The sequence below is a fragment of the Onychomys torridus genome, chromosome 20 (assembly GCF_903995425.1).
Source record: "Onychomys torridus chromosome 20, mOncTor1.1, whole genome shotgun sequence".
Classification (NCBI taxonomy): domain Eukaryota; kingdom Metazoa; phylum Chordata; class Mammalia; order Rodentia; family Cricetidae; genus Onychomys; species Onychomys torridus.
In genome coordinates, this window is record NC_050462.1 from 36,666,628 (window position 1) to 36,810,806 (window position 144,179).

The 144,179-nt window shown below is 44.9% G+C and overlaps 2 protein-coding genes, 1 long non-coding RNA gene and 2 other non-coding genes across 7 annotated transcripts; 1 reads left to right on the forward strand and 4 right to left on the reverse strand.

The window, feature by feature from the left end:
• The first annotated feature begins 18,032 nt into the window (after positions 1-18,032).
• Cpm (carboxypeptidase M) lies at positions 18,033-80,112 on the forward strand. Of its 3 annotated transcripts, none has more exons than XM_036170088.1 (9): positions 18,033-18,065; positions 18,290-18,452; positions 53,637-53,734; positions 63,358-63,530; positions 65,408-65,592; positions 67,413-67,583; positions 71,513-71,665; positions 75,517-75,665; positions 78,120-80,112. In XM_036170088.1, the coding sequence occupies exons 1-9, from the start codon at positions 18,063-18,065 to the stop codon at positions 78,360-78,362; spliced, it is 1,338 nt and encodes a 445-aa protein (XP_036025981.1). In that variant the 5' UTR covers positions 18,033-18,062; the 3' UTR covers positions 78,363-80,112. The 3 variants fall into 3 exon arrangements, with proteins under 3 accessions (XP_036025981.1, XP_036025980.1, XP_036025982.1); XM_036170087.1 differs by having other exon boundaries at positions 18,051-18,107; XM_036170089.1 differs by lacking the exon at positions 18,033-18,065 and adding an exon at positions 18,121-18,180.
• On the reverse strand, positions 39,920-72,666 carry LOC118571165. Its single transcript, XR_004943296.1, has 3 exons — positions 72,198-72,666; positions 41,440-41,539; positions 39,920-40,612 (listed from the first exon to the last, which is right to left on the reverse strand). It is a non-coding gene; the product is annotated as an uncharacterized LOC118571165 (long non-coding RNA).
• A 6,141-nt stretch (positions 80,113-86,253) lies between the features above and the next one.
• On the reverse strand, positions 86,254-86,316 carry LOC118571304. The gene has a single exon (XR_004943339.1). It is a non-coding gene; the product is annotated as a U7 small nuclear RNA (small nuclear RNA).
• Positions 86,317-88,919: 2,603 nt separating this feature from the next.
• Positions 88,920-114,501, reverse strand: Mdm2 (MDM2 proto-oncogene). The gene is made up of 12 exons (XM_036169989.1): positions 114,211-114,501; positions 113,588-113,666; positions 113,345-113,429; positions 108,662-108,736; positions 105,266-105,399; positions 104,837-104,886; positions 100,717-100,784; positions 100,267-100,363; positions 99,674-99,822; positions 93,112-93,267; positions 92,166-92,243; positions 88,920-90,764 (listed from the first exon to the last, which is right to left on the reverse strand). Exons 3-12 carry the CDS (start codon positions 113,423-113,425, stop codon positions 90,219-90,221), a joined length of 1,434 nt encoding a protein of 477 aa, XP_036025882.1. The 5' UTR covers positions 113,426-113,429; positions 113,588-113,666; positions 114,211-114,501; the 3' UTR covers positions 88,920-90,218.
• LOC118571299 lies at positions 111,409-111,511 on the reverse strand. The gene has a single exon (XR_004943335.1). It is a non-coding gene; the product is annotated as a U6 spliceosomal RNA (small nuclear RNA).
• Positions 114,502-144,179: the final 29,678 nt, after the last annotated feature.

Below are 144,179 nucleotides of genomic sequence, written 5' to 3' on the forward strand. Positions count from 1 at the left end.
TGGACACAAGATCCACCAGTGTCTGGAATGTGGCCAGCACTTGGCCGATGGGATCCGAACAATGATGAGAACTGCCGGGTTCCGACCTCCTGGGTTTGCACACACATGGTCCTTTCTTGCAGAGATCTGGAAGCACCCTGCTTGCCTGGTCTTGGATCTCAATGTGGCTGACATCGCCTCTGGGACTCTGTATTGTTAGTACTTACTGTTGTGCCACTGACAGAAATAACCCAGTTTGGAGAAGGTTTGTCTCGGCTCACTGTTTCGGAAGGATATGGTGCAGCCTCTCAGTCTATGGCAGCAGGAGCATGGTGATGTAAGAACCAGGAAGCAGAGAGCAGCAGGAGTTGGGGACAAAGTATCAGAGTCCCCCAGCATCCCTGCCTCTAAAAAGTTCCCCAAGCTCTCCAAAACTGCACCACCACCTGAGCAGCAGGTGCTTACAATTTGGGAAGACCATTTCAGATTCAAACTAAGAAATTGCCTCCTCCGTGTGCAATTCTCTCCCCCCCCAACCCCCCACCCCCCCAGCACCAAGACAAAGTCACTCTATCTTTGTCCATATGACCCAGAGCGCGTTGACTGTGCTCCTGATAACCTGCTGGTATCCCCCACTAATGCCTGTGGAGGATCAGCATGGGACCCTTCTTGCCTTGTTCTCCCCTCACTTCCCCAAACCTGGCAAGCCATAATGGAGAGGCAATTCTACTCCTAGAGACCAGCCATTGTTGAGTGATTTCCCTTTGCTGTACGACAATATTCCTAGAAGAAACATGTTCTAGCGCTCAGAGAAGCTGCCTAAGGTCCTGCAGTGAGAAAGGATGCATCCAGATGATCAGCTTTCCATTTCTGTGTGTTTAACACCCTGCTCCATCCCAGCTTCCATCTGAGAGGAGATGATTCCAAGTGATTTGTTTTTAAGGACTGGACTTTGTGCCGTAGCAGAAACTCTTTAAATGCTCCACACAAGTCTGTTGCTTCTTTGTCTGCTCCCAGAGCCTTACAGTCAGCCTGGAAAAGAGAGCTGGGCATGAAGGAAATGTAAAGAGAAACTCAAGTCACAGGGATGAGCTAGGACTGACTCTCCATCATGGGCCGGAAACCATGCTGGCCTCTCTCCATTTCCAACCTCTGTCTGAATGTAGCTTCCAGGAGCTACAAGGCCACTTTGTCAAGAGCAAACACACCTTGGCCCAGGGTCCCAGATGCTGAAGGAAGTCTGGTAAGATCTGCAGGGGCTGCCACGCCACACCAACCAGGTAAGGCAGTGGCCCAGCCGCCACAGCCCCAGCACCCTGCACTGACCCTGGTAATAAAAAGATCGACACGGCACTCCCACTTCCCAAACCAGTGTCTTTTGTGAAGCCAACAACACACAACTCTATAGGGAAGGGAGTTCTGGAAACCCTAGTTCCTGTTAACTAAAGAGATGCAATACAAACCTATTTCATTCTCTTTTCTAGTTTTTTTGTTTTGTTTGGTTTTGGGATGTGTGTGTATGTGTGTGTGTGTGTGTCTCATATTTGAGACATGGTCTCACTTTGTGGCCTTAGATAGTCAGGAATATGCAAGCTAGACCAGGCTGGCCTTGAACTCACAAAGATCTACCTGCCTCTGCTTCCAGTGCTGGGATTAAAGGCGTGCGCCTTCATCCCCACTTTCCCCTTCCTGGTTTCTTTACTATTACAAACTAAAACAAGATTTCCTCTCCCTGATACCCAGTTTTAGAGCAATAACTAAATCCATGACCAGCTGTTTCCCATAGTTCTGAAGAGGGCAGGTTTGGACCTTTGTCAGTGTTTCTGATGTTTGCTTTTTCTGGGACCACCCAGGAGAGTGTCATTGCAGTTTGGTTCAGCTGAATAGCCTGAAACAAAGAAGTCCCTGGAAGAATCCTCTGGAGCTGGGATTTCCACAAAGAGCACTGAACTGACAATCCGACATTTGGAGGGATGTAAGAGAATGTGACAAACACAGTTTGGTTGTTTTCCTGCACACAAGGTGATTCATTCACCTTCTGGAAACACATGCCTCAGTTTCTTTTGGCGGCACCAGATCTTCCTCCAATTGTGGTCCTTTCGGTTTAAAAGTAGCCATCTCCCTTTCTGGTCCAGAAGTTAGCAAGTCCCAAGCCAGGGAGTCCACGATGCCCACGGCCACAGCAATGGGTTCTCCACAGCCCCACCTGATCCAGCAAGTGTTAGCTGTTTAGCAGCGCTCTCACCTCACGAGGAACACATCCCGAACACGACAAATCCACAGAAGAGCTGTTTATTAATAGAGGATAGAGGTGACAGGCCTGTGTGAAGCACACAAGTGAGTGAGGAGAGGAGAGAAGAGAAGAGAGAGAGAAGAGAGGAGAGGAGAGGAGAGGAGAGGAGAGGAGAGGAGAGGAGAGAAGAGAAGAGAAGAGAAGAGAAGAGAAGAGAAGAGAAGAGAAGAGAGACCTGTGCAAAATGGTGCTGGCTTTTTAAAGAGTGGGCCGCGCATGCGTACAGGACCACATGTGACTACTCCATGCATGCGCATAGATTACATGGCCATGCGCGTACACTTTACGCAACCATGTAAAGCCACAGGGTCCTAGCCACACGAGATGTTCTGACCTGGAAATAGCTATTTTGAACCGGAAATAATTAGGCGGTCTGCCGGGAAAGCCCAACCATGTGGACATATTGTGATTTCCTATCAGCGAGTCCATGGTACCCCATGGTGGTGGGGTGGACACGGGTACAGAGTCCTTGGCAGTCCCATCCAAGCCAGTGAGGCTTCTTCTGGAACTTTGATTTGAGGAACAAGAGCACTCCTGGGGCTTGAGCCTAGGTCAGCCTGGCTGAGAACGGAGCCAGTTCAAGCTGAGCACCACACCATCCCCACCCCTCCCAGAAGGCTCATCCTGAAGTCAGCTTCCCATTAGACTTCACAGTTGCTGTGCTTACCCATGTTCTCTTACCCGAGCACCCACAGCATGTGAATAATCCCACAATTTAACACACTTCTTAAAACACCTGCTGCCCGACCCCCACTAATAACATTTCCTGATGGCCAAGCATATTGTTAAATGCTTTACATGACAAATGCATTTAACCATGCCCCCCCAGCATCCATATGATATAGATGCTGTCAATCACCTGAAAACAAAATATTATAAGCTTAGATATATGCTAAGTGGTGAATACATAATTACAGCTCTGCACACCAAACCCATGGTCATGTCCAGCTCTCGTGTTTTGAATCCTTATCTATTTAACTCTACAACCTGTTCTCAAAACCAGAGTGGCTTCCATTATGTGCAAAATAATGTGTTGGCCAGATGGAGGATATGGTGATTAATAAGCCTGTTTCCTGCCTTTGGTACCTGACCAGTTGCTAGAGGGATGTGTATGCCCACAAACAACTACTTCCTTAGCCTATCATCACTGAGACCAATCTCTGACAGAAAAACTTAAGGGAGAAAGAATTTCCTCTGCTCACAACTTCAGAACCTTCCTTCTACCATGGTGGGGAGCAGGAGGTAGAACAACCCCCATCATGATGGACAGGAGGTAGAACTAAGTAATATAGGAAGGAGCCAAGGTACTGTCAAGCCCCTAGGTACCTACATCCTCCAACTCAGTCCCATCCACTTTTCACCATCTCAACAATACCGCTGTATTTGTGATGGTTAGTATTGTCAATTTGACAGAATGGCCGAGCATTTAGAGTAAGGAATTCTTGAAGACAAAAACATCTTGATATCTCTCTTGGCAGCTACAGGGGATGGGGGTGGGGGGGGGGGGAGGGTTGTGCAAGCAAGCAGTTAAATAGAAGCTAAGATAAGCAATTAGTTGGAGGAGGGTGTGTTCTGCACAAGCAGGCATTTTAACAAAAGCTAAGATAAGTTATCTGGGACATCTTGACCTTGGGATCCTAGAATAGAGTTAGGCAATTTTTCACAGGACTTACAATAAAGGAGATCAAATTGTAATTAAATCTAATGGCCTCAGACAGAAGACAAGATGGAGGAACCTTTGCACTATCTTGCCCAGGCATAATGTTAATTGAGATGGGAAGGCCCATCTTATTTGTAAATGAGGCTGTTTCCTGGTCAGGGTATCCCGGACTGTATGAAATAGAGTAAGTGAGCTGAGCAATAACAAGCATTTAGGGTTCTCTGCTTCATCATTAACTGTGGATACAATGTAGCCAGCTTCTTCAAGCCCCTGTCCTCTAACTGTGGATACAATGTGGCCAGCTTCTTCAAGCCCCTGTCCTCTAACTGTGGATACAATGTGGCCAGCTTCTTCAAGCCCCTGTCCTCTAACTGTGGATACAATGTGGCCAGCTTCTTCAAGCCCCTGTCCTCTAACTGTGGATACAATGTGGCCAGCTTCTTCAAGCCCCTGTCCTCTAACTTCCTCGCCATGACGGACTATAACCTGCAACTGTAGGCCAAAATAAACCTTTTGTCTTTGTAGTTGTCTTTGGCAGGGTGTTTTATCACAGTAACAGGAAAAGAAACTAGGATGGTATTATAAATCCATGCCATGATTAATCCATAGACTAAGTCAGAGCCAGGACCTTTAAAGGGGGTGTGTTTCGATATGGAACTCCACACAACTCACAGCAGCAGTGGATATGTGCCACACCTGGCAGTGGTGGGTGATGATGTAACCTACTACTGCTGCTGCTGCTGCTGCTGCTGCCACCACTAAGTCACTGAAGGGCAGAATGGCGGGGTGCCAAACTTACAACAATAACAGTTTTGGAGCTGGGTGATGGTTTCGATATGTCAGACTGAACCTCCTAAACTCTTTACATTAACTTATTTAATACCTGCAATACTATATGATTTCTAAGTCCTATAAAATCAATATCACAATTCACTCCATCCTATAGATAAATACCTGAAAGAACATAGAAATTAAATGACTTATTCAAAGCCAGGCAGTTAGAAACAGAGCTGAGGTCTAGCCTATGGCAGCATGTTTCCATTGGTTTTGCTTCTAACAATGACCTAAAGACTGTCTTAGTTAGGGTTTCTATTCATGTGAAGAGACACCATGACCACGGCAGCTCTGTTAAACTCAATTAAAGGAAAACATTTAATTGGGCTGGCTTACAGTTCAGAGTTTCAGTCCATTAGCATCAGAGACATGGCAGCATGCAGGCAGACACAGTGCTGGAGAAGGAGCTGGGCATCCTACATCTTGCAGGCAACAGGAAGTGGTCTGTCTGTCAAACTGAGAGAAGCTTAGCAAAAGCCCTCCCCCACAGTGACACACTTCCTCCAACGAGGCCACACCTACTTCAAGAAGGCCACACCTCCTAATATTGCCACTCCATTTGGCATTATGGGGGCCAGTTACCTTCAAACTACCACAGTTACTATGTATAATATGGTAACTATGCAAAGTTTTAACAATGCACCATTTGGTTACTAAGTATAATTCTGTGTCCTTTCTCAAGTAGCAGTTATAGGTCCCCATGTCTATACTGACCTCTGACAGAGAGGCTATGGAAGAAACAAAGCCACTCAGCTGCCCAGGCTTTACTCAGGCCCCCTCCAGAACTAAATTAGATTTTTTTTTTTTCACCTGATGAGCAGATAAAACATCATCTAAACTTGAACTTTGCTCCACTGCCAATAGATACAGTGTTGCATCCAAGTCACCCCATGCAGCATTAAATGCAGTGCAAAGCAAGAGGGTAGATGTAGAGGCAGAAACGTAATGTTAGGTCAACACACTCACCCAAGAAGGACCACAGATTTCCTAAAGCCTGGGAGGTTGTGTAAGGGAGACCTTGGCTCTTGTAGGCTGTGAGCTGCTCAGAGGCAGGGATTCGGCCTGTTGTGCTTCCTAGGAGCTAGTAAAACACAGGGCACAGAGTAAGTAATAAATAATTAGTGGGTGCATGAGTATAAAAGAGCCAGCGGAGCAGAAATAGGTGTACTCCACAGTGACGTAATGCTGAAGGGAAATGATAGACAGAATGATGACAGTGGATGCTTTCCCAACCACTGCTGTCCATCATCATTATTATTACTACCACTGTTATTATTTTCCTTCACAACTAAGAGTGACTTTTTTATGACTTAGACAGTATATTTAATCCATTTACTTCTTCCTATGGACCATCAAAAAAAAAAAAAAATCCAGAAGTCCATGAGAACACAAGGGCTGTCAGAATGCCCCAGAATGCTACTGTACCAACAGTTGCTGATCCAAAAAGGAAGAACAGCTCTGTTTGAATTTTGACAGATAAGTTGCACAGCAAACAGAAAACACAGTCACAGTTCTTACAGACATCCTTCCGAAAGACACACAGCAAATAAATAAATAAACAATAAAATAAAGGAACAACTTTTTATAGTCCTATAACAGAAATGATAGAGCCCTCATCTTGAATAGAGAGGGCTTGAGTTAAATTGTGTTCTCCAGACATCTGCTTCACAGTATCTCCAGACAATGCTGTGGAAGTCAGGGCAACGACCTAATTCTCACTAACAACTTTCTCTCTGACCAAAAATAGCCAGCTTTCCGTCCTAGAGCATCCTAAAGACACATTCTTCTTTCCTTTCTATTGAAAACTAATAGATTCGGTCTCGATGGAAGCATAGATCTGATTTGGGGTCCTCACTTGAAAAAAAAAAGCAGTACTAAAAGTGACGAGGAGAAGTGGGCTTAAGATCAGAGTCCAGAAGCCCTAAAAGACCTTGGAAGTAGTAAGCATTAGAATCATGGAGGGGCTGAAGGTTCGGCTGAGGGGCTCAGTCTGGCTTGCTCTTCTAGAGGACCAGGGTTCAATTCCCAGCACCCACATAATACAGCTCACAACCACATGTGACTCCAACTCCAGAGGATCCCAATATCCTCTCCTTACTTCGGGGAGCACCAGCACCCATGTGGCACACACACACACACACACACACACACACACACACACACATACACACACACACACACATACACACACATACACATACACACACGTACACACACATACACACACGTACACACACACATACACACACGTACACACACACGTACACACACACACATACACACACATACATACACACATACATACACACACACACACATACACACACACATACACATACACACACATACACACACACACATGTAACTGAAGATGAAAAGGCTCTGTACTTGTATGTATAGAACTTCAACAAAATTGGTCTTAATACATATAAACATATAACTGTGTTGTATTGTAATACATAACAGGTATTTTATAAGTTTGTTATATTTAACTCTAAGTTATATATTAAATACATATAAATTAAATTTTCCTTGTCATGTTGGGTGAGTTATTCATGAAAAATGGATTTTAGGTTTTTGTCAATGTCAATTCAGTCATGACTGTGCCATTTGCTGGCTGAGTGACCACGGGCACATTAGTTAATGGCTCAGAGCTTCGTGCTCTCATTTGTAAAACTGGAAATAATGGCCTCTACCTTCTAAGCTCTTTAAAAGGGTCTTGTGAGATAATGTATGTAACTTATATATGCATATAATTTGTGTACTTACATATGTAAGTGATGGCCTGGCAGTGGTGGCGTGCAAAGCAGGTGGATCTCTGTGAGTTAGGTAAATAATGTCACTAATCATCTGAAACATTCATCCAACAAGGACTGGGTAAGGGCTCGCCCTGCATCTGCTTTGTCCCCCACAACCCCGCCACACACACAACCATGTGACTCACAGGACCGAACCCTGCAGAAACACCGGCACATGACCACACTACTTCCTTGTCTGACTCTTGAGACTTTGTTGAAGTTAGTAAGTTAGCCAGCTACTATTGCTTCTCCAGAGTCACAGAAGGTGTGAGATTCCTGAATGAAAGACAGAGAATGCTGTCATTCCTTTCCTGAGCTATTTGCTTAGCCAGAGTCCTGCAGGGGGGCAGACCCAGGTGCAGGGGGTGGTGTTACATGAATCTTAAAAGGTCTTATTAATAAAAACAAACCCAGAGCCAGGTATTGGGGTGAATGCTGGAAGATCAGAGAAGCAGAACAAGCCACAGCTTCTTCACCTCACCAGTTCCTCAGCTGCTCCTGTTTCCTCAGACTGGAAGCTTCTGAGTCCTCATCCAAATGGATCTCAGCTGAACTGCTGCTCAAAAGCCTAAAAGCTTAACCAGGCTAGTTCCTGGTCCTTATATACCTTAAATACCTTTCTGCTTCCTGCCATCACTTCCTGAGATTAAAGGCATGAGTTACCATGCCTGGCTGTTTCCAGTGTGGCTTTGAACTCACAGAGACCCAGATGGATCTCTGCCCCTGGAATGCTAGGATTAAAGGCGTGTGCTACCACTGCCTTAACCTCTATGTTTAATATGACTGTTCTGTTCTCTGACCCCCAAATAAGTTTATTACAGTGCACAGTATTTTGGGGAACACAATATCACCACAGGGTGGACCCAGGAGCAGGGGGTGACCCCGGTGCAAGTGCAGGTGCAGATGCAGATGCAGGGGATTTGTATAGCACCCCAGAGTGCTGAGCTTAGAAACTCGTGCTTGTTAGCCTTGCAGACACCAGGGAATACCTGTGGTGGCCAGAGAACAACCTGTCGCTCTTCTCCTTCCACCATGTGGATTCCGGGGATTGAACTCAGGTCTTCAGGCTTGGCTGCAAGCACCTTTACCTGCTGAGCCATCTCACCAGCCCCCTCCTTACTTTTCTCTGCTTTATAAGAAGCAGAGACCACATAGTTCGTGGTCCTAGAAGAAGAAGAAGAAGAAGAAGAAGAAGAAGAAGAAGAAGAAGAAGAAGAAGAAGAAGAAGAAGAAGGCATTACTTCATCTCAAGGCTGCAGCTGACAAACACAACTCCAAGGAATGGATTTTAGGGTTAGGTTCTTGGCATACTCAGCCAGGACATGCAGGAAAACTCCGGGTTTATAGGGGACCTTCCTGTAGTAACAGTTTTCATCCACAAAGCAGGGTGATTAAGTGCACATGACTCATATGGCTGTGGGGATCAAATGGGGCAATACATACTAAAACGAGAACCCTGGAAATAAGAACACTTCAAATAAGTTAGCAACGCCACGCACAAATGTGAGTAAGAAAAGGTGTGTCTGCTAGTGGGAACAGCGGATGATTGGGAGCACGTGCTGTTTAATGTTAGTGAGTTGTCATGGGGGTGCAACACCAGCATACCCCTACTGGGTGACAATTACCGAGATGTCACTCCACAGGTCACTGCTTACATGTCCTTGCATGCACTTTTTCATGTAGTAGCCATGTGCCGAGTCGGCCATGCAGCTCAGCGAAAGCCCTGGGTTCAACCCTCCAGCACGAAAGAAAAACCAAAACCACAGCTACAATTTTCCTTGTTACACAGAATTAAAAAACAAAAAACAAAAAAACTAAGACACTCAAGGGAGTTGTATCCCCCGGGGCTAAACAGTAAGGAAATCAGGATTTGACATTTGTCTATTAACCAAGACTTTAGGCTGTAAGTATTTGTTGCTGTGACTGGATGTAAGAGGCTGAGCTTTGAGCTTTAGCAAGAAGGTTATACCTTTGGATGCAGGAACTCTTTCTCCTTACTTTCCTTTAGTGTGCACTGAGGATCTAGTTTGGCCACCTGACAGCCTTAGGTGACTTTTTTTTTCCTTCTATAGTCTAGACTAGTATGCCCCTGACATCGGAGCATAAATAGTCATGCAGAATTCCGCCTCACTGATTCAGGCCAGCAAATGGGAAACAAACATAGGGTTTGCTACCATGTTACTAAATATGAGATATGTTGGCTAGTTTTATGTCAATTTGACCCAAGCTAGAGTCGTTTGGGAAGAGGGATTCTTATTTGAGAAAATACTTCCATAAGATTGGCTTCTAGGCAAGTCTGTGGGGGCATCTTCTTGATTAATGATTGATGTGGGAGGGTCCAGACAACTGTGGGCCATACTGCCATGGGCACGTGGTCCTGGGCTGTATAAGAAAGCAGGCTGAGCAAGCAATGGGAAGCAAGCCAGTGAGTAGTGTTCCTCCACAGCCTCTGCTTCAGTTCCTGCCTTGAGTTCCTGCCCTGACCTCCCTTTAAGATTGACTATAAGTTGTCAACAGAAATAAGCCATTTCCTCCCCAAGTTGTGGTGGGCCATGGTGTTTATCATAGCAATAGAAGACAAGCTTGCAAAGATCAACCACCAACTACCATAGTAGTCATTTAAAGTCGCTTTCATATTACAATAGCCAAAGCTACATACACAGTGCAATCTCTATTAAAGTCCTAATAAATAAAGAGAAAAGAAATCATTCTAAAATCTAAATTCTCAAAAAAATGAACTTGGCAAAGGAAAACAAAGCTGTAGGCTTGCTGGCTTCAAAACATATTACAAAGCTACGGTCATCAAAGCAGCATGGTAGAGCCATAAACACAAGACACAAAGTTCAGCAGAACGCAACAGAGAGTTCACAAAGAAAACACTCATCAACAGTCGAATTATCTGTCACAAGGGGATAAAAGTCACAAGGGGATAAAAGTGACATAGTGTCCACATCCAAAAGGGATGAATTTAGATCTATACTGCACACCGTGTGCAAAAATTTACTCAAAGCAGTTGACAACCAAACTTAGGACCTAAAACCGTAAACGTAGAAGAAAGCAGGGAACGATCAGGTTTGGAAAGGATTTCTTGAAAGGATACTGAAAACACAGATAACACAAACAAAAAACGGGCACCGGGGACAGCATCGCACTGACGAACACATATGTAGAAGCGGGGGTGAGATGGCTCAGTGCATAGAATGCATGCATACACACACACATATGTGCATACACACACGTGCATACACACACAACACACATACACACACACACACACCCCTCCACATGTACACTGCGACACATGCACACCCCTGCACACGTATGCACACCAACACAAAATCAATGACTAGATGGAAAACAATGAAAAAGATCCTGTGTGCAGCAAAGGAAACAGTGCCCAGAGTGAGAAAGGCAGCCTATGTGAACAGAGAGGGCGCTGGCAATCGTCTGCTGCTGAGGACACACGACACCTGACTGAAGCATAAGCAAAAGGCATGACTAGACAGTTCTCTAGAGAACACACCCAAATGTCCCACAAGTACATGAAGAGAAACATCGTTACTAGGTACTGGGAAATCTACTCCAAACCTCGAGGAGAGCCAGGCTCGATGGCCCGCACCTGAGAAGCCAAAGCAGGATGCTGTAAATGTGAGGCTAGCCTGGGCTACATAGCAAGACACCTCCCCCAACACACACGCACGCACGCACGCATGCACTCCATCTCAACAAAACAAAAGTATAAAGAGCTGTGTGGCAGTGCACAGCTAGAAAGTCAGCACTCAGGAAGCTGAGGCAGGAGGATCTAAAGTTTGAGGCCAGTCTAGGCTACATATCAACACACACACACACCCACGCCCACAATGCCAATAACAGGAAAACTGGCAGGGGTGGGCTGGGGTGGAAGAAAGGGGTGCATGGGAATTCTGGGTGCGTGGGAATTCTATGTACTTTCCACTCAATTTTTCTGCAAACCTGAAATTGATCTAAAAAATTCAGTTAACTTGTTTAAATGAGACCAATGCAAAGAGAGTAAAAAAATAAAAAACTAGAGGAAGATACAAATTAGTAACTAAGAAAATGGAGAATTGGTAAGAAAACTTTCTCAAGAAGAAAAATACAGTCTGAAAGGTGGCTTTGTGGGAAAAGGCTCTTGCCACAAAGCCTGACCACCCCAAGTTCAATCCCCAGGACTCTACATGGTGAAGGAAAAAAATCAGCTCTCACAAGTTTTCTTCTCACCTCCACACTTGTCACACACACACACACACACACACACACACAGAGAGAGAGAGAGAGAAAGAAAGCAATTCAATTTTTTAATTAATTAATTTATTTTTTTGCCAGAGCTGAGCAGTGGGAACACTCACATATCATGGTGCACATATAGAGATCCGAGGACACCTTCATCAGGTGTCTGTCCCTCCCTGCCACCCTGTTTTAGGCAGGGTCTCTCTTGTCTCTGCTGCCACACTGTGTACTCCGGGCCAGCTGGCCACATGAGCTTCCCAGTAGTTCTCTTTGCCTCTTGTCTGTCCATAGGAGCTGACATCACAGATGAACACTGCATCTGGCTGTTTGTTTGGGATGCAGAGCCCGTGGGTCACCAGGCTTTTGGTTAGTGCTTTTAGTTAGTGCTTTTGGTCAGCCATTTCTTGGCCCCTTTATACTCCCTTCTACCCTAAGTCTTATATCCACTCCTCTATATCCTTGTGGTTTCTTCACTAACCAATCAAAATAAAAGCTTGGCCCAGGCTCACTCTGTGCTCATATGAGAACTATTAATAGTTTTATTTTGAAAGATTTATCATATTCGGGGTTGGGGATTTAGCTCAGTAGTAGAGCGCTTGCCTAGCAAGCACAAGGCCCTGGGTTCGGTCCTCAGCTCTGGAAAAAAAAAAAAGATTTATCATATTCATGTGTGTTCGTTTTATGTCTGTGTCGGTTCAGGTGTTTGCAGAGGCCAGGCAGGGCATCAGATCCCCTGGAGCTGGATCCACGGGCATTTGTAAGCTACCCAATGTGGGTGCTAAGATCCAAACTCTGACTATGCTGGGGCATTTCATAGTTTGAAAATGAATTGATACTTTATAGGAATGAAATTAGGCCCAAATATTTTTTTAAGATTTATTTATTTATTATGTATACAGTGTTCTGTCTGCATGTATCCCTGCAGGCCAGAAGAGGGCACCAGATCTCATTACAGATGGTTGAGAGCCACCATGTGGTTGCTGGGAATTGAACTCAGGACCTCTGGAAGAACAGTCAGTGTTCTTAACCTCTGAGCCATTTCTCCAGCCCCTGGTCCAAATATTTTACATCTTTAAAATGCATGTACTCCTGTAGCTAGAAAATCCACATTTAAGAAATCATCCTAAGGAAATAAAGATGTGCTCAAAGAGTTTGCCCCAAAACTATCAATTGCTATGCTGTGTGAGAAGGAAATCCCAGCAGGACATGCCCATGTTGATTGTTGAGTAGCATCTACATGTGCTCTAGAATGGTTGTCTCAAAGCAGGTGAAGGCTTTTCTAAGCATCCCTATTTACTTTGAGTCATGTTTTCTTGAGACCTTTCAAAAAGCTGGAAAAGGTCACCAGTGAGGTGTCTCGGCAGCCAAAAGTGCATGTCGCCAAATCTAATGGCCTGGGTTTGATCTCCAGGCCCCAAGTGAGGAAAGGAGAGAGCTAACTCCTGCAAGTTGTCCTCTGGGCTCTGCGCGTGCACCTACACACACAAAACATGTAATTCATCGAGCGTAAACTGCAGGGAGGGGGAGGGAGGGAGAGAGAGGAGGGGGAGGTCCCAAAGTCCAGCGACACTGTTCTTTCGATTCCGGTCAGCATCTGCTGGGGTGTTGACTGGCTGGCTGTAGTTTTTCCCTCTGTTCCAATTCCTGCTACTATTTCAGAGGACTCGGTGTCCTTCGCATGAACTCCCCAACACCTTAGCTTTCCAGTTCCTCACTATCCCACTTTTCCAGTGACCTTTTACTTCCTCTCAGGTCCTGTGACTCATCCCAGTGACATTTAGATGGCCTCTTCCTTAGGAACCATTCGTCGCTAATGCTTCTGTTCTTTCTTTCTTTCTTTCTTTCTTTCTTTCTTTCTTTCTTTTTTTTTTTTTTTTTTTTTTTGGTTTTTCGAGACAGGGTTTCTCTGTAGCTTTTGGAGCCTGTCCTGGACTAGCTCTGTAGACCAGGCTAGCCTCAAACTCACAGAGATCCACCTGCCTCTGCCTCCCGAGTGCTGGGATTACAGGCATGCGCCACTACTGCCCGGCTGCTTCTGTGCTTTCTACTCAGCTTTGATTTTATATAAAATGCCCACTTTCAATGAAAAGAAGTAAGAAAAAAAGTTCTTCAGAAAATATATCATTTGGGGCTGGAGAGAAGGCTCAGAGGTTAAGAGCACCGACTACTCTTCCAGAGGTCCTGAGTTCAATTCCTAGTACCCACATGGTGGCTCACAACCATCTGTAATGAGACCTGGCACCCTCTTCTGTATACATAATAAATAAATCTTTTTTTTTTTTTTAAAGCATCATTAAAAAAAAAAAAAAGCATCATTTAAAAAAAAAAAAGCCAATGAGGGGCCTCAGTGGAAAAAGGAGCTTGCTGCCAAGGCCAGTGTTGACCACAGTTCATTCCTAGGCTCCATATGGTGGGAAGATGGCGAAGATTCCCTGCCAGCTGTCTGTCCTTCGGTCTCCACTAGTGTGATGACGTGTGCATGCACACATACCCACACACAAAGAAATAAGTGGTTTTGTTGTCTTTTTAAAGAAAGGAAAGTTAGCCAGGCAGTGGTGGCGCACACCTTTAATCCCAGCACTCGGGAGGCAGAGGCAGGGGGATCTCTGTGAGTTTGAGGCCAGCCTGGTCTACAGAGTGAGCCCAGGATAGGCTCCAAAACTACAGAGAAACCCTGTCTTGAAAAAATAATAAAATAAATAAATAAAAATAAATAAATAAATAAATAAATAAATAAATAAATAAATAAATAAATAAAATAAAGGAAAGTTAAAACACTGCTGACCGAGGATTACCAGTCAGCCTGTTTGAAAACTGATCAGCATTTTGCCAGGAGTGGATTTTCATCCGTTGTACCTCCACAGTTCCTACTTTTTACTTTTATCTGCCCTTTTTTCACTAAATGATCTGTCTTCCCAAGGTGATAAGCCGTAACCGTATCCTCGTTGTTATGACTGAAAAATAGCTTGCAGAGTGTTCGTGCTATTCTTCGGCTGACTTAAGACACCTCACCCCCAGTATGATGGACATCTGCCTGGATGGTTCCTTGCTGAGACAGGCAGTGTGATTCACTATAGAGCAACAGTTCTCAACCTGTGGTGGGTCGTGACTCCCTTTGGGATTGAGTGACCCTTACACAGGGGTTGCCTAAGACCATCAGAAAAACACAGATATTTACATTATGTTTAATAACAGTAGCAAAACTACAGCTATAAAGTAGCAACAAAAATAATTTTGCAGTTGGAGGTCACCACAACATGAAAAATTGTAGTAAAGGGTCCCAGCGGTAGGAAGGTTGAAAACCACTGCTATGGAGTCTTGATAGCAACCCCCTCCCCACCCATTGCCTCAGGACTAGATGCCAAGAACACTTTCCCCTAAGTCATAACCATCAAAAACAGCTCCAGGTATTGCCAAGGGACTCTTTAGGAAACATTGCCCCAGAGAGAATCACTATTGGAAGTGGCCTGCTTATGTTAGACTTTTAGGTTTTATTTACGTCGTCAGGATTTGAAAACAACACTGATTTTGAAGCTCTAACCTTCACAGTCAATACAACACATTTTAGAATGACCTTTAAAGAAGAAATCGCACCTGTGAAAAGTTGCTGTCTTTTCCCAGCAAGAGTAACACAATTGAAAGAACATAAATACCATTTCCTGGCATTGTCAGTCTTTTAAAAATCATGCCTAGTGATTAGAGAAACAAAATATTATCTTTCCCTTTAGATATGTGATTCTTTGATTGCTAGCCAGGTTGGTAACATTCCCTGTGTTTTTTGGCTATTTATATTGCTGCTTAAGGACCTGCCCATTGTCCGCTGCCTTACAAAATTCTTGATTTTGTAAGAGCTAATAATTCGGCCTTCTGGTATGTCAATCAGTCTTTGTTGCTATGGCAAAACACCCGAGGAAAACAACTTACAGGAAGAAAGATTGATTTGGGTTCAAAGGTTCAGAGGGTTCAGTACATGGACTCTTTGCTGTTATGAGGCAGGTCACAGTAGGAACATAGGATAGAGCAAAGCCACTCAGCTCTTTAGAGGAAGGAGCGGAGAGTGAACAGAAAAGGCTAGAAACAAGGCATGTCCTCGAAAGGCATGCGCCCAGTGACCGACTTCCTCTAACCAGGCCCTATCTCTTAGAGTTCATCATCTTGAAATAATGCCATCAATTATGCACACACCAGTGGATCGATCCACTGATGAAGTCAGTCCTTATGATCTAATCATAACTCAGCCTTCAACACAGGAGCCTGTGGCGGACATTTTCCTATGCAAACCATGACATCCGGTTTTGTCCTTTTTTTTTTTTTTTTTTTTTTTTTACCTATACAGAAACCATATGCTTTTGTATCACCAAATTACCAGCCGTTACACTATGGTTTTGCTTTAAATCATTTCATGATAAGGAAGATCACCTCTGAAACCATAAACCTGAGCCTCCCACCCCATTAGCTTACATTTTTATTTTTCCACAGTTTTTATAGTCTGACACGGAACCTTTTCTTTTTCTCTTTTCCTCTCTGTCTTCCTCTGGAGCAGTGTTTCTCAAACCGGAATGCAGGATGGATCTCCGAACTCTGTTAACACTTGCAATGGCATGAGAGATCCAGAATTTTCGGCGTGCTGCAGGTGACATCAGTGTCCTTAAGACCACAGGCAGGGTCACTAAATGTAAAATCTTCAGGATCTCAGGCCTCTGGTTCCCCTCCCCCATCCTCTGCCTGGCCCTTCTTATCTGGTGTGAACCTCCAGGGCAGTAATTGCAACTTTTTCTCAGCCCTTCATTTTCCTGGAATTGGGAGGGGCAACCCATATCAGTACTGATGAAGCCACCACCTCCCAGTCTGCAGCCACAGAGCCACTACATCAGTGGTTCTCAACCTCCCTAACGCTGCCACCCTCTAATCCAGTTCCTCACAGTGTGCTGACCCCGAACCATAAAATTATTTTCGTTGCTACCTCCTGACTGTGATTTTGTTATGAATGGTAATGTAAATATCTGATAAGCAGGCCGAGTGATGTGCGACCTCAAGGGGTCATGACCCACATGTTGAGAACCGCTGCTTTAAACCATTAATTCTTTTGTTATTATGCAAGGATCACGTTGCACCTGTGGAGGTCAGGGACAACTTGGCGGAGTCTGGTCTCTTCTTCTACCTTCACATGGGTTCTGAGACTCAAACTCCCGTTGCCAGTTCTGCAACCCGAGAAGTCCTTTACCCTCTGAATCATCTCTCCCACCCTCAAGGGCCCTTTTAAGAATAACCCCCTCCTTTGGGGCTCCGGGAAGGAAATTTCACCCCATCAGATTGGGATGGCTCCTGTCGTCACTACTTTAAAAATCCGTTCACGAGTGTTATAACTAATCAGTAGCTTTTGAAGTTTGTTTCCATCAGACCCTTTGCAGGGGTCGGTGTTTCTCTGACAGGGTTCTGCAAATTCACCGGACAGTGGGACAGTGTATGTGGTGTCCTGTAGAGCATGATACTCTGTGTCACAAACTCCTGCTCATTAGTTATGGTCTGTGTTCAGCCGGATGGCCGGTGTCACGACGCACTTCTCGTCATCAGTCATGAACTATGTTCTGTTTAGTGCAAACACAGCCCACCCCACCCTCCCAGAAAGCAGCATTTTAGGAAGAAGCGCCGGAACTGGAGGAGCGACAGCGGCTCTGCTTCTGTCTTGCGAGTTGGTCGCAAACTTAACTCTGATTTAGTCAAATCTCGCCTGCTATAGACTTTTGTTGGACATGCTCCCGTACTGCACAACTTGGCACTTACAGCTCACACAACACGTTCTTTCTTAAAAGCCCCCACCCCCCCCCACCCCCCCCCACCCCACCCCAGCCCAACCCAGCCCCAGCTTCGCCCACGGCAGCGCAGGGCTGGAAGCCAGGGGACCCCGCACCGCCCACCTCCCCACCGCGGGCACCGTGTCCACCACCACGGCCGGCACAGCGGAGGCCGTAGGCGGCTTCTGTGCAGTGTCTCCGGGCGGCGGTGGCCAAGGGCAGGCGGCACGTCCAACAGGAGCCGGGATGGGTCGCGCTCCACCGCCCACCAGCAGCTCAAAAACCCCGCGGGGCTCGAAGTCCCTGGAGCGAGAGTGACCACGCCCCAAGGGGCGGGCAGGGCGCCGAGTGGGCGTGTCTATGGGCGGGGGCGTCCCGGGCCCCGCCCCTCTGGCCGGGCTATAACTCCCCGGAGCGCCCGGCGGCCGCCGGCGGGCGGAGACGCGCGCCTGACCATGGTGAGACGGGGCGCGCGGGAGGGTGCTGCTGCCGGGACTCGGGTGAGCTCCGGGACTCCGGATTGCAAGGGACCACCCTCCTCTTACACCTCGGAAGAGGGAGCGTGGAGCTCAGGTGCCCGCCGGGCTGTCCTCGGGGCCGGGAGGAGTCCCGGCTGGAGGTGCCCGAGCTTCCCCCGCCGCGGCGGTCCTCTGCAGCTCTTTTCCTTCTCCTGCATCTCTAGGTCATGGCCCTCGCGCGCCTGTGGCTGGGGCTTCTGCTGCCCGTGGTGACCGCCCTGGATTTCCGATACCACCACCAGGAAGGGATGGAGGCGTTCCTAAAGAGCGTTGCGCAGGACTACAGTTCGATCACGCACTTGCACAGCATCGGCAAGTCTGTGAGAGGTAGGTAGGTCGCCTCCCGCGCACGTCCCCAACCCTCAGCTCCCGTTCAAAAAAGTTCAATGAATGGCAGCGTCTGGTCTCCCGGTGGGTGAAGCTCCGTGGTCGCGCTCCACAGGTAAAGCATACTTGGCCCGGTCGGTGGTTTTGTTCAATTGTGTTAGATCAGGGGAGTAGTAACAGGAGGACACTGTGTCTCTGGGAGGTGTGTTTTCGTTCCCTTTCAGGGTAAATATCTTCCTAAGAAGTTTGTTTAATCTAACTCGGTTTCCCTTTTTGTTGGCTTTCTTGCATACTTATTTGGGACTGTTCACTACTGTTTCCTCGAGTTGCTTTTAAACCTGACAGTGTCGTAGTTTTGCTGAGTTCTATGCATGGGTATTTAACCCTGTGGCTTCAAGTTATGAGAAGAAAGCGTTTCTCTGGCTAAAGGCTGCTTTCATATACATCCACTTAAAGGACGCGCCTGCTAGGTGATAAGTAGCGATGGATGACAGTTTTAGCAGCCCCGTGCTTATCACTTACTTTGCTCTAATTTAGAATCTATATATTCTCAGGGTAGAAGCAGATGTGAAATTAAGTATTTTGGTCAAGTCACCTAGGTGGCGATTTCATTCATTATTTCTATTTGCTTATTTGTTTGTTTGTTTATTTCACTCTTGGAGATCAAACCCATGACCTCATGCGTGTTGAGGCAGGCACTCTATCACTGACCTAACACCACCACACACACCCTCTCCAGCCACAGATGGTGAATTTTTAGCCAGGACTGGCACCCGATTATTTCGGGTGGGACAAATTTAGTAGGTATCATTATTCCTTTATTTGCTGTTACTACTTTGATTCACCCCAAAACGTGGTTACCAGAAAACTTAATGCTTGACGTCAAAGAGTCATAAAATTCATGCGGTTTGGATCTCAGCTTTGGAAGCTGTGTTCAGATTTTGCCTGAAGTTTTAGCTCCGGAATTTTGACTCACTTGAGAGTCTCATAACCATATTATTAAGCAGTCACTTTTCCTAATGGTTAATATCATGATTTTTATATTATAGCAAAACATTGAAGTACAATAAAAAAAAAATCTTGGGCTGTGTGATAGAAGCTTTACTTTCAAATGACATTGCCAAGGAGTTGGTGCCAGAAATAGTCTGAAAGTAATTTGGGCTCCACAAGCCCACACTACAGAGGTTAGTTACGTGAAAAATTATCTCTTGAATCAGCATCTATATCGAGCCCCTTGAAATAATTTATCCCAAGGGCTGGAGTAGAGCAATTTTAATAAAAGACTAAAGAATGCTAACTATATTAATAAAAGAAATGTACAATCCAACTAACTTGATGCTACTGTTCACTCATTTTGAAACTACAAGATAATGGGATGCTGTAAATACAAGAACTAAATGACTCGTGTGTTTTTATGTTTCCAAACACAACAAGGTGCTTGTGAAAGATGGCTGGGACTCTCTGAATGTGACATGAACCAGCCACGCTGATCAGTCCCATCTGAAATTGAACCACAATGGCAGCCAGTAGGTCTTGACTTTGATTGTAGCCTTGTGTGTACTTTTGTGGGTAAATAAACTCTGGCACCAGCATCAGATGTTTGTGTTGAGTGTGCATCTCTAAGCAGTTACTTAGATTAGAAAAACAGATCAAATCTGCCATTGGGTTCCAGGTAGTAGGCTAACGTGTACACCTGCGATCAGGAGCTGGTTGCCAAGGTATCTCTGCCTTTCAGTGTGATATTCGTGGTGCTCTCCAGCTAAGAAATTTTCCCTGGACATTTTGTGCTTTGCTGTGGGATGTGTGTGCCCAGCAAGCAGGATTTACTCTAGATTTTCTTTCTTCTGTGGTCAATATGGGCAACCTCACCCAGAAGAGAGCATAATGCAAAATTGGCCAAATGCGTCTTGGGTTTTGTAAATATCCATCCCATTTCCATTGCTGCAATTACAAATTCAACTTTTTTCCAATTTCATGCTGTTTTATTATTTATTTTTAGTAAATATAATTTGGACTACTGATTTGAATTTTCTTGATTTTAATACTCTGGTTATGTGTATTTTCTTAGTCATTTTTTGCCTCCTTGGGACATTGGAATACTTCCTGGTTATTTCTGTTATAAATGGTGATATAAATCTATTGATACATATCTTACATACTTCTAGTATAACTGAGTTTTTAAAGATTATTTAATTTTATTCCATGTGTTATGTGTGTTTTGTTTGCATGTTTCACTGACATGCCTGCAGTGCCCACATCAACCACAGAGAGCATCGTGTCCCCTGGAACTGGAGTTCTCGCTGTAGTGAGCCTCCATGTGGGTGCTGGGAATCAAACTCCAGTCCTCTGGAGAAGCAGCCAGTGCTCTTAACCAGTGAACTGTCTTTCCAGCCATGAACTTTTATTTTTTAAAAAATTGAAACCCACGCAATAGTTGAACACGAATTTACTTTTTTTATTGTTTTGGGGTTTTTTTTGTTTTTGTGTTTCAAGACAGGGTTTCTCTGTATAGCTTTGCGCCTTTCCTGGATCTCGCTCTGTAGCCCAGGCTGGCCTCAAACTCACAGAGATCCGCCTGGCTCTGCCTCCCGAGTGCTGGGATCAAAGGCATGTGCCACCACCGCCTGTCTGAATTTACATTTTAACTTAGATTCAGGTATAGTCAATGAACCACATTCGACTCGAGGCTTTGAAGGGATTCTTACGACCTATTGACACAGTGTAGAAAAAAATCTCAGGTTCAAACAAGAGAAGCAGCTCAAACCTGATGGTCAAGTTGGGATAGTTTTAAAGGGCACAATATCTACTATCTCTGTGTGTGTGTGTGTGTGTGTGTGTGTGTGTGTGTGTGTGTGTGTGAACTGTATATTTGTTGAGCAAAAAAAGATGTGTCCCATGTGCTACTTGCCATCAGATATCCTCTTTCAGATATAAATATTTATTATTAATTTCTCAGGCTTAGCTATCTACACCTCACCAAATCAGTTTAGGACTATTGCTTGCTCTGTTTTTTCTTTGTTTGTTTGTTTGTTTGTTTGGTTTGGTTTGGTTTGTTTTTCTGAAAAAGGTTTGAGGGTTTTTGTTTGTTTAATTGTTTGTTTGTTTGTTGAGACAGGGTCTCACTATATAGCTCTGGCCGTCCAGGAACAGAACTGACTCTGTAGATCAGGCTGCCTCCTGATGGAATTAAAGGCCTGTGCCACCCACCATGCCGTCTTGAAGCTGAGTTTTAAATGTAGCGTGGGTTAGCCTTAACTCACTATAGAGTACAGGCTTGCCTAATCACGTGGTCTGAGGGGTCCCTGCAAATCGCTCAAAGAGATAAGAATGAAAAGCAGTGTGGACAGACTTGTCCACCTGGATCCGACTTCAGGGAAGTCTAATAATAGGGGGTTGATTCCTGATGTATTTAAGCCCAGCATATTTGGAGAGAGTGTTTCCTGGTGTTATACAATCCCTGTTGCCCAGAAAGCGTAATTACATTGAAAGTCAACTCAGGATACATGTCATTTCTTCTAAGAAGATGGGTTCTGGAGATATGCTACCTGTACTAGCTTAAGGGCCTTAGGGCCTGGTCCGATCTCTGTCACTGTAGAGGTCATTTGAGCTGTTATCCACTTCTGGTCCTGGTTGTCCAGGTTGTGGGAGCCCCTGGCTCTAAGGGTCATTTAGATAACTAGCCATCTCTGGTCCTGGTTGTGGGAGCTTGGGGAGCCTCTGGCTATAAGGGTCATTTAGATTACCAGCCACCTCCAGTCCTGATTGTAAGAGCTTGATATGGCCTGGCTCAACAGATAACGCAGATCACCAGGCTATTAGCCACTTCCAAATTTGCAGCTTTCTAGATGGAAGAACAGGTTTTTCATCTTTCCCATTGGAGAGACAATCCTGTGTGCTTAACATTCCTGGTTACTCTGGAGACCTGTGGACTCAGGAACCTCTGTGCCCCCAGCAATGGCCCTCCCACTTCAGCTGTTATAGTATTGGAATTGTAAGCACAAGCCTCCATGCCCAGCAGAGGCTGACTTCCAATAGAGTACAGCGAAAGAGCCATTTCTTACATATAAAATCCCCAAGTAGCATTTGAAATGAGTTACTCAGGATCTGAGTTGAGAATCGTCCCTTGCCTATGACCAAATCTAAGCTGTATTTTATCTGAACAAGCAGTGTTGCAAGGCAAAGGGGTAGACAAGAATTTCTGTTACCAACTACCGACCGTTTGCTGAGTGTCTGAATATAATAGTTCACTGTCTCTGACTCAATTGGCATTATCCTGCAGAATAGGTTGAGTGGGTCATGAAGAACTTACGTGGGTAACATCATTAGAAGATTCAAACTCGGGGCTAGGGAGATGGATTATTCCATGAAGTCCTTGTTGCTATATGAGCATGAGGACCTGAGTTCAGATACCCAGCACACATGTATATAAAAGGCTATATGTGGTCCTTTGCACATGTAACCCCGTCTGGGCACAGGAGGATGCCTAGGGGCTCATGGCCAACTAGTCTTGCCAAATTAGGTGAGCTCCAACTTCAGTGAAAAACTCCACCTCAACCATAAGGTGGGAAAGCAATAAAGAAAGACACTCACTGTCCCCTCTGGCCTCTCCACACATGCATGGACACACTCGTAAGCCACGATTCAAACTCATCTGCTCATCTTCCAAGCACATCTCCTTTCTCGTTAGACCTGTGCCTTGGCACAGATGGAAATGGTTACAAGGTCTTTAGTTGATCTCTAAACTTCTCCTGTTGTGTGCAGTGCTGTGGTGAACATCTCCACAGCTGAGACAGCATGGTTTGAGCACACACAGGCTTCGGAACCCTGGTACCCAAGTTCAACTTTTAGATCCTTTCTGTTGCAGCTGTGAATCCTGGGCCTGACCCAAAGTAAATGCTGTGTATGTAAGAGCTGATACCGGTGAATAATAATGTCATTGTGGTTCTAAAAAGAAATTACTGAGTCTAAAGCAGTTTTAAGAACCTGATATATATCAGTCTGGTGAGATAACTGAGTGCTTGTCTCCAAGCCAGACCAGACTTTGATCCCTGGACCCACAGGGTGGAAGGAGATAACTGAGCCCAGCTAGGTGTCCTCCTGCCTCCACACCTCACTGGAGCATGCATGCACCCACATTCACACATCCTACACAAAAATACTAGGAACTTGATACATATTTCATATGCATGACCAAATAATTTTGTACAAATAACAAGCAAATGCCTTTTTTAAATAATTTATTGGGCCAGTGAGACGGCTCAGCTGGTAAAGGGACTTGCTGCCAAGCCTGACCTGGAAGAACCACCTTCCACAAGGTGTCTTTTGGCTTCCACACATATGCTGAGGCATACATGCAACACACACACACACACACACACACACACACACACACACACACACTCAAACTTTAAAAGTCATAAAAAAAAAAAAAAAAAAAAAAAAGTCGGGTGGTGGCGGCGCACGCCTGTAATCCCAGCACTCGGGAGGCAGAGCCAGCCTGGGCTACAAAGCGAGATCCAGGACAGGCACTAAAACACCACAGAGAAACCCTGTCTCGAAAAAAAATTTTTTTAAACTATTATATTGATTTATAGTCTCTCAAGAAATGTATATTAGGGGGGAAATCTTCCAAAACTTACACTGTTTATAAAATCTCCTATGATTAGTTGGAAAATCACCGCAGTGGCTTTTCCTCATGGTTGAAGCATAAAGAGGGATTTCTTTTTCTCACTTCTTTCTCAGGGAACCTCACTTCCACAGGTTGGTTAGTGCCTGTCCGCCATCTCAGCTGTTCAGAAGTCTCCCCAGAATTGGCCTAGATTCTTGCCCCACAGTGCGGAGACTGAGCTTACATGTGTCCTCTCTCATACTCTCCTGCTCTAACTAGACAGGTTACAGGTAGTGGTTTATCCTGGAAGGAGAATGAGTCCCATATACAAAATGTGAGCACAGGGTTGGGGATTTAGCTCAGTGGTAGAGCACTTGCCTAGCAAGCTCAAGGCCCTGGGTTCAATCCTCAGCTCCAAAAAAAAAAAAAAAAAAAAAAAAACCAACAAAAAACAAAATGTGAGAGCACAACCACTTTCTGCTCACTTTCCAAACACACTCCCCAAAACCAATTTGCTGAAGCTCCTGTATAAAGCGATTAACATAATTGACCTATCCACGCTAAACCCCACGACAAACACTAAAAACCTTAGAATTTCGGCTCTCACTGTCTCTGTGTGTGATTTAGTCAGATGCACTTAGCAAGCATTTCCTTTGTAACAAATCTAACAAATAAAGCCTTATTTTGTAAGTATTCAGGCATCTTAAGGATATACTACATTTTTCAAATGTAAGGAAATGTGTTATATATCCTCTGCATTTTTAGTATGATATTTTAAGTGGAAGTTGAGACAGAGAATATCCAAAGAGTAAGCTAGCATTTTACTCTGCCTCATTTATGGCTGTGCATTACAAATCTCAAATACATCTAAACAGAAATACTTTAGGGCCTTTAAAAAGTAGTGATGATAGCCTGCATCAAGTAACTTATGTTTTCCTGGCAGTGTGTGTTTGTGTGTGTGTGTGTGTGTGTGTGTGTGTGTGTGTGTGAGAGAGAGAGAGAGAGAGAGAGAGAGAGAGAGAGAATCATTCTGACAGTGATGTACAACACTATTATCACCACCTTGATTTATGTGTAAAGAACTAGAGATGGAGAGATGGCTCAGTGTTTAGAGCTCAGTGTTTAGAGCTGCTCTTCCAGAGGACTGGAGTTCAGCACTCACATCCTGTGGCTCACAACTGCCTGTAACTCCAGCTCTAGAGGATTTGATGCTCTCTACGGGCTTCTAAGGGTACCTACACACACACACACACACACACACACACACACACACACACACACTAAAATAAATTACAAATAAGAATTGGGATTAAATAACTTACCCATTCTTGGCTTAACTAAAATAAAAACCTACCTTGGCCAGGAGCTGAATCTGCAGCCCTTTGGCTGTAAGGTTGCCCAGCTCTCCTTTTCTCTGTTCTTGTCCTGCTCTTCCATCTGTCCTCACTGGCCCCTGGACCCTACGATTCTAGGAGTTGCAGAGTGATCCACAGTGGGATTCTTTGAGCCCTTTTTGGTATTCATAGTTGCATCCAAGTACTTTGAATTCCATCTTTTGGAATAGTTAGCCCACTCTCTTAGCTCACGTGCCCACCATCTTGGATTAGGAAGCAAAAGGAGGATCTGAATTCAAGGCCAGCCAGGCCTACACAGTGAGACCCTGGCTCAAAAATGAAACATGCCTCTGATTTAAACCCTTTCCTTAATCTTCAAGTCCTCAGGAGATCTCCAGGCAGGGCTTCAGTGGGTGTTTAGGGAAATGGAACTCAGGAGAAGTTTGACCGTGAAAATGAACTTGGGAATCATCCTGCTCCTGATGATATTGACAGCAAGGAATGTAACCAAATAACCCGATAAGAGTTTGAGACAGATGGAAGGCTGGAGCAGAGCTGTAGGGCAGACCGACATTTACAGGCTGGGAGAGCCAGGAGCCGACAAAGGAAGGAGAAGAGAAATCAGTGCCAAGACAGACAAAAGCCAAGAGAAGAACCCCAGGAAGGATGAGGTACCTGGGGTCCCATGACTATCCACTAGGGATTTGCTGGAAGGACTCTTTTTGTTTGGTTGGTTGGAGTTGGTTTTTGTTGTTGTTTTTTTTCTTTGTTTTTGTTTTGGAATGACTTTTATAAGTCGAGGTAAATTCACACTCAAGGCTGAGATTGCAGCAAGAATACAGAAACAGTAGGCTGAGGCTATAATGGCAAGAGCTAGAGAGGGCCACAGAGGTTCTGTACGTCCCCCCACCCCGACCCTCCCCCAGCCAGGAGCAGTTCACACATTGCACATTTCTTCCCAGCTGTAAACTGTAGGGACACATGCAAAATCCCCCGCATCCAGGGAAGCCCACTCGAGCCTCGGAGTTCAGAGTTCTTCATAGCTGTGTTGACCAACCAGCAGGATTACAGACCTCTGGGTACCAGCTGTACATCACTCCAATTTGAACAATGCTTTTATCCTCACCCACTGCTGAGGGATTCCAAAATAGTGAGCATTTCAGGACTTCAGTGCTCGGTTTGGTTCAGGGTCACTGCCAGAACCGCAGGTGTTCCCAGAGATAAGCAAGAACTGAAAAAAGGAGATCCGTCTGTGTTAACCATTCCCTCTCAAGGTCACGGTTAATATTAAATGTGGCTGGAAGTCAAACCCAAGAGCCATAAACTTAAGTAATATGACCCAAACTATAGTTAATGAAATTCCATTTTTCCGTAGACAGGTTTATTTGTTTTAGCGGTGCCTAAAATAGTTGGTGGCCTAGGAATATGGAGATAAAGAAGTTAGACAAGAGCCCCAGCCTAAAAGAGTTGGAGTAAGCATAGACATGATGAGTTCTGGGGTGGGGCAGAGAGGGCAGTGTGGCCAGGCTGACGGATAGTCAGCCGTGTAAGATGGAAAAGGCAGGACAGACAGTGGGGGCCCGGGGTGAAGGGGCCCATCGACTTAGAGATACAGAAGAAGCCGTGTGGCCGAGGCGGGAAAGGAGGCAGGAAGGTGGGCTGAGGATCTTAGATGCCCAGTCAAAGCCTTTTTGCTTCATCCAAGGAGAGGCATAACCACCCTGGGGTTTGATGCCTGGTAGGAAGGTGACAGGTTCGTTTTCTTGATTGGAAAACTTCTAGCGATTTTATAATTGGATAGATTTTTTTTCCCTTTCATTTATATTTATCTCCCTACTCTGTGCATGTGCCACAGCGTTAGTGTGGCGATCGGAGGTCAGCTTTTGAGGGTTCATTCTTCCTTTCCACCAAACGGGTCCTAGGGACCAAACTCAGCTTGTTGGCCCTTTACAAGAATGTATATGTGTGTGTATATATATATATATGTGTGTGTGTGTGTGTGTGTGTGTGTGTGTGTGTGTGTGTGTATCCTATGAGTGTGAGCAAACAGACACAAGAAGAAACAAATGAATCAACGACTCCAGATTAGATCTTAGTTACTGACAGATTTGGCTCATTAACCCAAATCCGCCACCTTTTAGTCATTCATTTATGAATGCATTTAACACATATTTGTTCCTTGAACGCTTCCAGGAGGATATAAAGACCAGACCCTGGGCTTTCTTCCTTTCAGCACTAGAGCTGAGGGAGCTGAAACCCTGTGGCTGTGATGGAGAAAAGCATCATTGAAGGCCCACGATTCCCTGGGATGCTTGGTAAAGCCAAAAAAAGCTCATCAGGGAAGCTGATGCTTGACCAATGATTCCAATGCTCCTAGGCAGTCTTGCAAGGAAGAAGAATTCCAGGTGATACAGAGAGGTAACTTCACTTGCTTACATAGCTGGTCAGTGCTACATACTGGCCTGACGGACAGTACAAGAGGCAGCCCCCACCTTGTGTGCGTGGAAGAATTGCGACTTACCGTCTATGAACGGTCCAGGATGAGGACCACTCCATCCTGAATATCCTGTTCCAGTGTATCTTAGCATCCACACCATCTTAACCCACACTCACTGAAAAAGACAGTCTGGGATGTTTTTGTCATTGTGTGCTTTATTTTTGAAAACAGAATGTCCAAAGAACAGTGGTTGAGCCCGGAAAAGATCTTTGACTCCCAAAACTTCTCACTAAAACTGTCAGGCAGTATTTGTGGTCCCAGGGGAACTGTTTCCACTGGACATTCTGTTCTTTGCCCTTGGGAAACTATGTCCTTAGAAATAAACGGGGTATGTGATGGTTAGCGATGCAGCCGGTTTGCTTCACTGAACGCTCAGCACTAGCCCTTAAATCCTCACCCTTCGGGGAATGAGACACTACCATGCTCATTTCGCAGATGAGCAACCGAGGCCCAGGGAAGGTGACTTAGCCAGTACAGAATGGAGTTTCGTCAGGATTCAGAGCTCCAAACCCAGTTTTCAAATAGGTCTCTAGGACCTGGGGGCTTCCACAGAGTTTAGCTGGACTCCTTCCTAGGTGAGGACACAGGAACACTTAGGGCTCCTCACCCCAAGCCAGAGCAGCTCAGCCTGGACTTCTACATTGGGTTTCCATGTGAGAATTTCCTGGGATATAGGCTCTATTCCTAGTAGTGAGTATCATGAAAAAAAACCTGCATTGACTTGGTATCTTTCTAGAAGCAAACTGAGCATGCACCATCATCAAGTTAATGGGTAGAGACACCCTGGAGGGTACCCAAGTGGTATGAGCCCTTATGCTTTGGGATGCAGCATGCTAGTTGAGACATGCATGTGGAACACTTTACAAAGGTCTGGAGCCCTCTGAACTTGATCAAAACAAGGTGGTTAAGAAATATTGAATGGATCCCTATATTAAGCCAAATAAAGTACGTTTTACCCCTTTTCTCGAGTTGCCTGCACTCAGGAGCCTCTCTGCTCACAACCAAGCTTCCTATTTAGACAAATTATGTAGAGGGACAAGGTGGAATAAGAAAGAGAAAGATCCATCGGGGTCAAGTGGCATCCCAGATACCATAAGTACTAAGAATGCTGATCCATTGGGGCAAGACAGATCTGAAGTCAGCAGGCAGAGTCTACTCAACACCTTCCCAGTCTGGGAGAAGATGCCAATGCAGTCCTGGGCTGCGGGGAGCCACTCCTTAGCTGCCGAGGTCCTCTGCATCCTGGGAAGAGGGTTTCCATGTCCTCTCCACTGTAGGGGTGGTGTTAGCTGGAAGAAGAAAGCTTTTCCCCACGCAACTGAAGAGTTGACAGAACACAAACTAACCTGTGGCTGACAAAACACTGAGGCGTGCTCACTCAGCGTTTCCTCTGAGGAATTACAAGGTGCTGTAAAGGTGCATGTGATCTTGTGAGAAATGGTTCAATGTGGAGGTGGAAGCTGGGGAAACAGAGCGAGCTGGTGGGGCGGAAGAGGTCGCAGAACCAAAGGCAACTTGCCAAGCATTTGAGTCCAAAACTACATTGGGCTCATAGGTCACGGCATGATCTCGGTGATCATAAATGACCAGTGAGAAACTTTTATAATGGCTTTTCTTTTTGTTTGTTTGTTTGGTTTGGTTTGGTTTTTTGAGACAGGGTTTCTCTGGGTAGCTTTGCGCCTTTCCTGAAACTCACTCTGTAGCCCAGGTTGGCCTCGAACCCACAGAGATCCACCTGCCTCTGCCTCCTGAGTGCTGGGATCAAAGGCGTGTGCCACCACCACCCGGCTATAATGCTTTTCTTATACTTCTTATTCTGACATCACCCTAGTAACAAGTAATGGACTGGTAGTTATTGAAAAAAAAAAAATGAGGCCAGGTGGTGGTGGTGCACCCCTTTAGCCCCAGCCCTTGGGGGCCAGAGGCAGGCAGATCTGTGAATTCGAAGCCAGCCTGGTCTACAGATCAAGTTTCAGGATAGCCAGAGCTACACAGAGAAACCCTGGTTCAAAAAAAAACCAAAGAAAGAAAAGGAAGGAGGGAGGGAGGGAATAAGGAAGGAAGGAAGGAAGGAAGGAAGGAAGGAAGGAAGGAAGGAAGGAAGGAAGGGAGAAAATGGGTTTCTAGGAACTGGCCATGGTGGTGCTTGGAGTTCCAGGTTCTTAAGAAACTAAAACAGACTGACTCTGGACTGACAGCTTGGGAACCTGCATGGGCCCTAACTAGGCCCGCTGAATGTGGGTAACAGTTGTGTGGCTTGATCTATTTGTGGGGTCCCTGGCAGCAGGACCAGGACTTATCCCAGGTGCATGAACTGACTTTCTGGAGCCCATTCTCTACGGTGGGATACCTTGCTCAGCCTTGATACAATGGGGAGGGGCTAGGCTCTCCTTCAACTTGGCATGCCAGACTTTGTTGACTACCATGGGAGGCCTTACCGCTTTGAGGAGTGGATGGGGGTAGAGTGGGAGGGAGGTGAGGAGGCAGGAGAAGGGGAGGGAGGGGGAACTGGGATTAGTATGTAAAATGAAAAAAAAAATTTTATAAAATATATATAATATATATTATGTATAATATTATATATACAAATACACATACATACATACATACATACATACATACATACATACATATAAAAGAAACTAAAACAGGGATCCCTTGAGGTCAAAATTTGGGCCAGGCTGGGGTATGCAGACAGGGGCACAAGTCCCTGGGTCCTCGGAAAGATGGAAAGGTGCCTGAACTAGGTAGGAGTATGGAAATAAACTGGCAAATTCGTCTGGACACTATTTGCCTGCGTAGCTAACTGGGCGTCAGGCTTTGTGTATGCGAGGCAGGCACACCCTGTACCACTGAGCTTTGTCTACAGACTGCCATCTTGAGTTTTGAAAACTTAGAGGTCCTCATATCAGTTATAGGAACGGGGTACTATCAAAATAAGAGGGAAACACCTATTCACGTGTTTACCCCCAAACACAGACACATGTAGACAATAAGGTGGTTAGTGGTGGCTTACAATACAGACCTTACACATGGGCTGGGTTCAAACCCTGGCTCTGCAGCTGAGTGACTATGATCTTGCCCCGGTGTCTTGCCCGCTCTCTGTCTGTGGCCTCATTCACAAAGTGTGTATAATGGTCCCTGCCTTGTAAAAGGTTGAGAGGGCTGAACAAGTTAGTGTCAGGTGCACAGAGGACAATCCGCACATGAACACGGTGGACGTATGGACGTATGCACTAGGGTTGCTGTTCCGTGAACTGTGCTGTTTGGAAGTTCTGGAGTATGACCCTGACTTGGACCTCAGGGTTCACCAAGGACATGTTTTTGGTGTCAGGCACGAGGCCAGACAGTGGTCCCGCTTCATCTCCTTGAACCTTCTTCTCAGCACCCTTAGGGGCAAATACAGCTTTACAGACCGAGCTGTAGTGGTAGGGTGCCCTGAGCCACTAGGGAGTTCCTAACAGTTTGGCGCCTGGAGCGCCACATCTGCAGAACTTGGCTCTCTGTTGCAGACTGGTTTTAGGCTGACCTTGTTCCTACTGTCAAATGCCAGCACACACCAGGACCTGGGCCACACATGTTACAACATCCTGAACAGGCGCCTCTCCTGTTCAATAGGATCCTGAGGGCACAGGGTGAAGGCGGGTACAGCGAAGTTATGATGTGTGGATTAGGAAACTAGACCTCATACCAAAGCTGTGTCCTTAGGTAGGTTTAGGTAGGGCCCAGCTGCTTGTGGATGTGTGGGGAAGAAAAGGAAAAACAAAACAAAGACCTCAGGGAGGTGGGAGAGGTGACTCAGTGGTTAAGGGCCCTGTTGCTCTTGCAAAGACCCAAAACCTACATGGCAGCTCATAACTAAATCCAGTCCGAGGGGATCCAGATCTCTCTTCTGGCCTCCGTGAACACCAGGCATGCATGTAATGCACATGCATACATGCAGACAAGCACTCGTACCCATAAAATAAAAATAGGTCCAGATGCCATCTTCCTTATGTAGACTTCCAAGTAGCAAACCATCCTTTTCTGTCACTAACTGTATGACTATGCCCTTGACAGTGATCAGACACGGGGAAATCAGCTTTGGGGGGGGGTGCATTTTAATTTTCTCTGGACTTTTACGTTTGCTTTGGAAAAATCCCTATCTCATTCAAATGCTTAAAATCACATTCTGGAATAATGCAGCAATCTTAGGGAAGGAGAAACACATTTTTCTCTGCCGCCCTTTGTCTTTCCCACTGTCCCTCATCAGAGGCTTTCTATCCTCAGGAAACCTTTGCACAGACTACAAAAGGGATGGAGATTTGCTGTCTGGATTACAACAGTAAAAAGCAAAAATGCAGCCCTCTGGTTAAACCAACCCAGAACAGCTAACAAGTTTTGTTACGTGATTTGGCACAATTATCATTGTCTTGTTTTTTGAGTGTTTTTTTTTTTCTCAGCAATTGTTTTAAGAACCTACTTTATAAGGTTATAAAATAGCAATCTGAGAAGTCAGGTATCATGTTTGTTTTCAAATGTTCTTATAGGAACGTCTGTTTCAGTTTATTATAAATTCTAATTCAGTTACTTGTGCAAATTTCAGATTCAATCTTCTGTTACATGGGGCAGGTGAGGAAGATTGTGGACAGGGTCTAATCCTCACCATGGTCAGGCTGGGGTATGCTACAGCTGTCCTTTTTCATTTTCTTCTCTCTCTCTCTCTCTCTCTCTCTCTCTCTCTCTCTCTCTCTCTGAGATAGGGTTTCTCTGTGTAACAGTCCTGTCTGTCCTGGAACTCACTTTGTACTCCAGGCTGGCCTCACACTCAGAGATCTGCCTGTCTCTGCCTCCTTATATTTGAGACATGGTCTCAGTTCATAGCTCTGACTGGCCTGGAACTTGCTAGGTAGACTAGGCTGGCCTGGAACTCACAGAGCTCCACTTGACTCTGCCTCCCAATTGAAAACAATTCCTTGAGTCAATTATTCCAAATGGGTTAGTGAGACACATGTATTCAGTGACTAGTCATATTTAATTTCTCACACTGATTCTTAAAAATTAAGAATGTAATACACCACACACCACTGAATTGTTACATTTTAAGTTAGTAAATTGTGTGATGTGTGAATTGTGTCTTAATAAAGATTTTTATTTTAAGAAAACCACAGAAAATTGGTAAGCATATAGCAAATCCCATCAATGGAATAGTATACAACTTTTATAAAAAGGATAGAGTAGACTTGTTGTTTAGACCTGGCGTGATGCCCAGAACACGTTGTGAGGTAAAGGGGCTCAGGCACAAATGTGTTTCTGTTCATCTACAGTTCTCGTCTATGAGCATCACCCTTACAAGAACCACGGTGCCGCCTGCCCTTCTCACCTAGTGTTGGTCGGCAGGTACCGACCTCATCCTTTTTTGTTGTTGTTTTTTCGAGACAGGGTTTCTCTGTGTAGTTTTGGTGCTTGTCCTGGATCTCGCCCTATAGACCAGGCTGGCCTCGAACTCACAGAGATCTGTCTGGCTGGGATCAAAGGCATGAGCCATCACTGCCCGGCTCTGACCTCATCCTTTTAAACTGCTTTGTAATTACTCTGTGCTATGCTTTTTTTTTTTTTTAATCATGATCTATCTCATTATCCCACATCAGTGAGCATTCAGATTGTTTACACCTTTTAGATATTTCAGACAGATGCTGTGATAGCACCTCTGAACATGCACATGTGCTCAGTCATTCCCCAGGGTGGGCATCATTACATCAAAAACTCCACACATGCATTTGTGTCCTTCTTGGTAGATCCTGACCCTTACCCTTCTGTGCTCTGATCTCCACATGAAGCATGTACATTTGTCCCACACTCCTAACCAACGCCTGAACCTTTTCCTGTCTTAGGAATTAAAATCCCTCCACTCCACATGCCATTTTAATGACTGAGATTGAGATTGAGTTTCCTTATTATCTAGCAACAAGGAAAGTGCTGGGGGACACCAGTGAATGTACCCAGTTGCTGCTCTTGGGGACCTGTGTAGCATGAATCTTAGAAGGTCTTATTAATAAAATCAAACCTGGAGCCAGGTATTGGGGTGAATGCTGGAAGATCAGAGAAGCAGATCAAGCCACAGCTTCCTCACCTCACCAGTTCCTCAGCTGATCCTGTTTCCTCAGACTGGAAGCCACTGAGTCCTCATCCAAATGAATCTCAGCTGAACTGTGTTGCTCAAAGCCTAAAAGCTTAACCAGCCAAATGCCTAACCAGCCAAATGCTTCTAGTTTCTGGTCTTCACGCCTTATATATCTTTCTGCTTTCTGCCATCACTCCCTGGGATTAAAGGCTGGATTTCTGGAATTAAAGGTGTGAGTCACGTGCTTGGCTATATCCTTGAACAGAGATCCAGGTAAATCTCTGCCTCTGGAATGCTAGGATAAAAGGCGTGTGCTACCACTACATATCCTCTATGTATAATATTGTGGCTGTTCTGTCTCTGACCCCAAATAAGTTTATTAGGGTACACAATATTTTGGGGAACACAATACCACCACAGGCCTGACCTTCAGTCTGTTGCCTATGGACATTTTCTCATGCTTCTCTCCAATTTGTCTACTAACTTGTAGACTTTCTTTGACATTCTGTTATAAATATAATAGCAGACATTTTCATCTATTCTATGGCTCATCTACTGGATTTTGTTTTCAATTTTTTTTTTTTTGCCCTGTGTAAGTTTTTTAATTTGTACAAGCTCCTATTCATCAGGCTTTCTCTTTAAGCCATTACATCCCATGCATCATTTTTAAAAGTCACTTTTACCCAAAAGTCATAAACATAGTCTAGCATTTTTATAGTTTCATTTTAGGACCTAAGTTCATCTGGAATCTCTTAGAGTAGAGGGCTTTGTCACCAGATTTCACATCCCATAGTGTACATTTATGAATGTTCACAATCTTAAATATTGGTGACTTTCCATAAACAGAAATAACCATGAGAAGTTTGAGAAGACATTCAAGGAATGGTGTCTAGGAAAGGGGGAGGGGTGAGGAATAAGGCCAGCCTAAGGAGAAGACTGAGGTTGTAATGAGTCCACGTGGGAACAAGAGACCAGAGGAGCAACCCTGGATTACTTTGTGTCCCAGGAGCTAAGGCACCTCAAGAAACACAGGAAGCATAAAGAAATGTCACAGCTTTACAGGAGCCAGATGACAAGTCAGAAGGAGTCAGGGTTGTAATAGAACTTTCAGTCCATCATCTAAGACAAAACCAAGCTTGAGAAGATACCCTATTCCAAAGGAGATCCCAGCCTTGGATTAGCTGTCGATTTTTTCCATTCCTTCTGCCTCAGGAAGTTTTAAAGGTGTTAACACTTTCTTTAGATTCTAGAATGATAGTGCTCTGTAGCAGAAGTATGGATAACTAATGGACAGGATTGGGTGGATAACTCTTTAAAGATGGCGGAGTCAAACTCTAGGCTCACCTGCACATACTACCACAGTTCTTTTCCTTCTTTGGTGTTGGACCCTGTGACCCTTAGTGTCTGTGACCCTGAGTTTAGAGGCACCAGATGACTGACCCCACACATCTGCTCTAAGAGCTTTTGGCTCCTTCTCTTCTTTTTCTTAACTTGCAAGTTATATTTATTTTCTTAAACCAATGCTTGTGTAGATTAAATAGGCAAAAATGTCACTTTTTTCAGATCTTGACGTGTCACACTAATTCTTCCTCTCAAAGGTAAATTACAACCTTCATTTCTCCATAGTAATAGTTTTTGAACTTTCGGTTTTTAACTTTTAGTCTTAGAGAATTTCAAACATGTAATATGATCATTTTCCATCCCCCCTCCACACAACTCCCTCCTCCCCCAGACTACCTTCAACATACCCTCCCTTCCCACCACCAACTTAATAAAATAAAATAATCCATACAGGCCTGCTGCTGATTAACACTCTCACTGATCTGCTTGCCCCTGGCCATACACAAGGCTCTGTAAGCAAAGAATTATCCAAGAAAGACTAAACTCACCTTATAGGATGTCTGTTTCCCTTCACTCACGATTTGAAAGAAAATTGCACAATAATGCAGAAGTCCGACATGAAATGCCTGCAAGCAGGTTTCTTGGTCTCCTCCTCATGCCTACCACGAGGGATGTTTTAAAACCCTTCCCATCTTTTAAGTGCAAGAAGAATAAATGCCAGCCCTGACTGTATTCTATCATATCAGATTGTATCTCCATCGGCGGGGGGAGTCAACTGTGTACATCTATCATATGATATATGATTCTTCCTCCATTTCATCTCCCTCACATTCCACATAAATGCCAAAGCTGTGGTTAAAACTGTTTCCCCACCTTCCCTCTGGGTCTCTTCATGCCGCCCATGCCCACTTATAAGCATGTTTGATGAGATGGTGACTTGAATAGCTTACCCCTGGTTTTTAAGAGCTGGTCTCTTTCTGCGTGGTGGTTGAGCGTTGCCTATTAGTGATTCTCTTGCTAGCCATTGCTAACTTGGAGAGCAAGGAGAAAACCCTTAACAAATCCTCTGCTCCTCCCTAAGAATCTGCCTCCACTTGGCTGGGGGGTGGGGTAAATCAAAGACTATGACAGCCTCCTTGTGACTGGGGTCCGCAGATTTCTTCCACTTCACTGAGGCAAGATATGCTGTCAGAGGATCAAGGCCGGCCACCAAGGGCTGCCAGGGACGGGCCAAAGTTGTGACTGGGAGGCAGGCCTGGTGGCACACACCTGTGACCTCAGGAGGCGGAGTCAGGAGAGTCATGAATTCAAGACCATCCTGGTCTACATCTTGAATTTGTGGCCTGGCTAAGCCACATAGTGAGACCTTGTCTCAAAAATCACAAAAGCTCTGATTATGCCAGTGAATTTGACATAAACCAGGACTCCCTTAGCCCACTATGAAAAAGTCTAATGTGGTTAAGAGTGTCTCTGGAATGGTCCCTTATGATTTTGAGGACTTTCTACCAAGGTTTTCTGTATCATTTCAGAGACCTGGCTTGTACCAACCATGCACACATGTTCATTAAGTCAATAGCAGGCCTCTGGATATGGCTCATGGCCCACTCTTTCTTGAGAATAGCTTGCCAGTGAGCCATGTGCTGTATGACCAAGCTGCCTCCTATCCTTTGTGAAATTGTTGGGTGTGAATTGTTAATTAAATGAGTACAAGCTAAGATGAAGATAAGACACACTTGAGTGGGCGGGAAAGCTCAGTTGCTGACTGGCGACTGCCTGCATCACGTTCCTTCTGAGATGGCGTTTCTCAACGCTTTGGAAGGCAGAAGCCGATCTGAGATACAAGCTAATTATAGTTTGATGAAGCTACCCAAATTGGGCCTTAAAACCTCAGTGAAGGTGGTCCACGTTATCTTGGATCTTCCGGCCAATGAATGGTTCAAGGCCTTATCGTACAACATACCTGAACAAAAGTTGTAATGGCAGGTAGATGCTGGCGTCACTGACATTCCAGTCTCCAGCTTGGGGAAGACTTGAGATGAGGTGATTTCCAGTTGTGGGTCTTGCCTAGTATGCCTGGGCCGACCTTACGGCTGGCGTTGACTTTCAACTGTAAGCCAGTACCCACGCTCTTACAGACACGAGAGAAAATAAACTAATGGCTCCCCAGGAAGCAGTGGCTTAGTGATGAGTCTGACGTCATCACCAGGACATCAGGCTTTGCTTTTGTGGAAGGGGAAGAGGCATGGGAGAGGTAACGCTCTTACTTTGTTTCCAGAGTTGGATGCCTCAAGTTCTCTGTCCTAGGAAAAGAGAGCATCTCTTCCATCTAGGGTGGAAACAGGAGGCCCGTCATGCATGAGAGTGAAAGCACCAACCTCGGAGAAGATAACACTTACATTTTCCCCCTCACTGGAAGCCAAATTTGGAGGGAGAAGGGGGAGGTTGTGATAAAGTTGCCCGGCACCTATAATTTACTGATTCCATATATATACATATATATATATATATACATATATATACATATGTTTCTTTGGTGTTTTGTTTTTTGAAATCCGGATCTTGCCATGTTGCCCAGATGGATCTCAAACTCCTGGGGTCAGATGATCTCCTCTTTAGTCTCCCAAGTGCGTGGAATTTGCAGACATATACCACTACACAGGGCCCCTGGATTCTTATATTAATAATTTGGCCCTTGATAAATTAATGGCTGAATAGTCACCATACTAAATGATCATGTAAGTCACATAATTGTAAAATATTTTTGTTCTCTTTCCTGGTTATAATAAAAATTTTAAATTCCCGTCCTCTAGTTAACATTGTTATTGGTGTCTATGATTTTTCTTTCCAAAAATACATGGAGGGCCAGGCCGAGAGAGAGAGAGAGAGAGAGAGAGAGAGAGAGAGAGAGAGAGAGAGCTTGATAAATCCATGGGTTTAGTCAATGACATTTCTTTATCTGTTCTCTGGTATCATTAGTATAATTTTGTTTTTTAGCAAGAGAAGCAGCCAGTGAATTCCTCACCTCAGGATAGACATTCTGTCTCCCTATGGCTTTGAACATCTCAAGAAGCCAGTGGACTAGGGCATGGTTTCTTTTCTTTTTTTTTTTTTTTTAGTTGAAGATCGAACCCAGGGCCTTGGGCTTGCCAGGCAAGTGCTCTACCACTGAGCTAAATCCCTACCCCCGGGCATGGTTTCTTCTATTGCTCTTAAAACTTTTGTCTCCAACAGCTCTTTGGTCAAGACATGGTATTATTAGAGCAGTGTTAAGTTCCCAGCAAATCTGAGAGGAAGGTACGAGAATTCTCACAAAACCTCTGTCTCCTCCTTCTGCCCATGCATCAATGTCCCTTCCCAGAATTCATGTTCTTTACAGCTGGTGAGCATCCCTAGACACACTAACCAGCCAAGTCCAGGGCTCCCTCTACACATCATTCTCAGTGGCCTGAGTTCCATTATATTTACTGAGTTTTGAATAAATTCACAATGGCATGAATCCACTGCCTCCACACAGGGTGCTTTTACTTCCCTAAGATCCTATGTGCCACCTTTTCATCCCTCTTTCCTCCCTCACCCATGGCAACCACTGATCTTTTTCCTGTCTCCATAATTTCTCCTTTTCCAGAATAGTCCGTACTTGGAATCATAAAGCAGGTTATCTTTTCCATTTGGCATCTTTCACTAAGCTACATGTGTTTAATTTTCTTCCCTGTCTTTCTGTGGCTTGATAATTAATTCCTTTTTAATGCTAGTATTCTATTGTTTGGCTGTGCCACAAGTTACCTGTTCATCTGCCAATGAACATCTTGGTTGCTTCCAAGTTACCAATAAAACTACTCATTCATGTCTATGGGTTTTTGTTTATATGTGCATTTATTTATTTATTTGTGTGTGTGTGTGTGTGTGTGTGTGTGTGTGTGTGTGTGTGTGTTCAAAAGACAGCTTCCAGGAGTGAGTTCTCTCCTTCTACTATGAGGATTCTGAGGTTCAAAATCAGTTCATCAGGATTAGCAGCAGGTACATTTACCTAAGCCAATCAACCAGCCCCGTGTCTAGTTTTTATATGGTTGTAATTTTTATTTCATTTGGGTAAGGAACAAGGACTTTGATTGCTGAATCATATGGTAAGAAGAGATTTAGTTGTGTAAGAATTTTCTAAATTGTCTTCCAGAGTAGCCATGTTGTTTTGCATGCTCACTGGCCATGAGTGAGCGCCTGTTGTACCATACCCTCACCAACATTTGATGCTGTCAATGTCCCAGATTTTGGCAATTCTAAGAGATGCATAGTTGTGTTAGCCAGACTCTTCTTTAACATGAAAAACACTTGAAAGAACGTTTAAACCGGGCTGTGGTGGTGCACACCTTTAATCTCAGCACTGGGGAGGCAGAGCCAGGAGGATCTCTGTAAGTTCGAGGCCAGCCTGGTCTACAGAGCAAGATCCAGGACAGGTACCAAAGCTACACAGAGAAACCCTGTCTTAAAAACAAACAAACAAAATAAAACAGAGAGAGAGAGAGAGGGGGGGGGGGAGGGAAGGAGGGAGGGAGGGAGGAAGGAAGGAAGGAAGGAAGGAAGGAAGGAAGGAAGGAAGAAAAAGAACGTTTAAAAGGAGAAAGATTTGACTTGGCTCATGATTTCAAAGAGGTTGCAGTCCATGGTAGCCTTCTTCATTGCTCTGGGCCTATGGCAAGGCAAAATATTATGGCAAGATATAGCCCAACGGATACAGCCCTGGTGCCCTCCATCCTCCAGCCATGCCCCCCTCTACAGTTTTCTGAGTCTCCCCAGACAGCACCCCCAGCTGGATGGAGTCTCCAGAACATAGTGTGTGGAAACATTTCATACTGAGACCATAACAGTAGTAGGACATCATTTCTTCTGCATTTCTCCACTGACATACAATATGGAATGTCTCTTCCTACACTTAATTGCCAGTTTCATAACTTCTTTGGTGAGGTGTCTATAAAATTTTTGACCCACTTTTTAGCCAAGTGGTTTATTTTGAGACATGGTCTCACGAAGTCTAGGCTTTCAGAGTGGCCTTGGGCTCCTGATCCCCTTGCCTCTGATCCCAAGGTCTGAGATGTACAGGTATGTGCCACCATACCTGCAGAGTGATTGGCTTTCTTCATATCGAGTTGCGATAGTTCATTCTTTGTTTTTGATAAAAAGTTTTGGGTTAGATGTGGCTTCTGCCTGTATCTTCTCCCAGGCTGAGGCTTATCTTCCCACCATCTTGATTCCTTCAGCTTTTTGCTTTGAAATGTTTCAACCCTATAGAAAAAAAGGCAAAAAAACCCAGCTTCACCCAGATCCACCTGATGTTAACATTCTGTCACATTTACCTTGTCTCCTATGAGTCCTATTGATTTTTTTTTTTCTGAGACTGGATTTCTCTGTGTAGCTCTGGCTGTCCTGGAACTTACTCTGTACATCAAGGTGGCCTCAAATTAAGAGATCCACCTGTCTCTGCCTCCCAAGTGTTGGGATTAAAGGCGTGTGCCACCACTGCTGGGCCAAGTTCTATTGATTTTACTGAACCATTAGAAATAGTAAGTAGTGTGCCATATCCCCCTCAATACTTCAGCATGGGTCTCCTAAATATAACTTCCACCTAGTCACAGCATACCATCTTTAAACTAAGAAACGTAATAGTTCAATAATATCAAGTGACATACTTCATTATTAAAGTTCTCTATGGCTCCAGCAATGCCTTCTGTAACTTTTTTCTCTTAGAATTTTTTTTTTAATTTTATGTGTATGGGTATTCTGTATATATGTATGTCTGTGTGCTGTGTGTCTGCCTGGTGCCTATGGAGGTCGGAAAAGGGTGTTGGATACCCTGGGATTGGAATCGGAGTTACAGACAGTCATGAGTTGCCATGTGGGTCTTGAGAATGGAAGTCCTTTAAAAGAGCAGCCAGTGCTCTTACCCCCCTGGGCCATCTGTCCAGCCTTATAATGTGGGACAATCCCTTTGCCCTGTGTCCACATCGACCAGTCATACTGAGCAAACTTTCTGTAGTAGATTGATTCCTAATGAGCCAACTCCCATCTACAAGCCCTCGGCTTACCCCCCACCCCACCCCCCTTGATGGTACCTTGTAGTCTCTCCAGAGGAGCCAAACTAGAGATTCAGCCTCATTAGCACAGAGATAGTTAAAATCTGCATAGTCACCTCGATGCCTTCAGAAACAGGCCCTGTGAGAAAACATTGTGTAAGATGATTGTGCCTAATGATCCAACACAGCCAGCAAAGGTGACTGATCTTCCGGCCCTGCCCTCCCGGTGGCGTGTGCATGCCACTTCCAGGCTGGGCACTGCCCTCTGGCATCATGCCCTGGGAATTATGAATGAGTTTAAAATGTAAATTCAGTCGATGCCTGGTGGCGTGAGCCTTTGTGGCACACATTTTGCTAAGGCCTTCGGAAGAGCGTGTTTTCTGAAGCTGTACTCCATTTTGTACACATCAGGGAGTGTTGTTGGTCTATTCAAACTGTACGGCAGATTTCCTGGAGCACGCACCTCGGCTGACTGCTGGCCAAGCTCTCCATCACGTGTTTTGGGACACTCTTTATATTTTGAAATGTTGCTTTAATTGCTCTAATGAAGCGCTATCCGGAAAGGCTTGAGGTTTGTCCTTTAACAAACACGTCCTTTGTAGTTGTTTGTGTTTTGTGGTGCATGGGCTCAAACCCACGGCCTCAAGCATGCTGGGCAAGTGTTATACCACTGAGCTACCTCCTCAGCTCACTGGCAGTGTTTTAAGGATTGGGAGGATTAAGTGATAGGGCACAATCCCATGAAGTATCAGTACTCTTAATCCCATGACATAGATGAGAAAAGTGATCCACTGGAAGAGATGAAACATCTTGTCCCATGTCACGTGGCTAGTGAGTGACAGGACAGGTTCACTTTTAGAACCAGTGAGTACCATGCCCAGTATCTAAGAGATGAAAGACGCTGTTTGGGAGGCAGGTAGCATGCCACTCAAATACAGGTTTGCTGTCCTTACCAAACAAGTGATCCATTTGGAGATTTAAATGTCAGAATGGTGCTAGACATGATGGTGACTCAGTGTCAGCACTGAGGGGGATGGGTATGAAGATCCCAAGCTCCAGGCCAGTCTGGGCTGCATAATGAGACCATGTCTCAAAAACCAATAAGGATGGGGATGTAGCTCAGGGATAGAGTAACAAGCCTAACATGCCCAAGACCCTGGTTCCACCCACCCCCCTCAACCCCAGCACTGCAAATGAGATCCAGAAAAATAACAATAGTTAAAAACAGTCCATCTTTGTCCACCAAATCCATCAAATGTCCTAGGTTGGTCCTTGACAGAATTTCATGTTGGTGACTTTAGACTCTCTGCTGGTTCTGGGAGTGTGACATCCTTCATTCAAGGCTCTGGCTTGCTTGAATGAAAGACTCTCTGGCTCAAACTCAGGGTGGAAGAGCCTGCCTGAAGGTAGTCTCTCTTCTCCAGAATAGCTTCCGGGGAAACTAGCAAATTAATGACCTTTATTCCCTGTCACGGACATAACAATAAGGATAAGCAGACTGCAAATACACACTCTTTGGGGGAGGAGTCAGTGGCTCAAAATTAACCTAGTCATAAATTACGGAAGTATGCACCTGTAGACACAGTATGATATAAGAACACCATTTTGCAGCTGGCGAGATGGCCCAGCAGGTAAAAGGTCTTGCTGGCCGAGCCTGGCAGCCAGAGTGTAATCTGTGGACCCGTGTAACGGGAAAAGGACAGAACCAACTCCACAAGGCTGTCCTCTGAGCTCTACACATGTACTATGGTGCAAGTCTCTACCCCTCACTAGAAAAATGGGGGGGAGGGAAAGGGAGAGATGGAGGGGCGGAAGAAGAGGAAGGAGAAGAAGAAGAAGGAAGGAGGAGGAGGAAGAAGAAGAGGAAGAGGAGGAAGAGGAAGACAATGATGATGAGGACATTGACAACCAGTTAGGTTAGAAGGACCACAACCTCACTGTCATGGGGAGGGCCCCGGTTTCCTCTGGTCTCAACTTCAACAGCAGTCTCTCAGTTCTTGTGCACCCCGAAGAGAAGAATTCAACAACACACAAGCGGTGTTCAAATCAAGCAGTCGAGCATCTAATTAAAGCAAGCAAGGAAGCAATATATCATCAGAGAGACGTCCCTTTGCAACAGACGGAGACCATCACAGAAAACCACAGCCAACCAAAACACAGAGAACAGTGGCCGAGTGGTGCCCAGCCCCAACCAATCCATCCACAAAGCGACTCCTGCCCCTACATAGAGCTCAGGGATCCTTGCGGAGGAGCTGGTGGAAAGTTCGTAAGAGCCAGAGGACCAGGAAATCTGCTGTGAGATTGCCTCTCCTTAGAAATGTCAGGGAGGTAACACCCATGGGATCTCAACACTATGGCTGCCTAAGCAAGACCTGGACAAGGATGACTCCGGTAGACTCGCTAACTTGGAAGTGAGAAATCTCACCAAGCACCCTCCTAGCCAAGGAACTACAGGCAACCAAGTAATGCTGAGGATGGGAAAACTAGTCTTCCGTGGGGAGGAGCCCCCTGTTGGTTATCCAGTCCCCAGTGGTCAGTCTTGGAATGATAGACATGTAAGTGGCATTATAGGATTATAATAGCACTCAAAGAAAAGAAGCCACGCAGGAGAGAAGATGGGGTGGGGGAACGTAGGGGAGGGCTTAGAAGGTGGAAGGGGAAGGAGCAAAATGATATAATTTGTAACAGGAATTGCTAAACGGTCTTATTAATTTAAAAAAAAAAAAACCCAGAACCAGATATTGAGGTGAAAGCTGAAAGATCAGAGGAATAGAACAAGCCAGCCATGTTCTTACCACTAGGAAATCCTCAGCCCAAGAGAGCTACTTCCTGTATACTTACACCTTATATACCTTCCTGTGCCCTGCCATCTTACTTCCTCTCTCCGCCCAGCTCTACCACTTCCTGTCTGTCTGTACAGACCTCCAGACCTCTAAGGTTCACTAGTGCTGGGATTAAAGGCATGTGCCACCATGCCTGGTTCTGTTCCCAGTGTGGCCTTGAACTCACAGAGATCCGGATGAATCTCTGCCTCCCGAATGCTAAGATTAAAGGTGTGTGCTACCACTGCCTGGCCTCTCTTTTTAATATAGTGGCTGGCTTTGCCCTCTGATCCCCAGGCAAGCTTTATTTGATAGAGCACAAATACAATATCACCACAGTAATTTGATTTTAATTTTTAAAAAGTTGGTTTGTTTTTTAAAAAATACTCTTTAAAAGAAAATAAGAGGGGTTGGGGATTTAGCTCAGTGGTAGAGCATTTGCCTAGCAAGTGCAAAGCCCTGGGTTCGATCCTCAGCTCAAAAAGAAAAGAAAAGAAGAGGTCTGAGTCAACCAGTCACTGGGACTTAGATTTCTCTTTTCTCTCTCTCTCTCTCTCTCTCTCTCTCTCTCTCTCTCTCTCTCTCTCTCTCTTGTCCTTCCCTTGTACCTCTCCCAGGCTATCTTCTAGAAAAATCCCCCTTTACCTAGAATTTGGTCTGTTATAAGTAAATGTGTAGGATGCAAGAATATGGCAAAGAGCTTAAGTACACCTAACGTTGCAAAGTTCTCTAGAGGGAAGGGGAAGAGCACTTTGCCTTTGTTCCTCTGGTGGAGAGAGATCCTTAAAGTCACTTTGATCCAATCTAGATATTGTCCATTATCACCCCTCATCCTTAGACCCCCGTGTTTGGAGCCCTGAGCTGGCGCAGTGACCATGGTTACTATCGTTCTATGTTGACCACCATTATCCTATATGCTGTGTCGGTGTCTCAAGTTAACCCACCCATTGGCCTTTATGTCATATGTTTGCAGGCCAGTTGGTTAGTACGTCCTGGGTCTAACCTGCCCAATGTCACCCCGGGAACCAGAATGCTTCTGTCATATAAAACAGAAATCCCGAAGGACAATCCATTGTAGAGCTTGCAATGGTGACTGCATCTTTTAAAATTCAAGACACTGGAGGTGAAGAGCGTGATGGCAGAGCATATGCATAGCATGTGTGAGGTCCTGGGTTTAGCCCCAACAGCAAAAACATTAAAGGGCATCTAAGAAGTCTCTTTAAGGACTTGTTTGCACTTCAAGAGGATGCTCAACTTCTCATTATGATTACTGACCTGTCCTTCAAGAGAGGCAGATTGAGTTGCTATCTCTGCCCCAGGGGACCAATAAGGGAAGCTGGGGCTTTTTATAGTAGGAGACCTCTAGAGGGTTTTGGGTTTTTTGGTTTTTTTTTTTTTTTCAGCTTTGGGGATTTAAAACAAATTTCCGGTCTCTGTGTGAAGAAGAAAAAAAAAAAAAAGACTAGGGAAAAAAAACAGACATTATGATGATTGGGACATGATGATTTATGTCTATTTTTTTTAAACTTATTACGCATAAATAATTTTCAGTTTGTGGTGTGGGGAAGGAGAAGAAATAGAGAAGGGGGCCTAGAGAGTGGGGGGGGGTATGGGGGAAGAAGACAAGGATTCACCTTGTCTGTTCTGTTTGGTTGATGGCTGCTTGTTGATGACAGATATGCACTCCTGTGTTCTCTGGGAGCCTTAACCATGCTGAAATCAAACAGAAGAAGAGAATGCATTCTTTCCTTTTTTCAATTAAAAATGTACCATCAGGCTGGAGGTAAAGATCCATGGTAGAGGGCTTGCCACTAACCACTTGTGTTCTTGGTAGAGCACACACAAAGCCTGGGTTTGATGCCTGGCATTGTTTATGGTTTTGGTTTTTTCTTTTTTAATTAAAAAAAAGATAAATAAAAATGGAAAGGCCTTTCATTTAGGAATGAAAACTCTCCAAACCGCCCCATCACCTGAGAAATGAAATGAAGCCTAGCTGTGACGCTTCCATCCGTGGGGACAGATGTGTGAGCAGATGAAACCCCATCCTTCAGTGTGTACTGGCAGAGTCTAACCCAAAACCAGATGTTTGCTTTGAACCTCAGGACTCACTTATATGGGAGTGCTGCAAGATGGTCCATCTATTCTGGAACTAACTAGAAAACTGACTTCTTTCCAGAGCCCACCCCAGAAGGCACTTGGTTGGCAGGTCACAGATGTTTCCATCAATGCTGGAAAAAACAAAAACATCCATCTAATGAGCCAGGAGTGACCTCAGCTCCAACTGACCTCCTCTGATTTGCCTGTTCATTTAGCTGCTCGTCTGTTTATTCAGCAACCCTGTATTGACCCTCTATGGTATTATGTGCCAGGACCACACTAAATGCACAGAGAATCATGGCTCCTTGCCTGCATATAGCCTGTGGCCCCAGTAAGTGTGGAGAGTTGAACAAGGAATATCCAGCCCAGGCTGGTGGGAGGTGGAGTTATGTAGGAGAAGAATAAGAAAGATGTTGGAGGCCAAGTGTCCTACGCCTCTAATCTCAGCACTCAGAGTAAGGCAGAGACAGGATGACTATTGCAAATTCACCATCAACTCGGTCCACATAGCAAGTTCTAGGCCAGCCAGGGCTACACAGAGAGAGCCTGTTTCTAAAATGTACAAGGTGGGAGGGGAGGAGATGGAGAAAGGAAGGGAATAGTGGCAGGGGAGGAAGGGGAAAAGAGGAGGAGGGTGGATGGAAAAGGAATTTTTCTTGAGTGAGTGGAAGCCGGCCACTGCGGTCACACTATCCATGCATGTTGGCTCTTTAGGGGACAACACATAATGAAGACAGGCTAGAGCCTGTCCTGTGGCGCTGAGGGGGATATACTCAAGGCAGGAAGGAGCAGAACCTTGTCAGCCCCAGTGTGCTGCTGAAGGACACAGACTTTCTGTTGACGTCACAGGAACCATATAAAGCAAGTAGCATGTGGATCCAGTCTCGGTGACTAGTCCCCCAAGACATACTTTCCAAGAACAGAAACATCATGCTTGCTCTGGATCATTTTCTTCAATGATGGATGAAACAGTGATTTGCATTTGTTTCAACTGGCCAGATGCCGGGTTCCAGAGACATCTATAAACATTTGTTGAGTGAATAAAAGATGAAAGTAGAGGCTGGCTGGTGGTGGCACACACCTTCAGTTCCAGCATTCGGGAGGCAAAGGCAGATGCATCTCTGTGAGTTCGAGGCCAACTTGGTCTACAGAGTGAGATCCAGGACAGCCAGGGCTACACAAAGAAATGCTGCCTTGAGAAACAAGAAACACCTCAGAGCCCAGAGTTCCCATCAGATACTGGTGGGGCCCAGAGATGTGTGTTTCTAACCAGTTCGCAGGGCACATGGGTGCTGCCCTAGGTCTATACTTTGAGAATCCCAGCCTTCTGAGGCCTGGGTATGGAAGGCTACTACTAATGCCTACTGCTGGTGGCTATTAGTGTTAAATGAATGAAACTGAGATTTTTTTTTTTTAAGCTGGGAATGACACTAAGCAGTCCGGGATTTTGCCTTTCTTTTATCATCTGCTTGGGTTTGTGTATGTGTGTGTGTGTGTGTGTGTGTGTGTGTGTGTGTGTGTGTGTGTGTGTGTTAATAGAATCATACATAGGGGAATGCCCTTAAGGGTTGGTGTCAGATCCAAGATCTTCTTCAGGAAGAGTTAAAGGAACTCAAAACAGTCAATAACTTGTTCCTGGGCACCCCTGTAGTGGCTTTCCAGTGGGCCGGTTACTCCTTCTGATCTTTGAGGAAACTGAAACCTGGTACACAGGACGAGCGCTCCAGAAGACTTAGGTCAAAGGGTGCTTGTAAGGCCACAAAGAAACACATGGAAGTCTGAGAAACTGGAAACTGATTTAGTAGTCTGGGTACCAGATCCTACATTTGACAGACTCATGACAAACTGCATCTGCAGCTCTGCTCTAGAGACAGGGCCATTCAAGGTCCCTGCTCCTCTGGACATGTCCACTGGGACCCTCAGATTGTTACATCCACACCCACTCTGGAATGTTCCTAGAACACAGCCTCTGGTCAGTCACTGCCAGGCAGCCAGCAGAATCTGCTCCAGGGTAAACCACAGGACATGGCGCTGCTTGCCTGGGGGCTTTTCCTAGGATGCACTTGGAGAGTAGGGCAGTATGGTGTTGCCAAAAGAGTTTGGGAATCAGAAGGGACTGGATTTGAACTCAGTTTCCTCGGCTATAAATTGTGGCCATCGCCCACCTCACAGAGGTCATGGGGATCAAATAGCATAAAGTGTGAACTTGGAATAGACCCTGACACATAATAGCTGTGCTTAATAAATGCTCTCTTAGTATGCTGATTAATTAAAAATTGGAAATATGAAAATAAACTATTTGATTTTCTCACCTTACTATTATCTTTATGAGTCTTAGGCCATCCTGGTCTATAGAGTGAGTTCCAGGATAGCCAGGGCTACACAGGGAAACCCTGTCTCAAAACAAACAAACAAACAACAACAAAAAAAAACTATGGAGTTCATTTTGTGTTGGCCAACTACTCCTGGGCCTGGGATCTGTCCTGGAGTGCAGTTGATATACTGGGTGACATTCCATTATAGAAAACTAATTTTCTTTTCCCAGCAGGTATCAATGGCAAATAGCTTCCCGGTTAGGGGTGGGAATCTGGGTCCACTTCCTCTCAGTACTGGGATGCTGTCTGCAGGCCTGAGCCTGTGAGGGTCCTGCACATGCTGCCACAGTCTCTGAGTTCACGTGGGCATCAGTCCTGTCGTGTCTGGAAGACGCTGTGTCCTTGGTTGTCATCCATCCCCTCTCTTACGATCTTTCTGATTCCACTTCCACATAGATCCCTGAGACTTGAGAGGAAGAGTTTGAAGAAGACATCCCATTTAGGACAGCATTCAAAGTCTCTCACTATGCACATTGTCTAGCTGTGACTCTGTGTGAACTCCCATCTACCGGGAGATGAAGCTTCTCTGATGTGGGTTGAGTGAGGCACTGATCTATGGGTATAACCATATGGTTATACCCATAGACTAGGAGTCAATTTATGGCCACGTTCCTTTAGTAGAATAAGAGTAGTGAGTTTTCCTCTAGGCCTATGACCTATCCAGTCTCAGGTTCTTGGCCATTTTAGCAGTGGAAGGTATGGGTTTCAACACTGAGTGGGCCTTAAATCTAATTTTTTAAAGTTGTTGGTTGCATGAATAACGTTTACGACACTATTGCACATGCAGGCTGCTCTTTTAGCTGACGCCCTCTTCTGACCTCCAGGCATACACATAATGCATGTGCTTACATGCAGGCAAAACTCACATACATACAACATAACAATTATATAACTAAATCTAGAAAGTACCATTATTATTATGTGTACACATGTATATGTGATCTGTACATGTATATGCATGAACACACGTGTGCCCTGGAATCCATGTAGAAGTTAGAGGGTAACTTTTAGGACTTAGTTCTTCCTTCCATTGTGGGTTCTGGGGACTAAACTCAGGTCACCAGGTCGGTGGCAGGCACTTTTACCCACTGAGCCCATCTTCTATATATTTCAGTGAATACTTCTAAACTGGACATCTTTTCCTAATCCCCCATACAAACCCAGTTGAGCATGCATGTGACGAGCCCAGGATTTCTGTCAAACCCATGTCAGCAAAGCAGATACTGAAATACCTTGAATCTGAGTTTCATTTACTCGGTTGGATCAGGCTTACACAGCAAGCTGTTTTTATTTGCTGAGCTATTTTTCCCACCTACCTTAGATCTCTTGAGCACCGCTGTTATTTGCTAGAACTTTGGGAAATAAAGTATTTTCAACTTTACTAGACTAGGAGAAAAAAAAAAAAAAACTTGCTTAAATTTTACTTTGGCCACTAGATGGTTAAAAGCAAGTGGTTTGTCTTTTGTTTGCTTGCTTGAGTCCAAGCTAGAGGGCCCAGTGTTGGTAGAGAGGGTGGTTAAAGCCCTTGAAGAGGGTCCTCATGCCAAGAGGAGTATGCATTCTTCAGGTGACTGATTGTTCCTCCTTCTCAGACTTGGAGCCATTGAAGTCACTCAAGGTCAGTTTCTTATCTTGCAGTTCACTTAGAGGTCATCCACACCAAAAGTGGGATTGAGTTTCCCCCTGAAGGACTCCCCCCCCTCCCCCGCTTACGTTTGATTGATTTGATTTACTTTATACTAAATAATATTGGGTATCCATTTCAAGGAGAGTTTTATTGTCTGTCATTCACTGCCGTGTATGGGACAAGCCAGCGACTGCAGACTTTGAATTATGAACAGCAGCTGTTGTTGCGATGGTACCGAATTTTTCCCTCGATTACGAGGAACAAGACTATACTCGATACAAACCTGTGATGACCTATCCTTGGAAGCACTAATAATTAGCAAAAAAAAAAAAAAAAAGAGTGTTTCTCAGGCTGGGCAGTGGTGGTGCACGCCTGTAATCCCAGCACTCGGGAGGCTAAAGCAGGTGGATCTCTGTGAGTTCAAGGCCAGCCTGATCTACAGAGCTAGTCTAGGACAGGCTCCAAAGCTACAGAGAAACCCTGTCTTGGGAAAAAAAAAAAAAGTGTTTCTCAGAACAAACTCAAAGAACCATGATCAACAGCAGCTCCCTCATTAAAACACACACACACACACACACACACACACACACACACACACAAACACACACACCTATGTTTCCCATAAAAATGAAGTTCTAGATGGCCAGAGAGTTCACAGCAGTGGGGAATGGAGGAGTTCTAGTTAACTAACTTCAGGTGGGGAAATGATGGGGTGGAGTATGTCCCTCCCCCCATGGCAAAGCCAGAGTCATTTTCTGGAACCCTTGTTCAGAAGTTTTGAGCCCTGTACAGTGTGTTAGAGTTTCCTGCTGGGAGAAGGGTAACCATTTCTTCTTCAATTCTGCACACACGACAGCTCCCTACAGGGGCCTCTATTGTTATATATGCCACACTGGTGTGATTATGCTTGCATAATGCTTTGCTTCACTAAATCAGAAATTTAGGGGCTGCAAGCATAACAAAGTGGGAGAACACGGATTTAGCATGTTGGACTCAAGTCCCGGTACCCTCGAAAAAGATGTAGAGCATGACTTATTTGTACCTTCTGAATTAGGGTAGATGGATGACTGGATATAGTGGTCTTCAATAAGCTGATGAATGAATGAATGAATGAATGAATGAATGAATAAATAAATAAATAAATAAATAAATAAATAAATAAATGAGAACTCTGCATAGGGCAGGGACTATGAATCAACTAAACCACGGTCTGGGCATTTTCTTCTAAGAGTTCTTGCAGTTTTGCTGAGTTTAAAACATCGCTCTGTCATGGCAGAGTTCCCTAAAGTTTTATTCCAATGCATTATGAATACTTGCTGAGAAAGGTGAGTCCAGTGGGTGCTTGCTTCCCCTGGTCCCTCGGGACAGTGAGCCTTCCTCAGCCCCTAGTGTCCCTGACTGAAGGATCTAGATCTGAAAACCTGTAGACGCCCGCTCAGCATTAGCCCATTTGTTGCTGTTCGCTCCTTTCCTAGGCTCTTAAATTCCACATATAGCAGAGTTATCACAGATACATGAATTCTGTATGTGTATATATATATATATATGTATGTATTTGTGTATTTGTGTATATATGCATGATAGATCTATTTTATACTTATATATGTTTATATATTTATATAAATCTCTGAAACTGTACTGAAAGAGCTAGACAATTTTAAAATCAAAAGAGACTTCTTAATCTAGGCTTATTGGTAGGAGAGGGGGTTAAGGCAGTGTTTTGCTATATGGCCGTGGCTTGCCTGGTACTTGTTTACGTAGCCCAGGCTGGCCTTGAACTCATGGCAACCCTCCTACCTCAGCCTCCTGGGTGCTGGGATTGCAGGCATGCACCACCATGCCTGGCTTGACTTCTTAATCGTGTTACCAGCTTGGAAACTAAGCCTCTTGAAGGCGAGTCTTGTCGGTTGGTAGGAGGAGTATTAGAATTGAAGTCAAGGATTCAGTTCTTCACTCTGGGGATCAAGTCATAATCTCTTACTGTGCGATCATAGCAGCTTGCATAATAGCTTCCTAGGTGTGAAGTCTGACTGGCAGTCTGGCTCAGTGGTTCATGACAAGAAAGCATTTAAGATTACTTGAGGCAGAGCGCCAGCTGTAAGGCCTGCCACACGCACAGCCTCGGTGATCCTGTTTCTACCCTTGCTTGCCTGTATTGCAGTCTGTGGCCGAGAGGGGACTTGCAAGCTTTTCCTTGGCACTGTTAGCTCGGGCTGTGGTTTCTGGCTTACTTGACAGAACCCAATAGACTCAAAGGCACAGCCAAAGCCAGGCATGGCAACTCATGCCTGTCACCCTGGCACTTGGGAGACCTACGCAGAAGACTTATTACTGGTCTCAAAAACACCAAAGAGAGGGGCTGGAGAGATCCGCAGCAGTTAAGAACACTGGTTGCTCTTCCAGAAGACCAAGATCACCCACACGGCAGCTCACAGCCATCTATAACTCCAGTTCCTGGAGAGCCAACACCCTCCTCTGACTTCCTAGGCACCAGGCACACAGCGGCATACATACAAGAGGTATACATGCATGCATGCAATGTGTATACATGCAAGAGGTATCCACACATACATATATGTGTATACATACAAGAGGTATACATACATGCATGCAATGTGTATACATGCAAGAGGTATGCATACATACCTGCAGTGTGTATACTTACAAGCATACAAGGACACACTCATAGACATAAAATAAAAATAAATAAAGCTTTAAAAAAAAAAAAGGAGGGTGAGAAGGGATGTTCATCAGTGGGCAAAGCACATGCCTTGCTGGTGTGCTGAGCCTTGGATTGAATTCCCCACCATTGGAAAAAACAAAACACAACACAGTAGGTACAAAGGTACAGCCAAGGCCACATCAGCACTCAAATACAAGACCTTTCTTACTTAAAAAACAAATCCCTCCTGAATTATAAGTTTTACTTTCTTGCTTATAAGCTATGGCACTCTTCCAGTCAACCATCAACTGTGATTTCACTGTATAATTGTGTGTTTTAGCAAGATTGTTGCTACAAGGCTCCGGGATCCCAGAACACAGTATGTAAACATTTGGAAAAATAAGATCGATGTAACCTAATATACTGCTCTTTTAAATGGCATTCTAGAATAATAAAGGTTCTTATGAAGTCGACGGTAAATAATGAGCATTTGAAGCATGGAAACGTTCCTCCCATGAACATAAGTCACCATGACATTGTAAAGTCTCCAGGAGGGAGAAGTGTGCCTCCCTTCCCATTCTCTCAGAATTCAGTTGTCATCGTATGAGATAACTTATTTTTCTCTTCTTTTTCTCTCCTTCTTCCCTGTGAAGGTAGAAACCTGTGGGTTCTTGTCGTGGGACAGTCTCCAAAGGAACACAGAGTTGGAATTCCAGAATTCAAATACGTGGCTAATATGCACGGGGATGAGGTATGTGCCCTGGGTGAAATTTCCCTCAGGTTTCTCGTGCTCTTGTGTCAACCCTGGACGAGAAAGCCTGGATGAGTATCACACATCGTAGTCAAGCAGCCAGGGCCCCAGAGGTCTTCCCCGGGAGGCCTGGGAGGAAATTGAAGGGGCCAGCCCAAGCAACATCAGACAATGTGGCTGTATGTTTGGTCCCTTGAGAGAGTAACCAGAGCTGCTTTTGCGTTGGCTCTCTGAGCTGCCGCCAGCCTTGTCCAGTGGCTCCTTTCTGGCTTGGTTTCCTATCTCCTGTTGATGTTTCGGGAACTCAGCACAGGAGTTTTGTTGTACTTTAACTCAAAGCAATGAGGAGATCCCAAACATCCATCCGGACTCCCAGCATCTGGCATTTTTAGTTTTTAATTTTTCATTTTAGTCTTTATGTATTCATTTATGGTGCTGGGGATTGAAACCAGGTCTCATGCTTTCTAGGCAAGTACTTCATCGCCGAGCTGTTCCTCCAGCCCACAAATGTGTTGTTCAGAGCTGTCTGTCACAGCTCCGGTGCCTTCCGGGTGCAACCTTAGATGCACACGGTGTCCTTCCAGCCACCATCCCATCACCACACTTAGACTCTTTAGTACCGTTTTTTTTTTCCAAAGTAGAGGAGGTGAACACTGTTTTTATTTTGTTCCACAAAATACCTTTTTACCACTCTTGCAACAATGGCTGGCGCCCCCGTTTGCTCTCTTTTTCAGTGCTAGAGGGGAGGGGGGGTATTCCAGGACGTTGAGGGAAGTCAGGGCAGGAGCTCAGGATGGGAACTGAAGCAGAGATCCTGACGGAAAAGCTGCTTACAGCCTTTCTCTAGCTCACCGTCATAGGTCCCAAGACCACCTGCCTAGGAATTAGCACCGCCCACAGTGGGCTGGGCCCTCCCACATCAATCATTACTCAAGAAAACGCCGCAGACTTGCCTGCGGGCGAATCTAATGGAGGTATTTGCTCAACTCCGGTTCCTTCTTCCCACGTGACCCTAGCTTGTATCAAGTTGACAAAAAACCAATCAGGAGTTTGTTTTTTCCCCGCCTTGCCTCTGAATACTTTCAATGTTTTCTGTATACCAGACTCCACACAACTGAGGAAGGAATGGTAACACTCAGTTACCACAGTAAGGGAAATTGATGGGGATGTATGAGGTACCCCATATAAAGTGCATATTTAGCCTTTAGGAATTTCAGGGTCAGTGCATATGGCAGGAACCACAGCCTGCTGGTTAGCAAATCATTCTCCATTTGCAATAGCTGGAGTGGGATGCTCTCATCAGTGCTGAACTTTGTGGCCCGATTTAACCTCCTCAAGCTCTGGTTCCGTAGGACCTGGGCTCCACCCTTTATGACACACACGGCCAGCCCTTGCCAAGCATGTTACCCAACCCGTCCTGCTGAGAGGATGTTTCTTGCAGCCAGGAGTTAAAATGCAAATACATGCTTGCAAGAAAGGAACCTGATTTGGGGTGGGTAAAGAACAATGCAACTATTTTTTTGTTTATTTGTCTGTTTGCTTTTAACCCTAATGGACTGTTTCTTTAAAAGATTTTATGTTGCCCCGAATTGCTTTTAATGAACGGTTGTCTGTTCCACACAGCAGCCCAGACTTCCTTTTCCTATCTAGTCCATTGATCAAGGGTCCCTGGAATCCATTTTTAATCTGAGACAGGTGGCACCCATTGTCTTCAGGAAGTTATTTATTGACTTCCCGGGGATTCAGAGGTCACAGGCTGCTGCTCAGAAATTAATCCTCAGAACTGAAACTTCCAGAGAGGAGCGTGGGCTCTGCTTTCCCGGCCTAGCTATGATTGCTTGTCCTTTCTGTCTTCTTTCACAAACTCTTGGTCCCCTCTCTCCGGGGCGTCACTGTGTCCCATCAAACGCAGGCTCTGCACTTCACCCCGAGTCTTTAAGGAATGCTGAGAACGGATTTGGGGTGGAGGGATGGCGGAGAAAGTCTTTGTGTGCTCTGAGTGGGGATCTGAAGGATTGTGAACGCCTCCGATGTCCCAGCGCATGGCTGTGGCTGTGGGGTCCAGGGGCCTATTAAATGTGTTATTCTGCCCCCCCTCCCGCTACTGGTGCCTCCAAGAGCGGGAGACAGGGACGACCTACCTGGAAGCAGAGAAATTACTCCAGGCATAAAATCTGAGCCCCACCATGTTCCTCTTAGATCTTTTGGAACTGAAAGTATCTTCAATTCTTGGTTATTTCAGTCCTCCTAAAAAGCAATGTAGTTCGAGGCCAGCCAGCCTGGTCTACAGAACTAGTCCAGGATAGGCTCCAAAGCTACAGAGAAACCCTGTCTCGAAAAACCAAAAAAAAAAAAAAAAAAAAAAAAAAAAAAAAGCAATGTAGCTAATGTCTTGGGCTCTATCCCTTCTTTAGAGGTATTTCTTGCTTTCCTGATATAAAGTTGAACTTCTGACCCCAGGATCTTTAGCGCTTCCAGAAGTTTAGGACATCATGGTGAATTCCTGTAGGACGCATACGAACTAAGTGGCATGGCCGACCAAATGCACTACACGATTTTTTTTTTTTGAGGACATTTCCTCTCTCCCCTAGACACCACATGGGGTGGTGGTCCATAATTGCTTCTATTTGCTTGATGACATTAGTTGCAGCATCAGGGCTCATTTCTGTCCCCTTGTGAATTCCCACTTTGTCTCTTTAGTGCCTTCTTTGAAAACCATGTATCTTTACATTACAATAATAATGTTACAGACCAGTGAGATGGCTCATGGAGGTAAAGGCACCTGCTGCCAAGACTGATGATCTGAGCTTGATCCCTAGGACCCAAGTGGTGGAAGGAGAGATCCGACTTCCAAAAGACGTCCTCCGACCTCCACACACGCTGGGACATGTTTGTTTACCTACACAAACAGACAGACAGACAGACAGACACACACACACACACACACACACACACACACACACACACACACACAAATTAAATAAGTAATAATAATAATGTTAGCTTCTCTTCAATAGATGCAAGTACTGCCTGGCTGGGGTGTAGCTCAGTTGGTAGAATATTTACTTATCATTCCTGAAGCCCTAAGGTTCAATCTCCAGCACCCACACACATTAAATTAGACACTGTGGCCCAAGCCCATAATCCCAGTACTGGAGTGGAGAAGGCAGGAGGATCAGAATCTTGAGATTATCCTAAGCTACATAGCAAGTTCAAAGCCAGCCTATGATACATGTCTTTAAAAGGTATTGGAAAAATACTGCCTTCTAGCTTATTATTATTCCTTGAAAAACTTTAAAATATTAAAGACAAAACTTGGAACCTCACTTGGGAGGCAGAGGCAGGCAGATCTCTGTGAGTTCGAGGCCAGCTTGGTCTCCAAAGAGAGTTCCAGGAAAGGTGAAAAGCTAGACAGAGAAACCCTGTCTCGAAAAACCAAAAAAAAAAAAAAATACAACCTATTTTTAAAAAACTAAGAGAAAGCCAGTGGCTCCTTTAAAAAAAAAAATCCATTATTACAAATTCAACATACATGTGCCTTTTAAACTACAAAAGGAAACATTGAGCCGGGTGGTGGTAGCGCACGTCTTTAATCCCAGCACTTGGGAGGCAGAGCCAGACAGATCTCTGCGAGTTCGAAGCCAGCCTGATCTATAGCGTGAGATCCAGGACAGGCACCAAAACTACACAGAGAAACCCTGTCTCGAAAAAAAAAGGGGGGGGGAGGGGGGACGACACATTGTATATTGACATTCCAAAAACAAGAACTTTAATTCCTTGTCATTTTATCCTTCCAGATAGATGTGTGGAGTGTGCTTTTACCACACTCTTTCATCCTTTGCAACATTTAGTGCAGCAGGAATCTTAACAAGTCTTATTAATAAAAACAAACCTGGAGCCAGGCATTGAATGCAGAACAAGCTACAGCCACCTCACCTTGCCAATTCCTCAGCTGATCCTGTTTCCTCAGACTGGAAGCCTCTGAGTCCTTCCGTTTCTTTTATAAGCCCAGATGGGGAAGGACTTCCTGGTTTTTTTTTCCTGCCAACTGGCTTCTTCCAGATATTAATTTCGAGGTAGCTTTCTCCAGCGTCGACTCTCCTAGCTAGCACCTTGAGACTGTCAGAGGTGGACTACTTTTGCCACCGATACCACGCATGCATGCATGCACGCATGCATACACGTACATGGCATGAGGTGCATGCATGGCATGTCTGGGATGGGACTTTTACTGCCATTACCACGCACAGACGCACACATGCGCACATACGCATGCATGCACTTCCTTCTGCTTCTGGCTTTCTTTGGCGACAAATATAAATAATTAAAATCAAGCTTGACTGAAAGCCACAGCCACACCCTGGCACTGGGATGTTTAACATCCTCAGCCTCAGTGGGATGAAGCCAGAGAGAAGCATGGGAAGGGACCCCTGTTCTTCCGTAAGCTCTTCCCACTATTTTGGACCTATTTTCTAGCCCGTGCTTTTTAAAGTTTTGTAGAAAAAAAAATTGACACACGCAGTCTCTAGTTTCATAACCCATCTCTACCTGTTCTTAGGAGGAAGTACTTAGGCAGGTCACAAGTGTGCTGAGGAAGCCAGGGCCAAGCCTTCAGCTAACCCAGCAACAAAGAAGGGGTCAGAGCCGGGCGCTAGCTCAGGTTCCCTTGACCTCAGTGCCCAGTCCTGATTACCGTAGAAATAAATACTCAGTGAATAGTTGTTAAGTTTAACTGAATTGCAATTCTGGTTTGTTTGTTTGTTTGTTTGTTTGTTTTATAGTGGTGGGGCGCTAGAGTTTTTTGTTTGTTTGTTTATTTTCTAAAGGTTTGTATCATACCTTCCCATAATTTATAGCAATGATTTTTCCCCCCTCTGGTTGTTTATTTACTATAGACTTTGAAAACTCCATCACAAGTAGTAGCATTATGGATGTTATCAACGATCACTTTGGGAGGGTCCAGCCCACTGGGACGATGTCAGGTGGACCTGGGTTGTATAAGCAGGCCAGTAAGCAGCATTCCTTTGGTTCTTACCTCCAGGCTCCTGCCCTGGCTTCCTTCCTAGTGAACTACAAGCTGTAAGATGAGTTCAAACCTTTCTTCTTCCCCAAGTTGCTTCTGGTCATAGAGTCTATCACAACAATAGAAAATAAACTGAGACAGCCTGGAAGATGTGTAGTTCAATGGTGAGGGTTATATATATATTTTTTGTTTGTTTGTTTGTTTGTTTGTTTGCTTGTTTGTTTTTTGAGGCAGGGTTTCTCTGTGTAGTTTTGGTGCCTCTCCTGGATCTCACTCTGTAGACCAGGCTGGCCTCGAACTCACAGAGATCCACCTCCCGAGTGCTGGGATTAAAGGTGTGGGTCACCACCGCCCGGCAGGGTTCCATATTTATAAAAACAAAACCCAACAGTAAAATTTGCCTTTCCAAATGTCACTTCCCAGATTTTTTTTTTCTTCCTATTTACTGTTCTGCATTCTCATGTAGGCAGTGTGGCGTCGGATAATTCAGCTCTTTGGGGATTTAGGCAGAACTAATGCTTATTCCAGGTGAAGTATCTAACTGATTTGAAGTGTGTGTTAGACTGCTCATATGATCAGCCTGTTCTCTGTCTCCCTTTGGCCTAATGGGACCAGATACCCTGCGTTCTTGTCATGGTTCTCACTCTGCAAAACCTGCTCAACGCTGAAAGTCTTCTGACTAAATTTACCGCGTGTACGTCTCTCCCCTGTGCCTTAGGCCCTCTTGCTTCTTCCTTAGAATGGTCCTGATCTTGTAATGTGCTTGGCAATGGTAATTTATTAGCAGTGGTTTATTGGAATCCTGCTATGCCAGAAGCTAGGTAAGACAGTCCAGAGGACTCAGGGGTCAAGAAGAAAACAGTTAGGATCCCTACTCGGAAGGCTTCAGCCGAATGGGCAGGGGTGGTTAATTCAGAGACTGTAGCCTGTTTTAGTAACAGAGAAGTCCAATGTAATGGGGCCGCAGCCCAGACCTGGAGGCCAGAGAAAGCATGGTAGATAGCGTAATATTTAGGCCAACATTTGAACAAGAAGGACTACGCAATCAGACAAATGGATTAACCCTGCATCAACCTAAATGGGCAGACTTATGGCTGCCGCCACCCTCAGCTGCCTTACGGCATAGTTTTTGTTTGGTTTGTTTTGTTCATTTGTTTGTTGAGATACAGTCTCGCTATGCTGTCCTGTCTGGTCTAGAACTCGCTCTGTAGACCAGGTTGGCCTTGGACTCACAGAGACCTGCCCGCCTCTGCCTCGGAGTATTGGGATTAAAGATATGTGCTACCACACCCAGGGTGCAGTTTAAAAACAACTCTGCCTGGTTCAAGTTTTCTCCTCCCTTTCATTCATTCATATTCTCTCATTCTCTCTCTCTCTCTCTCTCTCTCTCTCTCTCTCTCTCTCTCTCTCTCTCTCTCTCTCATTCTCTCTCACACACACATTCTCTCTCATTCTCTCTCTCCTCTCCTCTCCCTTTTCTGCTCTCTCTCCCTCCTCCTTCCCACTTGCTCTCTCACTGGTACCTGTCATGGAGATTCTTTCAAAATTTTCCACTGCTTCTAAGCATTCTTTGTAGAATGAGACTCAGACTCAGTTTTACCTGTCTGACCAGCTCCCACTGGGCTGAGTTGAACTAAACTGATCAGGAATTTGTTTTCTGCTTTCTGAGTTGAATCAGGGCCAGCATGGCAGTGGGGCTTGGGAGGGGGGCATTGTCCCTGAGTCCCTGTGTGTCTCAGGCTTGCCATCATTCTTGGGGACCCTAGTGAGCCGTCTGCAGTCTCTAGCAAGTTAGTGTGGAGAAAAGCTGGTTAAGCTGAGGGGCGCACCCGAGGTTTCATACTCCAAGCCTTAAACTTAAAGAAGAAAAGGAAGTTTATACATAAAACATGAATGAGTATTTGAGGCATTTATATTCAGGCTGGGAAGAATACATTTGAATAATATTTGTCATAAATCACAGGCAGCAAATATGGCCCAATAAAGAAAATAACCAGAGGAATTTGTTTAACTCCCTCTGAGACATCGTGTGTGTTTGCCTTTTAAACTAACTGGTGCATGGTTGTTTCTTTGTATTCATGAGACTTTTTTTTTTAACCTTCTGTAGTTAAGCATTAGGAATTTATTTTGGAATATTAAGACAGATACTTCTCTGGTTACAGACGGATTTCCTCTGAAAGAAACGTTATTTTATTATTTTATGAAGACAATGTGGGTTTTCTCCAGTTTCAAACGTGATACTAGAAAAATAAGCATTGAGAAGCAATCCAGGAACTATCACCCAGAATGGCTGTTATTAATATTTCCAGAATCTTTCTAGAAATTCATATCTTTCTGCGGTAAAATAATAGGAGAAAGTGGACTGGAGAGATGGCTCAGAGGTTAAGAGCACCGACTGCTCTTCCAGAGGTCCTGAGTTCAATTCCCAGCACCCACATGGTGGCTCACAACCATCTGTAATGAGATCTGGCGCCCTCTTCTGGCCTGCAGGCATACATGCTATATACATAATAAATAAATAAATCTTAAATTAAAAAAAAAGAATAGGAGAAATTAAAATAATCTGGCAGGGGAGGTGGGAGGAAGCTGGAGAGATGGCTCAGCAGTTAAGAGCACTGGCTGCTCTTCAAGAGGACCTGGGTTCAGTTCCCAGCACCTAATGGCAACTCACAATTGTCTGCAAGTCCAGTTCCAGGGGACCTGATGGCCTTCTCTGGCCCCACCTGCCATGTACATGTGCACAGATATGCATGCAAGAAAACAGCCATACACAGAGAACAAAATTTTAAAATTAAACAAAAAGTTTAGAAATCTAGAATAAAATGTGTGGCATGTTCGGTATGTAAAGTGCATGAAATTTAGTCAAATCTGATGTATTAACCAGAGAATAAAACTGAAGTAAAACTAGATAGGGAGGTTGATATTCTGGACTTTTTTTTTCTTTTTTTAAAGTTTCTTTATTATATGTTATTTATTGTGTGTACTTGAGATACCGGGGTGTGTGTGTGTGTGTGTGTGTGTGTGTGTGTGTGTGTGTGTGTGTGTTTGGGCATATACATGTCACAGGCTTACATGTGGAGGTCAGAGGACAACCTGCTGGAATCAATTGGTTTTACTTTAATTTTTTTCTGTTTTTTTTTGGGGGGGGGGAGGAGGGAGGGTTTCAAGACAGGGTTTCTCTGTGTAGCTTTGGAGCCTGTCCTGGAACTCACTCTGTAGCCCAGGCTGGCCTTGAACTCACAGAGATCCACCTGCCTCTGCCTCCCCAGTGCTGGGATTAAAGGCGTGCACCGCCACTGCTGCCACCACCACCACCCGGCTAATTTTTAATTGTTAATTATTAGTTTTATTTTGTATCTGGGTCTTTTGCCTGCATGTTTGTGTGCCACATTAGTGCTTGGTGCCAACAGAAGCCCAAAGAGGGCACTGGACCCTGGCAATGGAGTTACAGATGATTATGAGCTGCCATGTAGGATTCGAACCCGGGTCCTCTGGAAGAGCAGCCCAGGGCTCTTTATTGATCCCTCTCTCCAGCCAGAAGTTTTACTTTCCATGTAAATGAGAAAGTGAGCGTATTTGAAGAAAATGGAAATAACAGCATATAACACATTCAGAACGGCAAAAACTGAATGGTATGTGGATGATACACAAATAATAAAGATATTATTTGCCATGGCCATGAGAATGCAAAAATCAGAAATATACAGAAAAAAAGCACAGATGGACAAAGGCAGAGGCCACCAAAGGAGACTGCAGAACTCTGAAAGCCCCTTCAACCCTGCGATCAATTAATGAAATTAACCGCATTAAAACCCAGTGTCTAACACGGCGCCAGGTTTCATGTGTGCCAACGTTCTTGTCTCTTGGAGGGCAGAGGAATGACCACCGTGACAAGAACTGTCACTCTAATTCTTCTTGAAGTCTAAATCGTTCTGGGTTCACTCAGTCACACACATACAAAGAGCAGATAATTTACACACAGGGCCCTGGGCTGTCACAGAGGAATCCTTTTCAGCCTTCTGCTGGAAGCTGGCACTTGTCACTGCCCGAAGGTTTGAAATTCAATGGTTTCACCTGGTGGTAGCACGTGTCTTTAATCCCAGCTCTCGAGTGGCAGAGGCAGACGGATCTCTGTAAGTTCGAGGCTATAGAGTGAGCTCAGGACAGCCAAGGCTGTTACACAAAGAAACCTTGTCTCAGAAGGAAGGAAGGAAGGAAGGAAGGAAGGAAGGAAGGAAGGAAGGAAGGAAGGAAGGAAGGAAGGAAGGAAGGAAGGAAGGAAGAGAAAGAAAAGGAAAAATTAAAGAAAAGGAAAAAGAGAACCAATGATCTCACAAATGATTTTTTGTTTTGTTTTGTTTTGTTTGTTTTTCAAGACAGGGTTTCTCTGTGTAGCTTTGTGCCTTTTCCTGGATCTCGCTCTGTAGCCCAGGCTGGCCTCGAACTCACAGAGATCCACCTGCCTCTGCCTCCGAGTGCTGGGATTAAAGGCGTGCGCCACAAATAGATTTTGATCTAAGATAGCAAATGTGGAGACCCCTACAGGAGGAGCTGTGCTTTGGGGAACTCTTTCCTTATTATTTCTGACTTTTGCACACAGACCGTGGGGCGAGAGTTGCTGCTCCACCTGATCGACTATCTGGTGACCAGTCACGGGAAAGATGCCGAAATCACACACCTCATCAACAGCACCCGGATCCACATCATGCCTTCCATGAACCCAGATGGATTTGAAGCCGTCAAGAAGCCCGACTGTTACTATAGTAACGGAAGGTAATGAGGGCTTGCTCTCCCATCAGGCATCCCACCGGCCCTGGTGGAGTCACCCCCACCCAGTAAAGCACCCCAGAGCCAGTGTTTGTCACAGGTGCCCTGAGGCTCTTCAGGCCTCCATCATGCAGGACAGTACATGGTGCCTCCCTAGTCCCTCAGCCTCTACTGACCTCTCCTCGCCCTCCCTGCTTCGTTCAGCCTCTCTGATCTTTCTCCTGGAACTTTCGGGTGCTTTCCACTCTTCACCCCCATCAACTGCCCAGACAGCATTCCTATAAAGACGCTTCCCCAAACATGTAGCATGTATTCAGCAGTCTCCTGTGTGCTTTCTGACCTTGACACTACACCTTCGTGGTACAATGGGTTTTTTTTGTTGTTGTTGTTTTTTCGAGACAGGGTTTCTCTGTACCTTCGGAGCCTGTCCTGGACTAGCTCTGTAGACCAGGCTGGCCTCAAACTCACAGAGATCCACCTGCCTCTGCCTCCCCAGGGCTGGGATTACAGGCATGTGCCACCACCGCCCGGCCCAATTTTTAATATATTATGTTTATTTATTTATTTGTGGGGCGTGATCTAGGATCTGCCATGGTGGGCATGGAGAGATCAGAGAATAACGTATGGGAGGTGGTTCTTCCTTTCACTATGTGGGTGGGTCCTGGGGAGCAAATTCAGGTCACTGGGCTTGGCATCAGGCACTTGCCCTGTTAGCCCATCTCATGGGCCCCTAAAGTCTAATTTCTTCTTAGATATCTTTCTCTCCCCTAAGCTGCAAGCTACGAAGGGCAGTTTATCATTGTGTTTCTCGTCGTTAGCTCGGCATTGGCCTAGCATAATGGTTCTCAAACTTCCAAATGCCCCTTAATCCAGCTCCTCGTGTTGTGCTGACCCCCAACCATAAAATTATCTAGTTGCTACGTCATCACTGTAATTTTGCTACTGTTATGAATCATAATGGACATATCTGCTATTCAGGATATCTGATATGCTACCCCTGGGAAAAGACTGTTTGATCTCCCCAAGTGTGTCGCCACCCACAGGTTCAGATCCAATGCCTAAGCATCATACACAGACCCTCCAAAATTACCCATTGGTTTATTAATCTAATCCCCTAAGAAGCGTGGGTGTTATGGCACGGTCTAATAGCGTATTTTGTTTCAAAGTGCCTCGGGGAGTTTTAGAGTTTCTCTGTGCTTAATAGACAACATGCATTTGCACAGTTTATGAATTTGTTGAGTTTGCCAAATATAAATAAGTAAACTCTCATTACTGGAGCCCCTTCATCTTTAGCTTTTTAGCAGAGCTAATCATGGTCACACCAACGTTCTGAGCCATGTTCATATAAAGTGACCAGTTTCTGCCCTCGGGTGCAGGGTAAGGAACCACTGCCAAGCGTGGTGACCAGAGCCGTTTTATTGACTGTTGGTTCTAGAAGTCCCGAATTTAAGAGGGGCAAAGCAGGCTGGATGTCAGTCCCTGCTTCATCTGGGGCCTCAGCTCAGGTCCAACTGAGACAGCTAGCCTGGGGCCGTGTGTCTAGCATTGAATTCTGGCTGTCACCTGTGTTCCTCATTGTTCTGCACAGCCCACGTGTGGCTACCAGTGGTGCCTCAGTGTCTAAAAGGCAGTGTTCCAAGAACAAAAAGTCCCAGAGTGCAGACAATTGTCCTACCTTCTGCTGGTGTCACAGTAGCTCATGTCCCATCGGGAAAGCAAATCACACAGTAGGGGATGGGAACTCTAGGTCCCCACATCAATCATCCGCTGCGCTTGCATGCACATCTGGGAAACACCTGGAACCTAAGTCTCAGGTCTGCGCACAGCAAGACCCACTCCCCCACACCCACACCCCCCAATAAACAAAATCCTTTCTTTTAAAGGGAAAATTACAACAATTATGACCTGAACAGAAACTTCCCCGATGCCTTTGAAAACAATAACGTGTCGAAGCAGCCTGAGACTCTGGCAGTCATGAAGTGGCTGAAAACCGAGACTTTTGTCCTCTCTGCGAATCTCCATGGGGGTGCCCTGGTGGCCAGCTACCCCTTCGATAATGGCGTGCAAGGTGGGTGATGTGCCCCCTCCCCCCCTGCAACCCTGCTCTGGCAGACCTGAGCTGCAAGCACTCCACCCACCCCCCTGGAGCAGAATGAACCCTGCAAACCTCTGGCTGGCCAGAAAAAGAGCCTTGCTGTCCCCAACCCTGAGCAATCCTTCCTGTCATTGGGTTTTTGTTGTTTGTTTGTTTTGTTTGTTTGTTTGTTTGTGGAAGAAAAGGAGTAAGAATGAATCTCATGTGTACCAGGGCGCCTGAAACAGACTATGTAGCTGAGAGTGGCCTTGAACTTCTGACCCTCACAGGCATGCACCACCAGGCCTGATTTATGAAATACCGGGGCTCAAACCCAGGGCTTCATGCATGCTAGGCAAGCACTGTGCAGCCTGAATGACATGGCCAGCTCGTCCTATAATTCTTAAACAGTGGATGGGCAGTGTGGCTTGAAATGACAGCCAGTAACAAGATATCCGTGGGTAAAAATTCTACAGCCAGAGGTAGGTTGCTTCACAGACGTAGGTCAAGTGGCTAAAAGAAAATAAATGCAGAATGGTTTGCCTTTTTTTTTTTTTTTTTTTTAATCTCATGAACAGTGTTGACTCTAGTGGTTCTCAATCTGTGGGTGGCGACCCCTTCGTAGGTCCAACGACCTTTTCACGGGGATGCATATCAGATACCCTGCATATCAAATATTCACATTATGATGCATAATAGTAGCAAAATTACAGTTATGAAGTAGCAACAGATATAATTTTATGGTTGGGGGGTCATCACAGCATGACGAACTATATTAAAGGGTCACAGCAGGGCTGGAGAGATGGCTCAGAGGTTAAGAGCACTGACTGCTCTTCCAGAGGTCCTGAGTTCAATTCCCAGCAACTATATGGTGGCTCCCAACCATCTGTAATGAGATCTGGTGCCCTCTTCTGGCCTGCAGTCATACATGCTATATACATAATAAATAAATAAATCTTTAAAAATAAAAAAATAATGGGTCACAGCATTAGGGAGGTTGAGAACCCTGCCTTAGAGTCTGTTGAATGAGATGTGTTTTAAGTGTAAGGGCCAGGCATGGTGGCGCACACCTTTAATCCCAGCACTCGAGAGGAAGAGACAGGCAGATCTCTGTGAGTTCAAGGCCAGCCTGGTCTACAGAGCGAGATCTAGGACAGCCAGAATTACATAAAGACCTGTTTCAAAAAACAAACAACTAAAAAGAATTGAAAGTGTGACAGCAGCACCCATTACCCCCTAGATGCACCTAAGGAGAGTTGCTGAACTCCAGAAAGTGACGAGTATGATGAAGAAGTGACTTCATTTTTAGACTATTTTGTGAGATGACACCCTTGTTGTTTCAAAAGTAGAAAGAAGATGGGGGGTGGCATATCTTAGTTAGGGTTCCTATTGCTGTGAAGAGACACCATGACCACAGCAACTCTTAGAAAGGAAAACATTTCATTGTGGCTGGCTTTCAGTTCAGAGGTTCAGTCCATTATCATCATGGCGGGAAGCATGGCTGCAAGCAGGCCGACACGGTGCTGGAGAAAGAGCTGAGAGTCCGACATCTTGACCCACAGGAAGTGAACTGAGTGTCACACTAAGCATATAGCTTGAGCAAAAGAAACCTCAAAGCCCGCCCCCGCAGTGACACACTTCCTCCAACAAGGCCACGCCTCCTAGTAGTGCCGCTCCCTCTGGGCTTATGCAGGCCCATGACATCCTGAAGGTGTTCAGAAGAGGGGAAGGAGGCTGTCTGGGGTGCTGTGATGGTGTCTGTGACTGTGTTGACTGATGTGTGCTGTGCATGCCCCTTTATCTTTCTAACGCAGCTACGGGGACGCTGCTGTCCCGAAGCCTAACTCCAGATGACGATGTCTTTCAACACCTCGCCTATACCTATGCTTCCCGGAACCCCAATATGACGAAGGGGGATCAGTGTAAAAACAAAAGGAACTTCCCCAATGGAATCACGAATGGGTACTCCTGGTATCCCCTGCAAGGTGAGCTCCTCCTCTTCCCTATACCAGCATGTTGCCTTTGGCTGCAAGTACCAGCTAGTGTCAAAAGATCTTTAAGGCACAAGGCAGTCCCTCAGTCGGTCTCCATCCCATAATTTCAAAAGCGCAGTGGAGATGACCAGCAGTTCTGGAGGTTGTGCAGACACAGGCCTCACTGCCTACGGCCTCCTTCACTCACTCAGATGTTTGTTTGTTGACTCTGTGGCTCAGCAGGTACTGGCCGTTCTTCCAGAGTCCAGAGTTCAATTCCCAGCAGCCACAGGGTGGCTCACAACCATCTGTAATGAGATCTGGCGCCCTCTTCTGGCCTGCAGGCATATGTGCAGGCAGAACACTGTATACATAATAAGTAAATTTAAAAAAAAAAAAAAAGGTACATGTGTTGGGAAGGGGTCTACAGCCATAGCTGACACCAGCAGGGGGCTGTGCAGATCTTGGAGGAAAGTGGTACTTAGGTCCCTCTTATAAGGTCTTATAAGGACAGCTGCTGCCAGGCTGCCACTGATTATGACCATGCAGCAGTGGAGCCCATGTGGGCTAGCTAGTCTCTTTCCAACTTTAATAAATGAAGTTGGATATCGTGAAGAAATGCTCTTCAGGCAGGACCAAGGAGTGGGGTTCTGTTTTCCCACCCTTGAATAAGATGGCCAGACAAAGGAGGGGTGATGATGGAGGAGGAAGGGAGGCTATTTCTCTGGTTCGTCCTGTTTTGTCTTCTTGGCAGTATTGGGGAGTGAAGCCAGGGATTTGCATGTGCAAATGCAAATCTGAAGTGCTCTGTCGCTGAACTACCCCCAGCCCCGCGTTTTACTTCTATTTGGAGACAGGGGCTTCTATACTACATTGCCCAGGCTGGCTTTGAACTTTCAAATCCCCTGCCTAGGCCTCCCAAGCAGCTGGAATTTACAGGCCTGCACCCTAACTAAGGCTTAGCTCACACTTAGCAGAAAGAGTGACGTCAACAGAAGTCCAGGGGTGTATAGGAACTGGTCCCAGTCTAGATACTGAAAAACACCAGGAAGGATGCAGGGAGAGAGCTTCCTCATTCTAGAGAGGAGCAGCCCTTCCTCCCAGACTAGCCAGCCTGGTCCGCCGACAGCAAGCTGCAGCCTGCATTTCTGCGCACAGGCCATTTCCACAGGCGCCTTCCCCAGCTGTCACTTGGGGTGCATGGGCTGTCTAGTAATCTAGCACAAACTGGTACTTTTGTGTCTGGGTGGCCCACTGCCAATTTTCCAGACGAAGTAAATAAGCATAGACCAGAATTGATGGTGTTCAGGCAGTGGGCTCAGCTAGACACGGAGGCACCCTAAAATTCATCCCGCTGCCGGAGATCTGCTCCCACCCACCTCAGGTCACCAGCAGAGTCCTGGACCTCCCTCTTCGTCTCTACAAAGGACCTTCTGTTCTGTGGCACAACTGTCCTTCATGGCCACTGTGACTGCCAAGACAAAAATCCAGATGTGTGGAAATTCCCAAAGTGGTTGTGAGTTATTTGCGAGTGTGTGTGTGTGTGTGTGTGTGTGTGTGTGTGTGTGTGTGTGTGAAAATGGATTCAGAGAAGGATAAAGAATCCATAAGGTTATAAAAAGGAAAATTGAAAGTACAAAGGAATTCTTTGTCAGTAGAATCTGGGTCTATATAGATTACTTAACATTTTGACATTGTCTTTTCAGTTTTTAAAAAAGACTTATTTATGTGTTCATTTTGTGTATGTGAGTCTTTTCCCTGCATACATGTCTGGGAACCACCTGTGTGCTGTGCCACAGAGGCCAGAAGAGGGCATCAGCTCCCCAGGAGCTGGAGTTACAGAGTGTTGTGAACTGCCGTGTGGGTGCTGGGACCCAAACCTGGGTCCTCTGTCATTGCAGACAGTACTCTTACCATGCCCCCCCACACACACACACCACAGCCATCTCTCCATCCCTTGACCATTTTGTTGAAACTGAACTTCTCCAATACCTGGCGGAACTTTTTTGCATTTTTCTCAGGCAGATACTGTAGCAATTGCTTTTTTTTTTTTGAGCTGAGGATCGAACCCAGGGCCTTGCACTTGCTAAGCAAGCGCTCTACCACTGAGCTAAATCCCCAACCCAGCAATTGCTTTTATAGTCACTGAGAATGACAGATGCATCTTGGAGGAAGGAGGCGTTCCTTCAGCTCAGGCTGGCATGATGGGTTGGGGCGGGGGTGGGGCCATTGGCAGATCAAGAAGCAGAGGCCACTAGCCAGACCCAGGACAGATGTCACCCTGCCTCTGCCAGGACCAACCATGAGCCTGCAGGAGGGCACTTCATATTCCAACCAGACCAGGCATCAGGTGTAAGAAGGTAAAATCCACTTCCTTCAAAGCCACTAGAGGGCTGGTGATGTGGCTCAGTGGTGGGCCACTTAACCAGGATGATTTCAGTACAGTACAGGAGAAAGAGAAGAAAAAGAAAACGTGCTGCATTTCATCAAATCTAAGATGTCCATTCCTATAAAATACAACATGCCACCAGGGAAGACGATTCTAAAATCTCCTCAGTTAAATACAGGTTTTTCAGGCAAAAAAAAACTTTAAGACACATAAATCCAGAGATGTCCCATATGAAACTTCACGCCAAACAAAATGTGCTCTAATTATAACCTTTCGAAAGTAGGGTCTCCTAATGTCAAAAAATTGGAAAGAGACCATGATCAGTGAGTGACAGCTGGAAGCCACAGGGACCTGAGTCTGAGCCCTTCTAGAACCAACAGGGTCCTTTCTCTGAGCCTCAGAAACATTTTGTCGTGACGAGGGCCAAAGCCACAGGGCTCCTGCAAAATGGCTGCATCCTGGTCTCTGCCACCCACAGGCAAGGTCCCTGGACCTGCGTGACTTAATATCTATGGCTGCTGCCCTGAAGAAGGGACTGCTGTCCCAATTGGATGAGGTGATATAGAGGTCTTTGGAAAGAATCGAAAACACTGAATATTCAGTAAATATTAGATATTATTATTTCCTCTAAATCTAGTGTCCTTGGATTTAGTTCATGGATTTTATAGCTTACAGAGATATTTTATGAAGATTGTGTGTGTGTGTGTGTGTGTGTGTGTGTGTGTGTGTGTGTGTATTTGTGTGAGTTGTGTATGCCACGTGTGCGCAGGTGTCTGAGGAGGTCAGGAGGGGTCAGATCCTTGGAGCTGGAGTTATAGGTGGTATTAGCTATGTGATGTGAGTGCTGGGAGCTGAACTCAGGTTTTCTGGGAAAGTACCAAGTACTCTTAACTGCGATGTGTTCTCCCCAGCGCTACAGAAATAAGAATAATCTTATTCCGCTGTCCTGGGCAGCCCCTTGCCCTATACTGCAGGCACTAAGACTGCTTACCCCACTGCCGTTTTGTGGCATAGTCAATAAACAGTTCTTTTTTTCTTTTTGTGCAAAAATTTTAATTGAAAATGTTTCTGAGAACGTAAGTAATGGATTTACATCATCTCCACTCCTCCCTCTCCCAAATAAGTTACCCTTAAAGAAAAAAAAGAAGAAAGAAAGAAAGAATTCCTATTCTAGCTTGTATCCATATAAGATATAACTTGTGCCCCTCAGCCATACCCTAGTACTTTCCACTTAAAATGCAATTTAAGGAAAACTGTTTGAAATGTAGGATTTCCAAAAATAAAAAGGGGTCGTTGTGCACCTCTCTCTCAATTAATTTTGGTGCATAGCTCCAACCCAGTTGCCTCATGGGATTCTGTGTGTCTGTCTGGTCACGTGGGGATAACGATGTGAGGCCCTGATGTGACATGTTAGTTAATATAGCCGGCGCCTCTTTTTTCCATTTCTAAGCACTTCCTTATGACTGTCTCACTCACACGTTTCCTAGGCATGTGATGCTTGGCCCCCCTCCAGCGTTAGACCTTGACGAAAATGAAATGTGCTTGTTTTTAGGCGGAATGCAAGATTACAACTACATCTGGGCCCAGTGTTTTGAAATTACGTTGGAACTGTCCTGCTGTAAATATCCTCGAGAAGAGAAGCTGCCATTGTTTTGGGATGATAACAAAGCCTCTTTGATTGAATACATAAAACAGGTGCACCTAGGTTTGTGTCTAATAATTCTTGTTAACACACACAGCACGCGTAGAACCTTTGGGTTAAGCATATACAAAACCTCTTGGGAGCGTGGGGCAGGACTTCATTTTTAGAACCAGGACTAACTAAGCGTTTGGATTCCCTACATATATTTTATCCGCAGCGTGTGAGAGGTGCTGTGCCCAGCTGTTATCAGACAGGATGGTTCGTGTTCACTTGATTTGCAGGTGTGAAAGCCCAGGGTGCCCCAAACTTTACATATTGAATGATACGTAAATCTGGCAAAAGTGCAGGAAGACCTGATGATACGCTTTTGCAACATCTCCAATTAGAAGCCTACTCCGAGCCCCCTAGATGGCTCAGCAGGTGAAGGTGTCTGCACCATGCCTGATGACCTGAGGTTAGCCCGGGAGCCCACAGGGTAGGAGAGACTTAAACTGTCCTCTGACCCCCCCCCCCCACTTATGCCATAGCACACGTGTGCCTCCAACACCCAATAAATAAGTAAACGTGAAAATGTTTACACAAAACCGAATCTTACCAGCATCTGCACAACACTGCCGACATTATTCGTTGGCTCTTCCCTCTCCCTCTTACATCATCGTTCTGTGGTGTCCTCTGCTGTCACCCTGACATTTCAGCTTTCACCGAGTCCCCATGAGTCCTGGAATAATTTAACGCTTCCACTGGAGTTCTCCCGATATCGATCCTTTACTGTGTTACTCTGAATTCTTCTCTGAAACCCACCCTTTGTCGGGATCATTGGGGCAGTGTGACAGCTGTGATATGTCTCTGCACCTCACTGCAGGGAGAGCCCTGTAGACTTCTAATCTAGTCAGGGCGGGCTTGCTCGCCATGTTGATAGGATGGGACCGTGAGGGAGCTGGACAGCCCGAAAACTACCACACAAATCGTAGCATAAGTATTGTTAGTATTAATGCAGAAGTAATCATACAAGCTCATTATTTAATCGTGCTGTATCGAGAATATTTCTGTCCCTGTAATCAGCTGGGAACTCACCTAACAGTATGTTGTTAGCATCTCAACCCTGCCCCCTAGTGGTTTGAGACGGGAATTTTTTTCTGATATAAAAAAATGAAATTTTCAAATTACTGATGCATGGTTAATATTTAATAGAAAGTCTCGGTCCCTATTAGTGCCCGGCCTGAAGTCAAGGGGTGCTTTTATTTGTAGGTGATGAAGGCAAGTGCACACCTTGATCCTTGTCATACCATATTGATCCACTGATTCAGTTCACGGCGTGCTAGGAGGCTTCTGAGTCTGAGATAGTGACCCATCTGGAAGTCTCTACCTTCCCTATCTGGGATGGAAAAGCCTCCGCTGTCTGTAGCATAGGGGCCTGGCCTGGAGGACAGGAGCCAGTGTAGATGCCACACGGTTTGGCCATCTTTGAAAGCTCAAGAAAGCACCAGGCTTGGGTGGGGTCGACTGAGAGTTTGGAACCAGACATCTGCCCTGCTTCCACGCCAGCCTGTTCTATGGCTTCAGAGGGGCTACTGGGACTCACAGGAGACCTCAGACTGAGCCTGGGCTCCGTGGTTCCGTGTGGCTGTATTAGAGGATGTTCTTGATGTGAGCTGGGAAAGATATCTAGAGATGCTAAGACCGAGGTCGCTCGGACCATAAGTCTGAATTCTGGGCATGCAATGTCCTGCCCTGGGAGGCAGAGTACAGTGTGACCAGCTGCTGCCTTGGCCTCCCCTGCACTCTAAGGTAGATCTGAACCTAGAGGCTGAGGAATGACTCACCCCACCCCACCATCCCCGCCACCCTGAGATAACTAAGCAACCTGGCTCTGAGAAATTGGATACGTACTGAGCTCCAGAACCATGTTGGACCAAGAGATGGATCTTTCATCAGATCCAGAACAGGGTGCCGCATGACCAGCAGGCTTGAAGGAGCACTTTTCTGGGGACTGTCTGGCTCCCACTCTGAATGGTGACCAGATTCTACCATGGAGAACTCAGAAGGCTGAGTTGTGCGTGTGTGTCTCCCAGGGAACCTTGCACCCTCCTGGCATCTTCAGGTTTGACAACAGGGCTGATGGTTTTTTTCAACTGTTGGCTTTTCCCTCTCTTGCCATCCTAGGTCTTTCTGAACCTGTGGGTCTACTGGTCTCTTCTCAGCCTTCAACTTCAGTACCCTGAGTAAATAGTAATAACAAATATAAATGAGACCTTGAATAAAAAGGCAAAAGAGGAGAAAGCCACATGAAGACACGTTTGTGGAGTTGACCTCCACAGACACCGTGGAAAGGAAACGTGGCCTTTGATAACCTATTCCCTGGGGAATGAGCCGGGAACTGAACGGAAAGGCCTCAGCAGGCCATCTGGGTCAGAGGTTTGCTTCATGGTCGAGATAAGGACTTGGTCGCTAAATGTCAAGACCTTCCTCTTTCCCCTCAATCTTTTCTAGAGGACACTGTTAAATAAATGTGTGCCTGGTGGTTTTCTTCCATGGCAAATAATGGCTGAGTGTAGCTATTTGCAGATAGCCCAAGGTCTTGTTACCATGGTGGCTCTTCATGGATGTCATTAGACATAAATGGCTTCACTTTGAGATACCCTGGCTTGTCACTGGAGGGACAAACTGGAATATGTGGCTGGTGTGGTTCAGGGGAGAGTTTCCTGGGAAGCAGGAGGCCCTAGGTTTGATCCCCAGCATGGGGGCATTGAAGTCTCGGAGTGGGACAAGTCTAATAGAATGGGTTTAGTGTGGATTCCAGAGACTGGCATCTCAGGCCCAGCTTTGCTACTCAGGTGACCATAAGACTAAGGAGGTTGTTTACGGCCTGGATTTGATCCTTGAACCACCAAAAAGAGGGCAAAAGTTATTTTAATCACTCAAAGCCTTATTCTTCACATTTGCAATATTTTGTTTTGTTTTGCAGTCTCGGCGATTGCTTAGCATGCTTTGTGGCCATGCTGATCACACTTCATGCTAGACAAGAATTTTACCACTTAGTTACTCCCTTGACCCTGTAAAAATCTGATAACAGCCTTGTCATCTTGAAAAGTTGATGTGAAGAGTCATTGAGAACATGCACCCATAGCCCTTAGTATACAGCCTGGCACATAGTAATTGCTCAATAAATGTTGTCTGCTCTTACTGAAAATAAGACCATACCAGTCACTTCCTTGGTTCAAGCAACATTGCAGTCATAATTTTGCTTCCCACTTAGTTTGCCTGGTGTGAAGACAAACCTTTTGAAGACCTTAAATGTTGACAACTATCTTGTGAGTGAGTAGTTTTTGTTTGGGAGTTTAGGGCATTCACCACCATCATGTGTCAATACAGTTTGATGAATCAGGAAACAACTTTGAAATGGCAGGAATGGGTACTCTTGATTCTGATCTTCTGTTTTGATAGTGTGTGCTAAATACTAAATAGCCAATAACCAGCCAGTTTAAGCTATAAACCAGGCTTATAGCTTGGCTGTGATTTACAGGCATCAAAATTACTCTCTTTTCTTTAACACTGTTAAGACAGATGAATACTAGGAATATATTTCTTAAGTCATTAAAGAGGAAAATTCTTCCATGTGCCATAAGAGGTTTTATTTACTTTTAAATTCTTTATTTTGGGGTTGGGGGTTTAACTCAGTGGTAGAGCACTTGCCTAGCAAGTGCAAGGTCCTGGGTTCAGTCCTCAGCTCTGGCAAAAAAAAAAAAAAAAAAAAAAAAATCTTTATTTTATTACTGTTGTGCCAGGCAGGACACATGTGGAGGTCAGTGGGCAGCTTTTTAGGGAGTCTCTTCTCTCTTTCCACTGTGGGTTCCAAGGCCATCTCACTGACCCACAATCTGATATTTATATTTCATTTTCTTTTTGTCTTGCAGGTGTAAAAGGTCAAGTGTTTGATCAGAGTGGAAATCCATTGCCAAATGTAATCGTGGAAGTCCAAGACAGAAAACACATCTGTCCATTTCGAACCAACAAACTTGGAGAGTACTACCTGCTTCTCTTGCCGGGGTCCTACATGATCAATGTAAGTGTGCAAGGCCAGCTAGTGTGAAAACAGAATGCACAGTGCTCACCTTGGACGCCCAAAGTAATGGGGAAAAATCTTAACTGTGGGGACAGCAAGGGAGAAAGAAAAGAGGACATCAGACCTGCAATAGGAAAGGAGTGGAGAAGGTCGGAATGATGGGAACAAACCAGGAAGAAAACTCATGTGTTTTCCTCACTGACAGATAATTCTCAATAGAAGCCAGGCACTTTTTTTTTTTTTTTCAGTTTTTCCATGTACGTGTACGTGTGCTATGGCACACACGCAGAGGTCAGAAGGTGGGGCCTGGCATGGGGCCGGGGGCAGCGTGTCAGTTTGTCCTTCCAGCAAACTCAGATTAAACTCAGGTTGTCGGGCTTGCAAGGCAAGCGCTTTCTTTCACCTGGCAAACCATCCCACCAGCTCGAGAGGGCTGTTCTAATAAACCCATGCAACCCAATTATTCAGATCAGGAGCTAGCCGAGGTGAGCCAAGGTGCCTTGCACGGAGCCCTGCCAGGGAGAGGCCAGGGCGGCAAAGGAGACGCTGTATTGTCGGAATGAATGAGGGAGAAGTCGGAAGACGAGCAAAGGAGTGACAAGATGGTTGGAAAGGAAGCCAGAGGAAAGAAGGAAGGAAGCCGCCAGGCGGTGGTGGCGCACGCCTGTAATCCCAGCACTCGGGAGGCAGAGGCAGGCGGATCTCTGTGAGTTCGAGGCCAGCCTGGTCTACAGAGCGAGATCCAGGACAGGCTCCAAAGCTACAGAGAAACCCTGTCTCGAAAAACCAAAAAAAAAAAAAAAAAAAAAAAAAAAGAAGAAAAAAGAAGGAGGGAGGAAGAAGGGAGGGAGGGACCTGGAAACTTCAGCCCTGCCTGGCCCCGCCCCCGGGGGAGGGCCCTGCGGGAGACTGACAGTCAGGAAGTGCCCGCATGCTCCAGCGTACCAGGAGACCATGAATGAAAAGTCAAGCTTTAGATCCAGTCCGGGGAGCTGATCTGAAAAGTGGCTCTGCCATTGCACAGCCACGCGGGACGCCGTCTTGGCGTAGGAGCTGGTAGCCCCCCCCCCCACCCTGGACTCTGTCCAGTATTCATTTCATTGACCAGAAGACAGACCCCCTCAGAGCCCAGCAGCTAGCTCGGCCAGCCACGGCCTTGGCAGTGCAGCGAGCCAACGCCTCAGTCCACAGCGTCACTGCACCTGTCGATCGGGAGCTTAGCCAGGTGCCAGCTGAGCCCCACAGCTCCAGGGACAGAGCTACCGTGTGGCTTCAGACCAACCACTCACCTGGTTCCTCCCCAACCACAGCCTCGGGACCACAGCTGCTGATGCAAACCGTCTCAGCTTCCCTTAGGTAGAAGGTACATACCAAAGCCTGTGTGTGAAAGGCTCCTAGGCGGCACCATACGGAATGGGGTAAAGCCCAAAACATTCACTCCCAGGTCAGGAACAAGGCAAATACAGGAGGTCGTAGCAAGTGCAATTAGGCAAGAAAAAAAAAATGGGTATCGACAATCAGCAAATTCAAGAACAGTCTTCAGAACTGAGAGAAAAGAGGTTGGTTTCTAGGATGCATAAGGGACTCAAAAATCCACCTTAGGCAGGTGGATTCTCTTGAGTTCATGGCCAACGTGGACTACACAGTGAGTTCTAGGCCAGCCAGGACCTCAAGACACAAAGCAAGCACAATCTAGCTGAAGATGCACAAGGACAAAGCTAGAAAAACTCAAGTTGGTTTTTGTTTGTTTTTTATTTTTAAAAAATCCGTGGAAGGGCTCAGCAGTTAGGAAGACCCGGGCTTGGGTTGGGGATTTAGCTCAGTGGCGCAAGGCCCTGGGTTCGATCCTCAGCTTAAAGAAAAAGAAAAAAGACCCGGGCTGGAGTCCCAGAACCCACCTGTCAGTTCACAACCATCTTTAACTCCAATTCTAGGAGCTCTGATGCCCTCTTCTGGTCTCTGTGAGCACTGCATGCAAGTGGTACATAGATACGGGCAAAACACCCACGCATGTTTAAATTTTTTTTTTTAAAGGAGTAGAAGTCTCCACTTAGATCAATGGCAAAGAGAATGATAGCAAATTGGGGGGAAGAGTACTTACAATCTTCATATCCAGTAAGGCTACTGAGTATAGACTCGGTACGAAGGAAACCATCCTTACCGTGGCAGGTTGTGAAAATGACTGGTAGAATCGACCCTCTGCTTCCTCCTTTCTCCTGACTCACATCACCAGATGCAGAACCTGTCCCTGACCTGGCTTCATTTTGTAATTCTTGGTATCAGCAGACACTAGCCCCGCCCCCGCCCCATCCCCATCCCCCCACTCCCCGGCCTGGCAGGCTGTCACTCAAGGCACAAAGGCTGCCTGCCTCCTCGTGGCGGAGAAGGCGTCTTCAGCTTTGGCCCCCCAGGCATCTGAAATCACTCACGCAACTGTTTCTGGTTCCTCCTCAGGTTACAGTCCCGGGACATGACCCACACCTCACAAAGCTGACGATCCCAGGGAAGTCCCAGACCTTCAGTGCTCTTAAAAAGGATTTTCACCTCCCGGTGCGAGGGCGGCTGGATTCCATCCTTGTATCCGACCCTTCCTGCCCAACGATTCCTCTGTACAAACTAAGGCCGAACCACTCGGCTGCCACGACGCCTAGTTTGTTCTTCGTCTTCCTGACTCTTTTGCACATGTTTTTCAAATAAAGTAGAATGTGAGACTCAAGCTCCATCACCCCCTGGAATCAGGGATTGGTCACTCCAGGTTATGGCAATTGTCCCTCTTGGGAGACCGTGACGGGGATAAACTCCACTGCTTTCCCCAAGAGGAAAACTGGATGTTTCCAAACCCAGCAGAGAGCCATGTGCCACTTTCAAAGCCATCTTCAGTCCGGATGAATGGAGGCCACTGCCTAGCAAGTCCTGCCCACAGACGCCCCATCCTGAGGTAGTCCCAGAAATTTGTAAGAAACTTGAGAAGCAAAACAGATATCCCTAGAAGAAGAAAAAAAAAAAAAAGAGTTAGTTTTTGTATACAGAAATCCAAATGGATCCCAGCAGCGATGATGAACACTTCCTGATCACCTTCTATGCACAACCCTGCCATGAGTGCTATTTGTAAAGAGCTAATACTACTAAGTACGTATAAGTGGTTCTCCCTAAAGGAAGAAATTTGTAGATAACAGGACTGAGAACATTTACTTTTCCGGCATTCTAAGGAGAAATGAGAGGAAATGGGCAAACATGGCCTGACGTGTGTACAGAACGCAACAGACAAAGCAGCCTCTGTCTCTGGTGCCAGTGTCCTTGCCTCCCTGCACCTGATGCCACAGTCCTGCTAAGATGACCCCTCGTCTGCAATCCTGGTCTCTTTTGCCTGAGTCCCAGATGCAGGGCAAGCTGCTCACTAGACACACCCACCTGGATACGACCCATATGAACTTCACCACATCCTGTTGACAGTTGAGACGCCGCTGTGTGAGGGCTGATCCTGCTCCGTGAGTCCTTGGTCCTTTCTTCATTGCGGGTCCAGTCCGTCACTGAAAGCGACTGTGTTGATTCAGCCCATCTTCTCCATGCTAGTTAGCTCCCCTCACTGCTGACCCAGCTTCACTGTCTCTCCCTCCCAGGTTTCTCTTTGCCAGGTCCATCTTCCACACAGGCCTGGAGGAAGGGGGCTGCCCAAAAGCCCTTCCCCTCCCTAACGAAATCCCAGATCTGGATGTCATTCTGATTGTACCACATCTTGTTTCCCACTCAGTGAAACTCCACTCCAAGCATCATCTTCAACCAGGAAGCCTTGTCATTGCTCTCCCGTGAAATTCCAAATGTCTGGGTCAAGGCCAGTCCTCTTGGGTCCTTCAAATGGGCTGGTTGTCTTGGTTACTAGTTTCCAGCACAACGGTGCTATCTATTTCGTGCTGGCTTTCTCTGGTACAGCATGGGCTCCTCGAGGATCCAGCCAGGATCTACTTGTTGGAAAAGTTCACTCCTGCATCCTCAGAGCCTAGCACAAAATAGGAAAGAAATGGTTGGGGGAAGTGTTTCAGCAACCTGCTACAGAGCTTCCCTGAACAGTAGAGATTTAAGCAGTTTTATGGAAGTAAGTTTTATATTTGGCAACATCCAACTCACTGGTGTATACAGAGAGAGAGAGAGAGAGAGAGAGAGAGAGAGAGAGAGAGAGAGAGAGAGACTGACTGACTTGTCATGGATACATCAAGAAAAACAATTCAAACATAGATGCAAGTGAACTCACTGTAAGGCTAGGTATGAGGGCGCTCGCTAGCTGTCAGCCACACCATGCACTACCTTCTAGACCAGAAAAAAATTCTTATAATCAGTTGGAAGTAGAAGTGCCCTATGTGAAAGTGAATTTATTCTGACTCATTGCAAGAATTAAGAGGAGGCCAGGTATGGTGGCACATGCCTTTAATCCCAGCACTCAGAAGGCAGAGGCAGGTCTCTGAATTCTAGGCCAGCCTGGTCTACAGAGCAAGACACTGTCTCAAAAACAGATAAGTAAATAAATAAGGATAAAGAGCAAACAGGAAAATCAATAGCAACTCTGGTGTGCAGGTTCCTGAGCACTGTGAGTTTTCCATGGGAACTGAGTCACCTGGTTCTTCAATCACTAGCCTCGAATGGCTGTGAAACCAGGCAGGGCTTGGCACATGGTGAAGGCTTGAGACTCTAAAGGACTGAAGGGATACATGGGCACCTTGATGCCCTTTCTTGGTGCCAAACTTACTCTATATTTTAATCAATAGTATGTGTAGTTTTTAACCACTTCTAAATTTGAAAATAGCATGAATGTCTTGATCATTGTATTTAAATAAGCATTAGCTTATATCTTGGAAAGTGATTTGGGTACATTACATTTTTTCTTGCTTTTTTGAGCTGAGGATCGAACCCAGGGCCTTGCGCTTGCTAGGCAAGTGCTCTACCACTAAGCTAAATCCCCAACCCCAAGGTACATTACATTTAAAGTATATAAGACTAAGCCAGGTGTGGTGGCTAGCACCTGTAATCCCAGCTCTTGAGAGACTGAGGCAGGAATATACACACAAGTTCAAGACCAGCCTGGACTATAAATGAGACCATTCTTAGAAAAACAGTAAAATTTGTTAAGAGCAAACTTGGTTTGCCATCGGCTGGATGGTCTGAATTCTGACCTACCCTTTTCTAGGGTGGTTTTTAAAGGAAATGGGCTGTTTTCTGAATGGGCTCCTGGACCTAACAGAAAACGTGTTACTAAAATAACTTGCACGTGGATGTGTCTTACTGGAGAGGCCCAGGGCTTTGCACACACAGGAAGAGTGCTCTGCCACGGAGCCCAGCTACTCTTTTGTTTTGTTACTTTTTGTTTTGACACACAGTCTCACTAACTTGTGTGGGTCGGACAGGAAACTCACCATAATCCAAGCTGGCTTTGAACCTGCCTGCCTTAGCCTCTGGAGCAGCTATTATGGTCTGGACTATGTCCTTCTTAAAATAACATTACTTAAGTCAGAACTCTGTATCAAAACCCAAGGTAAACTCAACTAAACAAGGGGAGGAGGTGTAGCTCGGTGATAATGTGCTTAGCATAGGCAGTCTTGGGTTCAGTCTCAACTAACTACCCCCACCCTGAGACAAACCATAACTGTGAAATTATTCTATGGTCTGGGTCCTCAAAAGTCCACAACCCCCATCCCTGTATGTCCCCTAACCTGACAGATATGCTCTGAGGTTCCAAATTCAGGTGTAACCCTTGCAGAGAGAACAGTGCAAGCTGGATGAAGAGCCAGGCTCACAGTGGTCCTGTTAGGCAGCCACAGTGGTGGTACAGACCACATTTTGGTGCTCCTTCAGGTAGAGAAAGCACAACTAATACTTGGGTAACTCCTTTGAAGGCAGCTCACCGTCTTAAAGGTGAGTTGAAAACGGGAAGAGAAGTTAGCAAGGATCATGTCATTTTCAAGGAAACTTTCACTAAGTGACCTAGCTCACTTGTGTGCCTATTCAAATAGGGATGGTTGAAATCCCAGCACTCGGGAGGCAGAGGCAGGTAGATCTCTTGAGTTTAAGGCCAGCCTGGTCTACAGAGTGAGTCCCAGGATTGTCAGAGCTACATAATAGAGACCTGTCTAAGAAAAAGGGGACTGGAGAGATGGCTCAGTGGTTAAGAGCATTGGCTGCTCTTCCAGAGGTCCTGAGTTCAGTTCCCAGCAACCACATGGTGGCTCACAACCACCCATAATTCGATCTGGTGCCCTCTTCTGGCCTGTAAGCATACATGCAGGCAGAATACTGTATTCAGAATAAACAAATAAATATTTTTTAAAAGTACCCTGCTAAATGAACGGTGGCTGATGTTTAGTGAGACTCTAAGTTGGTGCTTCGTTTTTTCCACTCAATAAACTGCTGAGCAAGCTAGAAATGTTTGGCCTCCTTTACTCCATTCTCAGTGTTTTTCAAGATTCAATGCCATGCTTTGTTCCAGAAGCAAATCTGCATGTTATTTGTCTCAAAACAGTGTGCGCTAGCTCCACTTTCCAATGTATGAATGGCCTCTGGGCGGAGAAGTATCTATTTCTAGGAAATGTGTATGAATCTGCATAGTGTGGGTATTCTCCTACTTCAGCAGCAGTTTGACTATTCTGTTCTGTGAGGCAGCAATCTAGTGGATACTCGTGAGGTTACTTTTGCCTTCTTCATGATCTCGTGGGGGGCGGTGATGGTTAGATGAGGTAAAAACACTGTTCTGGATGCCTAAAACAGACTTCACTCCTGGATTTGTTCTAGGACTTACATCACTAATAGGCAGACACAGTACTGTTACTCACAGACTATTTTATCGTATTTTAGCACACAAGCTACCTACCCTACAGCCCTTCGCAAGTGGCTTCTTGCTGATTTTTTTATTATAAGCTTCTCAGTGATTCTTATCATTCAAAGACCAGTAAGCAAGATGCTCAGATTGAGCCTGGCAGCTTGAGGCCGGCCTGGTCTACAGAGTGAGTTCCAGGACAGCCAGGGCTACACAGAGAAAATGTGTCTCGAAAAACAGAAAATAAAAAATACACTCAAATTGTCTAAGACTGTAACATTTGCTGTGGAGGGACCATGACTACCTCTGAGCTTATAAAATTTATCTGTTTATCAATAAAAAATATTCATTTAGTGAATGCTGTCTCTTTCTGTTACTTTTTTGCTTGCAAACATAACAAAATCTACAAACTAGAAAAGATTGCCATCAAAGATACTCTAGGAGAGACTAAATTTAAGATCTTAGACAAGAATGGTTCAATAATATTCCCGAAGTCTAGATGGTCTTTCCAGGACCGTGTATGCTATCTGTGACACATTCTGAGTTAATTTGAATTATGTGGCTGTGTGTTCCATGGACAAGATTATGGGCAAGGGTGTCTTCTGATCAAAAATAATCTGGGGCAAAGGATGCAGCTCAGTGTGGAAGTGCTTATCAAGCTTGCCCAAGGCCTGAATTCAGTCTCCAACACCACAGAAGCAAAACGCTTTTGGAATATTCACATCAACATAGTAAAGGATCTGAGAAACCATGCAGAAGAGAAGTCAGCTTCAGAAGTACAGTTAGCCATGGAACCATTTCTTAAACCATCAGCCTAGTGTAATCTTAGATTTCCAAACACCTTTTGAGGAAACCTCACAGAAAGCATTTGTCCTGAGTAACAAGTTTTATTGGCTCCCAAGTCCTTTTGTTGAAACATACAGCGTAGTTGTAAACAAAGAATTTGCTTCCAGAAGGAGCTGGGAAACTTAAGGGTCCTAACCTCATCAATAAAAATCTTGTCATTGTGCCTTCTAGTCAAGGACATGTTGATCTGAGTGCACATCTGTCGCCAAAACTGCTGCACAACTGGCTTTTTATTTATGCATATGGGAGTTTTGTCTGCATGTATGTCCGTGGATTATTCCAGAACACAGGACAGTTTTCTCCCCCATTTCTTTCATGAGTGTGAGGGCTGAATTCTCTCCACAGCTGAAACCCCAGCCTCCAAATTTTCCATGTTGCTTTTATAACGGGGAAAAAGGCAACTGGTTAGCTATGTCCAAACAAAAGTACTAACCACGGCCTCTGTCCGACAATAAAGCCTCGCCGTATTTTGTATGCACACTGTTTTTAAAATGAAATTGGTCTCGAATTCTTTGCTCTGTTGGCCCACAACTTTTCTTCTGAGCTATTCTAATAGTAGTTAGGAGTCCCCCGCTAACGAGTACTGGAGCTCAGCCCTCCCGACAGGCCCCTCTCGAGTCACAGCGGGAAATCTGTTTCCATACAAAGAAAATGTCTGGAAATGGGTATTGGGAATACATAAAATTATATAAAGGGTTTGGGGAATTCTTTCTATATTACAATTCTGACCTGAGTCTTTTTTTTTGTTTTTTTTTTTTGTTGTTTTTGTTTTGTTTTCGAGACAGGGTTTCTCTGTGTAGCTTTGTGCCTTTCCTGGAACTCGCTTTTGAGACCAGGCTGGCCTTGAACTCACAGAGATCCGCCTGCCTCTGCCTCCCGAGTGCTGGGATTAGAGTGCTAGGATTAAAGGCGTGCGCCACCACGGCCCGGCCTGATCTGAGTCTTAAAAACCAGTCTTCATAGAACTTTTTAGGGAGGGACAATTTTTATACCAACAGTATTTTTTCATCTTTTAAGAAGTTGTCTTCTTTGAAATCAGGAAAATAAACAAAAAAAAAAAAGAAACGTGTGGAGCTGTTTTCATTGCCTGTCAACATCCTGAATGCCCAGTTGTCTATACAATGCATTTTATCTGATAGCTTGAGGGAGGGCACATAAGGAAGCAACCATCTTCCCAGGGAGAGAAAATACAAACGGACCTGTGACCGCATTACCTGTGACCATGTGTCTGCACAGATGGGACCTGGGCTACCTACCTAGCTGGGTTCTGGAAATGGCTAGTCATGAATGAACCGGAGGGAATCCTGTTAAGCCGAGGTCTGGTCCTGGTGGCTGTGCCATGTCTCTCCTAGTCTCCACACTCAACCTCTAAGTCAGAGTTCTCTAAAGGAGTAGCCTATCTGTGATCTTGATTTTGACCTCCCATTAAAGGAAGCTTATGAATATTAGTTTTAGAATGTGAACAGCAACCATTTCAGAGAAATCCAGAGGGTGTGGCTCAGTCAGCAGCGTGCCCAGAATGTGGAGTCCTGGGCTTGATGGCACACTGTGATCTCACACAGAGGTGGAGGTAGAAGGATCAGTCATTCAAAGCCGTCTTTGGCTACATAGAGGTCAAGGCCATCTGGGTTACATGAGACTATCATTAAAAAAAAAACTAACCAACCAGATGTTGGAACCAGGCATGATGGTGCATACCTGTACTTTGAGCATGTGAGAAGACAGTAAGATCAGAAGTTCAAGGCCAGCCTCTGCTACACATCAAGTTTGAAGTCAACTTAGTGGGGTGTTGGAAAATTGTAAGCCAGAATTAGACAAGTGCAAAAACTTAACTCTATGGCATCCATCCAGAATAACGGCAATAAATTTAAAGGGTTAGTTTGGGAATTCAGAAGGTGAGAGACTATTTTGAGGACTTCATACTGTTAGAAAGATAGTATTCTGAAGGCAGTGGAGATACTGATTGAAAAAAAAAGAATAATTAAAAATCGTTAGGGCAGCACTTTAGAGATAGTGAATTAATAATAACAAAAAAAGTCAACCACCATGATGTCAGGAGGGAGATGTGAGGTATCTGGAAGAAACTGGGGGTATGTGTGGATATGGTCTAAATACACCGTGCTTATGTATGAAATTACCAAAGTAAAAGTGTATTATTATTATTATCATCACTTTATAGCTCTCTAAAACCTTCAAAGGAGAGAGATTTGGAAAAGCAAAGCCTGGGCGGGCTCAGGGCCTGGCTGTCAATAGAGTGCTTGGCAAAAGCATGAGGACCATTTGGATCCCATCACCCACGTAAAAAGCTGCACTGAACGGTCCACATCCAGTGATTGCAGAGACAGACAGGCACATCCCTGGTGCTTGTTGGCCAGCTGGCCTAGCTCCAACTGTGAGCACTAGGTCAGAAGAGAGCCTGCCTCAGGGAGGAGAGGGTCTCTAAAGTAGAGGACGGGAGAGACAGCTGCCTGGGTAAGAGTTCTCACTGCTCCTGCACAGGACAGGGTTACAGTGACACCAAGTCTGTAACTCCAGTTCTAAGGGTCCAACACCCTCTTCTAGCCTCCTCAGGCACCGCATGCACGTGGTTCAATGCACTGTGTGCATGTGATACATACACATGTAGACAAAAAAAAAAAAAAAACTAAGGTGGAGAGCAATGGAGTTATTAATCTGTAGCTTTCACAAGCACTTACATACATGTATGCACACCCACATCTCCCAAGTGTACCTACCCAAACCACAGAGGAAAGAACATGTAATTCAAGTCTACTTCAATAGCATGCCTCTTCTTAAAAACAAAAGCAAAAAAACTATGATTCTCCTTTACCAAAAATAATACTGATTTTAAATATCACAACTACCCCATAATAAAACATCGAATCCATGGACTGTCTCCCATCTACCTTCTGCTTTTATTTGTTGTTTTTTTGTTTGTTTTTGAGTTTTCCGATGGAAGCCAGAAAACCTGCTAGCCAAATTCTAAAAGAGCTGTAACTATTTGTTTATTTTTTGGTTTTTCCAGTGTGTCTCTGTGTAACTTTGGTGCCTGTCCTGGATCTTGCTCTGTGGACCAGGCTGGCCTTGAATTCAGAGATTCGTCTGGCTCCGCCTCCCGAGTGCTGGGATTAAAGGTGTGCACCACCACAGCCTGGCCTTATGCTCCTTTATACTCTTATCACTTACCACTGGTTAAATTCAGCCCAGTTTAGAACACTCAGCTCATCAGGTGCTTTCAGGTTTTCTTTTTTTTAAATAACTTACTATTTTTATGTTCATTGTTTTGCCTGCATGTATGTCTGTTTGAGGATGCCAAATCCCTTGGAACTGGACTTACAGACAGTTGTGAGCTGTCATGTGGGTGCTGGGAATTGAACCTAGGTCCTCTGAAGAATAGCCAGTGCTCTCAATTGCTGAGCCATCTCTCCAGCCTGTTTTTCTTTTTAATACACTATTTATCGTTGGCAAAACTCCCTACAAGGGCTAAGGATATAGCGGAGGGCTTGCACTCAGATCTCCGGCAGCATCTCTCCTCACATCTACATCTATTTTTAACACACATACACAGTTGATCAAATGACAGAAAACATGGTCACAAACGTGTGTGTGTGTGTGTGTGTGTGTGTGTGTGTACATGTGCAGGTACAGATGCACATGCATTGTCTAGAGGCCAGAGGTTGGGACAGCTAGCTGTCCACCGTGACCTGCTTTGAGACATGTCTCTCGCTGGGTCCTAGAACTCAAGAGCATGAGCTGTCCTGGTTGGCTAACAAGCTCCAGGAATCCTGTCTCAGCTCTAGGATGACAAGCACATACCACCATAGCCAGCTTTCTCTATAGGATCAAACTCAGGCCATAATACTTAGAGGGCAAATACTGTTTAGACTGAGCTATCTCCCTGGCACTCTTGTCATCAATCCCAGAGCCTCACACACACCAGTCTGTCTACCAAAAGACTGCATCCCCAACCCTGACCAGTTAACAAACAAAACAAAACAAACCCAGAATGGTCCCCCTTTATCAAGAGAAGTCATCCTCTTTGATCAAGCATACAGCTTCAGGAGAGACACACACAGGGGGCATCCACCTAACCAGCCAGATCAGCTCAACCCTGATATCAGTGGAGTGATAAATGTCACAGATTGACTTTACATTCCCAATAAGATTTCAGGACTTGTCTTAGTTAGGGTTTCTATTGCTGTGAAGAGACACCATGAACATAGCAACACTTACAAAGAAAAACATTCAACTGGGCTGGCTTACAGTTCAGAGATTCAGTCCATTATCATCATGGTAGCATGCAGGCAGACTTGGTGCTGGAGGAGGAGCGGAGAGTCCTACATCTTGCTCCAAAGCAATGGGAAGCAAACTGAACTAGGTGTAGCTTGAGCATAGAAGATCTCAAAGCCCGCCCCCACAGTGACACACTTCCTCCAACAAGGCCACACCCATTCCAACAAGGCCATCCCTAATAGTGCCACTCCCTTCGACTTCTGGGGACCAATTACATTCAAGTACCACATACCACAAAATCAAATTCAGGAGCCACCGAGGTGGCTCATCAAATGCTTCCCACCAAGTCTGACTATCTAAGCTCAACTCCCAGAACCCACACGATATTAAGGAGTTAACCAACTGCAAATTGTTCTTTGACTTTCATGTGTCCTGTGGTACACTGTCTCTCACTCACACACAAAGTAAGTTAATTGAAAAAACCTCTTACAAGTTAATTCAAACTGGGCGGTGGTGGCACCTGCCTTTAAAAAAGGAAAAATTAATTCAGGCCAGGTATGCTGGAAGAACATCTTTAATCCCAGTATTTGGGAAGCAGAAGCTGGCAGACAGAATTCTGAGTTCAGAATAACCTGGGCTACAAAACACTCAACCAGCAAGTACTACTGTAAACTTTTCACAATACCGTAAGCCTTCACATGTACAGAACAGCAACATCTCTAAATGAAAACACAAGAAATTTTGAATTTAAACAAAAATAGATCTAACCACTTAGCTTTGGAGTCTGGGGTCCACATGCTGCTTTTTGTGGTCATCCTCAAGACTTGGATCCCAAGACTGATGCAATTACTTTTTTCCTGGGATTCAGTTTGGGGGTCTGAAGTCTGCATGCTGCTATTGTGTGGCTAGTCTCAAAACCCAAGTCCCAAGACAAATTAAGTTACTCTTCCCCCCGCCCACCCCCAGTGCTAAAAAAGTGAATTGAGGAATTCATGTGTGCAATGAGCTCAACCACCAGCCCCATCCAGTCAATTCCTGTTGAGCACCAATAAAATTGTGACAAGACTTTCCCGGCTTCTTGGGATTTAGTTTCAAAGAAAAAAAGCATTACAAGAAGGCTATACCATTCACTACAATCAAAGGAAACACTACTTGAGCCAGCCTGCCACTTGACGATCCAACAGCATTCATTCTTGCCCTGCTAAACTGCAGCTTTACTTCTTACTCAGTGTCCTGCTGGCTCCAGACAGCATCCAGCTCCCCCGACAAAGTGGGAAGGTACAGCCATCGTACACAGGTACGCAGAGACATCAAGATTTGTTAGCCATGTAGACTGTTATGAAAAAATATATGACAATGAAGCTCTTGAAACAATTATTTAAATATTTAATAAATCATTTATTTGCAAATAAATAATGTCTGTATACCACACCTAAATAAACATTGGGAAACAGGTAATTCCCAAGGATGTCATTTCCATATTACAAACTGGTAGAGTGAAGCCTCACTGAGTCACAGGAGGCCAGGGCTGAAGCCATTCTCTACTTATGGAATAGATACTTCATCAAGGAGTGTTTTCTGTTTTTGATGCTTAAGTCAACAAGGTTAGCACAAAACTGCCCTTTGGTTACTCTAAACTTATAGTCCAGAGGATTTTATTTTCTATACTTGAGCCCTTTCTATACACGGCCCTTCAAGCAAAGGGAAAGATTCTTATTATGAATCAAGAGGTTAATCTACATGGAGAAGTCATTTTAAAATACTACGCATGTTTTAAAATGAGTTCTCTTTATCCGTGTTCTGAATCAATCTTTCTGCTGAATAGTTTCTACACCTAGCCTAAGCACAACCTAAACTCAGGCAACATCAGGAAGCATGGAGCTGGGTCCAAGGAGGTGCTTCTAAGGGCCTCAGACTTCTCAACCTGAGATCAGTGTACCACCATCTTGTTCCACTCTGTATGACAACAAGCTTGAAAATATGGTGCATGGTTTTACTTACATACCACCAGATACAACTCGTACCTTAAAAAAAAAATGTGTGCACATGTGGTTATCAGAGGACAACTTTGTGGAACTTCCCCTTTTTGGGGGTTCCAGGGATCAAATTTACATCATCAGGCTTATGTAAGTAAGTGCCTTTACCAAGAGTCATCTCTCCAGCCCACAACCCACAGCCACTAGAGAACTAAGGAGTTTTGGAATTTCAATAACTTAAATATTTGATCCTTCACACAACACAGCTTCTAAGTCCTTACATGAGAGGTACTAAATAAATTAAATGTTCTTTATTAACAGAGGGAAAAAGGAAATCAAATGCTTCTAATGTAGCCAATCTTCAGAAAGGGCTCATCAGCATTTGCAGCTGGAGAGGACACATTCACTTCCAACCGTCCTTCCAAGTGGAAATTACTTAAAACATAAGGAAAATGAAGAAGGAGCCACACAGCTAATGCAGAGTACATTAAAACCCAAACGTAAAATATAATTAAGTGAAGTTTTCCTAAAAGAAGGAAACAGTCACTATTCATACCCTCAAGGAGATCAATTATACAACAGTTTAAGTGGACTGAGACACTTTTTTAACTTTAGTGTAGATAAAAATAAAACGCATGTTGTCTAATGGGGGGGTTATATAGTTAGAAATATATAATTCTATTTTTACGGGCAGGGCTAGTTGAAATAAGTTAGCACAATCATTTGAATTGGTTGTCTGCACACTGGGCAGGGCTTATTTCTTTTTTTTAGCTTCTTTGCACATGTGAAACATGACATGAGATGTCCAGTTTTGCCATGAACGATGCAGCCATTTTTAGGCCGCCCTTGGCAAATCACACATGGTTCAATGGCATTAAGAGAGAAGCCGGATTCCATGCTTTCTCCTCTGTTCTGTGTCTCTTCCTTCTCCAACTCTTTGACATCTTCTTGGCTGCTGTACACAATGCTACTGGAAGTCGATGGCTGGGAACACTCCTCACTGTCTTGTGACTGGAAGGTATGTCCTTCTTTATCATCACTTTCCTCAAGGCATGGCTCCTTAGAGTCACTCACTGTGGTTTTTTTTCCATCAGGCACATCTAGGCCTTCTTTTTCGGCGGTCTCCCCGTTATCTTTCCCTTTCTCTTCAGGAAGCCAATTCTCACGAAGGGTCCAACATCTGTTGCAGTGGGGTGGAAGCGGAGGATTCATTTCCCCACAGGAGGTGCATTTCCAATAGTCCTTCAATAAAAGAAGACATGAACCCTTTCGTTATTAGTCATAGTGAGGCTAGTAGCTTCGATATGCCTAAGGAAAAGTATATCACATAGTTCAATTTTCAGCATTTCATGTTTTACATAAGATGGGCAAAAAGAACATGAGGAATATAGTTAATGCTGTATACCAGAAATTAGCTAAGAGAGTAGATTTTAGGTACTTTCCTTACATGTACACACACAAAAAAGGAGAACTATGTAAAATAATAAATTTTATAGTTTCTTTGACTATAGGCCTGTGATCAATCCCTAGCACTGATAAAAAAGAAAAAAACAAAACTAAAAAAAGGTATATCTCCCCCTCCCCACACACATCGGTTACTTTTTGAAAGGTTGTAGAAACAGAACCAGCTAGGCTGGGAACCAGTCCACTGGCAGACTACTTGCTGATTATGCACAAGGGCCTGGCTCCATGCTCCATCCGCACTGAGAAAGTCTCTTCAATGCATGACTGATTTCCATACTGGAAATCCCAATGTTACAAACCCTCAGTGTGGTACGTGTACCTATCAAGTCTTATCTGGTTGGGACAAACACAGCTTATCTACTTAGTGGAAGTAACCGGCACAGCATTTTCCCTGTTTTTAAGTCTGTACTCACTTCCTTCAAAGCTCAATCTGGAACACTGCCTAGACATTACATGATGAATCCAGATGAAATCTGCTTTTCCTAGAGAAACACTTCAAACCCACCAGTCACTAGGATTCCTTAAGACATGCTCTAAAGGCCAGTTCAACTGAACACCCCCTGCTCTCATCCCTAAGAGAAGTTCTTGTCAACTCCTGGAGTTAAAATCTGCCATTCTCACCAGAATCCAAACTACATGCCCATCTTGTCAGTTCTCCTGTATCTAACTGCTCAGTGTGTGTTCCGTATCACTTCTCTTTACACCACTGGCAAGGCGAACTCTTCCACATCCCTGACTCATCACTGAACGTGCATAAACTGAAGGATGAATTTTCCCTGAGGACACTTCCTAGTGTACCCTGAATAAACAGATCCAGTTTACAATGCCCGAAAAGCAGCCTAATACAGAAGCAATGGGGGCAAAGTTTATATACCCTCCCATACTGATTCTCCGATTCTCAAGTACAGCTTCCACTCATCCCCAAAACCAAACATAAGGCCTCACAAGGCAGGGATGGATGTTTCAAGGGGTCCAATAGATTCAAGTTTAAGTTCCACCCCATAAAACCAAACAAATACAACGACAGACCCCATTACCAAGAAGAAAAGTGCTCTAGGTCCTAAGAGTGTAAACGTTTCAACTGCACAAACAACCTCCCTGTAAGAAGTGAATGAAGCACTTTTCCAAATCTGACTGCAGAGCTGTGTTTTTACTCCTGTAAAGTATCTGTATACTTACAGCTAAAGAAATTTCAGGATCTCCCTCAAAGGAGTCTGCATCACTTTCTCCTGTCTGGTACACCGTGACTCGATAGACCTGATGAGACAAATTCATTAGTACCAATTTACCACATTTCAACCAAGAAGGCCGAGTTCTTAGTAAGTCCTAACAGCCAACTCGAGCCACTAACTGTCCATGAGGTGTTCTGAAGGCAAAGTCAACACAGTTCCAGTCAAGCAGGACAGAAAACTCTTCACCCACCATGGCAAGAGAGCTGTTAAATACTTAAAACAAAATATCCAAGAAAACCCATTTTATAAATTCAATTATTAACCAGAAAACACCCAGAAGTGTTAAAGGTGTAGTTACTCCCGCAAAAGAGATACACAGGTACTATCTGACACCTTCAACTGTTTGCAAAAAACAAATTAATATTAGAAAGAGAGGGACAGAAGTGGTGGCGCTTGCCTTTGATCCCAACACTCTGGAGGCAGAGGCAGGTGGACCACTGTGAGTTCTAAGCCAGTCTGGTCTACACGGTCAGGGCTCCAGGGTCATACAGGGCTACATGGTGATACTCTGCCTTGAATGAATGAAGAATGAATAAATGAATGAATGAATGGAATAAAAGAATAAAAGAGGGGTTGGTAGAGCGCTTGCCTAAGCAAGCACAAGGCCCTGGGTTCGGCCCTCAGCTCCAAAAAAACAAAAAAAAAAAAAGAATAAATGAATGAATGAAAAATAAATAAATGGGAGAACCAAATGGAGAAGTTTGTGGGCAGACCATTACAAGATTGTCTATCAAAGCCTAAGTTTATAGTAATATGAGACTATAATAAACCAGGCAATAAGAAACTATAAAATTTTGCCTTAAATCCACAGATCAAAACTCAAGAATTTCAAGTAAATCTGAACGTATCACATCTTCAATCTTATTAAAAAGCTAATGAGCATGGGAACCTACCTCCTCATCCTCATCTGAGAGCTCATGCCCTTCTTCACTCAGGCTGTAATCTTCCGAGTCAAGAGACTCAACTTCAAATTCTACACTAAATTGATCGGAAACCGAATCCTGATCCAACCAATCACCCGACTGTTCACTTACACCATCATCAAGGTCCTATGGAGAAAGAATAAAGTGAACTTAAACACACTGCCTCCGGGCCTCAGTAAGAGCTTCCTAAATCCATCCTGTTCAGACTGCACAGACTGGCTCAAGGATAAGGTTCAAGGTTATTACATTAATATTGGATCTTCCCTGCTCAAAATTCTACTACATGAAGGAAAAAGGTCAAAGGCCCTGAGCACCGAAGCTACCATTTTCAAATGCCCCCAGCTAAACATACCTATCCTACTCAACACCCACACTCCAGCCAGATCTCGTTTCCTAATAATCCTACACTACCTTTCCCTCCCTAAGATAATTTGAGTTTCTAATCTCACTCACCTTTCTTTGGCTAAGGTTCTGACAACACCACGTTTAATGACCTTTCCTATTTACAGGATTATTGATTATATACACACCTATTAATTATGTGAAACATAACTGCAAGCTTCTCCTATTAAATACAAGAAGGCTAAGATCTACCTTAATCACACTATTAGCATGCCAGAATGCTAATTACAGCACAAACACAAATCTGGTATTTGGTTTTTTTTGAGACAAGATTTTCCTATGTAGCCCTGGATGGCCTACAACTTGATTATGTAGACCATACTTGGTTGTTAACTCAGAAAGCTCTGCCTGTTTCAGCTTCCTGAATGCTAGGATTAAAAGCCTGTGCTATCAGCCCAGCAATAGTATATTTGTTTTGAAATAAACTTTGAGAATAACTTGATTTGAAAAGCTTCAAGATAAATTTTTAAATTTTTTTTAAAAAATTCTATGTATTTTCAACTGGCCTCTCATTTTAGGATTTAGTAACTCACAGCTTCAGAACTAAATGTTGTCTATGCTAAGGTTAGGAAGCATACACATACCAAGGCTACAATGTTCCAAATCAAGAGATTCAACTTCAAGGCCAGGTATGGTGGCACACACTTTTAATCCCAGCACTCGGGAAGCAGAGGAAGAGGCAAGAGGATCTCTATGAGTTCAAGACCAGCCTGGTCTACAGAAGACAGCCAAGAGCCAGGACTAAATAGAGAAGAGAGACCCAGTCTCAAAACAACATAAAAAGAGATTCAACTTCAAATTCTACACTAAATTGGTCAGAAACTGGATCCTGATCTATAACTGAGAAAAATGCATGACTCGAAGAGTCAGAATACAGGCATTATCAGTGTGATGCCAAAAGCTGTTGAACTTCAGACACATCATTTAACTTCTAGAGAATACAGTCCCTTGAAGTATGAAAGGAGTCTGAATTAATATAATCCACAAAAATAAAGTATATTATTTCATAAATTTCTAAGTGAAGACTTCAAGTGATGTTGATAAAACAGTAGAAAAAGCAATTCATCAAGAACTAGCTCTGGGAGCTGGAGAGATGGCTCAGAGGTTAAGAGCACTGACTGCTGCTCTTCCAGAGGTCCTGAGTTCAATTCCCGGCAACCACATGGTGGCTCACAACCATCTGTAATGAGATCTGGTCCCTCTTCTGGCCTGCAGGGATACATGCAGGCAGAATACTGCATACATATAATAAATAAATCTTAAAAAAAAAAAGAACTAGCTCTGGGTTGGGGATTTAGCTCAGTGGTAGAGCACTTGCCTAGCAAGCGCAAGGCCCTGGGTTCAATCCTCAGCTCCAAAAAAAAAAAAAAAGAACTAGCTCTAATTCCTAGGGAAATTCCACTGATACAGGTTAGGACAGTCAGTCACATCTCTAATAACCCAACAGTGTTCCCTCACTCAACTCAACTCTCTGATATCAGACCTACTTTCTGTAGCAGTGGTCTGCAAGCTGTATCATAACACCAGTGTATCTTTATAAATGACTCTCTCCTGAAGAAAGCCATGCCTGTGTGTGCTACATATCTATGGTTGCTTTTCCACATTAAGAAGACCTAACAGGCCAGGCGGTGGTGGCAGAGCCAGGTGGGATCTCTCTGAATTTGAGGCCAGAGCAAGATCCAGGACAGGCACTGAAAGTACACAGAGAAACCCTGTCTCAAAAAAACCAAACCAAACAACAACAACAAAGACCTAATAGGGGGCTGGAGAGATAGCTCAGAGGTTCTTCTAGAACATCTGAGAGATGGCTCACAACCATCTGTAATATCTGGTGCCCTCTCCTGGCCTGCAGGCATACATACCGACCGAACACCATATACATAATAAATCTTTAAAAAAAAAAAAAAAGACAACCTAAAAGGGACCAAAGCAGACCAGAACTAAAAGGTTAACTCTATGGTATTTGACAACCCTTTGGTTCTACAGTATCATGAAAACTGCAACACTGTTGGGAGCCAGAGACGGCTCATGGGCAGCGATGCCAAGACTGAGGTGCTGAGTTCTCTATCCCTAGAACCCACATGGTAAAAGGAGGAAATCAATTTCCCCAAGCTGTCCTCTGTCCTCCTTACACTCTCCTAAACGTACTGTGGCAGACATAAACACCCACACACATACACAAATGTTTTTTTTAATGCAATGTTGAAAGCCATTTTGAAGCCAGATGGTGGTGGTGGTGGTGGTGGTGGCGGCGGCAGCGGCACACACCTTTAATCTCAGTACTTGGGAGACAGAAGCAGATGGATCTCTCTGAGTTTGAGGCCAGCCTGGTCTACAAAGAGTTCTAGGACAGTCAGGGCTACACAGAGAAACCCTGTCTCAAATCCACTCCCTCCCCCCCCCAAAAAACAAGTTGTTTTAAAAAGTATGAGCTAGGGGCAACACAGAAATATGTTTTATCAGGGCTAGAGAGATGGCTCAGCTGTGAAGAGCACTGGCTGCTCTTCCAGAGGACCCAGGTTCAATTCCCAACACCCACATGGCAGCTCACAACTGTCTGTAACTCCAAGATCTGACACCCTCACACAGACATCCATTCAAGTAAAACACTAATGCACATAAAATAAAAAATTTAAAAATGTTGTCTTAATTCAAATGTGTTTAGTTATAGGAACCTTTAGCAAATTATTTAACAATAGTTTTCCCTGTAAATAGAGGGTGAGACTGCTGAAATTAACATTCGAATACAAGGGAAGTTAAAACAAAGCAACAAAGTCTTATTAAAAGCATTCTCATTTAAGAAATTTAGCTGGGCGGTGGTGGCGCACGCCTTTAATCCCAGCACTCGGGAGACAGAGGCAGGTGGATCTCTGTGAGTTCGAGGCCAGCCTGGTCTACAGAGCGAGATCCAGGAAAGGCGCAAAGCTACACAGAGAAACCCTGTCTCAAAAAACGAAAAACAAAACAAAAAAAAAAAAGAAATTTAAGCTTAATTAATTTTTTTATCTTTTTTTTTTTTAGATTTACTTATTTATTATGTATACAGAAGAGGGTGCCAGATCTCATTACAGATGGTTGTGAGCCATCATGTGGTTGCTGGGAATTGAACTCAGGACCTCTGGAAGAGCAGTCAGTGAGAGCTCTTAACCTCTGAGCCATCTCACCAGCCTGCTTAATTAAATTTTTAACTTGATTTTTTGTTTTCTTTTTTAAAGATTTATTTATTTATTATGTATACAGTGTTCTGCCTGCATATATGCCTGCAGGCCAGAAGAGGGCACCAGATCTCATTACAGAAGGTTGTGAGCCACCATGTGGTTGCTGGGAATTGAACTCAGGACCTCTGGAAGTCAGTGCTCTTAACCTCTGAGCCATCTCTCCAGCCCCCTTGATTTTTATAAGAAAACACACACACACACACACACACACACACACACACACACACACACACACACGCGCACGCGCACACACAGGGAGAGATTGAGGTTGAGAGGATAGAACATACAGGAAGGAGAGTAGAAAGATTTTGAGAGTCAAAGGCTGGGGGAAGAGCTTGGACTTGACACAGTCTATGCACCACGCATTGAAGACTGTGGCTGTCTGTCAAAAGTGAAGCTGGTCAACAATCCAGCATGGATGGGGTGGGAGCTTACAGGGCCTAACACCTCACTGAGGAACTACTGGCAATCGATGGCTTCTGGGAAAGGGCAAGAGGGTAATTGTCTTCAGGAGTGTGCTCCAATGGAAGACCCACTACCTTGTTTAGCATACGGCTAAACAAGTTGTACCCAAAGCATGTGGGAAGAGATACCGGGACGGGTGGAGTAAATACAGTTAAAAACATGGTATACACATATGAAAACTCAAGAAGAATTAAAAATATTAGATTAAAAAAAAAAAAAACAAAATAGGAGCTGGAGAGTAGCTCAGCTGTTAAAAGAACACAGAACACACACCAGTCTTGCAGTTCAGTTCCCATCACTCTCTTTAGCTGGCTTTCAACTACTCCAGGGGCATCTGGCATCCGCTTCTGGACTCGAGGGAGGGCACCTGCACTCACTTGTGCCTACACTCACACACAGAATAAAAACAGTGACCAAGAGACACTGCCATGTTAACTAGTGTGGTGGTTTGGATGAGATGTCTCCAGCAGTCTTGGACATTTGATTACTTGGTACCCAGTGGTGGCGCTGTTTGGGAATGCTGAGGAGGTGCAGCCTTACTGCAAAAGCCTTGCCAATTTCCAGTTCAGTCTTTCTGCTTCATGCTTGCTGTTAAGGATGCATTCTCAACTTCCTGCTCCAAAAACCATGCCTACCTCCTGCCACACCTCCCCACCATGATGGATCCTTCCTTACCCCTCTGGAATGGTGAGCCAAAATAAGTTCCTTCTTGGGTAAGCTGCCTTCGTCATGATATTTTATCACAGCAACAAACAAGAAGCTAATACATCAAGGGTGCACTTTCTTAAAAAATATTTTAAAAAGTTAAGCATCCTTATAGCTAAATAGAGGTTTGCCCAGCATGTGGAAGGCCCTGGGTTGGGGGCATAGTCCAAGACTACATCTAAAAAAAAAAATCACTCTTTAAAAAAAAATTTGTCTTTGTTGTTATTTTTTGTGTATGGGTGTTTTGCCTGCACGTATGTATGTACATGTGCCATGTGTCTGACAGAAGTCAGACAAGGTCATCTGATCCTCTGGAACTGGGGTTACAGATGATTGTTGGCCATGACATGGACATTGGAAACTGAACTTAGGTCTCTGGAAGAGCAGCAGGTGCTCTTCACTACTGACCTATCTCTCCAGTCTCCACCTCTCCCCACCCCTTGCGGGGGCAGAGAAGAGGGACTTATTGCAGCTCAACTTTGAACAAATAAATCAGCATGGTCTGAGTTTAATATCTGTCATACACAGATCTAGAAATCAGAGGGCTATTTATTAATCAGCTCTGTGAAACACATGGACAGTGAGTACCGGTACTATCTTTACTGGAGCACATGAAGTTTCCACAGCAATTTCCAGGCCAGCCAGGGTTACAGTGAATCCCTGTCTTTAAATATTCAAGTTGGGTCGGGGTATATAATGGTACAGTGCTTGCCTAGCATGTGCTGGGTTTGATCCTTGGCAATGAAAGCAAATTTGCCTTAGATGTCTACAGTACATGACTGAGCTGAATTTCCAGTCTCCTCCTTGTATTTAAAAAGTCACTTCTAAATGTTCAGATGACTGTATACTCCAGAGCACTTGAGCTGACTAGTATAGGGTCCACAAAGGTCCTCTCACATAGAGATAACAATAGTAATGATGGAATCTGTATTCATTTTTCCAGTGCAGGGCTACTCTACTCTTTCCAAACCTAGAGCTACAAGCAGGAAGCTCTATATAGATTTAAAATTACAATTTACCACTATGTTCAGCAACAATCTCATATCAAACATGGGCATTTGTTACTTGTATATGTTTATTTATTGCAAAACTAAAGATCAACTATAAGATAAAAACCTGAAGTGGGTGGCAAGCTACTGCTGAAAAAGCCTATCACCACCGCTTCCTGGCTCAACAAGGAGGAGCATCCCTCTGCTCTGCCTCTTCTCTCGGTCACATCCATCCCCAATGAACACCCTGCTGCTTGGACCAAAAAGCTCCTCTCAATTGGCTAGTGGACCAGTGACAGAATTCCTATAACAGGCATTCTATTTATAAGCTTATTAGGATTTTAAGGACTACAGTTTTAAAAAAGCCTTTTTTTCCCCCTAATTTAAAACCAAAACACAGGACTAGAGAGATGACTCAGGGGTTAGAGCACTTGTTGCTCTTGCAGATGGCCCAGGTTCCATTCCCTGCACCCAGACAGGGGATTCCCTGCACCATCCATATACAGTCCAGGGGATTCAACGCCCTCTTCTGGCCTCCAAGAGCACTGTATGAACGTGAAACATTCTGGCTGACAAAAAACCCTTATATAAAAAAATAAGCCTGGTGGTGGTGGTGCACACCTTAACCCCAGCACTTGGGAGGCAGAGACAGGCAGATCTCTCTGAGTTCAAGGCCAGCCAGAACTGTTACAGAGACACTCTCTCTCCCAAAAACATACATACATAAGTAAATAAATAAAACCAGAGGCCTACCTGGTTTGAGGGGGTCTCCGTGGACTCACTGCTGCTGCTTCTTTCACAGCATATCTCCCGTAACACACAGAGAGCCAGGCTTTCATCAAAGGAAAGGGACCTGTGGCGCTTCCTCTGTCGCTCACCAGGTAGTTCATCTGCATTTTCTTCTATGTTAAGGGAAAACAAGTAGTTAAATCCTTGTACGTGGAAACTGAAATGTCTTCAGTGCCTATTTACCTATTTGTAACATTTTATTTTGTTTTGTTTTTTGAGACAGGGTTTCTCTGTGTAGCTTTGCGCCTTTCCTGATCTCACTCTGTAGTCCAGGCTGGCCTCAAACTCACAGAGATCTGCCTGGCTCTGCCTCCCGAGTGCTGGGATTACAGGCATGCGCCACCACCGCTCGGCAATACAATTATTTTTATAGCTACTTCATAACGGTCATTTTGTACACATCTATGTTTTCCAATGGTCTTAGGTGACTGTGAAAGGATCGTCTGACCCTCCCCCCCCCCAAAGGGGTCTCGACCCACAGGCTGAGAAGCACTGCATTAGAGGAAGACACCCCACCCCGACAACTGTTAAATGTGTCAAATATTCCCCATCTATACCTGTCTCACTAATTGCTCTCCTTCTGGATGAGGTAGACGGTCGAGAAACTTGATCTGAAGAGGAAGGCTTCTCTTCTGGCGGTTCCTGCACAGGGTCCTAAACACACAGGGAAACATAAAACATGCAAGTAAACGCACAGCCCTGGCTGCTCCAGTTCTGTTTTACACAACCCTCCAGTCCTCAAGAACCGTGTGTCATGAGGCAGGAGAGATGGCTCAGAGACGAGGACCTGTGCTGTTCTTGCCTGGATGACGTTCCGTTTACATCACTCATGTCTGGGGCAGCTCACAACCTCCTATACTATACCTCCAGCTCCAGGTGATCTGACGCCCTCCTCTGGCCGGAGGATGCACTCGCTTGCATGCGCACACGCACGCCCACTCCCACACTCACAGACAATCCACACAAATAGAAATTTTAAAGAGGAAACTTATTTAACCATTCATTACCTTCCGATCACTGCCCCCTTCAGGCTGACACCTGCTCTCACGCATGGATGTGCTGGAGTCTGCAGACTCTAAGAAAGTAAAAACTGACTCAACACAACAAGAATTCAACATCACCAGTCTAACACAGCCCTGCACAAAATCTAACCTTTAAACAAACATTAACCATGTATGTCCCAAGTGTCATTTGGATGCTAAAACCTGGAGATGAAACTTTAAAACAGGAATTATAAAGTAAAATGAGCAAATTTTTAAAATATACTAGCAGATGCACACCAGGCAGATCTGAGCTGGAGGCCAGCCTGATCTACAGAGTGAGTTCCAGGACAGCCAGGGCTACACACTGAAACCCTGTCTTGGGGAGGGGCGAGGGGAGGCTGTACTAGCAAAGTACTGCTTGATATATGTGGGGGAAAAAGACTAAACAACTATCAGGACAGATTTTGTAATAGCCTGTGCTGAAGCTGGTGTATAAAAGACATTCCAGACAGAAAAAAATACTATGTGAGAAGGAATCCAGACACAAACAGTTCTGTGGCATAAAATTAAAAACTAACTCATTTTTACTGGAACAGAAGCAGGGTCATTGTGCAAAGAGCCATGTGTGCTCAGCCAAACAGCACAAGATGTCCTTCGTCTGAGCAGTTATTTAAACTTGCCTAAGGCCATCTTGTAACCTCTCACCACTAAAAGGGTTTTATCAAGAAATAAGGCTGATTTCCTAGATCATAGAACTATTCTTCCCAGGGAGCAATCAGAAAACTCCTAAAAAAGGAGTAACAAATCACTGATGATGCACAATTTACAAAGAAAAACCCATAGAAACAAATAACAACAACAAACCATTGGGTATGACACACACCAATCTTCCCCAGCTACTGGGCAGACTTGGATAGGATTACAAATTTGAGGCCAGCCCGGGCAATTCAATGAGACTATCAAAATAAAATAAGAGCTGTAGGTAATCCAGTGGAAGAGGCCTCAACTGGCATGAGTGAGGCCTGGGCTCAATGTCCAGTGTGGGAACAACTGAAAAAACAGAGGCAAGCAAACAACTTGAGGAACATTAAGACTATCAAAACTGGCTAAGACCAGGTGTTAGAAGCTGGACGGTGAAGGCATGAACCAGGAATCCTAGGAGACAGCCTGGTCTCCAGGACAGCCAGGGTTATACACAGAGAAACTGGTCTTGAAAAAAACCCAAAGACCAGGAGTTTGCTAGGCCGTGTGGAAGGAGCCTATAAAGTGAATCCCAAAAGACTAACTAGATGAAAAAATGTGTAGTACCACTCGCCAAGAGATGATTTTAGGAAGGTAAAAGACTTAGATCTTTTGGAAAATAATGAATTTTAATGAGCTACTAAGGTAGACAGGTATAATTTGCATTTAGTTTTACAGACCAATCTCTCAAATCATCAAAATTCCAGAACTAGGAAGGACAAAATTACCCCAAATCATAATCAAATACCCTTCACTGCCAGCCTGAAGCACTTCCATCAACAGCAAAGTCATGCCTGAGCACTGACTAAGCACTCTGAAATGATGTGTTACCACAATTTAACTCTCTTACATTTTGTGGCAATATACAGATTGTAAACTGAATACATACATAGATAGGCTGTGTTGCCTGGGTATTTGCCTTAGTATATTTAATAGTTATAGGACAAATAAATTAATGAAGTACCAGGTGTGACAAGGTTGACAATACTGATCTAGGATTTTCAAAATGACTTTAACTGAAACACAAAACTGAAAATGAAAAGAACTAAGTAGTTTACAGCTGACCCTTTAGTTCTTCTAGTCATCTGTCAGTTATTTAAATGAATGACAACTATTAGATACTTGAGAAAATTCTAAGTACTACCACAGATTCCATAACAATGTATTGTGCCACCATTTGACTTCATAAAGAACCTTAGAGGTCACCAGTAATCCCAGCACATTCATGAGGCAGAAGCCAAAAGATCCCAAGTCCAAAGTCAGCCTGGCTACTCTGTCTCACATTTTTAAAAAAAAAAAAAACCTCAGTTACCAAGTTAACCACATTACTTTGTTCTGGGTTAAGATAAGATCCTGGTGCTTTTTATAGGCATTATTTTGGTATTGAATTCAAAATCAACAATTTAATAAAACACTATACTATGCAGTACGCAATCTGAATGGGACACAGGAAGCAGACATATAGTGTAGTATACACAATAACACAATAAACCCTGACTACAGAATGGAATAGTGAATCACAAGAGAGTGGTCAATTCAGTCTAGAAACCAAACAAGCTTCTGAACACAGTAGCTATAGTTTAAGGATAAACTTTATAAGCTTGATAATGTTTTGGAGCCTATACCTACCAGTATTCAAATACACACTACTAGCCAGGTATGGTGGCGCATAAACCTATAATCCTAGGAAGCTTGGGAGGCTGAAGAAGAAGGATCACCAACTCCAAAATAGTATGAGATACATAGTAGAATCTTGTCTCAAAACATCTTTAAAATTGGGGAGATAATGTAAGCCTTCCCAACTCACTGTTTATATACTGTGAAATGAAAGTATTTACCATGAAAACCAGCAACCACTATAAATCAGCATTTTTCCCTTGGAAAGAAGCTTGTTAAAAATGTATCATGGGACCAGGCATAGTGGCCCACACCTCTAGTCCCAGCACTTAGGAGGCAGAGACAGGTGAAGCTCTGTGAATTCAAGGTCTGCCTGGTCTACAGAGTGAGTTCTAGCCCAGCCAGGGATGTATAGTGAGATCCTGTCTTGGAAAAAAAAAAAGGGGGGGGGGGGAGAGAAGGAGGGAGGAAGAAGGAAGAGGGGGGAGAGGAGGAGAAAGAAGGAGGGGGGAGAGGAGAGAGGAAGGAGGGGGAGAGGGGAGAAGGAGGAGGAGGAAGAGACCAACCCTTCTTTTAAAAGAGTATCTATGAAAATACTTATTCCATGTGTTCTACCTTTACAGAATGAAAACCAAGTGCCTTTACCAGATTCTCAAAAAGGCTGCATGCCAAAATAAAGGGTTCAGTCAGTCTGGGAATGTAGCTCAGTGTCAAGAGTGCTGGTGAAGCACACATGAGGACCTGTGCTCAATTCCCAGCACTACGAAAAGAAGAACTGCAAGTAGAGAGCTAAACTGTTCCTTACCTAAAAAATGGAAAAGGTCTGTCTACTCAAAACCAAGAGGAAGACCAAGAATGGAAAAAAGATGAGATCTCCTCACTCTTCAAGGCCCTACGTAGGTCCCAAACACTTCAGTTCATCAAGGTCTGACCACATTTCTACCAGGCAGCCTTTAACACCGCCTAGTTTTCAAAAGACGTCCTAACTGATAACTCAAGGTTCAAACAGACATCAACAGGCATTCAACTTTGTGTTACACATTGTCTATCACACTTTTCATAATACAGATATGCATTCCCTACTCCAGTTTATACACCTACTGTAAGTTACATAAAGTAACTCTTGAAAACAATCACTCAGCCTGGCAAGATGGCTCAGAAAGTAAGAACACTGGTTAAAAGCACTGGCTACTATTCCAGAGAATCTGGATCCAATTCTCAGCACCCACACTGCAGCTCACAAGCATCTCTAACCCAGTTCCAGATCTGACGGTCCTTCTGTCCTCACAGACACTGCACACAGATGGTACACATACTAAACACTTACACACATAGAAATAAGCAATAATTTACAAATCAAAACCACAAAATCCACACACACAGTAACAACGTCTCTGATGTTTTGCTTTGCATTTTTACTTTACAGAGCTAAGGATTCGAGCTAAAATCGCACACACACCAGGAAATGCACTCTACCACTAAAGACACCTCAGGTCCTCAAACTGTCGTAAGAACTGGCAAGGCGGTTCACAAAGTCGAAGGGCGTGCATGTAAGCCTCAAGGTCTGAACTGGATCTCTAGAACCCACATAAAAGAACTCCACAAAATTGTTCTGTGCATCATGGCACCTGTGTCCCATCCCACAGACACACAGCATATACACACATTTAAAAGCTCCAGAGTTCTCAGCTACATAGTGAGTTTGAGGTTAGACTAAGATACATGAGACCCTAAAAGAACTGTCTTTAAAATTACAGTATTTCCATAGTATTCAAAATTAACTTACCTTGCTGACTTACGACCACCAAGTTTCTGTAGATCATTGTATATATTTTCCTTGTAAGGAAAAGAAAAATTATAAATAGAGAACCTATGGCCGGAAGAAGTTAGATCCACTTACACACCCACACAACTTGACTGGACTGCTCTCAAAAATAAGTCAGGCCTGGTGACCTAGTTTGACTCCTCAATGCTGTCTCCGGACCCCCGACTCAGTGAGTGGCACATGCACAATTAAAAACAAACAAACCAACATGTCTTTAAGATTCCAGAGTTCAGGTTCCCAAACAATATATCCTCTTCGACCAAAAAACAAACAAACAAACATCAGGGCCTGTAGTGTTAGCAGCAGTAGAGCATTTTGTATACACACTACAGTTTGCCTCTGACGGAGGAGAGAGATGGAGGGGAGCTGTGGCTTGACTGATTGATTTACCTGTGCTCTTTCACGGAGAAGCTTGACACTCCAAACAAATCTCCTAGAAGATCATTTGAACAATACACAATATGTTGCTGCTTCTCATCATATAATCGTTTAGTCATAATATACTGGCCAAGATAAAATATAATCTGAAAGAGAAATACAGTTTCTAAGTATTAAAACTAAATCAGTTTTATATACATTGAGTAATATACCCCACTTATCTAAACAACAACCATATCCACAATCATGTATAAGACCAACATTTTGTATTTAGAACCTCTTTTAAACACTTTTTTTGTTTTGAGACAGGGTTTCTCTGTGTAGTCCTGGCTGTCCTGGAACTCGATCTGTAGACCAGCCTGGCCTTGAACTCATAGATCCGCCTGCCTCTGCCTGTTAAGAACTGAGATTAAAGGCATGTGCCACCACCACCCCATTTAAAACACTTCCTTTTGCCAGGTGGTAGTGGTGTACACTTATGATTCCAGCACTCAGGAGGTAGATCCAGGTAGATCTCTGTGAGTTTAAGGCCAGCTTGGTCTATAGATCGAGATCCAGGACAGGTACCAAAACTACACAGAGAAACCCTGTCTCGAAAAACCAAAACACTTTCCCTTTAAGTTAATGAAAATAGAAGTAACTGTTTCTCCACATTACTTAAATGTGTTTTCTTGCTTTTCTTTTTTTTCCATAAACTTTAATTCTTCCCCAGAAATCTAGATACTAACATACTAGGAAAGAGAGGCAAGCAAGAGAAATCCTGTCTTAAAAAAAAAAAAAAAAAAAAAAATTATTCCAAAGAAAGAAACATCTGGAATTATGAGCTGATGAAAAGGACAGATACCAAAACTACACTGAGAAACCCTATCTCAAAAAAAGTTTAGTTTTGAAGTTTATGGAGACAGGGTTTCTCTATGTAACTGCCATGGCTGTTCTGGAACTCACTTTGTAGACCAGGTTGGCCTCAACTCACGAGGATCTGCCTGCCTCTGCCTCCCAAGTGCTGGGAATATAGGTGTGCACCACCACCACCCAGTAAAAGTTTCATTTTTTTAAGTAAGGAACTTGGAAGGCAATGCCATGCGGAGAGGACCACTGAGCCATGGCATACAGCTCAGTACAAGCACCCTACATCTTTTTGATGGTCTTGATCTATTTTCTAGTCTACCTACTACTAAAGCCATACTATGTTTGTTTCCTTAACTAATTTTATTTATTTTTGTTTTGTTTTGTTTTTTGGAGCTAAGGACCGAACCCAGGGCCTTGTACTTGCTAGGCAAGCACTCTACCACTGAACTAAGTCCCCAACCCCCAACCCCCCCCCTTTTTTTTTGTTCTTTTGAGATAGGGTTTCTCTGTGTAGCTTTGTGCCTTTCCTGGAACTCACTCTGTAGCCCAGGCTGGTCTTGAACTCACAGAGATCCACCTGGCTCTACCTCCCAAGTGCTGAGATTAAAGGCACACGCCACCACCGCCCAGCTTAACTATAATTTTATAAAGGTCAATCTAAAGTGAATATCCCTAAAAACATCACTTAAGGCTTAAGAGACTCAGTAGTGAAGCAGGAGTCAGTCTTAAAGGAATGTCTCTACATGTCTATGGGTCACGAACACTGCTGATAGGCAGTGGGACAAAAAGAATAGGTTCCTTCTAGAAAGTATCCTCTGACACATTTCTAACAGTATAGCTGAAGACAAATTTGGGAGTCTCTTCCTGTCCCACTAGCCTGTCACAAGAATAGAACTTCAGTCTTTTAAGTAAACAAGGTAAGAAATACTTGTATCTCACTCACGCTGAAATTCTGTCTACAACTGCCTAGCCACTCACTGAAGACCACACTTTTATGAACAAACTTTAAAGTAAAGAATACAATGTTGTATCAATGAAACAGAACACAGGTTCAGGAATCAGCTCACCTAGAATTTCAGTACAGTATGCTGTACTTATGTATCTTTAGAGTACAAGTTCCAATCTGGGATCTAGGGATGCCCAAGAAGTCCTTGCATAAAAATTTAGAGAATCCAACAATTTGGATGCAGCAGGTGGGGAGATCTTCATTTTCACTAAATTTGAACTGAAATTTAGGTTTCCCCTCAATTATGAATATAGGCAACAAGTTTTGATATTTCAGTGATTCTTGTCACCAGTAAACATCAAAATGCTTTTGTACTATGCTATGCCTGAAGCAAACCCATCAACATAGTCTTTTATTCCTCATTACATTAAAATACAATTTATTAAACTTCCTACTGGTGTTTTACTAATCTAGAAGGCGTACACTGGGCAGGTGCCAATTCAGATGACCCTTGTTTCATTACACAGGACTGACAGGGCAGGAGAGAAGTGATTCCTTCACAACATCCTTTAATCTCCACCGGGCACACACACACATACCCACAAAATAAATGCAGCTTTAAAAATTCAAAACTAGGGCTGGAGAGATGGCTCAGCGGTTAAGAGCACTGGCTGCTCTTCCAGAGGTCCTGAGTTCAATTCCCAGCACCTACATGGTGGCTCACAACCATCTGTAATGAGATCTGGTGCCCTCTACTGGCTTGCAGGCAACATGCAAGCAGAATGGTGTATACATAATAAATCTTGGGGTTTTTTTTGTTTGTTTGTTTTTTGAGACAGGGTTTCTCTGTAGCTTTGGAGGCTGTCCTGGAACTCGCTTTGGAGAGACCAGGCTGGCCTCGAACTCACAGAGATCCACCTGCCTCTGCCTCCTGAGTGCTGGGATTACAAGCGTGTACCACCACTGCCTGGCCATAATAAATCTTAAAAAAAAAAACAAAAAAAAAATTCAAAACTAAACAGTTTAAAAAAATTAATAAAATTCAAAACTAGCTGGGCGGTGATGGCGCACCATCTACAGAGCAGGTCCAGGAAAGGCAAAAAGCTACACAAAGAAACCCTGTCTCGAGATAAAAAAAATCATATCATCATAAATTTGCTTACTATTATGTATTTAAATAATTCTGAGAAGTTACAGATCTGAGACCAGTTTGCCAAATGATTTCACAGCACAAACATGCCAAGAACTCTATAGTACCTCTTTCAGTTTGGGTTTCTAGTTAAAAAATGAAACGCACTGCTGAGTGTGGTGGCGCACACCTTTAATCCCAGCACTCAGAGACAGAGGCAGGCGGATCTCTGGGAGTTCAAGGCCAGCCAGGTCTACATAGCAATTTCCAGGACAATCAGAGCTACATAGAGAGAGACCTTGTCTCTAAAAATGGAAGTTCACGAACTAGTATTTTTAGCTTCAAAACATAGTTCAAATGGCCACAAAACAATTGTCCCTGCTTATAACAAAATCTTTCGATATGAGCAATGTCACCCACGAACTTGAAAAAACACTGAATGTTAGTAAGACATGAGTTCTCTCTCTCTCTCAGCTCTGCTTACCTCTTTCATAGTATAAGTATCTTTTTGGGCACCGACAGACTGTAACAACTTCAAAAGCAATGGTTTTGGTCTCACCTGTGAAAGAAAAGAGCTGTTGTTAACACAAACGAAAGCACTCTACAGCATAAACCCTGCAAGTAAGTCTGTCCAGAAAGAAGCTCAATAAAGGCAGCAAACGCTGTGTGTGACAATTTGTTACAAAGTCAGACCTCAAAAAGTTGGATTTATACTAAGTGCAATAGACTTCATAAACGTTTCAGCACACATCACCAAAAAGGAGGAAAAATGCTTTGGAAAAAGCTATTACACAATTATCATGAAATCATTAAATACTATTAATTGTGATCAAAAAACAGTCTCAAGAGGCTCAGAGATTAAAAGCACTCGCTGCTTTTGCAGAGGACCCAAGTTCAGTTCCTAGCCCCCACCATTAGGCACCTCACAACTGTCTAAACTCTAGTTGTTCCAGGTGATCACATCTGCAGGCTTCTGCAGGGCCTGCACATACAGAGTGTGATGGTATTTTCTTCCCCAGCTCTATCATCTGCTGACTACCACAAAATCTAGTTGAGATCCACTAGCCTAGTGTACTGTACGAACCCAATGGTCTGCTATAAGGAAACTTACAGAGTAAACCCATCACCAACCTATTACACACCAGATTCCCGACTGCTACACAACAAATACAAGCCAAAGAGGTAAGAGAAATTCAAAGACTACAATTCATGTCCCACAACTACAGCTCAGTATTTTCTTCCTATGTGATTTACACCTCAAGCATCCACTTATAATCTTTTACAATGCACTCAAAAAGGCTAGATATTCACACTAGAAAAAAAAAAAGACATATGACCTTTATTTATTTAAAGAGCATGCTAATAAGATCAGAAGAGCCATAAGGAATTTTTTTCCATATCTAGTCAATTTAAAAGCAAAGTACTATATGAACTATAGGAGTGAATATATAATAAACTTTATTTACAAAGACAGGTCAAGTTTTACCAGAAGCTACAGTTTGTCGGTCTGTAATCTAGCTTCCCCAATAGTAAGATGATAATTGGTGGGGCTGAAGAGATAGCTTAGAGGTTAAGAGTACTTGCTGCTCTCACAGAGGCCCTGGGTTTGGTTCCCAGCATCCACATGATAGATCAAAATCATCTATAACTTGAGTTATAAGGGATCTGACTCTTCTGGCTTCTATGGGCATCAGGCATCCACAAATGGAGACAAAACATCATACACATAAAATAAAAATCCTTTAAAAAAAAAAAGGACAACTACCACCTAACTAGCAAGCTGTGAGCCACAGGGCTGATCATGAGCCCAGCCTGGCAGCCAGCACCCACCAGCAAGGAGCACCATGATAATAAAGTGGCACTGAAGTCACAGTTTCTTACCATCAGTCATGCACTACTCTGAAGATGCTCGTGGTCTTCACAGCTTTAATGGTCATAATTCCTCTTAGCTGGTGTTCTGGAACTACTGGGTGCCAATAAGGACAGCCTTCTGTTTCATTTCGTTTTATGCACTGGATGTTTTATCTGCATATACTTCTGTGCACAACTTGTGTCCTTGGTCCCCAGGGAGGCCAGAAAAGTGTCCAATCCCCTATTACTGGAGTTACAGATGGTTGTGAGCCATCATGTGGGTGCTGGGAATAGAGGCCAGGTCCACTGAGGAGTAGCCAGTGCCCCTTGCCACTTAGCTGTCTTTCTCTAACAAGACAGCTATTTTTTTTTTCTTGCTCCACTGTTGCAGATCACGCTGTGCTAGCCCTCTTGCTTTACATGACCTAGAATGCAACCTCATGATGTAGGGTGAAGACAAACAGGACTAAAGTGAATACTACCTTTAGACAGCATTTAGTTTCTTTTTAAATACTGTTAAATGCTTCTAGGATAAGTATACTGAGTCAACTAAAGTTGAAAGAAAGTTTGAAAAACCAGGATGGCAAAGGTATGTTACGTGATTATGCTTTTTTATCTGCAAAACTCAACCTTTATAGTTTGACACTGCCACACAAACCATTATCTTTGCATATTTATTTTGGTATTTTTTAAAGACTTTTATTTATTTGTATTTTATATGTACTGGTGTTTTGCCTGCATGTATTCCTATACACCATGTGCATACAGTACCCCTGGAGGCCAAGAGGCCAGCAGATCCTTTGGAACCAGAATACATTCAAGAGGGTTGGTGCTAGGAATCCAACCTAGGTCCTTTGAAAGAGCAGCAAGTGCCCTTAACTGCTGAGCCCTCTCTCCAGCCTCACTTTTTGGTTTTAAAGACTTTTTAGCAGAGTTTTAAAACGCTCTTTTTAAAGTGTATTTATTCCTGAAGAGCACACAAATAGGTTATCCAATATCAAATGGTTAGCCCTGAAAACATATACAAATGGCATTACTCACACAGACGAAGATGTGCATGTGCATGTAACAAAAATTAATGAAAAAAAGGTCATGAATCAGAAAAAGTATAGTGGAAGCTTTGAAGGATGGAAAAAGAAGGCAGAAATGGTATAATTATAATCTCAAAAACAAAGAAAAAGCTTTAAAAATGAAATGGGAACGAGCTGGGCATGGTGGTGCATGCCTTTAATCCCAGCACTCAGGAGGCAAAGCCTGGCAGATCTCTGTAAATTCAAGGCTAGTCTGATCTACAGAGCAAGTTCCAGGACAGCCAAGTCTGTTTACACAGAGAAATCCTGCCTCCAAAACTTGAAAAAAAAATTCACTTAGTAAAATTTGAAAATTACTTTTTAATTCTTAATTCTCAGTCACTTATGCAGAAGTCATGTTAATCTTCTCTGTAGTGTGTCAGTTTTAGCATATGTACTACCCAAGCAAACACCTCCTAAGTTTTTTAGATATTAAATTAACTCAAATAAAAACTCTACAACAGAAAGCCAGTTTCTTATTAAGACTTACAAGGTTAAGAGCTGATTTAAAAACAAACAAAACAAAGTACTATAAAAAGATAACACTCAGCCAGCGGTGGTGGCACATGCCTTTAATCCTAGCACCTGGGAGGCTGAGCCAGGCGGATCTGTGAGTTCGAGGCCAGCCTGTTCTACAAAGCAAGTTCCAGGAAAGGCGCAATGCTACACAGAGAAACTCTAGTCTCGGAAAACAAAACAAAACAAAAAACAAACAAACAAAAAAAAAAAACAAAAAAAAACAAAAAAAGGTAACACTCTTTGTAATCTTATACTTAAGAATAAAAGAAAACTCAAAAGCAATCCAAACAGACAAATCTGACTTTATAAAAATATTCTCAGCCGGGCAGTGGTGGTGCACGCCTGTAATCCCAGCACTCGGGAGGTAGAGGCAGGTGGATCTCTGAGAGTTTGAGGCCAGCCTGGTCTACAGAGCTAGTCCAGGACAGGCTACAGAGAAACCTTGTCTTGAAAAACCAAAAAAAAAAAACAAAAACCAAAAAAACAACCTCAGTGGGAAAGACAACATCAAGTTGCACACAGTACTGTTAAGAAATTAACTATACCCAAACTGCACAGAACTAGAGAATTGCAAACCACTGAGAAAATGCAAAAGAAACTGAGGGGAAGAGAAGAAAGGGAGAGGCCAGGAAGAGGGGTTCAAGAGAGATGGATACTGGGCAAAGCTCTGGATAAACAAGTTACTCAACACATGAAAAGCTGTGCTGCCTCCCTGGAGATCTGGGGCATGTGCACTGAAAACAGTCCAGCAAAGGTAAGAACTGGCTCACAGTAACATGGCACATTCTATAAAGAACTACAAGAGGAGTTCCAAGATTTCCAACAAAGAACTGATGAAGGGAATGGAAAGCTAATTACCTCGATGTACATGCATACACCAAATCATCGCTTTATTCTTCACAACTATGTAAAAATGACATCAAAAGGAAAAAGGAAAGAAAGGTGGCAGGAGTGGAGACAACCATCCCCTTTGCTGGACCAGTTACCAATCACAGGTGTTAGTTCAGGACTGGGGACTTCTACTTTCCTATCTTTCTTACAGAACAATCACATACTTTACTCAAGAACAGGAGGCAACTTTTACATCTACCAGTAGGTCACAGGGTTCAGAATGTAGTTCAGCTCAGTGGAGAGTACTTATGCAGCCACACCCCAAAGGCTGGGGTCAATCCCCAACACCAAAGCAAACAAAAAAAGCTATAAAGACTTAAGAAAAATGCTCAAATGGTGTATTCACGTTATCAACTACTATGCAGCCATCAAAAGTAATTCTGTAGTTTACTGACAAGTTGTAGAACACCTTTACACGTTAATATAGAATAGGAAATTTAAAAGACATATAGAGCAAAGACTGGAACTTTGAATTTTTATTTTATGCATTTCTGTGATGACTAAAACCTTGACAAAAAGCGTGCACTACTTCTGTGACTTTTAGATTATCATTTAAAAAGTTAAACAGTGGTAGAACAAACTAGAAAATGCATGTCATAAGTGTCAGCATCCACCCTTGACGTAATGGAACTCATTTCTAAAGCCTGCGTCAGGTGTAAGGCTAGGAAAATACAGATTCTTGCTGTTAATTCGCTGATACAATTACAACTGAGAAACGGTTTTTAGTTAAACGCACGGTTAACTTTAAGGGCTTTGCTATAGTTTGGGTTTATAATTCTCACTTTATTACCTGGTAAAATAAGTTATTTCTATACACTCAAGACAAAAATACCAACCAGAGTCTCTTGTTCCGAAGCTGGAATCTGTGAGGTGCTTACAGCACCGTCAGAAGACACAGACATGTTGGTATTGCACATTGGCCTACAAGTAGGGAGAAAAAAAAAACACACATACGATAAAAACTTGAAGTGGTAAATTATCTGCGAAAATAAAAAGACACTTTAAAGAGGACAGAAAACGTCTTTCACGGTGGCTTTCGAAAAATCACGAAAAATCACGGGGCGAGAGCTGTTCCTTACCTGGATCCGCAGACCGGAGAGGGGCCGTCGTCGGGGAAGGCCACAGGTGTCCCCCGCCTCCCGCTCGCCAGCACCCCAGCTGCGGACAAGGACCGGGTTTAAATAACCCCAGCTGGAGGCAAGTCAGGACTTAGCTCCTCCAGCGGGCGCCGCCGAACGTGCCCCAACTTGACCAGCCCAGCAGGAGAAGCTGAGTCAACGCCCGGCGCAGCGCGGGCTCGCCCTTCCCAGCGGGCCAGGCGACAGGCACCTGTTACCGACCGGACCCCTGCAGGGAGCCGGGAGCGACCCGGGAGACCCCCGCTGCTGCGCCCCCACCCGCGCCGGGCCGCGCGGAGCCTGCCGGGAGACCCCGGCTCATCTCCCCCCCCCCCTCCCCCCCCCGCCGCGCGCCAACCGAGACTCCGCCCTCCCAGCGGGCCCGAGGACATCCGGGGCCACCCGCCGGCCAACGGCGGCCCAGCCTGGGGCCCCGCGCCCGCGCCCCGGGCTGAGAGCAGGCCACGGAGGATGCAGGAGCGCTGGGGACCCCCCCCCACACACACACACACCCACACACATACACACCCCGCCGCCGCCCAGCCCGGGACGGGACGGGACGGAGCCTCGCTTCCGGCGCGTACCTGCTTCTCCCCCAGCGTGGCTCCCGCCCGACCCGACCTTTCACGGGACACGCGGAGGCCCCGCGGCCTGGACCTGGGCCTGGGCCTGGGCCTGGGCGACCATTTCGCTCCGGAGCTCGAGCGACGGCGGCTCCTGACTCAGAGCGCGGCCGTCTCTCGGCTACCCCGGGCCGCGCGGAGGGCCACCCCGCCTCTCGGCCGCAACAAAGCGGAGCTTCCGCGGCGAGCGCCCCCTACCGTCCACGCGGGTAGAGAGAGCGCCGGAAGCCACGGCCCATCCGGGGACCTGAGCGAGCGTGCGAGCGAGCGCGTACGCACGCACGCGCACGCACGCCTCCGGGACCAATAGGGGACGGGCTTGGGCGGGGCTCGGCGGCCGCGCAGTGTGCGCACGCGCAGGAGATGGGGAAGCGGGGGAAGGGGAGGTTCGGCGTTCCGCGCCGCGCGCAGGTGTGGCGCACAGTCTTTTAATGAGTTGTTTTTCGGGTATTGTTGTTGTTGATGTGTTTACACCTCACACCGCAATGTAACGTGGCAGATGCTGATCCAGGTGCTTTGCTGCTGCTACTAAAACGGAAGCAAGAATAACAGCTGTGTAGTATTTTAAACCCGCCCCGCCAGCAGCTGGAGTTGTAGACGAGTGAGTTATTTTCAGACTTGAAAATAAAAATAGTGCTGGGGAGATGGGCTCAGTGGTGAAGAGTGCCTACTGCTCCTTTTCCGGTTCTCAGCACCCACGCCGCACAAACGCATAACTAACTGTAGCTCCTGTAAACCTTCTGGTCTCCACGAGCAACTGCACAGACACATATACGTAATTAAAAGTTAAATGAACAAATAAGCCATAGACGTACACTCCAGTGTCTACAAAACTTCCTGGTTGGTGGTTAACATGGGGGCTCAAGTTACAGAAGGAATTGGGCCTTGAGGCTGAAACCAGGTGTAGTGGTGTGTGTTTGTAATCCCAGACAGGCTGGTTGGGTGTACTTTTAAGATACATTTAAGACTGTAGGGTGTAGCCGGGCGGTGGTGGTGCACGTCTTTAATCCCAGCACTCGGGAGGCAGAGGCAGGCGGATCTCTGTGAGGCCAGCCTGGGCTACAGAGCGAGATCCGGGAACAGAGCAAAGCTACACAGAGAAACTCTGTCTCGAACCCTCCCCCCCCCAAAAAAAAAAGAATGTAGGGTTGGGGAGGTCCCGCATTGTTCAGTCCAAAATCGAAAGCCCTCAATTCTTAAATCTTAAAAACAAAACAACAAGCATGGTGACAATTTGGTGCCGTCAAAGATAATCAGGAAGCTGAGACAGGAGGATAGCTGGAGACAAGCAATGTAAACTAACTTGGACAACATTGATAACCCATCTCAAGAAGAGAGAAAGGGACTTTTGTTTCGTTGGGGTAGTAGCCAGGCATGATGGCATAGACCTTTAACCCCAGCATTAGGGAAGAAGAAACCGGTGAGTTCAGGGCCAGCCTGATCTACATAGTGAGTTCCAGATCGGCCTGGTCTACATTAGAGAGACCCTGTCTCAAAACAAATGCCTTGGGAGATGAAGTCCCTCAGCTGGTAGAAAAATCACCTAGCAGGCATGAAGCCTGGGCTCAGTCCTCAGTACCACATAAACCAGGCATGATGAAGCACATGTGTCATCCCAGCACTCAGGAAGTGGAGGCAGAAGGATCAGAAGTTCAAAGTCATCCTTGGCTACAGAGTGTTTGAGGCCAGCCAGAGACAACATAAGATCCTGTGTCGAAATAAGTTCCCTCCATTATTAACCTCAGGGACTTGGTGTGGCTTTTAAATCATGCCTTTATGAAATCAAATACAGTTAGATTTCTGACTGTCAGATTCTATACTTACCACTGGGTGAATGAAAACCTCAAGCTGGCCAGGCAGTGATGGTGCACGCTTTTAATACCAACACTTGGGGGGTGGGAGCAGAGGCAGGGGGATCTCTTAACTTCAAGGCCAGCCTGGTCTATAGAGTTTCAGGATAGCCAGAGCTACACAGAGAAACCCTGTCTTTAAAAAAAAAAAAAAAAAAGAAAGAAAGAAAAGAGGGGCTGGAGAGATGGCTCAGAGGGTAACAGCACTGACTGCTCTTCCAGAGTTCCTGAGTTCAATTCCCAGCAACCACATGGTGGCTCACAACCATCTGTAATGAGATCTGGTGCCCTCTTCTGGCCTGCAGTCATATATGCTGTATACATAATAAATAAATAAATCTTTGGGGCTGGAGAGATGGCTCAGAGGGTAAGAGCACTGACTGCTCTTCTAGAGGTCCTGAGTTCAATTCCCAGCACCCACATGGTGGCTCACAACCATCTGTAATAAGATCTTGCGCCCTCTTCTGTATACATAATAAATAAATGAATCTTTAAAAAAAAAAAAAAGAAAAAAAAACTCAGGCTGGGTGTGGTGGCACATGCCTGTAATGTCTGCACTCAGGAGTCTGAGAAAGGAGTTTTATACTTTGTGTATTAGGCCATCCCAAGTTATTTAATAAAAATGATGGATGGGAGGGAGGAAGAGAGAATAAGAAAGAAGGAAACCTCAAGCAGTAGAAGATATAGAAGTATAAGTAATATATATGTATAAAAATATATCTAAGCATGGTAATCCCAGCATTCAAGAGACTGAGGTAAGAGGGTCTAAAGTTCAGAGTCAGCTCAGGCTGAATGAAGAACAAGGACTGGCCTGGGCTATGTAATCAAAATTACATCCCAAAACAAAAGACTGGGGGGGGGCGGGTTAATCCTCATCAAAGGCCTGCTGGTAATAACCAGTTATGGTGAGAGCCCTCATTCAGCATGTTCACATCCCTGGGTTTAATCTTCAGTCTTTCAAGGATTTAGCACTCGATGCTTACGGTGTGTACAGGAACATACCAATACATGCCTCCCCAAAACAGACTTCATGTCATATTTTCGAGATGGCTTCTTACAGGAAGGGCAGACACAAGTATCCCTCTGAAAATCATCCCCCTTATAACAAATGTCCATCTATCCCCATTAGTATAGGGCAGACAGCAAGCAGGGGCATCTGCTGAGACATGTCTGCCTGAAGACAATCCACATGAGGTCATTTAGATTGCCACAGGCTGTCACGACGACTCTTCCAGGGCAGTGCTAACATTCCAGAGTCTGCACAGCAAAAACAACCTTGTAATTATGCATCTCTCCCCTCCCCCCTCCCCGGTTGGCCACCTGCTTCCGGAAGCCCCAACTCTCTGGAGTTCAGGATGTTCGACAAGTTCCAGTCGCTGGGCCCTTTGAGTCTTACATTCTGTGAGGTCCCCATGCTTACGCACACAGTACATTTATTTGCCGTTTCCAATTCCAGTCTGCCCACCATTTGCTGAATCTTCAAAGAGGAAAAACGTTTAACTTCCCAGAACTGCCACACACTAGACAAAGTATAGAGTATCAGTACCGTAGGCTGAGCAGTAAACGAAGACAGGCTTAGCCCTCGCTGTAATGGATCCCAGTCAAACTCTCTTTCCAGCCCAAGAAAATGATGCTACCGTTGACATCGTCAAGACTAGAAGGAGCAAAAAGTTGAGTTGTTAAAAGTGTGGAGGAGGAGACATCCCAGAACACTCAGGAGTAGAGAACCTGAGAGTGAAGCTTGAGTTGGAGGCGGCACTTCAGACAGCAAAAGACGAAGGAAGAGGAACACCTAGGAAGCCAACCCACATGGGGCCAGCCAGAGAGTCGCAGGTTCAATATTGCCTACGTTAAGGACCCTGAGGAATGAGAAATCAAACCAGATCTGCTCTCTCTAAAGCAATTGCTACAGAACTGGAGAGTGAGCTTGCCTGGTATGAGCAGGCCCGCGGTGGTAGACTCCAGACACGGCTGCGGCTCAGGCCACGCCCACCTGCCCCAGCCTCCTTCTTCCAGCCCCTGTGGAGGAGGAAATGGTAAACTCCCCTGCCTGTGGATCTCTAATCCCCTAACAGACTTCTAGGGTGCAGCGGATTACAGAAGAGGTCAGAGGCCAGTCTCACTTCCCCAACCAAGTTGACAGTTTCCACTACCAGACAGACTCCAGGTCATCCGAGGACACATCCCGCTGACCTGTATAATAGGTACAGTTTAGCCAGGTGCACCCGCTCCTTTTCCTCACTTCTCCCCACCCCACCCCTCATCCCTTATCCTTAAAGTCACACATTCCTCCTTGGCAAGACCCTCCTTCCCGCTCCCCTGCCACCCACAGGAGAATCAGACAGCCTGACCACGTGAAACCTTTCCCTTCCTCTGAGATTTACTAAAAGGGACCCCTCTACTGTGTCTTGTGGGTCCAAACTCTCATCAGAAATCGCCTCCTTCCCTATCCATTCTATCTGCCTGTCCGGCGCATTAATAAATCTATGACCAAGTCAACCTATAAAAGAAAGTACCTCACTGGGGGCTTGCTTACCCTCTCAGAGGAAGAAAGCATGGGCAGCATGGTGGGGAGCATAGCAGGCAGGCAGGCATGGCACTGGAGCAGTACCTGGGAATTTACATCCTTGTCTATAATTTGGAGGCAGAGAGAGAGAGAGTCTGGGTCTGGCTTGGGCTTTTGAAACCTCAAAGCCCACCCCCAGTAACACACTTCCTCTAACAAGCTCACCTCCTAATCCTTTCCAAACAGTTCCACTAACTCAATGGTTTTCAATCCATGGGTCCCAACCCCTTTGGGGGACAAACAGCTCTTTCACAGGGGTCTCCTAAGACCACCTGAAGACACAGATGTTTACATTATGATTCCTAACAGTAGCAAAATTAGAGTCATGAAGTAGTAACAAAAATAATGTGATGGTTGGGAGTCAGCACAACATGAGGAACTGCATTAAAGGGTCGCAGCTATAGGAAGGTTGAGATCCACTCCACTAACTGGAAACCAAACACTAAATACATGAGCCTGTGGGGGCCATTCTTATTCCAGTCACGACAGGGAGGAACAGGGACAACAGAAGCCATCTTTTGAAGGAACAACACTGATAATCTCCTGTGTGCCCCATAAATCCAAACCTTGAGATCAGATCTCAGGAGAAAGAAGCTGAAGGAGCAGAAGCCCGCTGAAGGTAGGCAGCATCCTCACACCTGAAGATGGAGAACTGCGGGAGTTTCCCCCAGGCCAAGCAGGTCCTGGGGAAGAAGGTGGTTGGATACAGAAAAAATGTGATTTTTCTCCTGGGCTTGGTGTGTATACCTGTAGTCTCATTTGCTGGGAAGGCTGAATATTGTCGTATAGCATTTTTCCTCCAGAAATAACATGCTCATCCAGTCACCATCTTGGACTAGAGGTCACCGTGGCCTGGTAGCCATGGTAACTAATTAAACGGACTAGTACAGAAGTAGTGAGGTCTATAAAGATGCCAGTGGACCTATCAGCACTCCTTAGTAGAAGGATGGACAGAAGGGTCTTAAGATCCTCACCTCAGGTTCCAACCATTACCCCCTTTCCCCTCCTCAACTTGCAAGTGATTTGGTGAGAGACTAGAACACACACACACACACACACACACACACACACACACACACACGATAACAGATATAGAATATAATAGATATAAGAAGCCTATACAGCATATAGGAAGAGGTAGGTTAACTAAGAGGACTCCATGATGCATGATGCAATTTTATCAGGTCATTATCCATGATGAGGTGAGGCTGAGCAGAATGCAGCTGGTTTCTTTGTTTGTTTGTTTGTTTGTTTGTTTTGGGGGGTTGCACTCATTCTCCTATAAGTAACCCCTCACTCGTGTTCTGTAAGCAAACCCAATAAACTCATTGTGTGGCCAAGTTGGATTTTGTGGTGTTAAATATAAAGAGGTAAAGCAGCCGTCTGCTGGTTCTGAAAGGAAGCTGGTACATTTCTCTTCAATGAGGTTTATTAGAAGGACCTCAAGGTCATGACTGGGCCTCTAGGAATGGAACACATTAGACAGAGACAATACAATATTTGGAGATCTAAATATGATAGAGCCTGAAAAAGAAAAAGAGACTGAGAGGTTTCCCTTTAAAGCTTGGAGAGGATGTTCATTCAGAGTGGGGGTGGGGGGAAGAGAGCAAGAACCTCTCCCGCAGCCCCCACCCCCACCCAGGAGTCTCAGCCCGATCCCCAGGACAAGGGAAAGATCTGATTTGTCATAACTTTTTAGGGATGACAGGAGGTTTCACACCACATGATTTAGTTCAACATTGCGGATGTGACAAAGAGCATGAGGAAGCCTGGTGCTGGCTCAGACCATAAATCAGGGTCTGCTCTTAGGACACAGCCCAGACAGCTTCTTAACCCTCTTTCCCAGGGGGAGCCGCAGGGAAATGTGGCCTAATTCAGGTTATGGGGTCTGGCCTGAAGGTGCAGGCCTACGTTCTAATAGGTGGAATTGTACTTTGGTCTGTCACTGGTACCCTATCTGGTCACCCATCTCTAAAAAAGGTAACACAGAACGAAGGCAGAGGATTACTTTACTCTAGGAGCTCCAGGCCAGCTCGGCATTGTGGCCCAGATACTGTGTTTCTAGTGGCTGTGGGTAGCAATGGCAAATGTACTTTGGTGTGGACATTCATTATTCCTTTAGACTGCTTAACCTCTAACCCGCTTCTCTGTGCTTAAAGCATTCTCTTTGCATGTATTGGTGGGAGGTTAGCACTGTCTCCTCCCACTGCTAATGAAAAAGTCCACATACTTGTTTTCCCAGTCCCAGAGCAGCAAGGACAAGGAAGGGCAAGTTACCCAGATCAGGCACTAATAAGGGAAAGCCAGGATCTTGCGAAAGATTCTGCAGTAGCACAGGCTCTACCGCCCAGTATCCCACGGACAGTAGGATCTTCTCTCTGGGCCAGTTTGGGTCATGCCTTTGGATGGAGTTCTGGCCACGCCTGACTTTTTCAACCGGCTCAGTTCCCAAACTATTTCTTAGATGAATCCATGATTCACTGAGTTTTTTTTTAATGTATTTTCTCTCCTGCATCACTCAAGGTTAATGATGCTTTTCTGCCGCTTACAACGAAGGATCGTGACTGATGAGATGTTTCTTCTACTTTTTCTTCTTGTTTAGATTTATTCATTTTATATTCTTCCCCCCACACACACACAAGAACTGAGGACCGAACTCAGAGCCTTGCGCTTGCTAGGCAAGCGCTCTACCACTGAGCTAAATCCCCAACCCCCATTTTATATTGTTTTTTAAATAATTTCTTTAATTTTATTTTATGTACATTGGAATGAGGGTGTCAGATGCCTTTTAACTGGAGTTACAGGCGGTTGTGTGCTGCCATGTGGGCGCCAGGAATTGAACCGAGGTCCTCTGGAAGAGCAGCCAGTGCTCTTAACCACTGAGCCATCTCCAGCCCTATTCATTTTATTTTATGTGTATTATGTCTGCATGTATGGATGTGCATGCATGTTTGGTGCTCTCAGAGAAGAGGGTACTGAACCCCTGTAACTGGAGTTACGGATGGTTGTGAGCCACCATGTGGGTCCTGGGTACTGAACCAAGGTCCTTTGTAAGAGTAACAAGTGCGCCGGATGGTGGTGGCGCACGCCTGTAATCCCAGCACTCGGGAGGCAGAAGCAGGCGGATCTCTGTGAGTTTGAGGCCAGCCTGGACTACCAAGTGAGTTCCAGGAAAGGCACAAAGCTGCACAGAGAAACCCTGTCTCGAAAAACAAAACAAAACAAAACAAACAAACAAAAAAGAGTAACAAGTGCTGTTAACTGCTGGCCTGTCTATCTAGCCCTGATGCTATTTTTCATTGAGGGGTTTAGAGATAGCACAAGCCAAAACTTAGAAAGTCTGACAGTCTAGGCAGTTATAGCCTTTTTGGTTTTGTTTTGTTTTGTTTTGTTTTGTTTTGTTTCTCTGTATAGCTCTGGCTGGCCTCGAACTCACAGAGATCCACCTGGCTCTGCCTCCCGAGTGCTGGGATTAAAGGTATGTGCCACCGCTGCCTGGCCTCAATTACAGTATTTTTGAAAGATAGGTTTACATGGGCTTTAAATTAAAATCTCCCAAAAGCAGCACTGCCTCTCGGGACTGCCTGGCAATCTTGGGTTACATAAATGTTTCCTTCCCAAGGCGAGTTTGGAATATTTCTGGCCATGCTCAGTGCGTGTCTAGAATGTCTTCCCTAGAGAGCAGCAGGCTCAAAGCCTGTGGCTGATAGCTAAGGGATTTAGAAATCTCTAACCATAGCCCTGCCTAATAGCACAGACCTATAATCCCAGTTAGTGAGGAGCCGGAGGAACCTGGTTCACAAGTTCAAAGCCAGCCTTAACAATTTAGTGAGCCTACACCTCAAAGCAAAAAAAAGTATAAAGAGAGCTGAGGCTATATCTCAGTAGCAAAACCCTTGTCTAGCATGTGTGAGGGTCTAGGTTTAATCTTCAGGACAAGGGGACTGGGGGATAAACCTCTAACCACAGCTGGCTTCAGGAGTCTCAGCTATTGGTCTTTGAAGTGGCTAAAAACTCAGAGGCTTCCGTGTGATGAGGAATTGTCCCCATGCATATACGGGAGCCTGAACTTTGTCTGTCCCAGCTGGACCTGGAAGCCCACCACCAATTAACCTCTGACAGTCTCTAACATTTGTTATTTCCCAAAACGCCACGGTATCCTTCGTTTCTTTATTGTGAGTCAGTCGGCAGTATCATCGATGCAATAATCTCTGACATTTGATGATGCGCTATTCCCTAGTGTCTAAGCTAAACAGCAGAAAATTAGGCCCAAGAAGCAGAAATGACAGACCCTGGAGTAGGCTGTGTCTGACTGGCTCTGTTTGTGACCTTGGACATGACTATGAATGTTGTAAGGGATTGTCATATGAAAATATATTTAACTCACTACAGCCCAGAGGAGCAACTTGAAAAGTAGCGCTTTTAATTTGCCTACATACATTCATCAAAGAGTGCCTGCAATTTATTCAAGGGAGCTAATTAAACACATAATATTATTTAGATCTGATTGGGTCCAATGACTTGGTAAGCTAATTGAGGCTGTGTCCAGTCCCTTGGAGTAGGAATGTTCGACGTCTATTTTGGATCTCTCTCACTCCGGGTTTTCACTTGAAGTTGTTTTCCTAGTGTTTAGGAGGTGGGCCCTCCCAGCCACGTGCTCTGTTATGGGGCTCATTATTGGTGAAATTATTAAGGCCGCTCCACGTAGTTAAAAGGGAGGTTTATTTTGTGGGGTAACTTACAAATGAAGGGATAGGTTTCAGGGTCTGGCAAAGGTATAGCGCAGTCCGGCAGTGTTCTCTGGAGAACTCTGCTCGGTCTACCTCCAGCGTCCAGGGTCCCAGAACCAAGAGAGCGACCTCCTCTTGATCCTCAGTCTTCAGCTCCCTCCTCTGCCCCGCCTTGTGGGCGTGACCATTACTGAAGCCTCAATGGGGGTTGGAACTTCCAGGCCAAGGCTGGGCTGGCTACCCACTACATCTCCCCCTTTTGTCTAAATAAGAAGGTTCTAACCTAATACAAGACTATACACATAGAAATGGCTATCAAATATTGTCCAGGAGTAATGAGGGATAATGACCTAGATAAGTTGGAATTACAATAAGTGCAAACAATATCAAGCAAAAAACACATAGTAAAATCCAGGGAAGTCTAGAGCATGGCTTTCCATATCCTGGTCACTTCTGATGCTACAAGCCTAGAGGTCCCAACCTTATCCCCAGGAAGGAGGTGTCCTCTCAGATTGCTTGCTCTGGAGCCTCATGGCTTCAGACATCCTTATTATTTAGACTTTAGACCTCTCTTCTTCATTTTGGATATAAAAGAAAGTGTCTCACTTGATTTCCAATTGTGTTGTCCCTCTGTCTCTACACAAATGACAGTTATCTATTTTGTTTAGATGACAGTTATTTCTATTTGTTTATGGGGAATATGTATATTTGACCAGAAAAAAAAGATGAATTAAAAATTTTAAATAAAATTTAAACAAGTAATAAGTAATGCTTTAAACTAAAAACAAAAACAGGAGAGTATTGTGTTTCACACTATTCAAATCACTATCTCTCATCATCCTTGAAGCAACTCAGGTTTACCAACTAAGCTGGCTCCTCACTGCTCTCACACATTTACGCACACTTACATGTGGTCCTTACAAATGTGTGTAGGCTGGAGAGATGGCTCAGTGGTTAAGAGCACTGGCTGTGAGGCAGAGCCTGGTCTACAGAGTGAGTTCCAGGAAAGGCACAAAGCTACACAAAGAAACCCTGTCTCAGGAAAAAAAAAAAAAAGCATTGGCTGCTCTTCCAGAGGACCCAGGTTCAATTCCCAGCAACCACATGGCAGCTCACAACTGTCTGTAACTCCAGTTCCAGGGGATCCAACACCCTCACACAAATGTACATGCAGGCAAAACACCAATGCATGTAAAATAAATACATTAAAAAATGTGTGTGTTGGGGTTGGGGATTTAGCTCAGTGGTAGAGCTCTTGCCTAGCAAGCGCAAGGCCCAGGGTTCGATCCTCAGCTCAAAAATATATGTGTGTGTGTGTGTGTGTGTGTGTGTGTGTGTGTGTGTGTGTGTGTGAAGAAAAAAAGCCCACCTGAATTAGAAACGGACCCCAAAGGCTGTTCCTGAGGACTTCAAAAGCTCACCAGAGGTCCCAGATCACGCAGACCTTGCTTCCCATCAGCTACCTGTAAACTGGAATTCAATTCCCACAGTGCTCTCTGTTGGGCTTGATGATTTTTTTTTAGGATGGCCAGAGAACTCAGGGAAACAATTTGTGCTTTCTGTATTACTGTAAGGCTATGACAAAGGGCATAGGGGAGTAGCCAGGTGGCAGGATTTGTGGGTAAACTTCCATGCTCTCTTTGGGTGATCCACGGTCCCGGGATAGAAGCTCCTCAAATCTTACTTTCAAAAGGATTTTGTTTGATTGTTATTGAGAATTGAACCTAGGGCCGTGTGCATGCCAACACTCTACAATCTGAGTTGTACCCCAGCTCCTGAAGTGTTTTATAGCTTAATCTCCTGATTCCCTTTCCTGGAAGCTGGGGCTGGGGCTGAACTCTAATCTCTAATTTATTTGTCTTTCAAGAGACAGGACCCATCTTGAGCTATTTTGGGGTCCCAAGCTAAGTCCCTTTGTTACCATGAACTCAAGTGTGTGCCAGGCAGTGGTAACAAACGTCTTTAATCCCGGCACTGGGGATGCAGAGGAAGGTGGATCTCTGTGAGTTTGAGGCCAGCCTGGTCTACAGAGCGAGGATCCAGGATAGTTAGGACTGTTACACTGAGAAATTTTGTCTCAAAAAAAAGAGAAAAAAATCAAGTGTGATCAAAGAGGGCTCATTGTGCTTGAGGAAGACACTTCCATCACTCTGGGATTTCTGAGGATTTTAACTACTCCGGGTCATGAAGCAGAAACAAAATGGGTACATTTCCCATTATGTGCCTTACACTACCATTTCATCTGTGTTGGCAGTTGGTTTTTCTTTTTATGTAAATATACGATATTATATGGATTCTCCAACAGGATGCATGCTAGCTATTGAGGCTGGTATAGACTTGTCCCATTTTTATTTGTTTTTTTAGACAGGGATCTCAGTCATGTCATCTACATTGCCCAGGCTAAACTCTATGATCCTCTTCCCTCTCCCTCCCAAAAAGCTGATATTACAGACATGTACTGCATGTCCTAACCCATTCTTCCTTTCTCTGATTTTTGAAACACTATGTAGCTCTGGCTGTCTTGGAACTTGCTATGTAGACAAGGCTGACCTTGAAACTCATAGAAATCTGCCTGTCTCTACCTCCTAAGCGCTAGAATTTAAGGTGTCCCCCACCAGGCCTGAGCTTGTCCAATCTTCCCATGTGTGGCACCGGAAATGTAGTGTGCACATTTTGGTTGCCAGTCTAGTCACCAACTATCTCAGCATTTGCGGTTTTTTTTCTAAGAAATCCTGCAATGGACATGTTTGTACATGCTCGTACATGTTTTTTCCGGAGGGTGTTAGTCCCTTCGAGAGGCAGAGGTCACTATCTGGACTTGCTGAGTCACCCTGTCGGCCTAGATTGGGACATAGGCTCAGCTCATTCTACCCCTCTCCTCCCCGCCCCCAGGAATGTGAAGAATTCCTTTTTCTTTCAGGACCTCCACTCAGACAAAACTCAGAAAAGGATTGCAGGGTAGAGCTGGGAACGGAGGCACATAGGCTGTTAATGTAGATCTTAAGTGTGTGTGTGGGGGGGGGGGGAGCGGGGATTAGAAATTAAGATGGAGGGAAGGGAGGGAGGAGGGAAGGGGAGAGGGAGCCCACACCCATAGGATGAGTGTGGGCTTCTCCAGGCAGTCTCAATTAGAACTCTCAAGTTACATCTCTAAAGACTGAAGAAAAAAACAAAGCCAGATCTCCCTGCAACTTTGTTCAGAGTGTGGCTTATAAGAGTAATGTTAGAGATTCCCCACCCCACCTCACACACACCCCTTTTTTGGGGGGGAGGGTTTGAGACAGGGTATCTCTGTGTAGTTTTGGAGCCTGTCCTGGATCTCTCTCTGTAGCCCAGGCTGGCCTCGAACTCAACGAGATCCGCCTGCCTCTGCCTCCTGAGTGCTGGGATTAAAGGCGTGCGCCGCCACCGCCCATCTAAAGAATTTTCTCTTGTGTTAAATGTTTTATTCCACTGGTGTGTGAGTATGAGAGACAGACAGACAGACAGACAGACAGACAGACGAGGTCAGAAGACAACTGCAGAAGTTAGGCTCTCTTTCCACCAGTTGGGCTCTGGGGATGGGGATGGAACTCACAGAGTTAGTCTTCTCAGCAAGTGCCTTTCACTTACTGGGACATCTTGCTGGCCCCTAATTGTCCCCTGACTTCCACGGGAGGGCCATAGCACACACTCCCACACACATACACAAACAACAACACATACATGCACACACAATAAATAAACAAAAGAAGTGTTACTGCCATGCCTAGCTTTTTATGAGTGTGTGTGTGTGTGTGTGTGTGTGTGTGTGTGTGTGTGTGTGTGTGTTCAGATGGTCAAGCTTAAGTGGCTATCACTTTACCAACCGGTACAGAGCCAGCTTGGTCTACAGAGTGAGTTCCAAGACAACCAGAGTATGTCTGGCTATACAGAGTAAGTCTGTCTCTAAATAAATAAAATAAAAGCAGGCACCACCACCCACCATACCCAACCCCCTATGTTTTCCTTAATTTCTTTTCATTAAAAATATTTAAATTCGGGGCTAGAGAGATGGCTTAGAAGTTAAGAGCACTGACTGCTTTTCCAGAGGTCCTGAGTTCAATTCCCAGCAACCACATGGTGGCTCACAACCATCTGTAATGAGATCTGATGCCCTCTTCTGGTCTGCAGTCATTCATGCTGTATACATAATAATAAATAAATCTTTAAGAGATATTTAAATTAAAATATAACGCTGGGCAGTGGTGGCACACGTCTTTAATCCCAGCACTCCTGTGAGTTCGAGGCCAGCCTGGTCTCCAAAGCAAGTTCCAGGAAAGGTGCAAAGCTACACAGAGAAACCCTGTCTTGAAAAACAAAACAATAACAACAACAAAAATTATTGTTGCTTATGGACATGATGAGGTCTGTTTGGGCGCGCATGCCATGGTGCATGCTTGGCTGTTAGAAGGTTCTGGGATGTTCATTTTCTCCTGCTACCTTTATATACAGATTCTGGGGATTGACCTTACCCTGCAAGCACCCTTATCACTGAGCCATCCCACTGGCTCTCAAAGATCACATTTTTGTAGGTAACCACAGAGGAAGTTTGAAGGGTTGCAATGGAAAGTACAGCAGTTAGGAGTTTTAAGTAGAATGTTGGGGAAACCACCCTGTTTATACCATAAAATTAAGACTAGCAAGCACTACCTAGAGAGATCAAAGATGACCAGGGTCCTTGATCATCTAGCTGAAGTTTAGTTGACAACATAAGTTAAAAATGCCAGGTCTTGGACCGTGGCTTTGATCCCAGCACTCTGTGAGTTCGAGGCCAGCCTGGTCTACAAAGCAAGTTCCCAGAGAGCCAGGACTACACAGAGAAACTCTTGTCTCAAACAAAGAAGCAAGTAAAATTTCTAGGTCTTTCCAGAACACTGGGGAACACCTGGGCACTCTGGTGCTTTCCAGTTGTATTACTATTATCAATACTGCTGGTTAAACTTCCCCACATACAATTCCCTGTGCACATCTCTGCTTTCTTAGGATAAACCCCTGCACATGGATCTTTTGGTTTAAAAAGGGCATGACATCTTTGTGGCTTTGTGGAAATGCGTTCTCATGGTTGTTGTAAGGGGGTACTTCTCCCCCCCAACTCCACTCTTAGCAAGACTAAATTCAGAAAAACATACATGCAGGTCTCTATGAAGACAAAATGTCTGCCAGGTTTGTTTAATTTCTATTTAATTTTCACTCAAGAATAATTTCAGCCAGTTGAAAAGACTTGCATGTTGCCTTTATAGAAAAAGGAATTTTCTTTTCTATCTTAAGATTTATGTATTTTTATTTTATGAGTGTTTTGCTTGCATGTGCGTCTGTGTGTAGTATGTGCGCAGTGCCCAGGGAGGCCAGAAGAGAACAACAGTAGAACTCGAATTACAGATGTTTGTGACGCCCTGTGGGGGGCAGGGAGGTAGGATTCGAACCTGAGTCCTGTGGAAGAGCAGCCAGTGCTTTTAACCACTGAGCCATCTCTCCAGCTCAGGAACGGGAATTTTCTTTACATTACACTGTAGTGGCTGGTGAGATGGTGGGTTTTTCAGCTGCATTCCAGAACCGGGAGGGAAGTGTTTGTTGGTGGTTTCACTTTGGGCTTAGAGTGAGAAGAGGCATTGGGAAAGGCTAAGAAACAATGTATCCTGACAAGAAATGACGGAAAGAATGCAAGTGAGAAAAAAATGGAAGACCGACAGCAAGAGGGCCCAGGCTCTTCCGCTGGGGCTCTGCTAGAGCCTGCTCCCTTTCCTTTGTGGTTGTGCTAATGTTTTCTTCAAATACTTAGCAACTGCGGCTTCCATTCTCCTTAGAGGAGGAAATGAGAGCAAGCTGAGTTACAGGCAGAGGGGCAGTCCTGGAGCCAGGAGGAGAAAGCCGCACAGAATGTTTTCTGTTTGGACGGGATAATTCATGAGTTGCCACCAGCTACGTCACCCAGATCTTAATGTTCTCAGATGTCAGTCTTTCCTTCCTCCTGAACTGTCCTCTCCCTAGGTTTCTGGAGTTGACTGTTTTTACTCTTTGCTCTTTTGGGGGTCCCACTACTCAGCTCCCAAATAAATGCACAGAGGCTTATTCTTTCTTATCAATGCCTGGCCTTAGCTTGGCTTGTTTCTAGCCGGCTTTTTAAAAAATGTTTATTTATTTATTATATATACAGAAGAGGGTGCCAGATCTCATCACAGATGGTTGTGAGCCACCATGTGGTTGCTGGGAATTGAACTCAGGACCTCTGGAAGAGCAGTGAGTGCTCTTAACCTCTGAGCCATCTCTCCAGCCCTAGCCAGCTTTTCTTAACTAATTACCCCATCTATCTTTTGCCTCTGGGCTTTTATCTTTCTCTATTCTACATACCTTTCTTTCTCTCTCTCTCTCTCTCTCTCTCTCTCTCTTACTCTGTTTCTGGTTGTGTAGCTGGGTGGCTGGACTCTAATGTCCTCCTCTCTTTCTCCTTTTCTTGCTCCTTGATCTCCCACTCCCCAGATTTCTCCTCCTATTTATTCTCTCTGTCTGCCAGCCCCACCTGTCCTTTCTCCTGCGTAGCTACTGGCCGTTCATCTCTTTATTAGACCAGTCAGATATTTTAGACAGGCAAAGTAACACAGAATGCAACACATCTTTGCATCATTAAACAAATGTTCTACAGCATAAACAAATGTAACACATCTTAAAATAATATTCTATGTTGGGTGGTGGTGGTGCATGCCTTTGATCCCAGCACTCCGGAGGCAGAGCCAGGCAGATCTCTGTGAGTTGGACACCAGCCTGATCTACAGAGTGAGATCAAGGACAGGCACCAAAACTATCCAGAAAACCCTGTCTTGAAAAAACTAAAAATAATAATAATAATAAATAATAATAATAATAATAATAATAATAATAATAATAATATTCTACAACAGGTTTCTAACTGGTCGTGATGATTAAAACCATCATGGGCCCTCCAACCTCAGGTTAAGTCTGAGAGTGAGCTTAAATCCTAAGGAACAGTATTTCTGTCTATATATATTTTATGTATTTCTTCCTCTCTGTTCTTTCCGATTTAAGAGAATTCACTGAGCTACAAAGTAATGCTGATTACTGTTAAAATTTGTGAGAGTTTACATAGATTTGGTCTGGGCACCTGCCTTGAGCCCAATAGACCAAACCAATAGAGAATGTCATGCCTGTCACTGACCTTCCCTGGGCTGCAGAGACCCTGTAACCAATTAACTGGGCGACCGGCCAGGCTGTGGCCAATATTTTTGCTGTCTGTCTATCTTTTTTTTTTTTCCCCCTCCAAATGTCGTCTATTGATGTGTGTACGTGTGATCGTCCTGGCAGCAATGAATACAGTCTAAAGAGACTCTTGTGTCCTTCTCTTAGGCTACCAGACATTGCAACTGGAGTTTCCCCAGGAGTCACAAGCTGGGGAAGGAAAAGGCAGAAGCCTGGTGTAGCCGGAGGAGGAGCTTGTCTCCAGGAAAGAAATGTCACAGTCCTGACGGGTGAGACAGGGACTCAGGCCGTGATGGGTGGGTGATGAGTAGGGCTCCGGCTTGACCAGGATTGCTTAGCTCTCTCTGCATACCTCTTGTCCTCTATTTAAACCTAAACTTGATCTCAGGACCTCAAACATGGACTTAGGGGGTCACTGGGCCTCTTTACTTGTTCCTCTTTCTAATGTAGCCATATTGAATGAAGTGTCCCCCGACCCCTTTCTGGTTTTCAATGTTCCTTGTCTCTTTGTCTCTTCGGTTGGCCCACTGAGGATGTCTAGCTTGTTAGGACTTCCTGCCCCAGGCTCTGACTTTAATTAACAATTTCAATGATGTTTGGCTGAAGTTCTCAGACTTTGCTCTGGTTTGGGGGGGGGGGGGCTCACTGGTTCAGCAGTCCTATCTGTTTTTATTTTGCTTTGCTGGAATAAACTTAATTAAATTAAATCTTTAAAAAAAAATAGCACTCAACACAGAGCGCTGGTGTGATAATGAAAACCTGTATTCCCAGCTACCCAGGAGTATCGTGTGAACCTGGGGGTTCAGTGCCAACCTGGGCAATACAGTGAGACTGTCAGAGCGGGAGAGAGAAGGAGGTGGGGGAGGGGAGAAAGAGACACTTTGGTTGTAAAATGACTAAGTGAGAGGAAGTTTGTAGTTTCTCTGTCAGTAGGTTTAAATTTAGACAGTAGTGGGTCCACCTAATGACCATAAAAGCCTACCTGGGGTTTTATTCCCAAGCTTGGGGACTTTTGTGTGATTTGAAAACTATCTCCATGTGATTAAAAATAAATAAATAACTTCTGAAAAGCTACGCATTCCTCATCTCCACTCACATTTCCTAAACATGTCTCGTCGGGTCTGTGATGTTGAAAGGCTTACACCCAACTGCGTCACATAGAAACATGAGCGAATATCACTAAATGGCAGTCTGCTTTAACAGGCACCGTGAGTTTTCACCATAGTTGAAATAAAGTTAAGCCTGGCAATGGTGGCACATGCCTTTAGTCCCAGCACTCAGGAGGCAGAGCCGGGTGGATCTCTGGGAGTTCAAGGCCAGCCTGGTCTACAGAGTGAGTGAGTTCTAGGATAGCTGGGGCTACACAGAGAAACCCTGCCTCGAAAAACTGAGAGAGAGAGAGAGAGAGAGAGAGAGACTGGATTTGAGTTTTACTCTGTAAAAATAACAGCAGTTATTTGCCTGGGCATGACCACATAGCCTCTGTGGCCAGTCATGTAATGAGTACTGTGCACACCCTTATCTAGGTTCTGAATGGTTACTGCAATCCTGCCCAGAAAGGAAACATTTTAAGAAGGAATTCGGCCGTGACCTTTAATTCATACACTGTTTGTATTTTGGGTACAGTGCAGGCATTTGGACTATAGCCTGATTATATATATATATATATATATATATATATATATATATATATATATATTCTTTCATGCTTGCAGGGGGAACATGACTGCTATCTGAATCTGATTGCTATCCAATCACAGACTGTGATGAGGTACTGGAAGACAAGGAGCTCAGTTCCCAAGAGACCAGCCGGGATAATGAACACTCTGATGGAGATACTCTGAGTCACGATCCCCCCGTGACTCAGAGCCACGGCACTTGGTACAGTCAGTATCATGCTTTCGTGTGTGTCATCCTGTAACATTTCAGTGCTTGCCTTTGTTCTGGTCGGTACACCAAGAGCCCCCCTTCCACTTTTCTGGGTGTGGTACAATGTGCTGCATACAGGAAATACTGTGTGTGTGTGTGTGTGTGTGTGTGTGTGTGTGTGTGTGTGTGTTGTTAAGGGGTCTCACTATGTAGCTTTGGCTAGCCTGAATTCAGTATACAGACCAGGCTGGTCTCGAACTCACAGAAACCCACCTGCTCTTGCCTTCTGAGAACTCTTAATCCATGCTGCAGACAGTAAAGAACTGAGAAGGTAGCTTAGTGTTTAGCTAGCACATGCAAGTCCCTGGGTTTGACCCCCAGTACTATCAGAAGGAAGGAAGGTAGACAAACAAACCGACAACAACAACAACAACAACAAAAACAAACAAACAAAAAAACCCAACTACTATTAGTTGGGAAACTCTCTTGATTGGTCAACCAGTTCTCTTCATGTATTTCTAACATCTTAATGAGTGCCTGGCAAAACCACACTGTAGACTCGTGAATAAAAACCAGTGAATAAGGAACTGGAGATGTGGCTACATGGGAGTGCCTAGCGTTTGTGAGGACTTGGGTTCAGTTCCCAGTCACACACACACACTAGTGGATCCATTTTCACTACACAGATATGTGTCCAGTTAAAGCTCTCATTGACCCCTCCAATCCTTCCTCAATCACTGGACACATATCTGTGCCACGCTATCGGCCAGCACTGGTTGAGAGGGTGAACAGACATGGACCAGGCTCTGCCCTCATATGACCATCCAGCTGACACTGAAGAAGTCAGAGATGGAGAGATTGCTGATCTAGCAGATCCTGAATCCTTTCTCCACAAGAGGGAAAGGGCACGTGATGTTCACAGCTTAGCCATGGAATTCCAGGGGAAGGCTTTCGGGTGTACACAGCTAGTCCGTTACTAGGCTAACCCTGGGCCCGCTGGTCTCTTAGAAGGCAACACTGCCCACTGTTTCACTGTAGTCCATGGGACAGAATGGCTGCAAGCAAGGTCTGAGTCTGACCTCAACTGATAATGGCCTTTCCAGCTGTTCCTTCCCCGGGTGCCTATGGGCTGACAGGGGGATGGGCTGACAGGAAGCAAAGCAGAGAAGATTCCATGAAGGGGAGGCTAGACAGAAGGTCTCCACCGGCACAACCATCTCCAGATCGGCACGGGGGACTGACTGCTCTTGTTTGGAAAAAGTTGCTTTTCTGCCACAGGTGACAGATACCCTGAACCCTGGGGTCTCACGGAGGCTTGTCGCACAGAGGGAACTCAACCTCTCTCATCTCTGTATGGAGCCGCCATGGACTCCGGCACTGTTGTTGGGCCAAAAGGATCTGGGGGAAAAAATGACTCTGAACCAGGCTCTAGAATGGAGCTGATCAGGGGGTAGACTGCAAGGCCCCACCTACCCTGGTCCTTTGTTCAGAGCTCAAGATTAGGCATCTGTGACTGTGTGAGCAGAAACTTCTGGAAAAGTACTCAGAAAAATTACCTGCCAGAGTTTATGGCTACTGTTCCTCACATGGTTGATTTCAGTGACATGTCAGAGTGACTCTGATAGCTTCTGACTCTCTAGACCCAGGGCAAAGTTCTCTCTCTCTCTCTCTCTCTCTCTCTCTCTCTCTCTCTCTCTCTCCATCCCACCCATTTTCTTCCCTCTCCCCGTGTCCTTGGAGCCCAATGCCCCCTGCATGCTAAGTAAGTACTCTTCCATTGCTTGAAGATCGACACTTTAAACCCCTTGGGTCCAAGGAGATGTCTCTGCAGTTAGGAGCACACACTGTCTCGCAGAGGGCCGGGGTTCAGTTCCCAGCACCAGTGGGTAGCTCACAACTGCCTGTAACTCCAGCTTCAGGGGAATTCGGTGTTTTGTTCTGGACTCCCCTGCCATCCTCACATGTATACAGATCTACAGACATACACAAACACACAGGGGTACACATAAATTAAAAAATACACCTTTCTTTGTTTGTTTTGTTTTTCAAGACAGGGTTTCCCTGGATAGTTCTGGCTGTTCTGGAACTCACTCTGCCTGCCTCTGCCTCTCAAGTGCTATGTTTAAAAGTGTGCACCACCACTACCCGGCCTCAAAAATACATCTTTGTTTAAAAGGGATTTTAAACTCTTCTGTCAGAAGCTGCCTGAATAGGTTAACTGGCCCCTGAACACAACAAGGCCAGCACACACATTCTTTTTAAGTGGACCAAGGACACTGTGAAAACAAACAGATATACAAACAGTTAATAGATTCTGCTTTTTTTCTTTTTTCTTTTCTTTTTTTTTTTTTTTTTTTTTTTTTTTTTTTTTTTTTAGAGACAGGGTCTCACTACATAGCTCTGGCTGTCCTGGAACTTATTATGTAGGCCAGGCTGGCCTTGAATTTGAAGAGATCCACCTGTCTCTGTATCCCAAGTGCTGGGATTAAAGGTGTGTGCCACCACACTACTATTAAGAGTGTATGTGTGTGTGTGTGTCCATAGAAACCAGAGGTGTGGAATCCCTTGGGAACTGAGTTACAGGTGGTTGTGAGCCACCTGACATGGGTGCTGGGAACAGAACTCGGGCCTTATATAAGAGCAGTACATGTTCCTAGCCACTGAGCCATCTCTCCATTTCCATTGGTAGCTTTTATAATTGAACTGAAGAGTTTCGATCTTTTTTCTGTATGTTATTTAATTGAAAAGTCATTTTTAATAACTTTTTGTTTTGTTTTGTTTTTGTTTTTTGAGACAGGGTTTCTCTGTGTAGCTTTGCACCTTTCCTGGAACTTACATGGTAGCCCAGGCTGGCCTCGAACTCGCAGAGATCCATCTGTCTCTGCTTCCCAAGTGTTGGGATTAAAGTGCTGGGATTAAAGGCTTGTGCCACCACCGCCCGGCCACTAACTGTTCTTTGTGGTTGTTGCTGTAATGAAATACCATGACCAAAGGCAACTTGAAGAAATCTTATTTTAGTTTAACATTTCCAGGGGCTGGTTGTCCACAGTGGTGGGGAAGGCATGGAGCATGAGCAGGAAGCTGAGCGATCACATCACACCTCAAATGCACACAGGAAGCCGAGGGACCAGCCAGGAGGAAGTGGGGTGAGGCTATAAGTCCTTAAAGCCCATCCCCAAAGAAGTACTTCCTCCAGCAAAGTTGCTCCTCCTAAAGGTTCCAGAACTTTCCCAACTGGCACCAACTGGGGACATGAACCTATGAGGGAGGGACATTCCTCATTTAAACCACTGTAATCAAGGTTTGAAGCTAGCCTGGTCTAGAGTGTATGTGGGTCTAGAGTGACATTCCATAAATAAGGACATAATTAAGTGTTGCTGTGGACCATAGAGACAGGCACCAAAAGGGACATTTTTTTTTTTTTTTAAGATTTATTTATTTATTATGTAAACAGAAGAGGGCACCAGATCTCGTTAGAGATGGTTCTGAGCCACCATGTGGTTGCTGGGAATTGAACTCAGGACCTCTGGAAGAACAGTCAGTGCTCTTAACCTCTGAGCCATCTCTCCAGTCCCCAAAAGGGACATTTGGAGTGACTTCTCTTGCTTCAACTCTAATTTAGGGTATCCAGACATCTGGCTAGTCCAGTTATCATTTATTTTGCCTAGTTAATCTTTTCATTTAAATTTGTCCTCATCCAGGGCCAGCACAATGGCTCAGCAGATAGAGGTACTTGCTGCCAGGCCTGATGACCCAAAGTTTAACCCCCCAGAACTTGCATGGTGGAAGGACAGAACCGACTCCTGCAAGTTTCCCTCTGACCTCCACATGTGTGCTTTGAGTATGCACACACACACACACACACACACACACACACACACACACACTAAATAAATAAATGAGCATAAATAGTAATTTGCCCTAATTTAAAAAAAAAAGACATGTAATTTTTAGCCTTGTGGTTTTATTAAATATTCGTTAAAGTTCTGTATGTTACTTTGAAAACCTTACTGTTTTTCTAACTTGGACAACTTCCTCCCTTGTACCTAAGGCTGCAGGAACGTAAGTCCGCAAGCCTGTAATGAAGGCTTTAGCCTGTCAAAAGGTAGCTTGTTTTCTCCAACGTCTGCTTCTTAGACAGAGCGTTGGCTCACTGGGACCAGGACTTGGCTGACATAAAGTGAGCACAGTCAGGAGACGGAGGGAGGAGACAGGAAGCCTTGTCTAAACTGTGGGCACGGCAGAAGTCTTCAGGAAGGAAATGTTCAGGCTGAAGTTTTAAGAGTATCTTTATAAAAAAAAAAAACAACTATAAGATCTGCAACTGTAATGTAATATAAATGAGTTACATTTGTGACTGTAACATAATATAAATTATATATACTTATATATATATATATATATATATATATATATATATATATATATATACATATGTCACTTTGGAGATGGCTATCACAATGCGTGTGACCTAGAGATGAAAATTCATCACTCCTGTAAATGTGACCAAGTATCTGTAATTAGGGATATCCCCGGTGACACCACTCGCCTGTCAATTTTGGATGTTCTTATGCTGGAAGCTGTTTGAATGCTCAAGGGTTCTCTATAAAAGACCAACGGGATTTGGGGGCAGTGGGGGGCGTTGTTTGTTTTATACGTTTGAGACAGGGCCTTACTTACATAACCTTGGCTGGCTTTGAGTTCGCTATATAGACCAGGCTAGCCTCTAGCTCACAGAGATCTGTCTGCCTCTACCTCCTGAGTGCTGGGACTAAAGATGTATGCTACCACTGCCCATGACCAATAATAAGGGCTGCCACTAGTGTTAACTACTTCGCTGATTAAAACCATTGATGCTGTAACAGGATCGCAGTGTTTGGCTCCTGGTTCATCACCACTCTGCTCAGCTAGTAAAAATAGCACTGCTGGCCGGGTGGTGGTGGTGGCGGCGGCAGCAGCAGCAGCAGCAGCAGCAGCAGCAGCAGCACACGCCTTTAATCCCAGCACTCGGGAGGCAGAGGTAGGTGGATCTCTGTGAGTTCGAGGCCAGCCTGGTATACAAAGCAAGTTCCAGGAAAGGTGTAAAGCTACACAGGGAAACCCTGTCTCGGAAAAGAAAAAAAAAAAAAAAAAAAGCACTGCTTAGCAGAGACATTTCCCTATCATGTTTCCTTTGGACCTGTCCTCCTGGCCCCTAGCTTCCAACACAGTGCAAACCATGTTCCTGACCTCAACTTTTCCTTTAGTTTTTCACTTTACTCAAGACCAAAATTGTCCTTCCCTAGAGAGCAAAACCACGCCGTTATGTATTAGACTTTGTCCTTGTCATCTGTAAGCTCATAATTCCCCCCCCCACCCTCCTCCTAGGATTTCTCTGTATAGCTTTGGCTGTCTTGGACAAGGCTGGCCTCGAACTCAGAGAGTCACCTGCCTCTGCCTCCCAAGTGTGGGGACTAAAGGTGTGCTCCATGCCCAGTGAGCTGATAATTCTTTTTTGTTTGTTTGTTTGTTTTGTTTTGTTTTTTGTTTTTCAAGACAGGGTTTCTCTGTGTAGATTTGGTGCCTGTCCTGGACTAGCTCTGTAGACCACGCTGGCCTCGAACTCACAGAGATCCACCTGGCTCTGCCTCCGGAGTGCTGGGATTAAAGGTGTGCGCCACCACCACCCAGCTGATAGTTCTTAAAACCATGTCTTTTGTTCTGTAGTCTTATCTTTCAGAGAAAAATGAACTTGGAAGGTGGGGAGAGCAACAGACTCCGCTTCCATTTCATTGACGAGAGCCTTTGAGCAGACCTACATGCGTATCTCAATGTGGGGCAGACAAGTGTCTGTGTGCTTCCCCATTTGATCGTTTACGATGCCAAGAATTCAGGCACTCAAAGGTCAAGACTAAACAAAACTTCTGGGTGGTGGTGGCGCATGCCTTTAGTTCCAGCACTCAGGAGGCAGAAGCAGGCGGATCTCTGAGTTCAAGGCCAGCCTGGTCTACAAAGAGAGTTTCAGGACAGCATTGACTGCTCTGACAGAGGACCCAGGTTCAATTCCCAGAACCCACATGGTAGCTTATAACTGTCTGTAACTCCAGTTCCAGGGCATCTGACACCTTCCCAGATGTATATGCAGGCAAAACACCAATGCACATAAAAATAGGTAAATCTTAAAAAGAGAAAAGAAAATCACCTAAAAGCAAACAACAACAATAATGAAAACATTGGGTGAGTAGTGATGAGGTGTGCTACTGCCTTAGTTTGAATATGAAACTCCAAGTTTGGCCACAGAAACTACAGCTCATGATCTTTGAAGCCTGTTAGGAGGAACTCACTCAACAGATTACATTTTTTTTTTTTTTTTTTTTTACATTTACCTGTTTTGTTGTGTGTGTATGCATGTGGGTGTGTGTGCATGCCGCAGCATACATATGGAGATCAGAGGACAATTTGTGGGGACAGGGACTCTCCTTCCACTCTGTGGACTCTAGAGACTGAACTCAGATGGTGAGGCTAGTGTCTCTACCTGCTGAGACATCTTTCTGGCCCTCAGCAGATTAAAACGAAACCCCCAAAACCAATTTCCTTGTTAGTGCATATAAAAGGGAGGTGGAGATGATGATGGGGATGGGGATGAACCCAGAGCTTTGTGTGTGTTTTATTTAGAGCTTCTATTGCTGTGAAGAGACACCATGACCACAGCAACTCTTATAAAGGAAACATTTAATTGGGGCAGGCTTACAGTTTCAGAGATTCAGTCCATTATCATCATGGCAGGACACAGCGGTGTGCAGGCAGATGTGGTGCTGGACAAGGAGCTGAGAGTCCTACATCTCAATGCACAGGCAGCAGGAGTCTGTGTCCCACTGGCCAAACTTGAGCTTATAAGACCTCAAAGCTCACCACTAGTGACACACTTCCTCCAACAAGGTCACACCCACTCCAACAAAGCCATGCCTCCTAATACTGCCAGTCCCTATGGGGGGAGGGGCCATTTTCTTTCAAACCACCAGTATGCTAGACAAGCGTCTACCACTGAGTTACATCCTCAGCTCTCTATTATTTTTCGCCTTAAATTCTACTTTGTCTGATATTGGTAGCAAGCACGATCTTAGATTTTCTTCTTTCTTCTCTCACTTTAGAAAGTGTCAAATGAAAAAGCTAAACTTTGCCCATTGAAAACTTCGTTTTTAAATTAATGTGAACGCCATGTGGTTCATATGTGTGTTAGAGTATCATTAGGCTCTTACTCCGCTTTCTTTCTGCTGAATTTCCTTTCTCTCTGGGTGTCTGTTGAAGAAGTGAGGGAGATGTTGGTGCTGCTAGTGTTCATCCAACTCTTGCTCAGGTGGAAAAAGAACGTGCTGGACAAGTGTGTACGTAAGTAGATGATGGCCGGGTAAGATGGCGCACGCCTTTATCCCAGCAATCAGTGGGCAGAGGCAGGTGGATCTCTGTGAGGTCAGCACCAGCCTGGTCTACAGAGCAAGTTCCAGGACAGCCTGGTCTACAGAGCAAGTTCCAGGACAGCCTGGTCTACAGAGTGAGTTCCAGGACAGTCAGGGCTACAGAGTGAGTTCCAGGACAGTCAGGGCTACAGAGTGAGTTCCATGCTAGCCAAGGTGACACAGTGAGACCCTGTCTCAAAAAACAAAACAAAACAAACAAGTAAAACAATAAGACAAAGTACTAGAAAACGAGGAACGACGGGTAAAGTGCCCGTCATGCAAGCATGAGAGACTGAGTCTGAATCCCAAACACCCACATAAAAAGCTGGTGGTTGCCTCTACAATCCAGGAACTGGGCAGTGGAAATAGCCCTGGACCTTACTGACCAGCCAGCCTTCCCAGAACAAGTCCCAGATACCAGTGAGGGACCCTATCTCAAAACATGGAAAGCCGGGCAGTGGTAGTGCACTCCTTTAATCCCAGCACTTAGGAGGCAGAGGCAGGTGGATCTCTGTGAGTTCAAGGCCAGCCTGGTCTCCAAAGCGAGTTCCAGGAAAGGCGCAAAGCTACACAGAGAAACCCTGTCTCGAAGAATAAAAAAAACAAACAAACATGGAAAGCCAATGGAGGACAGCCAATCATCTCCGGCCCCCACATGTATTGAAAGGCCATTGTAAGGGAAACAAGGCCCCCTCCCCCACTAGCTCTGCTAATTGCAGATTCAGTGGGAAATACTGCACTCTGCCCCCACGCCCCATATCAGAAAAGTTAGCCCACCATGCTGTGCTAACAGGATGCTTGCCAATTAACCCCTGGGGTTAATTGTTGTGTTTGCAAGATAAATTGCTTAAGAAGAATGCTTGCCAAATAACCCCTTGCTAGATAAGATTGGAATTCGTTTACCTACCCAGACTCTGAGAAAAGACCGTGGCTACATCTGGTGTCTAGATGTCTATACTCTGGGTGACCCCACTCCCCTGCCCTGGTAGAACTGCCTCATAAAAGGCCTGTGAGCCTTAAACTCAGGGTCACCAGCTACTCCTCACGCTGGTGACCCACGAGCTCGTGCTAAAAATAAAGCTTCATTTGTGACCCGATATCGGAGTGAAGCTCTCTGTTTTGTACGCCGACCCTAACAGTATGAGCATAGACATGTATGTGATCAGCACACACATGTGCACATGCCTTCAGGAATACATTCATATCTCTCACATACACACATGTGCACACACTTTTAGGAACACATTCATACATCTCACACACGTGTGCACACACTTTCAGGAACACACACACACACACACACACACAGTAAGAGTGAGATCAAATCAGCCACTCTTGCATTTCTCCTGCTCTGCCTGAGTGAAGTCCAGGAAGCTAGCACAGATGAATTCTGGTCCTTTGTTTCTTATCCATGTTTTCCCGGCCTGCCCCAAAGGAACAGAAGTTAGGGAACTAAGAAGAACAAGAGAGTTGGAGTGTGCGTGTGTGCGTGTGTGTGTGTGTGTGTGTGTGTGTGTGTGTGTGTGTTTGATCTCCCAGAGCAACCAGCCATGGGTGCTGGGACCCACACTTGGTCCTCTGGAAAAGCAGCATTCTCTTACCCACCTCTCCAGCCCTTCAGCCTTGAATTCTGATGACTCTTTTTACTCTTCCTCCTTCCCCTCTGCATTCTCTCCACTGAGGTACTGACAACAAAGGCTGGGAGCTTCAAGAGAACTATAGGTAGTGCTGGAGGAGGTTCATTCATTCGCTTGCACATTCATTTATTCATTATTGAAACACCCGGTATCAGATATATCAAGAAATAAACCCCTGAGAGGCTGACATTCTGCTGTGGGTGGGGATGGGGTAGGACAAGGAACACTCTGAACACACTTAAAAAGCACATGATAAAGTTATCGATTCTGTGGGGAAAACATGACAGACGAGGGCAGCCTAAGTAGCCTAGTGTACTGTGAGTGGGGCTTGAGGTGGCTGCAGCCGTGAAGATGGGAGAGCCCGGAGCTGTGGCTCTGTGACATAGTTTGCCTAACCTGTGTCCCGGTGAGACCAGCAGTTTGGGAGGTGGCCGGGAGGGGTGACATTCCCTAAGGACTATAAGGAAGTGAGAACTAGCCAAAGGGCATCCCGGGGAAGAGCTTCCAGGCAGAGAGGGAGCAAATATCCTAAGATGGGCCTGCTGTGCTCCAGAGCCAGCAGCAAGGCCATCAGGGCTGGGACAAAGGAGACAACGACGTGAGAAAGGACAGAGGTATGTCATCGGTCCCAGACGGAATGCAGCTGAGTCAGAAGGGGGTGCTGGGGCAGGGCTTCAGGGGGTCACATGACAGGCGCACTCTGGCTGTGGAGAACTGGTGCTTTGAGGACAGGCTGTGGGGAGCAAGGGAGAATGTGGGGGAGATTCTTGTGGGAGGAGCGCTTCAGTAGGTGGGTTCTTTAGAGTCAGCCAAGTACCCTGCCAGATTAGAAAGGCAAGAGGAAGAAGCATCAATAATGACCTCAAGATGCAAATGGGAGCAAATGGGAACACAGCGTGGGGCTGAGTGATGATTGGTCATTTCAGACGGTCCTTTCAGACATAGGGAGTTCACGAGAGCTCCTGGAGTCCTCTGGATGAGTGAGTTATATATGTAATGACCATAAGGGGTTCACGGATCTGCTGGAGTCCTCTGGATGAGTGAGTTATATATGTAATGACCATAAGGGGTTCACGGATCTGCTGGAGTCCTCTGGAAGAATGAGTTATATATGTAATGACCATAAGGGGTTCACGGATCTGCTGGAGTCCTCTGGAAGAATGAGTTATATATGTAGTGGCCCAGTCTTTCTGTTCTGTCTGTGTTCTTTCACTACACTCCAAGGTAGCTAAGAAAACAAGCCTGGAAATTCAAATCCCCTAACATGGAGACCCACCTTAAACCGAGCACTTAAGGCCAGGCTGAGTCAACCACGGGGCTCCCCAAGCCACTCACTGTGTGCTCAGAATTTTGGCTGTCTCTCCACATGGGTGGGCCCGTCCTCCTTAACTGTGTAAGAAGGACCGCTGTCTCACCTCTTTATATAGTAGCATACCATAAACACTACTTTGATTCACATGTGGTGGCGTATGCCTGGAGTCCCAACAACTCTGGAAACTAATAAGAAAGATTCTAAGTCAGAGGATAGCCTGGGACCTGAGCCAGACCCTGCTTCAAAACAATAAATAAAAATGGAGGAACTAAGGATATAGCTTAGTGACGGAGCCCTGGCAGCCCCCCTTCTCATCACCCTACGAAATAGAAAACAAAAACTTTTGTAAACTCTAAAATCAGGAACTGGGACTTGGTTTGACTCAGTGACTCTTTGGGTAGGAAAATCACTGTACCGTTTGGAAACTCAGACTGCTGTGCGCATCTCCACCAGGGGAGGTCAGTGTTGGGAGGGGATGAAGCAAGTGTGATGACATGGAGGAACCTCATGGTGGCAGGGCCTGTCAGAGCCATACAGTTCGAGGTCAGGGGAGGAGTGAGCTGTCGGATTCCTAGGCCTTTCAGTGTAGAGAGCAGAGGAAACCCAGAGTGAGTGTGCAAGCCCTGAGTGTGCAAAGTCCTGAGTGACTGAACCCTGAGTAAGTAAAGCCCTGAATGAGTGCAGCCCTGAGTGAGTGAAGTCCTGCATGAATGAACTCTGAGTGAGTGGGGGCCTGAGTGAGTGAGGGCCTCTTTGAACTGCACTGTGGACATGCGCATGGCCAATCCAAGGACTCCCAGGCCCAGACCCAAACCCTTTCCCATGTGGCCCAGGCTCAAGGAAAAATTGAGCTTTCTCAGGAGTCCATAGGAGTGTCCATGAGTGACTGAGCAGTGTGGGTAAGGCCTATGGCTATGGCTTCCTCCTCCTGGATGTTTACAATCTAGAAGAACACACACACACACACACACACACACACACACACACACACACACCTGTGCTGTACGCAACCAACACCCCGAGGTTCCAGGTTGCAATGGTTTAGAAAACGCTCACCTGCGCCGGCTTGACTGTACAAGTGTCTGTACTTTCTCCATTCCTGTACTCACTTCTACTGAGAGTTCCAGGACCCAAGCTGCTGGGGGCTCAGCATTCCGGATGTTATTGAACTACCGGGGATGAGACGGTCTCAGGCTCGCCATCCCTGAGAGGAGCGCTGAGTCCAAGCCCTGGATGTCCGCCTCATGACGTTCCTCATGAATTCAAAGAACGGCTTTGTATGTGGCTGAAGAGCCAT

Excerpts from the sequence above, each read along its gene's own strand:
- Cpm (XM_036170087.1), top strand. The coding sequence starts at position 18,063 with ATGGTGAGACGGGGCGCGCGGGAGGGTGCTGCTGCCGGGACTCGG. Across the intron at positions 18,108-18,289 it reads GTGCTGCTGCCGGGACTCGG|GTCATGGCCCTCGCGCGCCT; the intron begins GTGAGCTCCGGG and ends CTGCATCTCTAG. Across the intron at positions 67,584-71,512 it reads CTCCTGGTATCCCCTGCAAG|GCGGAATGCAAGATTACAAC; the intron begins GTGAGCTCCTCC and ends GCTTGTTTTTAG.
- Mdm2 (XM_036169989.1), bottom strand. The coding sequence starts at position 113,425 with ATGTGCAATACCAACATGTCTGTGTCTTCTGACGGTGCTGTAAGCACC. Across the intron at positions 105,400-108,661 it reads ATACTTATACTATGAAAGAG|ATTATATTTTATCTTGGCCA; the intron begins GTAAGCAGAGCT and ends TTTCTCTTTCAG. Across the intron at positions 104,887-105,265 it reads TTCTCCGTGAAAGAGCACAG|GAAAATATATACAATGATCT; the intron begins GTAAATCAATCA and ends TTTCCTTACAAG.